Genomic DNA, 144,179 nt, shown 5'->3' on the forward strand with positions numbered 1-144,179 from the left:
TTGGAGAAGACACACACACACACACACACACACACACACACACACACACACACACACACACACACACACACACACACACACACACACACACACACACACACACACACACACATGCCTCGCAATGTCAAGGCAATAACAACATAGAGCCTTATGGACTATGGGACCTTTTAATCTTAATAATTAGACAAATACACACGCATACACACAAATAAGCATATGCAAATGAGAAGACAGACAGACACACACACACACACACACACACACACACACACACACACACACACACACACACACACACACACACACACACACACACACACACACACACACACACACACACACACACACACACACACACCTTTGTCCTGACCTTATGCAGTCTCAATGTCACAGCATAACATACAGTATTAATGACAATTAATACTGCATTAGCCCCCCCACACGCGCGCCCATGCGCACGCACACGCACACGCACACACACACACACACACACACACACACACACACACACACACACACACACACACGCACACACACTTAATCTCAGTGAACATACATCTCATCTCTCTTCATTAAAGCCACAGGTCTCTACCTGTCATGGCCTGCTGTTGTTCCTATAGACCAGGAGGGGTCTTCAACATTAGCCACTTTAACCCTATCATCCCTATTCTGAGGGGAACACTGTCTGAAAATATCCAATCTACAAGCTTGTAGATCGTCTATTTTCTGAGGTTTGGAGTAGAAGGAAAAAGGAGCAGACCTTACAGAGCTTAAGTGCACTGAAAAAAAAGTTGGCCTATTGGATGTAATTTAACTGATTATATGTGCTCAACATAAACAATTCATGTTTGACCAAAAAACGTGATTATATTGTGTTGAGATAACAGCTTAACATCATCCTCTGAAAGTGATTCAATCACATTGCCCTGAAGCAATGTGATCCACAATACCAGAGGAAGCTCCACAAACCTTGTCCAACCCTTTTTTGGCTCAACAAAGGGAAGTAACTCGTTCTCATGCTATTCATCAAAAATGTGGAACGCCCTACCAAAAGGAGTAAAGGAGTGTAAAACCCTACTCTCTTTCAAAACAGCCCTAAAGATACACCTTCAGGAGGCTGCAATTGGAAAATGGCCCCTGTCTAAGTCCTAACCTAACCTACCCCCCTACCCCCCCCCCCTCTCTCCTTCTCCTTTTGTACATATTTCTCACTCTTCATACCAGTAACCTGTAAACTGATTGTATGACATTCTATAGTAGTTGTGTATATCTGTCTGTCTCTTATATGTATCATGATTTGTGTGCATGGGGAACTCATTTGAAACAAGCTCAGTGCTTTTATGAGTCTTCCAGTTTAGTAGACCTTGTATTGTGAATTTGTACTTCCATGTACTGTTGTTCTCATGTCTTACTAAATAAAGTACATCAATCAATCAATCAAGCGTTTCAATTGCACCGGAAGATCAGAGGGGCGCTATTTAGCACGAGCTCCCCACGAGATCCCCATGTTTTATAGCTTCGTTTAAATGCTTAATTTATAGTTTTAACGTGCAAATGGTTTTCAATTGCTTCTTTTTACTCTAGAGGGTACTCTTATTCTGAAGAGATCGTCAACCGGAAGTCTTATTTCTGCTAATTTATTTCTGCACGGAAAACAGCTTTTAGCACGGAGGGAAGTTCTCCTCTCCCTCTTCTTCCATTGTTACTTGTTGATGGAAGCATTCCCCCAGGCACGGGTGCAATACGTTAGTCCGACAGCGCATTCCTCCGACAGCGCAGCGCTCCGACGTTTCCAATACTAAACCCGAACCAAACCCGCACCCTAACCCTAACCGCACGCGGATGCCACATAGTCGGAGAAAAGGTCTGTCGGATTAACGCATGCCTCCCCCAGGCACACGGTAAGAATATAGATCCTCAATCCATCCATCAAAACGTTATAAGGTTTAATTTTCATATCAGTAGGCCTAATGTGTTTGTTATCGTTCAAAAGGCGTACTTGGTAGGGAATGTTAACAGCAACATGGCATAGCTTCGCTAGCGCTGCTAGTTTAGCTAAGCTAGTCCCCGCAGCTAGCGCTGCTAGCATGGTCATATTAAAACCAATTGATCCTGTCCATCACACAACAGTGTTGCTTCCCAACATGTCACGAGGTGTGCATCGATATAACAAGTTGAAACGGGCGGGTCTATCATCCATATTGTTAAATAAAAAGCATTTTAATCTGATCGGTGGCCATTTCCTCAGGGTTATAATGTATCAGAGACTGCAATACATCTCCCAACCGATAGGGTCGTGTAATTGAAAGCATAGACCAATTATTTGTATACAAACAATGCGGCTGCGCGCGCAGCGAGGCTGCAGGACGCACCCGGAAGTGATTCACTCACAATAGAGTTGGCACGCGTTCGACTGCGTTTTGACTCGGTTTGGGAAGAAGATACAGTTGTGAATAATGTCGTGTTGTGCAGTGGGGTGCCAGAACCGAGTAAGTTTGAATAAAGGTCTTGTTTTTTACCGGATTCCATCAAATAAAACTCCATTCAGCGCTAACCGCAGACGACTTTGGCTGCAAGCTATCCGAAGAACTGAATGGAAGGAGGGCCTCATTAAAAATGCACGACTATGCAGCGCGCATTTCATATCAGGTAAATTAAATAAGCGACATCATGCATAACATAATTCTGGTTTTATTTAAATGCATAGTTAACTATAGATATGTTTGTAACTCACAGGATAGCCAATGTATCTGCATTGGAGTCAGGACTTAAGTAGCACATTTGAGAAGTGTCGTTGGAATAGAGTAGACCAGGGGTCTTCAACCTTTTCAGGCCAAGGACCCCCTTAACTGAGAGAGATGAAGCAGGGACCCCCTAACTGAGAGAGAGATGAAGCAGGGACCCCCACTATATATTACATACAGTTGTGTTGCAGATTAAAGCTTTTAAAATGTTTGTAAATGTTGGATTCATGTTAATGTGTATTTTCAGACATTTAACCACTTAAACCGCCAATACTTCACTCTGTACTTGGTCTGCTCTTTTTTCCCCTCTTTGCCGAAAATAGCAGATCTACAAGCTCACAACTCCTGGCGTTGTGAGCTTGTAGATCTGCTATTTTCGGCTAAAGTTGTCCTTAGAATAGGGATGCTAGGGTTCCCCCCCCTGTAGCAACTCAGAGGACCCCGTAGGGGTCCCGTTGAAGACCCCTGGAGTAGACTATATTTGATTCTCTGTCACAGATATATAATAAAAATGTTTTTAAATGTTTTTTTTATTTACAGGAGCAGCATCTATGGTCTATGATAGTCCAGACTTTGTGCCTTCGATCTTCCCTCACTTAAGGAAAGACCCCCAAAAATCTAAAGGCAAACTTGAGAGGTAAACATTGCAACATGACCAATAGTTGCTCATTAGATTTATTTTCGGTCTGTAATCGGGTCTCACTGTGTGTACCTCTATGTATATATAGATTTAGACTCTCAGACCCAAAACTTTGAAGTTTTTGTCCACAATTCCATGCTGTATTGATGTGGTATCATAGGAGAGATAACAGGCAAACGTTCATTTTTTATTCTCTTTTCATATGTAAATGAGAAAAATAAGTGCTAGCTCTCTTCTCAACAGATTTGAGAGGAAAAGAAAAAGGGATGATAAACCTATTTATCACAGACGGATGGATGGTGGTGATCCACAGCAGCCCATAGAAGATGAGGTGGCATTGGATTCCACAGTGGAGCCTTGCACTGGTAAGAACCTCAAACACCTTTGTCCAGGGGTCTTCAACGTTCAGGCCAAGGACCCCTTAGCAGAGACAGATGAAGCAGGGATCCCCTCTACATACTGTATACAATTGTGTGGTACCTTAAACGTTTTAATAGATTTCATAGATAGCTTCATAGTGACATGATACTGACCATGATGATATGATACTGACATGATACTGACCATGATGCTGACACGATATTGACCATGATACTGACCTAGTAGCACTATTGTCATGGTTGTGAAAATGTGTGTTATTTGTTTGTTTGTTTACACATGATATTTTCTGTTCATGTTGGATTCATGTTTATGTGTAGTTTACTTAGTAAACTTGATCTTTAGCTTCGTAGTGTACTTGGTCTGCCCAATTTTTTATCAGACCCCCCCTCAAAAAAAAACGTGCACTATTTTTCAAGATTTCGTAGAATATTCTTTTTAAATAGCAGACCTACAAGCTCATGCTATGCACCGTCAGCTTGTAGCTTGTATTTTTGAAGAGCTGAAGTATAAAATAGCAGTACTGTAAGTGTTTAACCCCTGTAATACCACTCTTCTCTTTCAGAAGCGACGGTCCCAAAGACTGTCTATGATGATCTCCAATTCAACTACAGCCAGCTTTCTACAGAGTGTGTCAACCTACGCTCAGACATCAACGAACTGAAAGCAGAAATTGATCAACTAAAAGAAAATCTGAGAAACACTGAGTTTTCCTACAGCTCAATCAAAAGCAAAGCGGCAAGTGTTCTGTTCTTCACAGGTCTAACCAGTGTTATGTTTGAGTGGTTGATCCTAAAACTTAAACCTAGCGTTCAGGTTGTCCGTGCCTCTATGGGCCTGCAGGATCATCTATTGGTTATATTAATGAAGCTCAGATTGGGTCTCAGCAACAAGGATATTGCATTTCGATTCAATGTTACTGAATGTGAGATATCGAAAATATTAAGAGGATGGCTCCCTGTTATGAGTAAGGCTTTAAAACCTCTCATCAAGTGGCCAAGTAAGTATATGGTATTAAAGACAATGCCAAAATGTTTTAAACCCAAGTATAAACACTGCAGGTGCATCATTGACTGTACAGAGATTTTTATTAACAGACCGACAAATTTAAATTCAAGGGCCCAAACATGGTCAAATTATAAACACCATAACACTTTGAAATATTTGGTAGGGATGTCACCGGCAGGATCCATTAGTTTTCTCTCACCAGGCTGGGGTGGGCGAGTTTCTGATAAACAAATTACAGTAGAGTCTGGATTTTTAGAACTTCTTGAACACAATGATGAAATTCTAGCTGATCGTGGGTTTACTATTAGAGATGAACTTGCTGTATGTGGTGCCACCCTTAAAATCCCTCATTTTACTAAAGGTAAGAAGCAGCTCTCTGCTCAAGAAGTGAATACATCAAGGCAGTTGTCTAATGTTAGAATACACATTGAAAGAATAATAGGTAGATGGAAAAAATTCAAAATTCTATCAACTGTTGTTCCAGTCACTCAAGCTGATCTCTTAGATGATATTGTAATTGTATGTGGAGCATTAACAAATCTGTGTAAGAGTGTAGTTCCTAGAAGATGAATGAACAACATGAAACTACATCTCATTCTTTTTCTTTAAAAAAAAAAACATTGTTCACAATAGCATTTCCCAGGCCTTTAGTGTGTGGAGCATTGACACATCTGTGTAAGAGTGTAGTTCGAATTAATTGCATGAAACTACATCATTAATTTATGTGTTTTTAAACTTTGTTCACAGTAATAAGAGTGTAGTTCGAATTAATTGCATGAAACTACATCATTCATTTATGTGTTTTTAAACTTTGTTCACAGTAAAATTTCACAGGCCTCATTCTGTGTGTGGAACATTAACACATCTGTGTAAAAGTGTAGGTCGAATTAATTACATGAAACTACATCTCATTAATTTGTATGTGTTTTTAAACTTTGTTCACAGTAAAATTTCACCCTCCTCATTCTGTGTGTGGAACATTAACACACCTGTGTAAAAGTGTACTTAAAATTAATAAAACATTCATTTCTTTTTACATTGTTCACAGTGCCATTTCCCAGGTCTTCTTTTTATTTGTACGCATGTATAATGGTAACAACCTTTGCATTTATCACAGCTTATCATTTTGCCAAAGTCTGGCCTGTTGCAGTGTGAGCAGACAGAAGGTGTTGCTGTGAGTGGATCCATGCTACGTGTTAGTAACTCTGGCAAAACATGTTGTTTGAAGAATAATTCAGCTTTAGGCAGGGCTGCTTGCAGCATTTCCTCATCCCTGGGAATGCGATTGATGACTACAGGTAGCTGTGTCCAAACAACAAAGTCACAGTACTTGACATCACATACTGCCATGTGAAGTTGGACTTGGTGGTAATACTGATGACTTTTCTTAAGTTTTAGTGATTTGTCTAGGCAGAACTGTGTGTCCTCCCCACTCCCTTTCAGTCCATCACGGTATTTATATGGGCACTTAATCTCAAGTGTTCCTCTCCCACAACACGAACAGCTCGTCACGCCATCCGGAGATGCCCCAAGATGTGGTTTGTCTTGCGGTACAAATAGACCACATTGTTTCACATCAAAGTTTTGATGTTTTTTTTGCATCAATTGTTTGTATTGTCTTCTGGCTGTGTCCTCATGATCTCTTCCCCAAAGGACTGCATTGACATTCAAATCAATGTCATCGTAGTGCATTACATCTTTTACTAGTTTACTTTTAGCGGACTCAGATTTCACTGTGCATGTGCGATGAAAGGCTGTGCTAGTTATCCTTCCAATCCTGTGTGTGTGCCAGGGCTTCGATTGGGCCTGTTCTTTGGTTGTAACCTCAAGGTTTACACACTGCACTTGCGTTAACCTTTGTTTCAGTTTGTTGAATGCTAATTCACTCCTATCCTGTATTTCATTTAGGCTAAGGCCCCTCAGATCTGCATCATACAGACCTACTAGGGGCTCTGGCAGGTTCTCTGCCTGAGTGTCACAGTCCTCTGTTTCAGATGCTGTGTCAGTGTCACTGTTGTCCACAGCTGTGAGGATAGCTGCTTTAGGTGCCAGTGTTCTCAGTTCTAGTATATCCTCATCTGTCAACACTGGAAAAAAATAAAGACACATTATTACCATGACCTATTTTCCTTATACATGTTTTAGCAACAGTTGGTTCAATGTGTCATAAATGTGTTACTTGGCAAGTAAGAATGTTTTAAAGCAAATCTGATAGTGTTTTTTTGCGATTCACTGTCTTTTTTAAAGAAGTATTGTCAAAACTGCTTCTTCCGTGTACTGATTTCTACTAATTGCATTATATATGAAATGTCAGAGTATTATGTAATGACAGGATTTGAGTTAGTGTTATGATTGTACTACTGTATGATAGTGTCATACCTTTGACATTGGTCTGTGAAGGTTTGGCTTTGGCTGGGTGCAGATGTGTATCTGTCCTCTTAGGCTTCTTGAAGCTGATTTCGCTCAATCTGGCTGGCTTCACCGTTCTTTTTGAGTTGTTCCACAAGCAAGGGCCAGAGGTGCATGCTGATTCTGTCTTTCCCATTCTGACAAACATCTCAACTTTAAACATCAGTGCAGCTGCATGGCTGCAACATGACCCCAACCTGCAATTGTTGGCAAGAGTTCACAATTACACCCATTAGTAAAACATTGTCACCATTGCATTTGAACTCTATCCAACATGTTTAACATTAATAGGCTGCTAGTCAAATAATAAACACAATTATGTATGAAGTAAGTGTGAAATATAATTTATTCATTGTCCCTGTACATTCAGGTGAGTAGCCTATTTTATGAGCTCATATGACCTTAACATTTCATTACAATCTAAATGACAGAATCAAATGTCACATCACAGGCTTACAGGTGTAAACAATGAGTGAAATGAATAATAAAAACAGTGTGTTGTACATGGGATTAAAGATTAAAAAAGTTGTGTACATACCCAGCCATACAGGTGCAGTTAGCTGTCAGTACACGGTCATTACTTTGGTTGATGATAACCCACGACTTGTACAGCTCTGTTTTCTGTCCCTGTCGTTGGCTGGGTAAGACTTCTGCCTTCAGGACTACAAAGTCTTCTATGTTATAAGCATGGAAATCTATGTCCTGCACATGTCCACATAGTGCAAAGTTGTAGGCTTCTAGGGACTTATAAGCATGTAATTTCTCCCTTGTGAAAATGCTTGGCGTTTCGATGAGATATAGATGAATATCTGGCCATTGCAGGGATGGCCATTTCGTGGGGTCGTGGACCCACTGACAGGGAGAAAGTGAGTAAGGGTCTTGCAGTGATAACCCATTTTGTAACGTTAATTTGGCAGAGTAAACCTGCCTGTCGACCATTGACAAACTGTTAAAATAGCTAGACATTCTTCTCAGTTCATTGGTAAAGTCTCTGTTTTCATTTTCATTACGCGACTTGCGTGTTATGATAGATTGTCTGAAACAATGCGTTTGAGCAGAGCGCTTTACTGCAGCCCCGTTGCGCGCGCATCCCAGCGCGACGTCACTGTGACGTGGCGCATTAAGGCAATGGTCACCGGTCGGATTAAAAAGCTTTTTTACCGAACAATACGGAAGAAACGGGTACTTAGACACAGCCGTTTTAATTTGTTACATCCGTGCCCGTGGGGTCAGCACTTTATATCTGAAATCTGAACGTTTATGTAGATGTACGGGTTGTAATGGAGAAATTTCCTACTGCCATGACGCTTGTGACAGACGAGAGTCATGTGAGCCATGGCTAGTAAGTAATAGTAATAGGTGTGTGTGTGTGTGTGTGTGTGTGTGTGTGTGTGTGTGTGTGTGTGTGTGTGTGTGTGTGTGTGTGTGTGTGTGTGTGGCACTAGCTAGACTGTTAATAGTTGTGCAGTCTCAGCAACTTATTTATGCACCAGAGGGTGAAAATAAGGCACATTTGGTCCACATTATACTCGTAGTAGAAACACATTGTTTAGCCAAAGTGTTGCTTCAATCCAGCCTCAGAATAAAATACTTCCTAAAAACTAGACAGAGTTCAAAATAAAACTGGAATTTTAGCAATGATTTATTAAAATGTTGGTCCTTCTTCCTTTTATATGCCATATCTTGAGTTCAGTAAACTGTAGTGCTGTTTGCTTTGTGTGCTGTGTATTAATGTATTTGTCTGTTGAGTCGGGCAATGGGAACATTTTTAACTTTTGAGGAAAACCATAACTAACATTAACTAGTATCAATGTGGCCTAAATTGTTACTTGCTGTTTTAATTTAAAGTGAATAAAATGTCAACTTCTGCAAATCATGGTGTCTTCACTCAGCTCCCCAACCCAGTTTTAAAGCTCTGTAAAACAAACCTCCTTTTTAAAGTTAAAGCCTTAAATGGTTGTTGGTGCAATTCCAACTCCAACTGGTGTAGTCAGTCAGTAGTGTTTTTATGTATTTAGTAACTTTTATTTTGTCCATTTGGTTACATAAGATTGTTATAAGTTTATTTCCTGGCAAGACAACACATGATCTTTTGGGTGTCAAGCTGAACAGATTTGGTAACTCAGAAGTGGGCAAACATGTCTTTCAGATTGACAAATTGGTTGATGGACTATTGAGTCAGTCCTGTAATAATTAGAATAAATTAGCAATTTACAAAAAACAACAATTCACACTGTCTGCTTTCCATTCACTCTCAAACTGACTGATTTGAATGTGTGAAACCCAGTGAATCAAACGATAGGAGTGGTACTGTGGCACACTGCATATTAGCATTACAAATAACCCAGTCAGCTGATCATGTATTTCACTTCATACGTATATCAACATTACACCTTAGTTAAACAAAGAACAAGCTAAAAAGTTTCATCTTTTATTTTCCAGTATTGCATTTTTTAATTGTTCATATCAGGTCAGTGGGTGTTATTTTCCTTTATGTATGTTCCTTTTTGTCGACAAACAAATCTACTAGGCTGTATCACCAGACGACTAATGGTACAATAGAAACACTGAGAAAATGTATCAAACAAATCAACAATTGGATTATACCACAAAACGGAATTAATTGTTTTGGAGGCAAGGACGATGGATTAAAAGTCAGTGCTCAGTTTCAAACCTTGATGTAGTTCATGGACTCAGAACCTTAACCAGCCACATTAGTACCATCAAAGTCAGATTAAATGACTTATGCTAAACAGGAATCTAAAAAGTGTTTTATTATTAAAAATCCCCAAAACAAATCTTTAAAAATCTATCAGATAACTGCAGCGGATTCAGAACGCTGCTACTCAAGTCTTTAGTAATTTCTTTAGAAAATTGAGCATATCGGTTCTTAAATCTTAACACTGGCTCCCTGTATGTCAAAAAGTCCATTTTAAAATTCTACTGGTCTATAAAGCATGGTCTAGGCATCAGATGCCCTAGACTCTGATATCATGAACCATCCAGACCTCTATGGTCATCTGGGGAAGGTTTGCATTATGACCCTAGAATAAAAACGTAGCAAGGGGAATCAGCAGCCAGTTTAGTCTGGGAGACTTCGCCTCAGCGCCTGGACAGCAGGGGCGCGGCCACTGCGTTCTGATTCAAATCAATAGCCAATGAAGAAAAGGGGGCGGGATCCACATGCGGTGGGTGTTGCATGTAAATAGGAGCGACGGGGTAAATAGGAGCCGCCATTGTTGTGTACTGCTGTTTGCCTCTCGTCGGACTGTTTAGACGGCTCTCAGACCGGTAAGAGGCGTGTCCGCTCAGATTCTGAGCGTAAGTTACATCTCGCCCACAAGTACCAGGGCTCTGGCACAGAAGTTTCCTCGCACCTCCCGTTGAAAACTTCTGGGAACTCAGATTACAGTCAGTTTAATGTGCCACATATCTGTTACAGACTCCCTGAAAACTCCCCCCATTTCCCTATATTTGCAGTGATGGGAGCAGTAATTGGCCAGTTTTGTTCTATTGTTGGTGTGCCCCACCCCCTCACTCTGAGTGAGCCATCAGGGCCCTCTGTTAGTATTTAACACATTGACTGCCAAGGGGTTTTCTAGAATGGCTCTCCCACTGCCAAGGTTTTTGACCATTCTGACTCATTTTTGAGGGCCCACAGAACATTTTGTACTAGGACTATGAAAACATAGAATATCTCAAAAAAAAGCTTAGAATCTCTTCTTTCATCTGGAAAAGAAAGTGAGTTGATACCATGCTCTGTTCTTTAGCTAGAGGAGTTTGAATACAGCTTGGTATTCACCAAAAAGAGGCCTTTTTCTTCAGAAGCTGAGATATGAGCGTTTTAGTAAATGACACACATTTAGAGGCATAACTTGATTTCAAAAGTGTTTCAAATTTATTTAGGGCCTTCATTGACATCAGTCATGTAAACAATACTTGTTTATAAAAAAAATAAAAAATAAATGCTTTTGATTGTACATCTATTGCTCTGTTTCGCTCCAAAGTGCTCAATTCAAACAACATTTTTCACAATATTTTTTTTTTTTTCATTTTTTTTTTCAAATAATAAATAATAATAATTCAAAGGTGATGTGCAACATCAATATATTCATCGAGAGCGTCATTTTCCAAACTTTTTGCCCACACAATTCAAAATCTCAATACTACATTCATTGCAGATCTACAAGCTTGCCTTTTTTTTTTCTCTAGGGAGTACAACAACAAATTGGTGCTATTAGAGCAAAATAAATAAATAAAAGTAAAATATCTGCCTGGCATGAAGCAGTATGAATAGGCAGGTTGAGGTTGGTAGGTTGAACAACATAGTAGCAGCTGCTTCACAAAGTGCTTTCAAAGTAAATGTAACTACATCAAATAATAATAAATACTAATCATTCAAATCAATAAATTGAGTGCAATCAGCGCAAATAAATAAACAAAAATAAAGTTCTTTTTTTTGCAGCACCCTGAGCGGATCAACGTGCGTCTACCCTTCACCCGGCTCTCGAGGCCACTCTAGTAGTCTTTTACAGTGTGGTACCGATGTGTACATTGGTGGTGCAAGGGCACACGACAGGACTTGCACTCAAAGCTTGTCTCACTCCGGATGTTTTTCCCGTCCTTCTTCTTTGACGGTAGCTTCGATCGGGAACAAACCCTACAACACCTTTGTGGGTACTTCTTAGCAGAACTTGCTTTGGGGAAATTGATCAGTTCGTGATCTAGTCTGTCATTCAGCCTGGACTCGGGGTCAACGTTTGGTGGCAATGGGTGTCTAACACGTGGGGCATCCCCAGGAGGCGGGGCCTCACTCCTACCCTCCTGACGACGGGCAGCTCTGGGGCGATCCCCAGGAGGCGGGGCCTCACTCCTACCCTCCTGACGACGGGCAGCTCTGGGGCGATCCCCAGGAGGCGGGGCCTCACTCCTACCCTCCTGACGACGGGCAGCTCCGGGGCGATCCCCAGGAGGCGGGGCCTCACTCCTACCCTCCTGAGGACGGGCGGCGCCGTCTTCCTGCTCTTCCTCGGACCCCTCCTCTCCGTCTTCATCCTCTTCCTCGGACCCCTCCTCAGCAGGCGGGGCCTCATTCCTACCCTGCTGAGGACGGGCGGCGCCGTCTTCCTGCTCTTCCTCGGACCCCTCCTCTCCGTCTTCATCCTCTTCCTCGGACCCCTCCTCAGCAGGCGGGGCCTCATTCCTACCCTGCTGAGGACGGGCCACTCCCCCAATGTTCCCGCGGGTGGTCCAGGACTTCACTACTGCCAAGATGAACGAGTAGAAGTTCTGAATTTTGCCAGCTGGGTGCCTGGCCTTGTAGATCACATAGGCGTTGAACTGGGTAATCTGGAGCATATAAAAGAAGAACTTTTTTGTCCACTTCCTCGTTTTCCTGGTACACATGTAATAGCTGAGGTTCTGGTCTAGCTTGTCGACCCCGTTCATGTGTTTGTTATACTCAATAACACACACAGGCTTCTCTTCGACCACCTTCTTGCTGTGTTTTTTCTCCTTCCTGGACACGGGCAGCATGTCATGAGGGTGCAAGGTGGAGATCATCGTGACGATTTTTGTTTTCTTGGCTCGCCATGCCAGTACCATCACGTCCCTGGAGTGGCGAGAGATGGTGGACCCCAGTGGCAGCTTTGAAGGGGTAACATCTGCGATGGCTGGTGGCTGTCCTCGCTTCTTACGCAGGGTCCCGCAGACGTATGTCTTCTTGTTCAGGAGCATAATGGCCGTATCCACTGAATTGTACAGGTTGTCCATATAGAGCCTATATCCACATCCAGCTAAACTGCCTAAGAGTGTTGTTATGATGACAGGTAGTGTCTGCTTCTTTTTACAGTATGGCAGCATGTTGTGGAGGTAGCCTGTTGCTGAATCACACAAAATGTACGACCTGATGCCGTACTTGACCGGCTTCTGTGGGGCATAGACCTTGAACTCCAGGCGTCCCCGCCACAACAGCATTCCCTCATCAAGACTGATGTCCACGCTCGGCAGGTACATCTCCTGGAAATTGGCCAGCAAGGACTGCAGTATTGGGCGGACTCTCCAGAGTTTGTCTACGTCTTCGGGCTTTTCTGGTACAGGGCGGGGGATGCTGTTGTCCACGAAGTGGAGGTTGCTCAAAATGGCCTGGAACCTGTTCCTCGGCATCACTTTCCGGAAGACGGCGGCCTCGACGTACTCATCAGTGGACCAGTACATGGCGATCTCAGGCTTTTGGCTGATTCCTGTCAGAAGAAAGAGCCCCAGGAAGCGCTTGAGCTCGTCTAGATCCACCGCTTTCCACTTCTTTGCTCTGCCATACTTCTTGTCACTGTCCGGCTTCTGTTCGGCATAGAGGTTGGTTTGAGTGCGGATTTCCTCCAACAACTCATCCGACAGCAGCAGCTCAAAGAAGTCCACGGGCTCATCAGACTGCAGAGCAGCAGCGGCGTTTTGAGGACCCGGAGTCCCAGCTGTGAAGGGGATGTCCCGAGGACACCATCCTGTGGAATGCCACACAGGAGGAGGACCCTTGTCCTTCTTGCCCTTGGCACCACCTGTGAATTATAGAAATAGATCATTACCATAAAATACTTTTTTCTTTGACACACACACACACACACACACACACACACACACACACACACACACACACACACACACACACACACACACACACACACACACACACACACACACACACACACACACGATAATAATTCTTACCTCCACGACCAGCTCCACCAACCGCTCCACCAACTGCTCCCTCCTCCACCTCCTCCTCACCACTAGCATGCGACCCTGTGTAACATAACATATACTTTTTTTTAGATATTATGTCCATCTTTAGCAAAGCATTTATCATCCACAGACCACATGCATATATACACTGAATAAATAAATATGAGAGAATACATTTACCATTACCCTGGTTTTAGCATTTTTTCATTCATGTGCTATAATTGACAATTCACTCACCCCTACTACCGTCATCATCATCATCATCATCATCTGCATCCATGGCAGACACCAGTTCCAGAGCACCCACCAGTACCTCCTCCTCAGCATCTACAATACAATTTCAAATACTTTGGTGAATATTATGCATTTAGCAAACATTATCCAGACAGAGCGACTGACAAAAGGCACATATGAGATCAAATAGACATGCCTGATCGACATCAAAGGCTTCAGTTCAGGTCAGAAAAACAACATAACAAAAACAAAACCCCTTTGACCTACAGGATTTTTGTTGTTGTTATTATGTGGCCTGACCTGAACGGATGCTTTGATGTCTTTTATATTATGACAGCCATAATGTGCAGACAGAGGGAGGGGGCATGCAGCTGGCATTTTCCCCCTACAAGAAAACTGAATAAAATGAACAGATCTACAAGCTCAAAAAGCGTGTAGATCTGTTCATTTTATTCAGTTGGCGTTGTGCGAGGCTCGCTCCGTTGTGGCCAACGAACCACAGGTTGAGAACCGCAGCCACATACAGTAACGAAAATCGGGCCACAGCCTGTCGTCTATGTTGCCAGATCGTGGGAAAGTAATAAGCAACCAGGTCTATGAAAACGAGCCCACAAGAAGCGAATAGCCGAGTATAGGCCACATGGGCACTTCAAACATATCTAAAACAAGGTGAAAATAGTCCATCTACAAAATCACAACCACAATTACCATCATTTCCAAGCAGATTTACAGAAAAACAAGTCCAGTGTGGCTTAGCAGACCTAGCCCTGAAACAGATACTAGCGTCATGTGAACCATGGTATATAGCAAACCTGGCAACGACGATAGTTTACTTTTCTGCATTGAATCAACTAAACGCACGGTCAGATGAACTAGTAACGAATACAACTCGATCAAATCAACTTGTAACACATAAAACGATATAAAAAAAGTATGCTTACCACTGGAAAAAGGACTGTTGCCCCGACTGAGAGCCGCCGGTTCCCAAGCCGAGCCCTCAGAGGCACCACTACTGTCACTGTCGGCGTCGGTGTTGGATCCCTCCACCCCTGACCCCAACTCGCTCCCCGTAACACTGCCACCGGCCCCGGCCCGGTCAGGGCTCGCAGGAGGACGGGGACGAAGGACCATGCTGCTGCTCGGATCGCTCCTACGGCCGGGGGGCAGGTCCTCGCGGTCCTGGGTGCCGACACTCGGCCCTGGTTGGAGGTCCACAGGAGGAGGATAAACCACCGGAGCTTGGGAGGCTGCTGCACCAGCCCCAACCAAGAACCTCTCCATGGACTGCTGACCAGGTCCGGGGGTGTTCTTGCGCTTTTTCCCTACCATAGCTACTCTCTCACAGTACACTATATCTAATATAAACTTTATCTCCTCTCTATTACCACCTATTTTCTCCTATTCTCTCCCTATAACGCCGATCACCTCTCCTATAAATACTCCTATTACTGCACTCTATATCTTACCTCCACGCCCTCTCTATCTATAATATATATATATATATATATATAAAACTCAGTAGGATTTATATATATATCACTCACACTTACTACACTCAAAATATCAACTCACACACACAAACTCACGTACAAACAATTCACTCTTTCACTCAATATAACTCTCCCACACAAACTCACGTACAATTCACTCGTTCACTCACCGTATCTCACACTCGTATCTCTCGTTCAATCTAACTTACGTATCTCACACTCGTATCTCTCGTTCACTCGATCACAACTCTCAACTACTGCTACTAATACTACTACTATACTGCTACTGATACTACTACTGCTACTGCTACTACTAATACTACTACTATACTGCTACTGCTACTACTACTACTACTGCTACTGCTACTACTACTACTACTGCTACTGCTACTACTACTACTACTGCTACTGCTACTGCTACTACTACTACTACTACTATCAAACTATCAATCTATCTATCTATATCTCTCTCTCTCTCTCTCAATGACGATCGGCTCTTACTAAACTTTTTGAAAATGCACAGAAAGAGGGCTCCGCGCGTGCCCTTTTTGTAGGTTTCCGATCTCAGGACACCTGTTATTTTTCCACAGTGGCTTTGATCTGAGGTCACAATGACCTGGATCCAGAAGAGTTTTTATTTTTTATTTACAAAACAACAATATTGGCGGCACGATCAGTCAGTTTATCAAAGGGGTAACATGCTGTGTGTTTGTGTTATGATCTGTCCCTGTGTGTGGGAAAGGCTGCTGCGGGTGCACGTTACGAGTGCGAGCATTGACGTGCACACCCTCCATTCACAGGCAGTCAGGGTGCATGGATGCGCGTGCACATTACCAGCGTGGAATGTGATGTGCACACGCTTCCCCAACGAACCTGGCCATGCTGCTTTGTTGATTACTGCAGCCAGCTGAGGCAGAGAGAGAGAGAGATCGCTGGGATTCAACTTTAGGTTTGGGAGCCTGATCACTGCTTTAGATGATGTTTTGTGTGATCACATGTTCAGATGTTTTTATTTTATTACATTACGAGTGCGAGCAATTGACGTGCACACCCTCCCTTCCCCCATAGAGCCAGCTGCTGATATCCAGTGATTACAGGCAGTCAGAGTGCATGGATGCGCGTGCACATTACCAGCGTGGAATGTGATGTGCACACGCTTCCACAACGAACCTGCCATGCGGCTTTGTTGATTACTGCAGCGCAGAGAGAGAGAGAGAGAGATCGCTGGGATTAAACTTTAGGTTTGGGAGCCTGATCACTGCTTTAGATGATGTTTTGTGTGATCACATGTTCAGATTTTTTTTTTTTTTAGTTCTACGTAATTTTCATGTAAGAGATTAACCAACAAAGTGCCTGAGGGGTTAATCTAATGTAAACCATTAAAAAGACCTTGGCCCGTAGGACTACGGGCTTGGCACTTAACGGTTGGATTTAACGGCCCGTAGGACTACGGGCTTGGCAGTCAATGTGTTAACAAGAGCCCCAAAATTGAGCAATGATTATCGAAAGAGTGGGCAAAACCTTACCTATATTAAATTGTTTGTAGGGTCAATATAAGTAAATAAATGTATGATAACCTTTCCACAGGAGCAGCTTTTTCATATTTATCACACATTTTGTTATGTTCCCCATATGTACATGACAGGTGAAAAAATTACAAAATTAAAAAAAATAGTTATCATAATGAAACTTCCCCAGTTAATTACTTGCATGAACACAATGATGTATCGTATTACAAGTTTTCTGAAATTGTATATTTAAATATGCAAATTAGGCATTAGGAAAATATGCCCGAATTTGTATAACTTTCCAGAATCAACATTGGAACATTGGACAAAACCAGAGTCAACATTCTTATTTCATTTTGTTAAGATGTTGAAGTCAAAGGTTTTTAACGAGGGAATATTCAATATCTGGCTACATTTTGGAGCTCTGGCTCATGGACTAAATGCCTAATAATGAAATCTTGTCTGGCTCATGGACTATTGGTGCCACTTCAATCTTTGCTAGTTGTTAAGAGCTGAACTTCTCTTTCCTGCACTAGCTGAAGCAGTCAGATATTTTGTTTTGGTTCTACTTGTGTGCTTAATTTTACTAGATGTCCTGGCTCTAAGTCAGTTAACCGACATCTGTCTATTTTTGTTTTCAGTCTACTTTGAAGAAAGTTTGGAGTTATGGCTTTACTACAAACAATGAAGACCTTGATCAACCAGAGGCTATCTGCAGCTGCTGAAGAGATATTTGGGATCGTTGGAGGAATTCTAAAAGAGTACGAGGATGAAGCTTTCCACATCAAGCAAGAAACTGACCGCCAACGCAGACTACTGGATATGGTTTTAAAACCAATCATCAAATTACACAGAGCAGGTTGGTAAAACCACTACACTGTCAAAAATCTGTTTTAAATTGTTAGACCTTTTTTTTAAACAGTTGTTTTAAAAAACACTCAATAAAGTAAACAAGAAGAAAATTAAAACAAAATCAGCATGTTGTTTTGAGTCATACTTTTGTGATGTTGAATTGGCAATAGTTAATAGCACTGGAATCAAAACAAACTACAGAACTGCTTAAACACTGCAACGCTGCAATTTTCTCTTGACCATTACAAAGACACTTGTGGAACCACTGCATGATTAAGTGTAGTTAACACTCAAACATTTCATTGTTTTTCCATAATTGTATTGTATCTTTTACCTAGACGTCCTGCTCCTCCCTGTGTGTATAGAGGAGATTTCTCCTGAGCAGCAGAAGACGAGCCCCAGTCTGGTCCAGGAGGAACCAGAGTCTCCACATATTAAAGAGGAACAACAGGGGAGCCCCAGTCTGGTCCAGGATGAACCAAAGTCTCCACAGATTAAAGAGGAACAGCAGGAGAGGAGCCTCTGTCTGGTGCAGGAGGAACCAGAGGCTCCACAGATTAAAGAGGTACAGGAGAAGCTACTTCAAGGACAAAAGGAGGCTGATGGGTCAAAAGAGACATTACTACCAGTGAAAAGTGCAGATGATGATGACAACCCGGAGACAGAGCCTGTAGCCAGCACCTCAACTGAACACATGAAAACACAAGTGTATGTAGAGGACTGTGGAACATCAAAACCAACCGGTGATGACCAGCACCTCTCTCCACACTGTTCTGAATCTGACACTGAAGACAGTGATGACTGGGAGACCAGGGAAGATCATTCCGATTTAAACACACGCAAGACACAAAATGTGGAAGGACAAATATTGTCTTTGAGCAACAAGCTATGCCATGACCTCAAATCACCAAAACAAAGTCCCCCCTTGAGAAGTCACACAGGGAAGAAAATATTTAGTTGTGCAGATTGTGGCAAAATGTTTAATCAAAAGCAACGTTTGAAGGTGCACACAAGGATTCATACCGGAGAAAAGCCCCATACTTGTAAAGTTTGTGGAAAAGGTTGTAGCCAAAAGGGTGACCTAGCAACACACATGGTAATACATACAGGAGAAAAGCCCTTTGCGTGTACATTTTGTGGTAAAGGATGTAGTCAAATGGGTGATCTAAAAACACACATGAGAACACACACAGGGGAAAAGCCCTTTGCGTGTACATTTTGTGGTAAAGGATGTAGTCAAATGGGTGATCTAAAAACACACATGAGAACACACACAGGGGAAAAGCCCTTTGCGTGTACATTTTGTGGTAAAGGATGTAGTCAACTGGGTGATCTAAAAACACACATGAGAACACACACAGGGGAAAAGCCCTTTAAATGCACAATTTGTGATAAAGGTTGTAGCCAAAAGGGTGATCTAAAAACACACATGAGGACTCATACAGGGGAAAAGCCCTATACTTGTACAGTGTGTGACAAAGGCTGGTCTGACAAGGGAAATCTAAAAGTACATATGAGAACACACACAGGGGAAAAGCCATTTACTTGTAAAGTTTGTGGCAAAGGCTTTACTCAAAGGAGTGTTCTAAAAACACACATGAGGACTCATACGGGGGAAAAGCCCTTTGTGTGTACAGTTTGTTGCAAAATCTTTAGTCAAAGTGGTCATCTAAAAAAACACATGAGGACACATACATAAGAAAAAAATGTTAATGGATGAGTACTTTTTCAAAAAAGGCATTTGAGGTGACATTATAATGACCATCTTAGTCCACGTTCATACAGGGGAAAAGCTATTAATAGTTGTGCACTTGCAGTCTCAGCAACTTATTTATGCACCAGAGGGTGAAAATCAGGCACATTTGGTCCACATTATACTCGTAGTAGAAACACATTGTTTAGCCAAAGTGTTGCTTCAATCCAGCCTCAGAATAAAATACTTCCTAAAAACTAGACGGATTTCAAAATAAAACTGGAATTTAGCTGTGATTTATTAAAATGTTGGTCCTTCCTCCTTTTATATGCCATATCTTGAGATTTCAGTAACCCCTCTTTGTAGTGCTGTTTGCTTTGTGTGCTGTGTATTAATGTATTTGTTTGTTGAGTCAAAAATGGGAAAAAAATGTAACTTTTGAGGAAAACCATAACTAATATTAACTAGTATCAATGTGGCCTAAATTGTTACTTGATGTTTTAATTTAAAGTGAATACAATGTCAACTTCTGTAAATCATGGTGTCTTCACTCAGCTCCCCAACCCAGTTTTAAAGCTCTGTAAAACAAACCTCCCTTTTTAAAGTTAAAGCCTTAAATGGTTGTTGGTGCAATTCCAACTCCATCTGGTGTAGTCAGTCAGTAGTGTTTTTATGTATTTAGTAACTTCTATTTTGTCCATTTGGTTACATAAGATTGTTATGAGTTTATTTCCTGGCAAGACAACACATTTGGGTGTCAAGCTGAACAGATTTGGTAACTCAGAAGTGTGCAAACATGTCTTTCAGATTGACAAATTGGTTGATGGATTGAGTCAGTCCTGTAATAATTCAAATAAATTAGCAAATTACAAAAAACAACAATTCACGCTGTCTGCTTTCTATTCACTCTCAAGCCGACTGATTTGAATGTGTGAAACCCATGAATCAAACGATAGGAGTGGCACATTGCATATTAGCATTACAATGCCCCAGTCTGCTGATCATGTATTTCACTGCACACGTATATCAACATTACACCTTAGTTAAACAAAGAACAAGCTAAAAAGTGTCATCTTTTATCTTCCAGTATTGTTTAAATCTTGCCATTTTTTAATTGTTCATATCAGGTCAGTGGGTGTTATTTTCCTTTATGTATGTTCCTTTTTGTCGACAAACAAATCTACTTGGCCGTGTCACCAGACAACTAATGGTACAATAGAAACACTGAGAAAATGTATCAAACAAATCAACAATTGGATTATACCACAAAACGGAAGTAATTGTTTTGGAGGCAAGGACGACGGATTAAAAGTCAGTGCTCAGTTTCAACCCTTGATGTAGTGCATGGACTCAGAACCTTAACCATCCACATTCAACCCGATCGCCAGAGGAAACGTTCTCAATTAACGTTTTTCAACGTTTCTCAAAATCCGTGCATAGACTACTGGAAAACCACAAATTCCGTGCATAGCCGCCTCGCATCTCCCCCATTGTGACAGGGAATTGTCGCCGTGTGAAGGACCACCGAGCGAGCTAAAGCGAGCGAGTTGCCGTCCTGAACATTGCGACATTCCCTTGAGCCTACTCAGCGGCGTTTGAGTTACGTACCGATAGGCACAGAATCGTAAATTTTGTTGTGGGGACTGCTCTATTTCCTGTTTTTTCCGGGTTGCGACTGGTTACGCCCACCGTGGGACTCCCCGTACATATGCACGGAATTTGGGGGTTTCTAGGCGACTATGCACGGAATGACGTGCACAAATCCGTGCAATGTATACTAATTCTCTGGCGATCAGGCTGCCACATTAGTACCATCAATGTCAGATTAAATGACTTATGCTAAACAGGGATCTAAAAAGCGTTTTATTATTTTATAAAACCATTTATTAATCTTCAGTAGGCGTGACTACTGTAATGGTGTAATTACAGATATCCCTACAAATCTATGAGATGGCCTGGACTGCTGGCATAGCGGTCCAGTTCGAGTCCCAATCTCTCTCCCCAGCCTACTGTCCTGTCAATAAAGGTTGGGTAAAAATCCCCAAAACAAATCTTTAAAAATCTATCAGATAACTGCAGCTGATTCAGAACGCTGCTACTCAAGTGCATGAGCATATCAGTTCTTAACATTAAGACTAGGATCGCATCCGTCTGTCATTTTATGATTTTTTGGGGCTATTCAAAAATAGCAGATCTACAAGCCCTGAGCTTGTAGATCTGCTGTTTTTTTTTAGAAAAATCGCGAAAATTTCTGAAAATCTTTGAATTTATATATTTTAAACAGTTTTTTTTTAAATACTTGTTTTGCTATAATTAGTGTTTTCAAACTGTTTTCATGTCAAGGACCCCCAAAATTATATGCATTTGGCCGTGGACCCCCATCTCAAAATATTTTGTTCCAGGGACCCCCCAGCAGCAAAGATTTGAGTTAAAAATGTTCGCTTTAAAAAAATGTATATTCAAAGATTTGCACACATTTTCACGATTTTTCAAAAATAGCAGATCTACAAGACGAGCTTGTAACTGAGCTTGTAGATATTTTATTTTTGAATAGCCAAAGTGTAAAATAAGGCTTTTTAGCTCAAATCAAAAAGTGACACAGATGCGTTCCAGGTCTTGAAGGGCTAAATTTTAACACTGGCTTAATACTCTCTGTATGTCAAAAGGTCCATTTTAAAATTCGACTGGTCTATAAAGCATGGTCTAGTCTAGGGCATCTGATCTTGTGTGATATCATGAAGCATCCAGACCTCTATGGTCATATGGGAAAGGTTTGCATTGTGACCCTAGAATAAAAACGTAGCAAGGAGAATCAGCAGTCAGTTTAATGTGCCACAGACTCCCTGAAAACTGCAGGTCTGCATCTTCTCTGCTATTTTAAATAACAGCTACAACTATTTCTGTTTTTGGTAGTCTCGTTGATATATATTTGTATTCTTTATTTCTTCATTTCATTTGATGTTTTTTGCTCTTTTATTATGTATTATTGTGTATTTGACTCTGTATCCTGAATATGTGTTTTCTATTAAGTGTTTTCAAATGTCCTTTTATAATGTTTCCTTAGTTTAATGTTTTGTATAAAGCACATTGCATCGCCTTGTTGTTGAAATGTGCTTACAAGTAAACTTGATTCATTCCAATAGAATACTATAGGGCAGCTCATGGGGTTTAATGATTTAAGAACATTGTCATTGAGGAGACCCCCCCCCCCCTTCTCTATATTTGCAATGATGGGAGCAGTAATTGGCCAGTTTTGTTCTATTGTTGGTGTGCCCCACCCCCTCACTCTGATTGGGCCATCAGGGCCCTCTGTTATTTAACAAGAGTTTGTTCTGCTTGGTGCCACTTCAATCTCTGCTAGTTGTTAAGAGCTGAACTTCTCTTTCCTGAAGCCGTCAGATTTTTTGGTTTGGTTCTACTTGTGTGCTTAATTTTACTAGATGTTCTGGCTCTAAGTCATTTAACCAACATCTGTCTAGTTTTTTTTTTCAGTCTACTTTGAAGAAAGTTTGGAGTTATGGCTTTACTACAAACAATGAAGTCCTTGATCAACCAGAGGCTATCTGCAGCTGCTGAAGAGATATTTGGGATCGTTGGAGGAATTCTAAAAGAGTACGAGGTACGAGCTTTCCACATCAAGCAAGAAACTGACCGCCAACGCAGACTACTGGATTTGATTTTAAAACCAACCATCAAATTACACAGAGCAGGTTGGTAAAACCACTACACTGTCAAAAATCTGTTTTGAATTGTTAGACCTTTTTTTAAACAGTTGTTTTAAAAAAACACTCAATAAAGTAAACTGAAAACAAATAAAATAATTCAGCGTGCTGTTTTGAGTTGTAATTTTGTGAGGTTGAATTGGCAATAGCTAATAGCTTTATTGTTGTAGTGGCCTACTTTTAGTCTGGCCTTAAACAAAGATTAGAGGGGGGTAGTAAGGATGCTGAATATACTGATTAAGTGTTTATTTTGCTGAATAAGTACTGATTATTAGGCATGTAACGATTCACTCAACTCACGATACGATTCGAGGTTCACGATACGATTTTTCACGATTTTTTTAGCACATTTATTTTCCAGACAAAAATCATGTATTTTTTAAAAAACTATATTTTCTCTTATCCTCTTTTTAATATATGAAATTAAATAAAGCATTTTTATTCATGAGGTACATGCATTAAGTGACACATTAAGACATATACCTTAAAATAATAACTTTAAATATATATGAAATTTATGAAATAAATGAATTTTAAAACATATATCCCAGATGAAATCAATTATAAAGAAACCCTCTTCAAATAAACAAACTAAGGCTTAGCCTTGGGATTTACAAGTTACAAATTAATTGATTAGTATCAATGAAATTTGCTATATATCTAAAAGACAGTGTTGAAAGGAGTTTGACGTTGTCAGCGGTCTGATACAATTGTTAAATTATTAAATTAGAATATTATTCATTGCACTCTACAGCCACACAGAGGCACTCCAGAATTAGCCGTTTTCATTAGAATCCTATCAGTTGTATGTTTCCTACAGAGTTTAAATCAGACAGCTAACAACGTCGTCAGACGGTGGAGGGGTAAACGGTATAGTTCGCGCCATTCATCAATCAAATAAACATGTTGACATGCGACGCACATTTCCCTCTTTATGCATGGTGCGATCGCCTAGTTGTTTAGATTTCATAGCCTGAGAGGACGTGAACCCCACTCTGCCGTTCATAGCCTGCCGTTGAGTGAGTGTAGAAGAGACCAAATGCAGACAGCTATGGTGGCCATGAGGGGACAAAATAGTAGGCAACTCCAGCGTCCCTAATCTGAAGGAACATTAGCTAAAAATGGCCGATCTACAAGTTCACAACGAGTTGCATTGTGAGCCTGTAACTCTCGTCAGTTTCACTAAAACTGGAGTGTTTAAGTTGTTGAAATGGTTGCAAAGATCAAATGCAATTTGGGAAACCAGGACATGTTTATGGATAAGACATTAAGCTGTTTTGATGTAATAAACAGTTAAAAAGTTTGTCATTTCTCACTGGAATCAAAACAAACTACAGAACTGATTAAACACTGCAACGTTGCAATTTTCTCTTGGCCATTACAAAGACACTTGTGGAACCACTGCATGATAAAGTGTAGTTAACACTCAAACATTGAATTGCTTATCCATAATTGTATTGTATCTTTTACCTAGACGTCCTGCTCCTCCCTGTGTGTAAAGAGGAGATTTCTCCTGAGCAGCAGAAGACGAGCTCCAGTCTGGTCCAGGAGGAACCAGAGTCTGCACAGATTAAAGAGGAACAACAGGAGAGGAGCCTCAGTCTGGTGCAGGAGGAACCAGAGGCTCCACAGATTAAAGAGGTACAGGAGAAGCTACTTCAAGGACAAAAGGAGGCTGATGGGTCAAAAGAGACATTACTAGCAGTGAAAAGTGCAGATGATGATGACAACCTGGAGACAGAGCCTGTAGCCAGCACCTCAACTGAACACATGAAAACACAAGTGTATGTAGAGGACTGTGGAACATCAAAACCAACCGGTGATGACCAGCACCTCTCTCCACACTGTTCTGAATCTGACACCGAAGACAGTGATGACTGGGAGACCAGGGAAGATCATTCAGATTTAAACACACGCAAGACACAACATGTGGAAGGACAAATATTGTCTTTGAGCAACAAGCTATGCCATGACCTCAAATCACCAAAACAAAGTCCCCCCATGAGGAGTCACACAGGGAAGAAAATATTTAGTTGCGCAGATTGTGGCAAAATGTTTAATCAAAAGACACGTTTGACGGTGCACACAAGGATTCATACCGGAGAAAAGCCCTATACTTGTAAAGTTTGTGACAAAGGCTTTAGTGAAATGGGTAGTCTGACAATACACATGAGGACTCATACAGGGGAAAGGCCCTTTATTTGCACAGTTTGTGGAAAAGGCTGTAGTACGAAGGCACATCTAACATTACACATGAGGACTCATACAGGGGAAAAGCCCTATACTTGTACAGTGTGTGACAAAGGCTGGGCTGACATGGGAAATCTAAAAGCCCATATGAGAACACACACAGGGGAAAAGCCATTTACTTGTGAAGTTTGTGTCAAAGGCTTTAGTAAAAGGAGCATTCTAAAAACACATATGAGGACTCATGAGGATACAGGGGAAGAGCCCTTTACTTGCACAGTTTGTGGTACAGGATGTAGTCAAATGGCTGATCTAAAAACACACATGAGAACACATACAGGGGAAAAGCCCTTTACTTGCACAGTTTGTGGTAAAGGATGTAGTCAAATGGGTGATCTAAAAACACACATGAGAACACACACAGGAGAAAAGCCCTTTGCGTGTACAGTTTGTTGCAAAATCTTTAGTCAAAGTAGTCATCTAAAAAGACACATGAGGACACATACATAGGAAAAAAATATTTATGGATGGATGAGTACTTTTTCAAAGAAGGCACTTGAGGTGACATTATTATGACCATCTTAGTCCATGCTCATACAGGGGAAAAGCCCTATAGCCTACTTGCACGACGAGCGGCAACGGCTTAAGTCAAATTGGTATCTAAAACAAATACTGTAAAAATATATGGACAAAGCCAGCCCGGTTGGTTTCTACAGACCATTTTGAAGGCAAATTGAAATCTGCCATCTTTGAACTTCCGGCCCTGAAATGGAACCGGAAACGACTGCTATTGGCGGCAACCACATCGAGGTTCTTCACTCTGTAGAACCAGTAGAAGCGCTAGAAACTACTTAATCATTAATTTTATCAAATCAATGGGACCATAATTTACGAAACGCATATCATGATGATGTAAAAAAAAAAGAAAAAAACTTTAAACTAGCGATTGAAAAGTGTTTATGAAAATGTTTACTAAGGTAATAAGATAAAGTGTATAGTCCTGCTAAAACTTAATTCACTCGTATTGAGAGCACATTTTCCTGCAGTCTTCACTACCTTGCACGGGCCATTAGAACTACATGGTTTAAGAGAACCCGGACAAGAGGTTCAATTCCACGGCTGATCTAAAAACACACATGAGGACACACACAGAGGGAAAAAGCCTTTAGTTGCAGCGAATCCTTTGGTCAAAATACACATCCTAAGAGAGAAGATGTTTATTGATGAGTCATTTTTTTCCTTTCAAATAAGACATTTGAGTTGATGCATTATTATGACTGTTCTAGTCCAGATTGACAGCTTCCTTGTTGATTTTAATTGATTATTACTCATTTTTACCAGAGTCAGTTAATTTGAAATGCATACATTCAACATGCTGTGCTATACAATGATTGTTATTGTTTTTTTATTGATTTGTTCAGTGTGAATCTAGTAACGTTAAAGATTGACTCTGTTATACCTGTAAAAAACAACAACTATGTTTATATTTTCCAAATAAAGGTTTCAAAACTACTTTTTTATGTGCTCATTACAGAAAGGTCAGAAAAGGCCACAATACATGTGTTTCACCTCCTTTCATTCTGGAAATACTAGTACTTGCCCCGCTACTACTGTGAACAATACAGTAACAAGAACAGCTTCATTTTACGGACGGTGTAGTGGGGGTCCCATTTTCATCTCTCTCTCAGCTAAGGGGTCCTTGGCCTGAAAAACGTTGAAGTACCCTTGCTATAGACAGTCTCTCACCCTGACCCTACAGAGTGCTGCTGTTGTACACCATCACAAGAGACCAGAGAGAGAGAGAGAGAGAGAGAGAGAGAGATTTTTAAAAGCTCTTTATTAAAACCACTCCTTTCCAGTTCAGCTCATAGCATTACAATAGTTAACCAATTCAGCTCATCTCAAAATCATAGTTACACAAAAACAAAAACTAGAAAAAGTGCTCCTCGGAGCACAGGTCTCCGCCAGGTCAGGTAGGTTATTGTGGCCTCCTGTTGGCGCTATAATAGGCCAATGTGAAAAGGGTGCCATTTCTTCTTATGCCTTGCACGGCAATCGGACACTGCATTCATGATTTGAAGCATTTTGTTCAAAAAAATGTGTTTTGCTAAATTAGACCTGCTGGTGGAGCTATAACAGGCAAATATTACAAGGGTAGCATTTGTTCCTCAACATAGTGTGAATGTGCGTGCAAAGTCTGACCACAATCGGACGCTGCGTTCATGATTTGCGGCATTTTGTTCAAAACGGGCCACTCCTGCAAACTTTAGATGTGAATTTTAGCCAATCGGGATGGAATATGAAAAATTAAACAAATCCGCCTTGATCACATGACTATAGAGATCATGTGTACCGATTTGCGTGAAATTTGGATAAAATCGGAAGGAGTAATGTAAAGAAATATGTTTTACATAAGTCTGCCTCCTGGTGTCGCTATAAAAGGAAAATGTGAAAAATGCAGGGCAAAGGTTTTTCCTTGACCTCTAGGGAATGCGCATACAAAGTTTTACGCAGATTGGTGCAGTTATAGGTAAAAACACGTATCGGGCTGTTATAGCGCCACCATGAGGCTGATTAGAAAAATCTCAAGTGGTATTTCTTCCTCGGCATAGTGGGAATGTGCGTGCAAAGTTTCACGGAAATTACATGCTGTGTTCATAATTTGAGGCATTTTGTTCAAAACGGAGCAGTCCTGCAAACTTTGGAAGCCATTTTTAGCCAATCAGGATGGAATATGAAAAATCTGAATGACCCGTTTCGTTTAATGACTATAGAGATACTGTGTACCGATTTGCGTGATGTTTGGACAGAATGTGTAGGAGAACTGTGAAAAAATGTGTTTAGCAAAAAGCGGCCTCCTCGTGGCGCTATAACAGGCCCATGTGAAAAAATTGGGGCAGAGGTTCTGAATTGGCATCCAGGGAGTGTGTGTGCACAGTTTCGCTGCGATCAAGCCAACGGTGCGGGAGATTAGCTGTCCACAGACGGACGGACGGACAGGGGGTAAAACATACTCTTTCGCCATGCCTTTCGGCCTGGCGGAGACAATAAATAATTATAACCTTCCACTAGAAACAAAGAACCAGCTCTCCCTCTTCCTGTGGTAAGCACAACACCCCCTCAACAGCCCAGATGTTATTGAACCCTTCCAGATCATTTGTTAACTTATAGTAAGCATGCTCAACCCTAAGTCGGGCAGCTACCATCCCTGTTAAAACCTGCACTGGATCTGTAGACCCTTCGCCCTTTATCTTATTTCTCCTTGTGATCCAGATTGCAAGTTTAGCCATTCCAGACATAAAATTGAGCAGTGTATGTACAATCTTTTTTGCTGCAGAATACTTTGGACCAAAAATGAATTGTTCAAACGAAAAAATCACACCTAATCCTGAAAACCACAACTTTACCAAATCAAAGACACCCCCCAGCCTTGAACACCCAACAAATAAATGTTCAAGTGTTTCTGGTTGTGGACAGAAAGGACAGCCCACCCCTATACTTGGATCCAGGTGTGCTAGGTGTCTATTAGTGGCAATAGCCCCATGCACAATCCCTTCGGGGAAGAGTGCGGGTCAAAAACCCCAGTCCACCTCGATGCTCTAATTCCTGTCAGAGAGCGTACATACGACACCTTAACACAAATTTGATAGGCTTCTTTCTTTTCCATTTTTCGAGAGAGAGAGAGAGAGAGAGAGAGAGAGAGAGAGAGAGAGAGAGAGAGAGAGAGAGAGAGAGAGAGAGAGAGAGAGAGACAGAGAGAGAGAGAGAGAGAGAGAGAGAGAGAGAGAGATTCATCCAATTAAACAGCTAGATGAACCCAGATCACTGGCTGCTGCCCACCAGTGTGTGTGTGTGTGTGTGTGTGTGTGTGTGTGTGTGTGTGTGTGTGTGTGTGTGTGTGTGTGTGTGTGTGTGTGTGTGTGTGTGTGTAAACCTGCAGCATTATTAATTTCACAAGTCCCAGAGGTCTCCTGTTCTCCTGACTTCATTGGCTGCAATGCACGCCCCCCCCCCCCCCCCCCCCCTCTCTCTCACACACACACACAAACAGTTGTCCATTCTCTACCAATTAACTTTTACCCCACACACACACACACGTTCAGACAGAGCTGAGGCCGGACTTTTACCACACACACACACACACACACACACACACACACACACACACACACACACACACACACACACACACACACACACACACACACACACACACACACACACACACACACACACACACACACACACACACACACACACACACACACACACAGTCCCAAAGGGGATCCTTGCAAGTGATCAATATTGAGAGCCTTCTGTTTCACTGCCCTGATCACTGGTTATTACAGGCCAACACATGTATACATAACGCTTACTCCAGGCATCACACACAGCACAGTACACTCACCACTCACTGCCTCCAGTTCCACACCACACACATGCAATCATGTACACTACACAGTGGTGGGAAAAGTACTCAAATGTTTTCTTAAGTAAAAGTATCAATACTGCAATGTAGAAATACATTGCAGTACAAGCAGTACATCTGTTACGAGTAAAAGTCAGGAATTGAAAATTTACTTGAGTAAAAGTACACAAGTATATGGTATAAAAATGTACTTAAAGTACAGAAAGTACTCATAGTGCAGAATTTCCCATTTCAAGTTTTCAAATCTAGAAATGTATAAACATCTTTATTGCATCGCAACGCATTGTGAGCTTGTACATCGGCTATTTTCAAATGGCCAAAATGTATATAGGGCTGAAGTGGTTAATGTATGTTTTGTAATAATATTCAAAATCTACAAAGTAACTAGTAACTAGAATCAGAATCAGAATCAGAATCAACTAAAGTTTTCAAACAATTATAGTGGAGTAAAAGTATATTATTTGTCTCTGAGATGTAGTGGAGTAGAAGTAAAAGTACAGGAAATTGGAAATACTCCTATAAAGTAAAAAATACCTCAACATTGTAAGTAGATGTACTTAGTTACTTTACACCATTGCATGTACATGTACACATAGGCTTATATGCATTCATAGAGTGCTCATTTTATATAGCGTCTCTGTCGGGTGGAAAACTTGTATGTGCAAAACTGTTACTTTTCAGTTTTGCATGCAGTGGGACGTGTTGTGAGCTTGTAGATATTTTCGCTACTGACATTGTTGTATGACGAAGTACGGCATACGTTTACCAAAATAAATCATGAAAAGTTGACATGGAGATACAAGGTTTTCTGCCTGACAGCAACGATAGGCTAGTCATCGTAGTGAGTCATTAATCTTAGTCATTATAATAAAAACAGGTAATAATGTACTAGCATGGCATCGCCAGACCAATACACAAATGATCAAACTTAGCTTGCAGATTTGTCAGAACTCCCTGGCAAATATTGTCTGCCTATGTATCAATTAAATATAAAATACGGACATTAAAGGTGTATTTCACCCAAGAAATTACTTTATTTCTATCGTTTCCTTACCCGGTGGTGTCTTTGACTCGCGGAGAGTTGTAGTTTGTAAAAGATTCCTTAACAGTGAATCCAGCATCCAAACATGAAGAAGAAACGTAACGAATGGAATTAATCCGAGACCTGTTTAACAACAGCAAAACTATATAAAAATGTGTCCATGAAGTCCAGAACACAGCTAATTTTTGGATTCTGGATTCAGCGTTAAGGAATGTTTTACAAACTAAAACTCTCCACGAGTCAAAGACACCACCGGGTAGGTAAACACATTTCTTGACTACTCCTTAAACTGAACTTAACTGAACCCCTATTAAAAAACTATAATGACGTGCCCAAAATAGGTACCCCAGGTTCAAAGGCAGATCGGCTGCCAGACCAATAATTTTGCCACCATTATTTCAGAAAAAAATGTCATATTAATATAGTATCGAGATCAACATGACTGTACAAGCAAGGCCAGATGGAGCAACTCAAGCCTCCAGGCGAGTATTGTGTTATGGATTAGAGCAGCTGGATTTTACTGCATAAGTCTAAAAAGTCTTTATTGCGGCCTCACACTATTGTCAAGAAAACTAATATCCTCCAGCATTATCCTCTTGGATAATGCTAGCCACATGTAACTTTCATAATAAGAGCACATTGCAGTGTTAACTCAGATTCCACAAACATCAAAAGAACAACCACACTCACAAAATCTGAGTATTTCAAGGCATTTAATGTGCAGCAACAGTCGGCAACAACAAACATGCTTCAAACTTTTGGCCTTCATCAGCGCTGACGGATGCTGACAAAGGTCAAAAGGTCAAAGCGCCTTGTTGCTGACTGCTACTGCTGCAGCATATTAAATGCCTTAAAAGACTTATTTTGTGAGTGCGGTTGTTCTTTTGATATATTTATGATTGCTTGGAATCTGCACCACGACAGTGATCAAAGTTTCTCTCTTTAGTTGAGCGCATGCACCGAGCCTTTGAAGAACTCAGATTTCACCGCAGCAGCAGCTGAAGATCACGAGAAAGGTTTATGATAATTGGTAAAAGTTTACAGCAATGGACATAGTTCGGGTGTGTGTGTGCATCCCTGGGTATGAGGAAAAGTACAGTTATAATATTTAATCGTATCGTGAAGCCAAAATCGCCTATCATATTGTGAGTGAGTGGTCGCACCCCTATTATTCTGCTGTTTAAATTGATTGATTGATTGAATATTTTATTAGGCAAAAAATGTAAAACAGCACAGTTACATTTAAAATACTTTGTCTAACAGGTCCGTTCATAAAAGTCCTTGCGGACTTGTTTCCGATGAGGGCCTTGGTATTCAATTCATAGACATATATAATGGCTCCACAGTTCGAATATCATTACAGAAAAACAGAAAAAAAACACTATGTACAACAAAAAAAATAAAAAAGGGGGGTAAGATATGTACAAGAACAGGGGGGGGGGGGGTCGGCTGTCTAACGGGAAAATGGTACTACGTCCTCTTTTGGCCTCCTGAAAGCCTCCTGAAAATCACACATTTTGGCAAGTCAAATTATATAACGTGTGTCGTGTGAATGAGAAAGAAATAAGCAGGGGAAATGAGTATAATTGTGTGATTTTCTGGACTGTGTTTTACAGTTAAGTGGATACTGGAGGAGTCCCATGGGAGTAAAAATGTGCGCAGTGTCATCCTGGACAGGTTCATCTCAGTTCAACTCTGTGTGAAGCTAAGCTCTGGGCTTACTTCTTTATTAGTCTAACCGGTTACTGAAGGGCCACGTTAGATTATCATGTGCAAGTGTATGTGTGTGTGTGTGTGTGTGTGTGTGTGTGTGTGTGTGTGTGTGTGTGTGTTAACAATAATTTAACTCTTGAGAGCGTAAAATGAAACCAAATGGACCCGTACGGGTCCATTTGGTTTCATTTTCTATAAGATCTATAAGGGTCCATTTGGTTACCAACTCTCCATCATTTAGCTGGGGACCACATGGAACCACTGCGTGGGGACCCCGGACCACTGGTTGAGAACCACTGAAGTAGGGCATTCATTTACGAAAAAAAAAACCCCACAAAAGGTTAGAATATGGAGATGAGCGGTTTCTGCCCCCAACGGCAACGATACAGTGTGTCTCCGTCTCCTCTCTCTCTCCCTGTAATGCTCCAGTGCCAGAGAGTTAAGACTCAACTAATTGAATGTGATCAGTCAGCCCAGAGGACCCTACAGCTGCAGCCTCCTCACCACTCACACACACACAGCAGACAGAACTGTGGTGGGGTGAACTCAGAGAGGACAGAGCAGAGGGAGGGGAGCAGAGTGCCCAACTTACACTTACACTTGAGGGTAGAACACCCTGCCATCATCGGCTTAGTAATGAGCCAAACAGGCTGTGAGCGCGCGTGCGTACCATGTACCCTCCCCTTTGACACAAGTGGTTCTCAAACCTTTTGGTTTGCAACCTTTGCAGAAAGAAAGCAAACATCTGCTCGCGATCGCAAGTTCCATTGTGTCAATACGCCGAATCACGAATGCCAACACCAAATAATTAAGAGGCCGCAGTTATTCATGCCGCATGCCGAGCCATGTCGCAAAAAACAACGATATTCATCACAAAGATTAAAAAAACATGAACATTCAAATACTCACAAGGAAGATTGTTTTTCCGCCTCCCGTAAATCATCTTGAAATCGCAAAAAAAAATTATAGCTCTGTGCAGCTTCTCTGAAGGGTCCCCAAGTACCACCGTCCACGGGAAAGAAGAGCAAAACAAGAGGATGAATAGAGCAGCGGTTCTCAAACTTTTCCATGTCCGACCCTCAAATTGTATTCGGCTGCGGACCCCCATCTGAAAATGTTTTGTGCCAGGGACCCCCAGAAGAGAAGATTTGTATTAAAAAATGTTGGCTATTGTTCCAATAGCCAACGTATGGATATGGATAAAGCCAAAAAATATGGATAAAGTGTATTAGCAAATTTTGCTGGGGGGCCTCTGGAACCTGGTGCCCACTTTGAGAACCACTGGAATAGAGCTCAGTACTTTAACACTTGCTTTTACACTAAGTACGCGTTGTGAGCTTGTAGATCTGCTATTTTCAAACATTTTAGTACTTTTTCTTTTGGTAGGCTACTTTAAGTACATTTTGATACCAATACTTTTGTACTTTTACTCAAGTAAATGTTTAATTCCGGACTTTTACTTGTAACAGAGTATTTCTACATTGCAGTATTGATACTTTTACTTAAGTAAAACATTTGAGTACTTTTTCCACCACTGACCCTGGGTAAATAAAGAACAAAACCCTCTTATGATTTTCTTGATCTTGTTGCATCAGATTTGCTTTAACGCGTACCTGGAATTCTCATATATTTTTTAATACATATCAAGTGACAGGAGAGTCGAGGTGTGAAATTCCCAGGTTCCACTGTAATAGCGGGCCAACATTAACTAAATGTCATGGTGTGTGTCGGGGGGGAAAAGGACCCAACTGCAGAACAACAAGGCGGAGCAGCTTCCATACAGAGAATTTATTGAAACACATAAAGGGACAAGGCTTACAGGATGGTGAAGCAGGCAAGAGGTCGTAACTGGGAAAGCAGTCCAAACAGCCAAACAAAATCCAAAAGGGGGAGCAGGCAATAGCCCATAGACTCCAGGGACGAGACCAAGGTCAAACACACAGGTAAAGCAGGCAGAACAGAACCTGAGATGGGACTTTAGGAAACTATAAAAGTCTGACAACTACAGCATGAGGCTAGGGAGTCAAGGCAGCAACACTTGCTTCTGTTCTCTGCTTTAGAATCTGTTAGGCAGAGAACAGAGTGAAATTAACTGCTTGTATATTGATTGAGTTACTTTTCCTTTTTTCTTTCTCTTCAGCACTGTAACTATATGTGTTATGTTTGACTTATTTTGTTTTATGCATCCCAATGTCATTTAATAGCAGTGGTGGAAAGTAACATGTACTCAAGTACCATTTTGAGGTACTTTTACTTTAGTGGAGTATTTCCAATTTTCAATACTTTTACTTCTCCAAGCAGCTTGGGGAGCCTCGCCTCTCTGCTCCCTTTTTCACAAAAGCAAATTAACATCTGGGATGCGAACGATTTCCAGGTCACGCTTGAGGGATGAGGATGGAGGAGACAGAATTTTTAGTATTAACCAAATTGCAATACCTTTATTTCTGCCTCCTCCGCACTCCGTCCTCCAGTGTGGCTCGTGCATCGTTCACGTTCTAATGTTAATTTTCGTTTTGAAGAGCCCGAGAGCCCGAGAGAGGAGGCTCCCCAAGCCGCTTATGGTGCACGATCTGGCGAGAGTACATCGAGTGTATCCTTCAGCGACTTTAATGCCTTCTTTGCGGGAACTGTTGAGTGACTATCTGTTTGTTATTGGATGCTGCAGCGGACCGTCTCCTCAGGCTATGGGATGGAAACTACACTGTCTGGGAGATGGGATCCAAAAGCTGCAGACAAATGGATTCAGAGCAGAAAAAATGTTTGATCTATAATGTAAACATAATGCAGTGCGCGTGTCTGTCAACGGCCTGAGAATTAAAACTGTAAGAAATGGGTCAATGTGCTATGTAACTCTGCATAACAATGATAAACAATGACCTTCATAGATTGTCTGCTTAACAATCTGTTTGAGTCATGATAATATTCTGAAACCGCATTCCTTACATGATCTAAGGCATTCTCAGCCTTACTATAGTTATTTCTACGGTAATGGATATTTTTCATCCTTTGCTGAAAACCCTCATTGAAATTTGGCCTTCACAACTCTTTCTTTTTTCTTTTCCTTTTTTTTTCCAGATTAGATATTTTGTGCAGAAACTATTTCCTCACTTTCCCAATCACCCTCCAGAAACTCTTATCGATGCAGTCCTTGCCCTAATCAAAAGTGTCTTATTTCAATGATATATGACTCTATAGACTTCCGAAAAAAACATCTGATTCTAATGAGCTCAGAAGTACTTGGCAGACCCGACCAGAGTATAGAGTTCTCCGATGAGCAATGGGACTCTCCTCGTCTAATAAGTGCGAGGTGCGCAACTTGGAATGCAAAATCCTTCACACACACTGCACGAAAGTGAAGCATGTAATGGATGTATGCAGTGGTGGAAAAAGTACTCACATTGTGTACTTAAGTAAAAGTATCAATACTGTGATGTGAGTGGAAATACTCTGTTACAAGTAAAAGTCCAGAATTCAAAATTGACTTGAGTAAAAGTGCAAAGGTATTGGCATCAAAATGTACTTAAAGTACCAAAAGTAAAAGTACTCATTATGCAGAATGCCCTATTTCACACGTGTTCAAAATGTATACAAATCTTTTGAAAATAGCAGTGGCTAATGTATGTTTTGTAATAATAATCAAAATCTACAAAGTAACTAGTAAAGTTGTCAAATAATTGTAGTGGGGTAAAAGTACAATATTTGGATCCGAGATGTAGTGGAGTATAAGTAAAACTATTGAAAAGGAAGTACTCCAGTAAAGTAAAAAATACTTGAGTAAATGTACTTAGTTACTTTACACCACTGGCATGTAATGGATGTATGCAGACCGTGTCCACATATTGTGGTCGTTCCCCAAACTAAATCAATGCTGGACTGAATCTTTGAATCTTAATAGAAGGCTTTCCGATCCTACGGCTTTTTACAGCATGAGATTCTGTATTTTTTCTAAACTGGAGAAAAGTAGGTTTTGTCTGAAAGGCCCCCGAACCAAATTACAAAAGATATGGAGACCTTTTCTGAGCAAGTTGAACACATTACCTATCACACCTGAGGTTGATTAGCTTTATATTTTGTATTCAAATTGAAAATGTACTAAAATAAATGCACAATGATATTTAGTGTGTTGTATTACCTACTTAAAGCCAGTCTTTGCAAGTTGATTTTCATACTTAAACTAATGTAATCCTTTGAAGCCTCTCGATACTGTGGTTCATTGTGCTCTGTGCTTTATCACTGGAGATAAATTACTCGTTCATCCTTGTATTTCATATGAAAAAGTTGGTTGTTCCTCTTTAACTAAGAGAAGGGAATAACACTATTATACAGTGGTGTAAAGTGACTAAGTACATTTACTCAAGTACTGTACTTAAGTACACTTTTGAGGATTTTTTACTTTACTGGAGTATTTCCCATTTTCAATACTTTTACTTCTACTCCACTACATCTCAGAGGCAAATATTGTACTTTTACTCCACTACAATTATTTGAAAACCTTAGTTACTAGTTACTTTGCAGATATAAATGATTACGTTATAAAACATACATTTACCACTTTAGCCCTATAGGCTATTTGAAAATAGCCGATCTACAAGCTCACAGATGTACCACAGGTAAAAACGCAACTTTGCAAAACCAGACGCTGTGCGCCGGCCCATACAAATGGAATGAACTACAGAAAACCCTGAATTTATAGCATCAAATATTGACCTCTGACATGTGTTGGATCCTTTGATCTATTCTGCATGTTTGTTTACGGCACAAATCCATACCTTTATGACTGATCTGTTCTTCAAAAAAAAGTTTGTTTATAAGCACTTGTATGACGAATGTGTTTTATGAAGTACCCTCAGTGTTTATTTGTACGAATATGTTTACATTCACGCAGGTCACTCTTGAAAAGTTGATTTTAATATCGATGAAACTACCTATTAAAAATTAAAACTTTATATACTTTACTCTAAAAGCAAACAAAGCACAGTATGCTTTATGAAATGGTCAGGAGCAATGTCAAATGTAAAAAGAGGTGCATGAGCCAACCAAACAGCTACAGGGGTTATGTCGATTGTGATGACAGATGTACTGCATTTAAAAAGCTGTGGTAACATTGTACCCTCTTAGCATAGAAGGAGTAAGGGCGCGGTCCCACCGCAATATTCTTTTACCTTTGGGGCAGAATCTGCCAATGCTTTTTCAATGAGAATCGTGTGGATTGATGGTCTTGCGCATCGTTCTGCATGTCGCACACACCTTGCGTTTATGCGCTCAATGCTGCTTTTCCCCCTCTGTCTAATTGGGTGAGTCGAAGGCGGACCGTCCCAAGACTCAGGAAGCGACACGGTGCTTGCGATAGAGCAACTGGCTGTAGCTGTTGCATGGGAGGGTCCTGAAAGTGAGTGACAGGTGGGTGGGTCACTGGTTATTGGGACAGAATCCTCTGTAAGCTTTTAGAATGCGCTGGCTGCAAAAAACTGTCGGCCGCACACAACCTGAGTTTAACAGCAGGCAACATATTTTCGGAATTAAATTTCATTAGAAATGTCATTTCCGCGATGGGTGGTTTACCAGAGTAAGAATGAGTCATAATAACCACTATTATAAATAAAAAGAAAACACTTTCTCTATTTTCATTCAGAGTCATTGGAAGCAAAAATTGTCCAACAGTTTCAAGAATTGTCAAAAGAAAGAAAAAAGAAAAGCAAACAATCAATCTAAAAGCCTGTAGACTGGCTATTTTCCCTTTTTTTGTACAACAAAGTATATCAGGGTTAAGTAATTAACCTGAACGCTGATGTGCTTGGGCGAATGTTTTTCATGTTTTGACTCGGGTCCTTGACTCCAATAGAGTGGATTAATAAGTGTTACCATAACACTAAAGTCGTCACATCAACTGTAATGTCCAAAGATTAATAACCCAGAATACAGTAACACATAATACAATGGAACACGCCTCACAAACACCATGCAGATGCTTATACGTTAATTGCTCTCTCTCTCCCCCTCCCCTCTCCCCCACACATGTAGCCATGTGCATGACCACAATAACTGTAATAATAGTATATAGCCTATATCGAAGGCTACTAGATGTGAGCTCTAGTTTAATTAGATTTGTACACGCTCAGAGGGTTTTGCTGTGAGAGGCGCTCAGAGTTCAGGCCACATGGAACACTCTTGATAAGAGTGGATGATGTAGGCAATGATTTGTACAATGAAGAGGGTGAAAAGGATGAGCCTACATATTCACACCGTCATCCATCAAGCATCCGCTAGATAAAGACAGCACTCCATTATCTGTTCTCACAGTACTCACTGTCTCCCAACGAGACCACAATTACTTCTGGCTCTGCCACGGCACTAACATCACGCGTGCGTGTGTGTGTGTGTGTGTGTGTGTGTGTGTGTGTGTGTGTGTGTGTGTGTGTGTGTGTGTGTGTGTGTGTGTGTGTGTGTGGCAGCACGGAGGTGAAGCGCCGGTGAACGCCAAAGATGTTTTTATAACATCTTAACAACCACACCCGTTGTAACTACCACCGTTAATGTAGTTGGTGCAGATTTGAGAGCTCTGCGTGTGTGTGTGTGTGTGTGTGTGTGTGTGTGTGTGTGTGTGTGTGTGTGTGTGTGTGTGTGTGTGTGTGTGTGTGTGTGTGTGTGTGTGTGTGTGTGTGTGTGTGTGTGTGAGTGAGTGAGGAGCCAGAAGCTATACAGTAAGTATGTTTGAGAGAATGTGCCTGAGAGAAAGGAGATGTACTGTAGCCATATAACTATGTCTGTGCGTGTGTGCATGCGTGCGTTTGTGCGTCCATCTGTCCGTGCGTGTGCGTGTGCACATGCACACGTTCATGTGCTGAGTGAGAATGCAAATGTGCATTTGTGTCTGTTCAAGTGAACATGTGTATGCATGTGTGTGTCCACTTATACTGCACTAGTGAGTGACAGTGCCATCTACAGGCCAAAGTCCCTGGCTGGGTCCTGTCACTGTAGGAGCTCCAGTGGGCTGTCACAACAAGCTCCCCCTCATAGATCAAAACCTCTGCCAGGGAGGCAGGGAGGCAGGCCTTGGAAATCATTGTTATTCAATGTAGTTGAAGGGTGGGGAGGTGTGTGCGTGCGTGCGTGCGTGCGTGCGTGCGTGCGTGCGTGCGTGCGTGCGTGCGTGTGTGTGTGAGAGAGAGAGAGAGGTGACATAAGGGGTTGTGTATTTGTGTGTAGGTGGGGGAGGACAATGTGCAGATATCATATTCACATCAAGAAATCAAAGCAAGACTAGTAGTCTGAGTACTGCCTGAGAGTAGAAGACAAAGCAAAGTACAAACCATAAATCAATCAGAAAACTGGAACAAGTAATGTCTACTCTTTTTTAAGACTGAGAAGTACTGGTACAGGCTACCTATGGAGAGGCAGGGGCAGAGCACAGAGAGAGAGCAAGAGAGAGAGAGAGAGAGAGAGAGAGCGAGCAACAGAGGCGGACGGACGCTTTCTGTCTCTGTTCAGGACCATGTACAGAGCCTGTTCAGGACCATGTACAGAGCCTGTTCAGGACCATGGACAGAGCTGCAGTGCTGATTTGACTACCTGCAAGTCCAAAACACAGGGGAACTAGGGGGTGGGGGTGTGTGTGTGTGTGTGTGTGTGTGTGTGTGTGTGTGTGTGTGTGTGTGTGTGTGTGTGTGTGTGTGTGTGTGTGTGTGTGTGTGTGTGTGTGTGTGTGTGTGTGTGTGTGCATGCCAGATAACGGGACTTAACGGGGAGCTCAGGAGAAAGGGACAGTATACTAGCTAGAGTTACTTATTTGATTCAGACACAACACGCACGTAGTTGTAGATATATGCTAACAATATGCACATCTCCTCTGCATGAAGCACCCACCTCAGTGTCTGGTGAGGAAATCCCCAGCGCTGACAGAGGGCTTTATAGAAAGATTCAGAGTCAGTACTCACATGTTTTACTTAAGTAAAAGTATCAATACTGCAATATAGAAATACTCTGTTACAAGTAAAAGTCCGGAATTAAAAATGTACTTGAGTAAAAGTACAAAAGTATTGGCATCAAAATATACTTAAATGTCCAAAAGTAATCATTATGCAGAATGTTCCTTTTCACAAGGTATCATTATGTATGAAATTGATTAAAATCTTTTGAAAATAGCAGAAAGTATATAAGTCTGAAGTGGTTTTGTAACAATAATCCAAATCTACAGAGTAACTAGTAACTAAAGTTTTCAAATAACTATAGTGGAGTAAAAATACAATAATTGCCTCTTGCCTCCGGAGTAGAAGCAAAATTATAGAACATTTGAAATACTCCAGTAAAGTAAAAAATACCTGAACATTTCACTTAAGTTCAGTACTTGAGTAAACGTACTTAGTTGCTTTCCACCACTGGATGCGGTTTAAGATGCTTAGAGTCGGCTAATAGCCGACTCTTGAGAGAAAGAAATGTTAAGTCAATGTTGTATTGGTGGTGACCGATTTGTAGCTGCTTTGAAATCCATAAATGCTGTACCGAGACGCTCTGTCTTAAGTCAGCTCTGTCTTGACCTTGGACATGGTGTTGGTACTGCTCTGAAGCTGATGTCCTCAAAGTTGGAAGGCTATTGAAGCCTCTCGGCGGTGCTTAGCTAGTTCGTGTCGTGAGAGGAATATCAAGCAGGACCAGAGACCAGTGTTGATTTCGTCGACTAAAACGATGACGAAAAATGTTTGTCGACTAGCTTCTTTCACTGAAAAAAATAAAATAAAAACTAAGCTATGATGACTAAAACTGAGACTAAATGTATTGACTATTTCGTCAAGAAAAACTAGACTAAACTAAACTAAAAAGGGAGGGACTAGTGGACAAGAGATCAAGTAGAACTAAGCAAAGTCATTTTATGTTTGCTTGCGCTCGGGAGTTGCGACCAAAAGAAAAACATTTTATGAAAAATACAACATGTTTTTGTGTCCCAGATTTCAAAAGCTGCAACAGGCACGGTATATCAGAGGTATATCAGAGTGCATGGAGCCAGAACCTCAGAAGTGCAAAGATGATGTTCTAAAACGTGTTTTCCCTTTCTGCCAGGAAATGTGTGGATGATAATGTAAGAAAAAAAAACGCTTTTTTTTTTAAAGCCTCAAAAGGAGTAAAAGGGGGGAAATTGCTTAGAAGAAGGGTGTTTTCACTTCTATGGTTCTCTGGGGACCCTGGCTGAAAGGATGTACATCTCTTCAGTGCAAGATCATTTTCAACTCCAGAACTCATACCTAATCTGATCAATACCGTGTAATGAGAGGTGGAATCAAATTTGCGCTTGACAGGAACAACCTTACAAGGTTTTTCTTCTTTTCTTTTTTTTTTCTCTCTCCATGAAACCGGTAAAAATGTGATTTATGCTTTTAAAGACCTGAATGTTCAATGGGGCAACCTATAACAAGGAAGTAAAAAGCCTCGATTTATGGCATTTCAAGACCTGGATGTTGTAATATCGTATCAGACATGGCGGAGAGAGGATGATTGCAGCCATTATAAGACAGAGATCAAATGAAGACATCACACATAGAAAACCATAGTTGTAAAGATAATTTATACTTGCTGAAGCATCACTTGCTGAAAATAACGACACATTGCATCTTGATGTTTTGCTCAAATTCAGATTCAGTCATTTTATTCCAGTGACAGTCGTACAATGAAGCGTAAGTATATGCCAGGCAGTGGTGGGAAAAGTACTCAAATGTTTTACTTAAGTAAAAGTATCAATACTGCAATGTAAGTACTCTGTTACAAGTAAATGTCCGGAATTCTAAATTAGTTTGAGTAAAAGTACAAACGTATTGGTATAAAAATGTACTTAAAGTACCAAAAGTAAAAGTACTGACATGTTTGATAATGTTTGAGCTTGTCGATCGGCTATTTTCAAATAACCTAGGTATAAAATAGGGCTAAAGTGATAAATGTATGTTTTATAATGTAATAATTTATATCTGCAAAGCAACTAGTAACTAAAGTTTTCAAATAATTGTATTAGTGTAAAAGTACAATATTTGCCTCTGAGATGTAGTGGAGTAGAAGTAAAAGTACTGATAATTGGAAATTCTCCAGTAAAGTAAATATACCTTAAAATTGTACTTAAGTACAGTACTTGAGTAATGTTACTTTACACCACTGATGCCAGGTATTGCAATAAATGCACAATTAAGTGTTCTGCTAGGTGTACAAATGCCAAAACACTGAAGCTATGTTTCCTTTATATAGTCCTATATGAAACAATTAAATAATGATGGCCCTTTTGAACACTTAAGAAGATTGTCACAAATCATAATGTTTATACTGTATAGGCTTTGAGGATCAACATTAGGCACAATTTAGACTGAGCCAGTTGTTGAAGCATTGTAACATTAATTAACACGAGTGAAATGTAGCCTATGTGTGATGTGGGAGTTACAGTATGTTATATTTTATCTCTTCTCTGCAGCTGCACTATTCTTCACTGTCACATTAAGCAAAGAAATGGCGAAATATGTATTATTGTTAAGAAGAAACTGAAGCAGAGCATGACATATTCACAATAGCAATCCGCAGTGCATTATTTAACCACGACTATGGTTACAAGGACTAATCTCACAGCTCGTCATTAAAGAGATGTCTTGTGTTACAATGTCTACATATTACTTTGAATGGGCCATAATATGCTTTAATTGAATTCTCTTTGCATGGATCTAAAAGCCAATTGATTCTCTTGTATTCACCCACACAAACACACTCATGGAAAGAAGAAAAAAATGACACTATAATATAGTGACACTTAAGCTGAACTCTTTCAACTCATCGTCATGGAGATGAGAGAGCACACACTGAGATCAATGACGTTCTCACAGTGAAGTGGTAAAGTACTGTACAGTACTGTACAGCAATAACAGGAAGGATAAGAACAACCTGCATCATAGTCATTTTGTACTTCCAATGAATGACATAGGAATACATATAGTATCAGGATTATTATAACTGCTTATTACACGGCTTGGTTGAATGCTTGATTCTGATTGCTCAATCATCGGTCATTATTTCTTGATAATGACCGATGAGCTCTATAACGGGCCGCGAGGCTCAGAACACCTGCTCAGGTCAACCTACGCTGCTTGGTTTTATGCTTTATCCGTTAATTTACATGGCTGTCATAGCCATGTAAATTAACGCACAATGTAATTTACAACTAAACGTTGCTCTCAAGAATGTTTTTGAAAACATTTGAAGTGAGAAATAGACGATGCAATAACCGAAAAGTGATTCTATTTGATCCACTACACTTCCTTGCTTATCGTGGCACATCAACGCAAGAATACCAAAACACTGCCCCAAAACACAGTCGCCCCAGGGCAAATCCAGTGGTATTATAGGGAAATCTGGCGGTATATAGAATGGGGGCAAGTGTGTTTTGGGTCGAGTCTTCCGGTTACCTTATGGACTACTGTCATTTGTTTTCCGAGGCGAACTTGTCCGCCCAGCCCAATACTTATGGAATACTTTCATTGCCGTAAGCAAGGAAATACTACGTTTTGTTGTTACTTTTGGTTAATTTATTTTTATTTTTATGTAGCCGTGTAATAAGCGGGATTATGTATGGGGAGGTGGTCATTATTGAAAATTAAAGCCCTTCAGGGTGATTATCCACCTCCGCGTCGGTGATTAATCACCCTGTCTGGCTTTAATTTTCAATAATAACCACCTCCCCATACATTATCCCTTGCATATTTATCGGAGGAGACGTGGTTGTCTACGCCCTCCTCAAACATGCATGTTCACAGTGACATAGACAATATGGTCCTACATGGGGGGAAATGTCTCCTAAATTGAGGAGAAAAAAATAAAGAGGGAAAAAAAAGGATTACAATAAATATTCATACGATGGCCATGAAGAATACTCAATGCTGATTGGGCGGAGATAGGTGGTGCATTATTTTCAGATAACTGCTCAGCAGCAGTCCCATCACTGTTGTTATTGAATATGCATAATAAACATTCTGGCTCCATGTCGTGCATTATTTTTCAATAACCGCATTGGCTCATCATGAATTATTCCTCATGCATTATGAAGTGCCCTAATGTGTCCCTATGCAAGAGCAGAGCTAGCCCCCCATGTACTGAACGATTTCAAGGATGGTGGGTGCACCAAAGGATAACACAAATCACCCAAGTAAATGCTCTGAGAAACAACAGCATTTGGCAGTGGCTTTATAAGAAGGGTTTATATGTAGTCAAGTCTGTCTTTAAACCACGTGCGTACACAGACAGTAGAAAGCATTATCATCATCATAACCTTTATTTAAACTCAAACTCATACAGTTGAGTGGCAGGCCCTCCTTTTCAATGTAAATGGTAAATGGTGCATTTATATAGCGCTCGTATCCAAAGCGCTTTACATAGATTGTGCATTACATTCACCCATTCACACACACATTCATACACCGATGGCAGAGGAAACCATGCAAGGCACCAACCTGCTCATCAGGAGCAATTAAGGGTTAAATGGTAAATGGTGCATTTATATAGCGCTTTTATCCAAAGCGCTTTACATTGTTCGTGCCATTCACCCATTCACACACACATTCATACACCGATGGCGGAGGAAACCATGCAAGGCATCAACCTGCTCATCGGGAGCAATTAGGGGTTCAGCGTCTTGCTCAAGGACACTTCGACACTAACTCTGGGGTAGCGCCCCAGCCCGGGATCGAACTGGGAACCTTGCAGTTTCCAGTTCACTCTACCCAGCCACTCTACCCCGCCCCTTCAGCGACTTGCTCAAGGACACTTCTACACTAACTCTGGGGGAGCCCGGGATCGAACTGGGAACCTCATGGTTCCCATCCGGCCACTCTACCCCTGAGCCACTGACGCCCCACAATGTAGTCGAGATACAGAACATAATAATCAACAGAAATATACATTTATCAAATATATGAATTAGAAGACAGAGAAAACTCAAACAACGAAGACAGATAAGCCGGAAATTAATTAAAACAGTTAAAACAGGAAACCATTGCCCTAAATTGACCCAAGGAAGGCAGTGGTCTGATTTTTAGGGACTTCTGGAGCTCATTCCAAGCAGATGGAGCACTAGGCTGCACCAGCGCTCCTGTTTTCGGGTATAGAGGGGCGGATGTATAGAGGCGCGGAGAGATTGCGCCTGATCCCATTGGTTCACCGATCTGTCCGTCAACCCCCGCCCCTATTCCTAAAATGGCCAATAGATACTAGGGTATTCAATTTAAGCTCTTGTTGCATCCTTTCTTATCCTCTCTCAGAGAGCCTGCGTTCCCATAGAGAGTACAGTGATGGGTACCATAACTGTCACCAGTTACCCATCTTAAGGCAGAGTGGTAGCCTACACAGTGTCAAGGTGCTTTAGAATTGATGGAGCCATACAATCTCACACGCGTGGAAATATTCATAAAAAGAGGCAGTGTGCGTGAAAGGAAGGGAACATCAATCTATTATAGTCAACACGTGGAAAAACACAACATTTAGCCAAGAGAGAGTCTAATTGCAATTGCTCTTCACCCGAAGAGAACAAAACATTTCAAATCCATTGACCATCTTGTCCGGCAACGGTCATAATTGCTCTATAATTCACTGGCAAACAATACTGCAATCAGACAATGTCACACACCAAACAAACACAGTGCATGCAAAACAAGTTCAATAACTGGGAGAGATGCAAGAGAGCTGGGCTGAATTGATGGGCTTAATAAAACAATACTTGTCAATGGGACAATGCGGTAGTTCTTAGTGCAGCTTTGTTTGTTAATTGGCAACGTTGCTCATAGAAGGTAATATTTATGCTTGTGGGGGGAAAAAGTAAGGTGTCATAAACGGTTTATTGCCAAACACAGAAGTTGTCATTGATCTTTGTGATGAGCTCCACAGATGAGAACCATTAAAAGAGTGTGTGTACTGTAATATATTGTGGTCTATAAACATAAGCGAGGAATGCACTTATACAGAACATGCCGTTATAAAGCACAGTCCTGTGGAAATCAATTTGACAATGGTTGTAAAAATGTACAACCATTACATTCGTGATCAAGCTAAGCATAATTTCATTCAGACACTGACGATTGGTCTGCGACAGCAACATTGCTTCAAATATCATTTGGCATAATGTACGGTCAGTCACCCTTAATCTGAGTCAATATTAGACTTTCTCTGAGCTTCTGTCAGCAAATAAGGTAGTCATTCGTTGGTGAGGAAACAAGAAAGAATGACATAGATGTCATGATGGACAGCGCAGGACCCCCCCCCCCCCCCCAAAAAAAAGAAAATAGTTTTGGGGGTACAAAAGCATGGGATGAAAAAAAAAAAAAAAAAAAAAAAAGGAGGTCCGCGGTCGTCCCCCCCCCTTAGGGGTCCCTGGAGACCCTTGGGGGTCCCTGGGGGTGACCTACAGACACGGCGAAGGAAAACTGTAAAGCCACAGCCATGCGATGTTGCACATGAACTCTGCAGCCGCACTGAGCAGAGATGCTCATAGGCCTGCGTCCTGCGTCGCTGACGCACAATATTGTGAAAGGACGCATTCATGACACCGTCGTGCCGTCGTGGCGTCGCACTAGAGTTGTCACCAACAACAGAGAAAAATATAAAAACCAGAAAAAGTGCTCCTCGGAGCACAGGTCTCCGCCAGGTCAGGTAGGTTATTGTGGGCCAGCAATTTTCGGAATTCGCCAATCAGGATGGAATATAAAAAATTTGACAGATCCATCTTGATCACTTGACTATAGAGATCATGTGTACTGATTTGCATGTTTGGACAAAATTAAAAGTAATATAAAAAAGAAACATCTGCCTCCTGGTGGCGCTATAATAGGGCAATGTTAAAAGGGTGGCGTTTGTTCTTCAACGTAGTGCAAATGTGCGTGCAAAGTTCCACCACAATTGGACGCTGTGTTCATGATTTGCGGCATTTTGTTCAAAGCGGGCCACTCCTGCAAACTTTAGATGTCAATGTTAGCCAATCACGATGGAATATGAAATATCAAACAGATGCATCTTGATCACATGACTATAGAGATCATGTGTACCGATTTGCGTGAAATTTGGAAAAAATGTGAAGGCTTAATCTAAAAAAAAAAAAGTTTTACATAAGTCGGCCTCCTGGTGGCGCTATAAAAGGCTAATGTGAAAAATGCAGGGCAGATATTTTTCCTTGGCCTCTAGGAAGTATGTGTGCAAAGTTTCACGCAGATCGGTGCAGATAGTTAAAAACACAAATCTGCCTTTTATAGCGCCACCATGAGGCTGATTTGAACATTTTCAAATGGCATTTCTTCCTCGGCCTAGTGGGAACATGCGTGTTAAATTTCACATAAATCACAAGCTGCGTTCATGATTTGAGGCATTTAGTTCAAAATGGACCAATCCTGCAAACTTTGGAAGCCAACCTTAGCCAATCAGGATGGAATATGGAAAATCAGGCAGATCTGTGTTGATCACATGACTATAGAGATACTGTGCACCGATTTGCGTGATGTTTGGATAAAATCTGTAGGAGTACTGTCCAAAAATGTCTTTTGCACAAATCAGCCTCCTGGTGGCGCTATAAAAGGCCCATGTGAAAAATTTGGGGCAGAGGTTCTGCTCTGGCATCCAGGGAGTGTGTGTGCACAGTTTCACTGCGATCAAGCCAACGGTGCCAGAGATTAGCTGTTCACAGACACACGGACACACACACACACAGACACACGGACGGACAGGGGGTAAAACATACTCTCTCGCCATGCCTTCGGCCTGGCGGAGACAATAATTTGCGATAAAATTATTAGTGCACGATAAGTATCGGCCCGATAATTATCGGTTCGATATCAGGAATTATGACGTCATCACGATAAAACCGATAACATTAATAATAGCTCCGATAATATATAATATTTGTCAACTGTGATCTGCATGGACTCTCAGTTAGACACCGTTGTACTGGAGAAGTATAACTCTCGGTTAGACACCGTTGTACTGGAGACGTATAACTCTCGGTTAGACACCGTTGTACTGGAGAAGTATAACTCTCGGTTAGACACCGTTGTACTGGAGAAGTATAACTCTCGGTTAGACACCGTTGTACTGGAGAAGTATAACTCTCGGTTAGACACCGTTGTAGTGTTGTGCTAGTGGTGTGCTAGTTACTGAAAACCAGTGACTAGTTACCATTACTAGTTACTTGTCATGTAAAAGTAACTCAGTTACTTTACTAGTTACTTACACCAAAAAGTAATGCGTTACTGTGAAAAGTAACTTTGAAGTTACTTTAAAAAAGAAAGGGCTCCCATTATTGCCCTTATAGCCTTCATTTCAGTACTGTTATTGCATTGGAGAATAATACAATCTGTTGATCAACTTGACATGCATTTGCATCACTGAACTCTGCTAAGCAATGTGGTCAATACCAGGGGTTACGATATAGGATTGTAACCTGCTGGTCCCAATGTCCGGAATGAATCAAATGTATCAGACATCTGATAAAAAATACCGGTCATAACTATATTTAAGCATTAATTACAATTAAGCAGGTGCGTAAATACAGCCTAACACTTAGGCCTACAGCATTATATTTTGGATTGAGCTATTTGAACATGAACCATGATGAACGAGTAATATACACATTTTATATACAGTAGCAGGGTCATCTTGCACAAATACCTTAATTACCTACACTTGTGCCTGGCAATGTCCTTCTCACCCATTGACTTGCATGTTAAATGATGGCGTTTCCCCTTAAAAAATAATCGATCATTTCAGGAGCAAGAGCTTAAAAATCTATTCTAAATCTAGTCAACAAGGCCTGCAGTAGGCTATGCACTGGACAAATATGCATGACATTATTTCAATACACTAAAAACCAGTGGTGGAAAGTAACTAAGTACATTTACTCAAGTACTGTACTTATAAGTACAATTTTGAGGTATCTGTACTTTACTTGAGTATTTCCAATTTCCAATACTTTTACTACTACTCCACTACATCTCAGAGGCAACTATTGTACTTTTACTCCACTACATGTATTTGAAAACTTTAGTTACTAGTTACTTTTCAGATATAAATTATGATATAATGAAACATACATTAACCACTTTAACCCTATTTTATACCTAGCCGGTCTACAAGCTCACAACGCGTCGCATCGCGACCCGTTGTGAGCTTGAAGATCTGCTATTTTCAAATATTTAGTACTTTTACTTTTGGTACTTTAAGTGCATTTTGATGCCAATACTTTTGTACTTTTACTCAAGTAAATTTTGAATTCTGGACTTTTACTTGTAACAAGAGTATTTCTATATTGCAGTATTGGTACTTTTACTTAAGTAAAGAATTTGAGTACTTTTTCCACCACTGCTAAAAACATGGGAAATGTTAGAGGGAGTAATAGCCACGGATACACGACGGTCGACTGTCACGACCGTCATGGATGAACTTCAACCTAGTGTTTGCACTTTCTCCATTTATGACCCGTACATCTACATAAACGTTCATATTTCAAAGATAAAGTGCTTATCCCATGGCGACGGAGGTTACATGTATATATGGGCTCTCAAAAGTACCTGTATCATCCGTATTGTTCAATAAAAAGCATTTTAATCTGATCGGTGGCCATATGCTTTTAACAGAGTGACCCTATCGGTTGGTAGGTGTATTGCACTCGAATACATTATGAAAAAATGGCCACTAATCGGATTACAATGCTTTTCATTGAACAATAGTATAGTTCAGCTTGGGAAAAGCAGCCTTTAACGGGTTTGGGTACGTGGTTCATAATCACCATTGCGTTATCGTGGTTATCTCTCTCTCTCTCTCTCTCTCTCTCTCTCTCTCTCTCTCTCTCTCTCTCTCTCTCTCTCTGGACCTCACTGTCCATGAAAAGAATGTCGGGGACTCGGGGCTCCCGAAAATTATCTCGCAGAATCGCTGCTGCGCTGAAAATAGCAGATCTACAAGCTCACAACGCGTAGTGATGGGACCTGTTGTGAGCTTGTAGATCTGCTATTTTCAAATAGCCAACGCAGCCATGCAGATCTGCAAGCCTAACCGAATGACTGTTAAAGCAGTTTGTTTAAATTACTTTATAAAATGTTATATTTTCACAGGGATTATTTATTAGTGTAGATATACATTTTGGAGTGGATATATGTGTCCAGATGCCTGTCAGACCGTCTGCTCCGCAGGTCTAGAATGGAATAAACGGGCGCAGCCAACGTCAACAATTGGTCTCGACCAGACGTGAGATTTATCTCTCTCTCTCTCTCTCTCTCTCTCTCTCTCTCTCTCTCTCTCTCTCTCTCTCTCTCTCTCTGGACCTCACTGTCCATGAAAAGAATGTCGGGGACTCGGGGCTCCCGAAAATTATCTCGCAGAATCGCTGCTGCGCTGAAAATAGCAGATCTACAAGCTCACAACGCGTAGTGATGGGACCTGTTGTGAGCTTGTAGATCTGCTATTTTCAAATAGCCAACGCAGCCATGCAGATCTGCAAGCCTAACCGAATGACTGTTAAAGCAGTTTGTTTAAATTACTTTATAAAATGTTATATTTTCACAGGGATTATTTATTAGTGTAGATATACATTTTGGAGTGGATATATGTGTCCAGATGCCTGTCAGACCGTCTGCTCCGCAGGTCTAGAATGGAATAAACGGGCGCAGCCAACGTCAACAATTGGTCTCGACCAGACGTGAGATCTCAGCGTAAAGTAGGATGAAGCCCACGTCAGGATATATTGATAAATGCCGAAAGGTGCGGTGATATCGCCGTACGTTCATTATTCGGGCTACACCGCGTTGATAAATGAGGGCCACTGTGCCTTAACTCCGCCAGACAGCTTTTTGTGTATTTACTATGAATATCGCCCTATACTTAAGGCTGACAAATAACGTAATACACATCCATTCTCTCTCTACGTCCTGCGTGTCTGGAGGATGTTGGGTCTTTTGAGCAATTGAGCCAATGTGTATTCTCAGAATCCCATTTCACACTCGAGTGTGAAATGTGTCTGTCTGTGTCCCTCATTCACAGAACCGGTTTATTGACATAAGCGCACAATATAAACACCACACACATGTCCTGGCCTGAGTGGCCTCGTTCTCTTCATGTTTGATTCTTGAGACAGCAGAGAGGCAGCAATGGCACCAGCGTAAAAAAAAAAGTTTGTCCAGAGCAAACTCAGCGACGCGAGGACGCCTAAACGAACGGTCGCCTAAACCACTTTCAGGGCAAGCTGCTTCAGGCTGCAGCATCAGTCCTGCTTGGTAAAATAAAGGCTGAACTCAGTGGACATTGGACAATATTTTGCAATAGGCCTACTCGCGTATAAAGATTTCCCGCTTTCCAAACGGGAACTAGTTGCAGTTTGTATTCGATTCATGGAGGATGGAGGACTCATCAAAGAGCGGGCAGTGGAATTTATTGACACCGCGGATTTGACTGCACGGTGCATCACAAAGCGCTCCTAAAATAAACCTTTCCGAGCGCACTTTATGTACACTGCAATTCTCACTGGCTAAATGTAGTGCTTTGCACTCTGTAGCCTAACAAAGCATCCCTGGATATTAGCAATACATTGCCAGCTTTGTTTTTGTGTATCAAGTGGTCCCCCCCCCCTTTTTCTCTCTCATGTAGCCTACTGGTGCAGCGATATGCTTGTGGTTCAAGAAAGTACAAAATAAAAGTCTTTGAGTCGTTGTCATGGTTAATAATTTACCAATCATCTACCAACTATTGTAGGCTACCCGTGTCTAAGCTAAAACATAAACATGTAGGTCGCCTACATAGGCTACTTTGGTAAATAAATCTGGTTATTTGAAGAGGAGGTTATTCAACTCTCCAGCTGTCTATCTGCGACTCTCTCCCCCCCGCCGCCCCTTGCGCTTCAACTACATGCAAAAAGGCCGTTCGCAGCTCGCGATGCTTAAATGAAGAAATGTGCACAGAAAATCATCTAAAACTATGCTAAATAAACCCCAAATAAAAATCAAAAATAAAAGCGGGGCTTTATTGTGGCTTAAATAGATTCAAGTCAACACTTATTAATGTTTTGGTGCATTCTATAATTTAATACAAAATTCTGATGCCTCCATAGTCTATAGTCTACATGTCTACTCAGTGGTGGAAAGTAACTAAGTACATTTACTAAAGTACTGTACTTGAGTACAGTTTTGAGGTATTTGTACTTTACTTGAGTATTTCCAATTTACAATACTTTTACTTCTACTCCACTACATCTCAGAGGCAAATATTGCACTTTTACTCTACATTTAGTTGAAAACTTTAGTTACTAGTTACTTTTCAGATATAAACTATGATATAATGAAATATACATTAACCACTTTAGCCCTATTTCATACCTATAGGCTATTTGAAAATAGCAGATCTACAAGCTCACAACGCGTCGCATCGCGACGCCTTGTGAGCTTGTAGATCGGCTATTTTCAAATATTTGTAGATCGGCTATTTTCAAATATTTAGTACTTTTACTTTTGGTACTTTAAGTACATTTTGATGCCAATACTTTTGTACTTTTACTCAAGTACATTTTTAATTCTGGACTTTTACTTGTAACGGAGTATTTTTATATTGCAGTATTGGTACTTTTACTTAAGTAAAGAATTTGAGTACTTTTTCCACCACTGTGTCTCTACTTCTCTGCAGTGCCTGAGTGCCTGTGACAACAGGCAGCCGTTCCAAATTTTTCGGAGCAAAGAGGGGGCGTCTCCCTGCATGAATCCAAGTTGCAGCAACCAATCGGTGTTTGGAGCAAAGAGGGGGCGTCTACCTGCATGAATCCAAGTTGCAGCAACCAATCGGTGGCAACCAGACCCTTTTTTAGCAAGCCGGCCCACTTTTTCCCACAAACAGAGAGTCCCTGACCAAATCACGCCCCGTTACGCCCCTTTTTCGCCTAAGCCACCTCCTCTCTTTATAAGCCTGCAGAGGTTACATCCCACATACCTCAGACGCCTTTCATCTCTCTCCATAGAGGACAGCTCGCTTCGCTTGAGCTGTCCTAAAAAGGGCTGATCAGATTTCACCTATAGTTTTCGGTCTTACCATCAATATACCATCAATGAACATTGATAAACACTGATGAACAATAAACATGCATTGTATTAGTCCTCATTACACAGCTTTATTGAATTAAATTTCTGAACATCTTTTATGGATTTTGTTTTGTTATTTTAGTTTTTTGTAAAGGTACCAAAAAAACTAAATGGGTCACAACCCTATGTGGTTAGGAAACACTGATGTGAAGGAAGATGCCATGTTGTGAATAAGCTGTCCCACTGCCATCTCCTTCCCATTCTGCTTACGTAAAATCCACACAGGGTCTACATTATTTACTGTACTTTAAAGACGGTATACGTAGTACTGAATATCCGCATTTCCCTCTTCAGGGCATGGAATATATCATTAGCATACATAAGTCATCATCGGAAACTCCTTTACATGTCTGGGACATCTGCCTTACAAGAGTGACCTCATGGTGGTAATTAATTTAACAGAATGTCACATACATTAACGAGCATGACTTGACTGTCTCCTCTCAAGACTCCAACTTTAACTCACACGGCAGCTCTGTTAACGCTAGTCTCTCTCTCTCTCTCTGGGTGTGTGTGTGTGTGTGTGTGTGTGTGTGTGTGTGTGTGTGTGTGTGTCCTGGATGTGAGGTGATTTACCATCCTTGTAATTACTGTCTCTCTGGGGAGTCTGTGTGCCGTGGTGGAGAGAGACACACACACACACACACACACACACACACACACACACACACACACACACACACACACACACACACACACACACACACACACACACACACACACACACACACACACACACACACACACGAACACACACCACACTCTATGTGCTGGACTGGACCTACAGGACTATCCATAAACCTGACATCGCTGCAGAGGCATAGCCTACTGAGACCAAACACACACGCGCACGCACGCGCACACACACACACACACACACACACAGAAAAGTGCATTACATACACCCATGCGCATACAGCACAACCAGGCAGCCAACTACTGTACATTTCCAACATTGACTCAGCTCAACATCCTTCAGACTTATAGTGCAATGGCAGGCACTGGTTTATAGGCGCACATGACGGATGGCGACCCTGCACCCACAAAGGCAGCATTGTTGGACACTAAAGATCCCCAAACAATTATATAGAGAGAGAGAGAGAGAGAGAGAGAGAGACAGAGAGAGAGAGAGAGGGGGGAACGCTCGCTCGATTCCATATAAAGAGTGTTGCGATGAAACACAGCCCTCTCCACCACCTTGCACACGGGGAGAGAGAAATCACAGACGATGTTCAACCGGAGAGGAATTCCTCGGCCTTCCTCTTCCTTTGCTATCCCTTAATCTCAAGTGCAACGGTGTCGTTTGGGGGGGGGGGGGGGGGAGAATATATGAGTTTGAGGAGTGCGGGTTTCTAAATGTGGCCCTAAAACATTCCACACGCGCCAACACACATGCATACTCATACGCACATCTCTGGCGCCCGGGGTCTCTCGAGTGTGGCCCTAAACCATTTGTTCAAGCGTTTTTTTACTCCCCTCTGCACTCTATTAATCTAGCCAGTAGATACTTATCCCGGACTCTGATTTACCTGTAGATAAATCTGATGCCATATGGATTGGATTAAGTTTTGGCATACAGTTAGGTTTATGGCACTGGTTTATGATGGAAGCAACGGGGTTGAGATGGTGAAGCTGGAGCCACACTGTCTCAGTCCCTGCCAGTCTCTCTCTCTATCTCTCTCTCCCCCCCCCCCCCCCCCATTGGCCATACTATACGTTGATTCTTTCTGCTGTCTGTCTGTCTGTCTCCCATTGCTTAGGTTACTCAATTTCTCTTCCCTTTGCTTTCTGTCACTGTGTATGTCTCTCTCTCATTGCAGAGAGATTATATTGGGATTAAGCATATGCCAACGGCCAATTGGATGTAGTCTCAACCCAATGGGTCTATAAATTATAATCCTAGGATATTCTGTTTGCCTCAGATGTAGTAGGTCTACTTTTAATAAACACTAGAGTTTTCTTCCTACCTACTAGTAGGAAAAAGTAGCACTTTTTTGTTCACATCATCTGGCCATGATTGAAGCCAACATATTGTCAATTATCTTTATCTGCTGCCGAGGCCAAGCCGTGGAATGGAATGTTTTCATTTTACCCTTTGAATTTGAAAGAAAGCTACATGTAGCACTACAGAAATCTATGGTAAATCTCTGTATTAAGTGTTCACCATCCCTTACATACTAATACAGTACTGCCTTTTGAGAAAAACAGAACGCATGCCTCGAAATGTGGTATGCATTTTGCAATAGACCTCTGAATTTCAAGGTCACATTTTTGGCTGTTTACTGTTTGTATGTAAAATAACATCAAACACGTGAGACCGCTCCGAGCCAATTTGTTTGTGTTGTTAATCAGTTATGGGCTGATGCCTTTAATTAATATCACACTCACTTCCTGGAAATTCATTTTATGTTATTAGCACACTCCATATTAACCACTATCATACCACACACCGCTTAGGACCACACACTGTATTGTGTTTGCCCATTTTCGGAACAAGTATAACCAAACATTCCATCCTTTCAAACAGCAGTCATTGCATCCAAATATGTTAGGTTTCAGTCCAATAAGCACAGAGGAGGTTTTGTAAAGATTCAATTCAATTCAAACAACATTATTAATTCCACTACGGGCCATTAGCTTTGAGCGGCTTGTAACAGAGAAACACAGTACACGTACAATAACAAACAAACAAACAAGTAGAATCAGAATCGGTTTTATTCGTCACATCCCAGGTTTACAGGGTAAAACAGTGGGTGGAATTATATATATTTTTCTCCATGCATACTCCATCATTTTGTAGCCTACTATTCCGTGAGAAGAGAGAGGGCAGAGGTAGAGTAAGAGCAAAGGGAAAGAGCTAGGAAAAGGTCAAATAAATAATTTAAGATATATATATGCACGCATATGATAGCAGGTATGTACATGATTTTTAGAACATTAGCATCAGTGGTGTACGGTAACTAAGTACATTTACTCAAGTACTATACTTAAGTACAATTTTGAAGTACTATACTTTTACTTCTACTCCACTACATCTCAGAGGCAAATATTTTACTTTTACTCCACTACAATTATTTGAACACTTTAGTTACTAGGTACTATGCAGATATAAATTATTACATTATAAAACATACATTAACCACTTTAGTCCTATTTTATACGTAGGCTATTTGAAAATAGCCGATCCACAAGCTCACAACGCGTCGCGTTGTGAGCTTGTAGATCGGCTATTTTCAAACATTTCAGTACTTTTACTTTTGGTACTTTAAGTACATTTTGATACCAATACTTTTGTACTTTCACGCAAGTAAATTTTGAACACCATACTTTTGCTTGTAACAGAGTACTTCTACATTGCAGTATTGATACTTTCACTTAAGTAAAACATTTGAGTACTTTTTCCACCACTGCTTTCCGGAGGATTTGTTTGTTTCACTCCGATAATCTTAGAACAGATCTTGACAATTCTGCTCAGGCTGCTTCTATCTTCTACTGAGGCTGTGAAACCAGCAGATAAAAGAAAAGCTCAGAAGACTCTCAATAAAGGATTGATAAAAAATGACAGAGGATGACGGGGCCTGACAGGAAAATAATTTTGTTTCCGTGGAAGGTGAGTCCTCTGTCCCCCCGCTCTTCACAATATAGTGTTTCACAGTGTTCACATCAAATCTAACCACTTGAACCCTAGCATCCCTGTTCAGAGGGGGGGGGGGGGGGGGGGGGGTCATGCGGCAAAGATAGTCGATCTACAAGCTCACATTGTAGGCTATTTGGTGTAGAGGGAAAGAAGAGTGGACCAAGTACAGAGCCAACCACGGTCAACAAAGTATATTATTTTTCTGAATGTTATTTTGACCAATCTGTTGGGTAGAGAAAGTGAATACAATAACTAACAACAACTGCAGGCTGCAGCGGTTGTATTTGGTCTCCCTTTGCTTCTATTGAGGTCTGGTAGGAAGAAGTACCGCCTGAAGCACCAAATTAAAAAATCCCCTGAGTAAGTACAGTATAGTGTGCTCTATTAGCTCAGTGGTAAAACTCGCAGCACTTGCGTGGTAGACACGGGTTCAAATCTCGGGTAGGACATGAAAGCTACAGAGTGCAGCTTTAAAAGATTGTCCTTGACAATACTGTAGTAGGCTACCCAAGTACCCAATTTGTAAGAAGGGACCATTTTGTGCACGGTGTACTCTTTGGCTGCATCTCTGTTATGTCTAAAATCAATCATCAGTTCCTTGGCTTTAGAAAACGTTTAAGTCCGAGACGTTGTTAGGGAATCAAGTAAGTGAGAGCATTGCATGGTCTGATTATGTCCCTCAAAGAAGGAACACCAGGTAGCTAATAGATAATAATAGATAATACGATTGTTATTGTTACAGCCTTGTCACGTTTCTGCAGTATGTGATGTCTTTTACTCTGAAATTGTGCCTGCGTGCGTGCGTGCGTGTGCATAGGCTATATATATTGTACACTGTACAGCAAATAGTACAGTAGCTGTTCAAACATTAGCACTATATCAGTATTATAATAAAGCACACTAATATTCACCTGATTTGTTCTGGCATTCAAGTCTCTAGGGTTAAGTAACCCCTAATGTACTTAGTATATGATATGTACTCCATCCCACTGGGAGGCCCCAGTGAAGATGAATATTTTTTTACATCACCTGTCTAACAGAGAAATCACCTTCTTTCTCACACATCTTCATGAATACTCTCATGACACCAAGACAGTAAAAAACAGGAACATTGGACTGGAGACAAACACGTACGCACGCACACATGTGCTTGCACACGCGCGCACACACAAACACGCACGCACGCACACGCACACGCACACGCACACACGTAATGTATAAACAATCACACTATAGGACTTGGAATTAACCAAAATGTATCCAATCTCTCACCAGCTTAATCTAGCTCAAGTTGGTTAATCGAATTATCGAGATCGATCTATAGGTGGAGAGAGAGAGAGAGAGAGAGAGAGAGAGAGAGAGAGAGAGAATATTGGTGGCAAAACAAAAGGCCTCTCACTCGCTGTCACCTAAACAGCTTTTTCATTTCTCGTCAAATATACTACTTAAAGCACCCTCCTGGCAACGAGTGCCCCCCCTCCCCCCATCGCTCTGTCTCTCTCCCCCTTCTTCCAAAGTGACTACAGTGCGCAAACTAATCAGTTAAAATACCAGCGAGCAACAAGACCACAAACCAAACCACATGAGATAAAGATAAACAGAGAGAGATAGAGTCATTTACAGCCTTCTCTGTGTGAGGTGTTAGTTTAATAGACCCATCTCATATCACCCCCCCTGGGGTGTCTGCTGCGGGCTTGGTACAGTATATATATATATTCTCTCTTCGTCCCTCCATCTCTCTTTCTTTCTCTCTCCCTCTCTGCCTCGCTCGCCCTTTGTTGCTCAGAGCTGAGTCCAGCAGTACCCACCCTGCGGCTAAAGACCGAGGTAAGCAGAAACTATGAAATGAAAATAAACAGCTATTTATATGCATCAGGGAAAACAAAGGCCAACCAAGCTTCTGGCCACAGGATGAGAGAGAGAGAGAGAGAGAGAGAGAGAGAGAGAGAGAGCGGTGTGTGCACACACTCCTGCCTATTGCTGCCATCCATTGCCCTGACACGGTATCTCTCTCTCACTCTCTCTCACTCACTCTCACTCTCACTCTCTCTCTCACTCTCACTCTCTCTCTCACTCTCTCTCTCTCTCTCTCTCTCTCTCTCTCTCTCTCTCTCTCTCTCTCTCTCTCTCTCTCTCTCTCTCTCTCTCTCTCTCTCTCTCTCTCTCTCTCTCTCTCTCTCTCTCTCTCTCTCTCTCTCTCTCTCTCTCTCTCTCTCTCTCTCTCTCTCTCTCTCCTTCTTTCTCCTTCCATTTGAATTCTGCGAATCCTTGTCGTCTGCTTTCATCATCTCCTTTTCACAGGGGAGTGGGCTGGCCTCCGGTAACAGTAAAAACAGTCCAATCTTGAGTGTTCAACACTGAGACAGAGTACAAATGTGTACACTGTCAGTGTTCAATTTAGTTTCATTTGCACACTCGCAATGGTACAGTGCAAGTTGGCAGTGTGCGGGTCATTTTTTATGTTGTCTACTGATTTTTTTTTGCCTACGCAACTGCTTTTAAATGCTTTAATCTAGGTGTGTCGAAGTTTTTTTTGAACAAATAGACTCTCAAAGTTAAATTGACCTTTAAGCATCCGTTTGGTTCCGTTTGTACATGGAGTTAAATGACCACTGAGGATTTGACCATGTGGCTCGCTCAGTGTGCCATTAACCACTTGAACCCCCCAGCATCCATATTCTGGGGGGAACATTAGTCAAAAATCGACAAGCTCACAACGCTGCAATTTTTGGGGAAGAGATTTGATGCAGAGGAGAAAAGTGGTCCAAATACAGAGCCAACTCAGGGTTAACCCATTGAGACCTGGAACTGTGCCATTTTTAGATTTGAGCTAAACTGCATTATTTTACACTTTGGGCTATTCAAAAATAGCAGATATACAAGCTCATAGCGCGGCACCACCGTGCTACGAGTTTGTAGATCTGCTATTTTTGAAAAATCGTGAAAATGTGTGCAAATCTTTGAATATATATTCTTTTAAAGTGAACATTTGTAACTCAAATCTTTGCTTCTGGGGGGGTCCCTGGAACAACATATTTTGATGGGGTTCCGCGGCCAAATACATATAATTTTGGGGGTCCTTGACATGAAAAAGATTGAGCACCACTGATATAGAAACATACGTTTTTCAGAAAACTGTTGGGATTTAGTAGAATCGGCTTCAGGTCTCAATGGGTTCAAGTGGTGAATTCATGTGTTCTCTGTGTTCAAACGTGGCATGGTGGGCATGGTCTCCTGCTCTATGACTGTCACTGTCCGTGGTGCTGAACACAACTGAACGCAACTCCTTTGACTCCCTCTCATAAAAATGCACATTATCAGACGTGACCCAGTCTCCTACAACAGGGGTCTTCAACGGGGGTCCGGGCCCCTTAGGGGGTCCTCAGAATTACTACAGGGGGTCTTTGTGTGATATGATTTTTTATTTTACCGTAACCACTTGAACCCTAGCATCCCTTTTCTGATGAGAACTTAGCATAAAATAGCAGATCTACAAACTCTTGTAGCTCTCTTGTAGATCGGCTATTTTTGGCAAAGAGGCATAGGTGTAGAGGGAATAAACACCAGACCACGTAAACAAAAAATGTTGAATCTGAAACACAATTGTATATATGATACAGAGGGGGTCCCTGCATCATCTCTCTCTCAGCTATAGGGCGTCCTTGGCCTGAAAACGTTGAAGACCCCTGTCCTACAGTATCTTGGTCTCGTATCTCTGTGCATGTGCGTGCGTGTGCGTGCGTGCGTGCGTGCGTGCGTGCGTGCGTGCGTGCGTGCGTGCGTGCGTGCGTACGTGTGTGTGTGTATCTGCCTCTCTCTCTCTCTCTCTCTCTGATCAGCTATTTGTATGGTACCAACTGTATGGTAGTGTGGTACATTCTGCCAATCAGTATAGCCTGAGAAGGACAGACGCACATGCGCGCCGCGTCGCCATAGACACAGGCACACCATGACTCATGAACACGCACACACAATGTACGTACACACACACGCACGCAGGTACACACGCACGCAGGCACACACACACAAGATCCCTCATGCCCACAAACACCTGGAGCTAGCAAACACACCCTCAAAGACAAATATTGCTATTTCCAAGTAACTGCCTCTCGGGGGAAGCATACATCACATCCAAAGGCAGTGGGAGATGAGTCACTGAACAGCAGGCTCTCAGGCTCATCTCTAGCCATTGTCCTCAAACCATGCCGACTTTGTCACATCGTATCTGTGTGTCATACTATATTGACACTCCAGAGTTGGGTGAAATGATAATGACAGCGATCAAAGGGAAAAATGGTGGACAGAAAGGAAAGACGCAAACCATAATGGAAAGAGAGAAACCATAAAATGTAACTCAACTTCAACTCTGTCACATCCCACAAAAAATGGCTGAAATGCTTTGTCATATAAGCTCCGTTTGTTGCAGCTTCAAGAAAGGTGTTATAAAGAGGAAAAACAGGACAGATTTCAATATGAGCAGTGTGATTATGTCTAAGGTGATGCATGATACAGTATACTGTATACATAAGATACATGGTTAACTAGAACAAGTGTTCCTCGGAGCACAGGTCTCCACCAGGTCAGGTACATTTTGTGGCCTCCTGGTGGCGCTATAATAGGCCAATGTGAAAAGGGTGCCATTTATTCTTAGGCCTTTCGCGGCAATCGGACACTGCATTCATGATTTGAGGCATTTTGTTCCAAAAAAATTGTTTTGCTAAATTAGACCTGCTGGTGGCGCTATAACAGGCCAATTTGAAAAGGGTGGCATTTCTTCCTCGGCCTAGTGGGAATGTGCGTGTGAAATCGCATGCTGCGTGCATAGTTTGAGGCATTTTGTTCAATACGGACCAATCATGCAAACTTTGGAGGCCAATCTTAGGCAATGAGGATGGAATATGGGAAATCAGACAGATCTGTATTGATCACATGACTGTACAGATACTGTGTACCGGTTTTCATGATGTTTGGATAAAATCCGTAGGAGTAATATAAAAAAATGGGTTTTGCACAAATTTGCCTCCTGGTGGCGCTATAACAGGCCCATGTGAAAAATGTGCAGCGACCGGGCCAACGGTGCCGGAGATTAGCTGCTCGCACACAGACAGGACACGCGGAAGCACGGATGGACGGACACACGGACGGACGGACGGACAGGGGGTAAAACATACTCTCTCGCCTTGCGGAGACAAAAATGGCAGTGGAATGAGGCAGTTATATAGCAGCAGAAGTAATGACAAAGGTGACGAAGTATACATACAGTATGTGACAGCCTTACACACCTTTACCAATAGGTAAATAACAGGGTGAAGTAAAGGGGTGCACCTACAGTATACCTCAGCCACATCTAGTGACGCATAACAGCTGAATGTTACGCTACTTGGACGTCGATATGGCTTGGAAAGTGGCCTTGGCCTTGAAGTAGCCATGCAGCCATGGTCATTCAGACGTGGTAAACCCATCAACTCACCCATTTACTAGTCTATTGCCTCTATTCTATCAGCCAGTAAAATGCACGAGCCAATTTGGCGGCTTCCAAAATTGTGTTCCATCAGTTCCCATTTAAATAATAATGTTGTGGCAGTTCATTTTCCAATTTCTTGATGAAATCCGGGAGGATCCACTCGCCACTGTGACTAGTTGATTAGGGCTGCATGCCTTCATGTTGTGATTATATTTTAGATGAGAGCTGGACGTATTGGATGCCATACATGTTTTGTCTTTACTCCTTACTATAGCCAGCTGGGCCATGTGGGGCGGCAGTGGCTCAGGGGTAGAGCGGCCGGATGGTGAACCGTGAGGTTCCCAGTTCGATCCCGGGCTCCCCCAGAGTTAGTGTCGAAGTGTCCTTGAGCAAGACGCTGAACCCCTAATTGCTCCCGATGAGCAGGTTGGTAACTTGCACGGTTTCCTCCGCCATCGGTGTATGAGTGTGTGTGTGTGTGAATGGGTGAATGTAATGCACGATCGATGCAAAGCGCTTTGGATAAAACCGCTATATAAATGCACCATTTACCATGTTCCAATCAGAGGTGAGTGAACGCTGTTGAGTGTGGGAGCGAGGTGATTGAAACACCTATTTGAATGTGATTGCATGTGAGTCCCGGTATGGAGGCATGGGTAGTGCCGGCTTGACTATCTTTCGGTTTAACCATCCATCCTTCCATCGAGCCACCCACCAACCCACCAATCCATACATCCATCTGTTCACGCTGTAAAGGCTCCATTCCTCCCTTGCCTTTGCCAATCTATCATCTCTTCAGCCATCCATCATTCCATCACAATCATCCATCCCTTCCAGTCATTAACCCTTTATGACCGGGGAACGCATCTGTGTAATTTTTAGATTTCTTTGGGCTATTCAAAAACAGCCGATCTGCAAGCTCATAGCGCGGCACCGAGTGCCGCGCTATGAGCTTGTAGATCTGCTGTTTTTGTAAAATCTTGAAATGTTTTGCAAATCTTTCAATATATATTTTTTTAAAGCGAACATTTGTAACTCAAATCTTTGCTTCTGGGTCAAATGTCTTCTAAATCTAAATAAAACAGTTTTTTGAAAAAAGAACTTATGTTGCTATAATCAGTGGTTCTCAAACTTTTTTCATGTCTAGGACCCCCAAAATTATATGTATTTGCCAGCGGACCCCCATCTCAAAAATATGTTGTTCCAGGGACCCCCCAAAAGCAAAGATTTGAGTAAAACAAAAAAGAAATTCACAATTTTTCTAAAATAGCAGATCTACAAGCTCTTAACGCGGCACTCGGCGCTGCGCTATGAGCTTCTACATATCTCCTATTTTTCGAATAGCCAAAGAAATCTTAAAATGACACACAGATGCTGTCCCGGTCTTAATGGTTTAAAGAAGGCCTTCGTTGTGCCGTGTCTTGCGGCTCTGCCGCCTCCATATACCCATCGCTTCCTCCCGCTCGCCGTCCATCCATCCTTGTCGATGGGGCCAGCGGCAGGCCGGGGCTCCCCTCAGAGAGCTTGCTCTACATCTGTCGCCAAGCTGTTGCCGAGGTGTGCTGTCACCGTGGCTCTGCCTGCATGTGCCTTATTATGGTCTGTCCTGTATAAACAGGCAGCTGCTGCCATCCCACCTGAGTATCTCTGCTCTCACTCTGGGCTGTTATGGAGACTGTTAGGCTATTAAAGATTAGTGGAGCACACTGGAGTTCACCCACAAAACAGCAGACTGGCAGATTCACGCAGCGGGGCTTTCACATAGGCACATTCATGCAGTCTTCAGAAACGCCCCCCTTTTTCATCTGTGTGCATCTCTCTCTCACTCACACACACGCACACGCACACGCACACACACACACACACACACACACACACACACTTAAGTATTAAGTGTACACACACACACACACACACACACACACACACACACACACACACACACACACACACACACACACACACACACACACACACACACACACACACACACACACACACACACACACACACACACACACACACACACACACACTACTGTCATTTATTATGCTAACTAATCATGGCCGATATAATATTCAATTATCCCCCCCAGCTATGTTATCGTCAATTACTTCTGGCTACAGCAATTCACCAGTACATGCTTCTCGATCGGTGGACTCACCACCTTCACTTCAACACTATATAATAATATAGTCCAGGTCCAATAGTTAAGAGGGGCTGTCTCGCTGTGATTGGCAAATTGGTTGTCAGATAACTGCTCTGATGCATGTCTAACTGTGCAATGTACTTTGTGGACTGCAGTATGCAATATTGATTGAACAAGCATATGCACAAAACAAATGATTGCATTTTGGTGGAAAAAAACTAAAAAGCCAGAAGGCTCTGACGTTCAATTTGAAGTCTTTTCTCTATTAGATAATCAAAGATATTGTCTTGTGATGCAAACAAACCTTAACTGTAGTCAAATAGAATTCTAGTTTAACCAACATAAACTTTTACAAACAGCCCCAGTCATGTGTTAAAATGTACTAACATCTAACATTTCATGAAAGACTAGTTCGGTGGTTCTCAGAGTAGGGTCCCGGAGACCCCCTTGGTGTCCTTAATAAAAATAAAAATAAAGTATTTAAAAAAAAAAAAATATTTAACAACACAAATCTTCTCTTTTAAGACGGGCGTCTGCGGTCACAGCACATCCGTGACCGTCCCTCCGGGCTATGGCATCTAGATTCTACATTATAGCCTCCTGTACACTGGTAAATCTTTGGGACACATCATACTCTGACAATGGACAATGAGTATGAAATGTATTCTCATTTAGACTTTTTTTTAAATACATATTGCACTATATAAAACACTATATACTGTATAAAGCCATTGTTTGTAGGACTACAGTACAGAGGATAGGTCACCCTCACCAATGTTCTCGTCTCCGACTGGGAGATGGAACATTATTGCCAAGATTGCTCTCTGATCATGTCTGGCTATATATCAAATTGATTCAGTTTTCAGTTAAAAAGAATACTTGCCCAATCATTTGCTGAGCAAAAAAATGACTACATAGTACACACAGAATGGACACGTTTTGCACCACTGCACCAATGACCAAAGCAGAATTGAACTTTTGAAGTTATGCTAAAGTACAATAGTGCTCCAAATAAGTCATCATGCAGCTACAATACAGATCTGAAGAATAATCCATCAGAACATCATGCTCTCATTAAATCTATTTCAATAATAATAGCCAGTCATTTAGCTGTCTTTTTCTTTTCTTTAAGAAAGAACCCAGACAGAGTATGTAAAGTTCTTTACAGAATAAAATATGGCAATTATAACTATTCACAAAGCCTTCACAAAGTGTGCTACCAATGTTATAACGGTTTCTTTTGATTTGTCAGATCCATCTGTAGGGTTTGACTTTCAGCTGAACATGAGGCTTGCTGCTTGGTTTTGTTATTTCAGTTTCTGTATTGTTTTTCTGTTCTACAGGTGTTGACGATAAAATAGTATAATGTCTTTTTTGTGTTTCATGTATTTGTATGATTTTGAATGAGTTAAACCTTTTTATTTATTAAAAATTTACAATTGTATTTATTTAATAAATCTAATCCGACTCCATTACCCCAGGTGCAGTTAGAGAAATCCGACCTGTCAGATAAGATTCAAAGACAGACACCACAAGTCAACCACAGACACTACTGAGGAGGACCGGAGGCCAGCCCACCACTCCAAGGCATTACCCAAACGAAACCACACCAAGAAAAAGGACAGAGGACGAGAGGCACAAAGAGGCAAGGGAGCAAGAAGACTGGGGAAAAAATGACAGCAAGGATGGAAGAGCTGCGTGAAGTAAAAGGAGCAGTGAAAGATGAGTCTCCCAGAGATGGAGAGTTGGAGACCAGGGCTGATCTTTGGGGAAAGAGATACTGCCCCGTCTTCAGCAAGCATTTGCAGCACTCATGCCCTCCTCTCTACCCCCCCCCCCCCCCCCCCCCCCCATCCACCTCTCACCCCCCTCTGTTAGGGTGTCAGCCATGGTGAAATAGGGGGTCCTCAGTGTGGACCTAATCTGGGCTTTCTGCCTCAAATTGACAAATGGCTGTTTGCATCCGTACGGGAGGCTGACTTCTACTGCAGCGCGAGAAGAAACACACATAAGCTGCTGCCTTCACACTGCCCTATAGTGCCTCATACGTCTGGACACACACACACACAACGCAGCATCCCTCCTCGCACAAACACATAGACACTGACAGATTTAAACGCACACAGTACACACTATTCCAATCCTCTGTACGGGGTTTACTCGTTTTGATTTATTTATTTTATTTTATTTTTCTCATTGACCTTAGGCTCTGAAAAGATTTGCAACATCACGATTTATCATCGCTGCACTTTCGTCCCCTTCCTTGCTTTAGCCCCGGCGCCGTAGAAATGATTGTTGGGCCGTATCTGCTGTTTTATGATCCATACTTGAAAACTGAAACAGCTAAGAACATACGGCTGCAAAATGTGATTGTACCCCAGAGGGCTTGGCTTACAGCCCATAGTTGGAGCTGTGTCACCAATGGGCAGGATTGTTAAAAGTTTAGACCCAATACATCTGCAAACACTAAACTACTTTAACCTCAATGATTTAAAAGCAAGAGGCTGCAAGTACTATACACCAGGATGCTCTATAGGGTATTTTTTAGGTCTGGCTATCCAATCGGCTATGTAGCCTATAGTATAGGCTACATAGCAGATTGGATAGCCAGACCTAAAAATACTTCACTTGAACTCCCATTATGAAATGACTTGGAATCCCAATCCATAGTTTTATCATGTTCAGCAATTAAAATGAACACAACTGACTTTATAGTAAAAACACCAAAACAGCAACAAGAAGGTGACCGTGATTTCTTAGAGCAGGGACCTTTTGATCCATTGTAACTGTTTGACAGCTGGACATGTGATTTAGAAAATAAACATCACCTCAAGTGCTTCTCTATTTTAAATAATGTACTGTATCATTTATAAAATAATGTAATAATATAATATAATTATAGGGAAAACATTCTAGTGGTTTTGTCTACATCGACGTGGTGCCGTCATACAACTTAGCAGACCAAGATGGGCAGCAACATATTGAGGCCACTGGCCAGGGCTGGAGACGTCCACTCACAGGGACACAAATACAATATTGTCCAGATCTGTCTTCACATCATCCTTAGCCCAGCGTGCCAACATGTTTGTGATGCTGCAGCCGTACAGTCCATCGATGTGAGGCTGTGATTGTGTCGGATGGACCATCGATGTGAAGCTGTGATTGTGTCGGATGGACCATCGATGTGAAGCTGTGATTGTGTGGGATGGTAGTGTTGGGTTGGTCGCGAACAAATCATTCAAAAGTTCAAAGGTTTTTGTGGGGTGAATGAAATTATCTAAATCACTTCCTGAAAGATCTATTCAGTCAGCTGAGCGTCAGTTACACAATGTTTATTGGCTGAAATAGGGCAATGTCAAAAGGGTGTCATTTGTTCCTCAACTTAGTGCGAATGTGTGTGTAAAGTTTCACCGCAATCGGTTGTGTTCATGATTTGAGGCATTTTGTTCCAAACGTTAGATCTTCGCCAATCAGGATGGAATATGAAATATCAAACAGATCCGTCTTAATCACATGACTATAGAGATCATGTGTACCGATTTGCGTTAAATATTGATAAAATCTGCAGGAGTAATATAAAAAAATGTGTTACCTCCTGGTGGCGCTATAACAGGCCGATTTGAAAAATTCGGGGCAGAGGTTCTGCTCTGGCATCCAGGGAGTGTGTGTGCACAGTTTTGCTGTGATCGGCCAAACGGTACCGAAGATTAGCTAAATAGACGGACGGACGGACGGACAGGATGTAAAACATTATTGTTAGATTTGATTATGGTATCAGACAGCTGACAAGCTTGTTAGAAGGGGGGGGGGGTCCTCTGAGTAAACTGTGCAAAGCATTGCCATTAGTTTGGGCTAATTTGGGGTGATTTTTGGTAGTTTATATCCCATAGCCAGAGGGGATTGATGGCTGGATGTGTTTTATTAGCCTAGGCAGGATTTCAGAAAATGTGCTTATTTAAAGTGCTGAAGGCAAATCGTGTTAATTTATGGCACACATGTTTTTTAGGGGTATTAAGGTGTGCTGAATCCAAATTTGCCGTGTGGCAAGCTCAAGAATGGCCGCTAAGCCCTCAAAATGGACCATTTAAAGATGGCGGCCGCCACTATGCTGGAATCTATTACAGAGCATCTTTTTGACTAAACAAGGTAGAAACTTGATTGATTTTCTTTGTTTTTTGTTTTTTTTCATTTATGAGGAATCCAATTAAATATTTTGATTTCAAATCAAGCGTGAGTAAACTGCTTAAAACTCATATATATATACCGGTATTGTGAAAATTGTCATTTATTGGTGAATATTATTCACCAATAAATGTAGAAGAATAGGGTCTGCACTGAGTAGATGGACATTGTCATCTAATCTGAGGACGCACATAATTTATCAGACAACAGCTTTGCTAGGAATGACATCAGGCAATGAAGATGATGAGTACACACACAATGAGTGCAAAAAGAAAAGAAAAAGACGACTCTGATGAAGGCAGAATAGTTGTCATTGAAACAGCATGGTGTGTTTCAAGATGGTGGCGACACATTGAAAAACATAATCAACAAGGATGTAGTCACATCTGAGATTCAGGAATCTCTGCTTAATGCAGAAGAACTTGGACAAGTACAAATGAAAGTCTTTGTCCAGAAACGTCTGTGTGAGCCTCCAGATAGTGACCAGCACCTGGCTCTGAAACCACCTATTCGAAAGAATAAGGCCAAGACATGTTCCTCTTTATATGGAGTTGTGCAGCTTTCCAAGGGAAAGCAAAACACTATCAAAGTGGATAGGAACATTCTACAAAGGCTCATTACAGCTTACAGAGCAGGGCGCCAGGTAAACCTTGAAAACATCCTTACGCATGAACTCATGACCATCCCACTATCTTTGGCCACAACTAATGGTAGTCTACATTCCACAAACAAATCTGTGCTAGTAAACATACTGACAGAACAAGTTCAAACCCCTGCAAAAGATACACTTGATGATTCCAGCTGGCTGCTCATTGATGGCCAAGCACTCGTGATGGCACTAGGAAAGCAACCTGGAACATTTGGTGAATATGGCAAAATGTTTGCTGGAGCTGTATTTAGAATGGGAGAAAACTGCCAGAGGATTGATGTGTTATTCAACTTCTGGAGGAAACCTGTATTATTCTTGAGCCACCTAGACAGTTTGAGTATATGTAAGTAGTTTTAACTTTAAGTAGCTGTACTTAGCTCCAAAGTGTCAGTGTTGTATAGTAGAGTTGGTTTAGCCTAAGAAGTGTTTGTTATTTTGCTAGCTTCAAAGCCTATTGTATAGGTCTCAGCTGGCAGCCCCATTAAAGGGATTTTGACTTGAACCTGATCAATAGGCTTCGATAAGTAGGGGAGGGGCCTATACTCCCGGCAGGCGATTAGCAATCAGTTGAAGTGGCCTTAAATACTTGCTCTGAAAGCGTTAGCTTTCAAGCGGCCAGTCAAACTAAGGCTAGACGAACAAAGGCAGCAGCAGGCGACTTTGTCAAAGCGCGACTTAGTCAATGAACGACCTTCGACATAGACTGCTTCTTCTCTTAAGCAACATCATTGTTAGTGCCTTATATAGTAGTGTGTATAGGTTTAGTGATCCGATTCCTGTCCTCTCCTCTTCCTGGTGGTCACACAAACACTGGGTTACACCCAGATGTCGTGACACTACTAACCTCAGATATCCTACTCTTTCAACTCGAGCAAGTGGTAACAGGCAGGCTTTGGAATTGCCATTCGGCTGTGGTAGAAGGCAAAGCTGCTTTCATCACAGCCTACGCATCCTTGCTTTCCCTCAACTTCCTTGCTCTGACCGAGACTTGGATCCCACCAGAAAACACTGCTACGCCCGCAGCTCTGTCAGATGTGTATTCTTTCTCTCACACTCCCAGAGCCGTGCGGAAAGGTGGTGGTGCTGGTCTGCTAATTTCCACAAAATGGCAATACTCCCCTGTCTCACTGTCACAATTCTCTCCTAACTCTTTTGAATTTCACATGGTCACTGTTCTGGCCCCACAGTGGTGGAATGAACTTCCCACTGATGTCAGGACAGCAGAGTCACTGCCCATCTTTCGCCGCAGGCTGAAAACCCACCTCTTCAGGAAACACTACCCTTCCTCTTTGCCTGGCCTACTTGTTGTTAACTAGTTGTAGGAACTATTGTTGTATTGTTGTATTGGATCTATTAGCTCGTGCTCATTTGATTTGGCTATTTTATCTCATGTGTTTATGAAAGTAGATAGCTGATATGTTGCACTTTTACCTTAGCGCTAGGTATACTCTTGGTTGCTTGTTTTTACAGGAAATGCACTTAAGACCTCTGGTGATTAGTAGTTTCGTTCCCTACCTATGTTGAATGCACTTATTGTAAGTCGCTTTGGATAAAAGCGTCTGCTAAATGACTGTAATGTAATGTAGTCTTTGACAGGTATCAAGAGGAAACGATCAAAGCAGGCACAAGGATTAAACGCAAGCAGCGCCACCGACCAATACGTTGTAAAATAGAGAACAAGTCAGTTCCTCTTCCACCAGACTGGTCTAGCTTCATGGCACTTGAGGAAAATAATTGCTTTCAAACCATATGATTAAACACAGCCCTAATAATCGAAGTTGGATCAGGGGGGTTTGCCAAAGGATTTGTCATCGGATCCAGATCTTGAAGTCTCTTCTCTAAGTGCTGACCATGAGGAAGCTGACACACGACTGATTTGGCATTGCATCCATGCTCAAATGGAAACACTAGTTGTGTCAGCACGTGATACAGATGTGCTTCTTCTACTTCTGGCACACTATGTCAGAATGCAATGTAAGCTTCTCTACATGAAAGCTGGGACATCGAAGGCGCCGAAGAATCTTCCAGTACATGAACTTTGCATGTTGCTTTCTGCTGATCAAGTTGACACACGACTTGCCTTCCATGCTGTCACTGGTTGTGACAGCATGTCATAGTTCAGTGGCCACAGTAAGAAAACAGCCTGGCAGGTGTTCCAGCAACATCACACACACTCATTGGGCTTGGAAAAGGCCCTCTCACAGTAGACATAGCGAGGTCAACAGAGAAATCCATCTGTAAGATATACGGTGTGCTTGAAGTTGATACATGCAATGAAGCAAGAGTCAAGTTGTTTTGTATAGGTCGAGACTCTGCCACCAATCTCAGATGCAGCAGTTTCACATCATGCGTTCCCACTATCAACCTCTTGTCTGGAACCAAGCTCACTTGACACATCCTGGTCTTCCTCCAGTGACCGAAATGGGATGGATGCACCTGAATGGTCAGTTGGTGCCACGGCTGCTTTCTCTGCCACCTATGCCAAAAGCATGCAGGGAGATCACGTCATGCAGTTGCACAAAGGGATGTCTCAGCCAACACTGCGGCTGCAGGAAAGTACGCATGGAGTGCATTGAAGCGTGCAATTGCAAGAAACCTGCCAGAACACTGAGCAAATACAAGTCAGAAACACAAAGGCAATTATACATCTTAAAGCAATTATTCATTACCAACCCCCCCCCAAAAAAAACATTATTCATTACCAAAGAGGCCAATTTTCACAATATAAATTATATAAAAGTGGTTTCTTCACAATTTATCTTAAATCAGAATATTGCATTGTATTCCCCATATATGTAAACATAAAAGAGGACATTTCAGTCTATTTTCTACCTTGTTTAATCAAACATATAGTGTTTTTTATGTTTCAGCATAGTGGTGGCCGCCATCTTTAAATGGTCCATTTTGAGGGCTTAGCGGCCATTTTTGAGCTTGGCACACAGCAGATTTGGATTCAGCACACCTTAATACCCCTAGAAAACGGGTGCAATACGTTAGTCCGACAGACCGTTCCTCCGACAGCGCATGCCTCCGACGTTTACTATACTAACCCTATACCAAACCCTAACCCTAACCGCACGCGGATGCCACGTAGTCGGAGAAATGGTTTGTCGGACTAACGTATGCCCCCCCTAGAAAACATGTGTGCCATAAATTAACAAGATTTGCCTTCGGGGTTAAGATTTTTGGAAAACTGACCTAGTCTATATTGCCTGATTCATGTAGTGAATGACGTACTTGTGTTTGAGTTCATTGAGTGACCACACAATGCAGGCGGAGCTCCAACCAAACATCATTTGAACGAAACTGTTCTTAGTGAACTGATTCAAATGATTCAGTCAAATGAAAAGGACAATGCCCATCACTATCAGATGGACCACCGATGTGAAGCTGTCATTATGTCGGATGGACCATTGATGTGAAGTTTGTGATGGATGATAGTTTGATAGGCAAACATGCCTTTTGGTAAAAGGAGCAAGCTAATTCATTCATTTTTGGACAGCTCAGCATTCCCAAAGAAAGTAGCCACAGCTGTGGAGCTGGCATGCTAATCAGAGCAGCTTTATATGCTTGTTTGCCATTCAGCTACATAAAAAACAAAACAAAAAATCATTTAGAATGTTTATGGGGATGGTGCCAACCTGGGAGAGGACAGCCAATCCGGATACTGTCCTGTGGAAATCCGGGACGCCTCAAGCCTGCTTAACCTATATGCAACAAAGAAACACAACAAAAAAATAAATTAATATAATTAAATAGCAAGATTCCATAAATGGAAATGACAGGTAAAGTGGGGTCATTGCTGTTGGTGGCAGCTATGTACTCTTACAAATGTACAAATGTACACATTTTTATTTACTCAAATCTTTGCTTCTGGGGGGGTCCCTGAGATGGGGGTCCGCGCCCAAATACATTTCATTTTTGGGGCCCTTGACAAGAAATGGTTTGAGAACAACTGATTACAGCAACATATGTTTTTTCCCCGGAAGCTTTAAAAAAAATATATATATTCAAAGTTTGGCACACATTGTCACGATTAAAGAAATAAAAGAAATAGCAGATCTACAAGCTATGAGCTTGTAGATCTGCTATTTTTGAACAGCCAAAGAAATCTAAAAATGACACAGATGCGTTCCCAGTCTAAAGGGGTTAATGCTTCATGATCAATGCTCAGGAAATCAGGAAAATGTCATATTTCACACCGCCAACACTGCTTAGTTACAGACAACTAGCAGAAACATGACGCCCCCAGAACAAATTGTTCCCAGTTGTGGTGTAAATATCCAAGCTGTATGGCACCATGCATGACTGCACAACTGCTATGTTGAGAAGCACAGAACATGATTTGCTTTGTTATCACCACGGCTTAACAACAGGCAACATTCAATCCCGGTGTAATGAAAATTGTTGTTTGCTCTACCACTCTAGTGGAACTTTGAAATTAACACTTGCCCCTGTGTATTACGACAATTAGACATTTTGGTCCATTTGGTTACATGTTGTACACCCTCAGAGTTAAGTTAACACTAAGGATTTTACAGTGTATTATGACAATATATCCAATCAAAAACATCGGGGAGTGTAGTGGGACGAGGCCAAGAGGCCAATCTGCATAACAAAATGTAGCCTAGATTATTCAACACGTCCTTTCATGTGAGCAGAGAGAAGAAGCAGAGCCACGAGACAAGGCGGAGGGGGAGAGTTCACTCACTCGCTGCCAACAACAGCAGCAGTAGTATCACTCTGTTGGGAGAAAAACTGTGATGGAGGGGTAAAGTGCACATATGAGTTCAGAGTTGTTTTATTCTTAAGAATAGAGTTGGACGTGACCTTTGGCTTTCGCTGTGTAGCCAGTGCACGTCCCTCGCAACAGTGGGCTTTTCTCTCTCTTTCTGTGGCTGTGTGTGTGCTGCCGTGTGCTATAGTGTGTAGGCTACTATATATAATCATCTGTTTGTATTTTGTTGTTGTTGGCGGAAACCATATTTCTTTTGTAAATGAATACCCTAGGTACTTCATCATACAAGAGTGCAGTGGTGTAAAGTAACTAAGTACATTTACTCAAGTACTGTACTTTTAAGTACAATTCTGAGGTACTTTTACTTTACTGGAGTATTTCCAATGTTCAGTACTTTTACTTCTACTCCACTATACATCTCAGAGGCAAATATTGTACTTTTACTCCACTACAATTATTTGAAAAATGTAGTTTAGTTACTTTACAGATATACATTATTACATTATAAACATAAATGACCACTTCAGTCCTATTTCATACCTATTTGAAAATAGCCGATCTACAAGCTTCTACAAACATTTTAATACTTTTACTTTTGGTACTTTCAGTACATTTACCAATACTTTTGTACTTTTTTTTAAGTAAATTTTGAATTGCAGACTTTTACTTGTTACAGAGTACTTCTACATTGCAGAATTGATACTTTTACCCAACACTGCAAGTGTCACAAAATTAGTGCAAATAGCGGAGCTTGTAGATTAAGACCTGGAACTGTGTCATTTTTAGATTTGAGCTAAAAAGCATTATTTTACACTTTGGGCTATTCAAAAATAGCAGATATACAAGCTCATAGCGCGGCACCGAGTGCCGCGCTACAAGCTTGTAGATCTGCTATTATTGAAAATGTGTGCAAATCTTTGAATATATATATTTTCAAAGCAAACATTTTTTAACGCAAATCTTTGCTTCTGGGGGTCCCTGGAACAACATATTTTGATGGGGGTCCGCGGCCAAAAACATAATTTTGGGGGTCCTTGACATGAAAAAGATTGAGAACCACTGATATAGAAACATATGTTTTTTCAGAATACTGTTGAGATTTAGGAGACATGTAGAATCGGCTTCAGGTCGCAATGGGTTAAACTGTTTTTTTTTTAAATAATGATTAAAAAGGAACAGTTTTGGGCAGCCAAGACCTGACAACAACAACAATTTGCATTGGTGCGTGTCTGCATCCAGCTGAAAGACTCAACTCCTCTGTTCTGTCCGAGTCTAATGGAATGGACTGACGCACGGGTGGAAGCACCTGACCTGGTGGTTATTCCGCCTGACTTCTTCCTCTCTCTCCTTGAACACTGTCCATCTCCTATTAGTGTGTGTGTGTGTGTGTGTGTGTGTGTGTGTGTGTGTGTGTGTGTGTGTGTGTGTGTGTGTGTGTGTGTGTGTGTGTGTGTGTGTGTGTGTGTGTGTGTGTGTGTGTGTGTGTGTGTGTGTGTGCTTGCGTGTGCGTGGGGCTAGTTAGTCAGTCCATTACCCCTGTCCGTCAATCCCCAACCAATTCCATTAACAACGACACACACACCGGGAGGAGAAGTCAGCCTCTACTAGTCTACCACCTCCTCCCCATCTGTCTGTCTGTCTGTCTTTCTTTACTCCTCACACCTCCAGTCCTGCGTCTCACACCTCTTCTTAGCTGGTTTCCAGTGGTGTAAATCAGTGGTTCTCAAACTTTTTCATGTCAAGGACCCCCAAATTGACACTTATTAGCCCGCGGACCCCCATTTCAAAAGATATGCCAGGGACCCCCATAAGAGAAGACTTTTTACGGCTCTAGCAGTGATTCTCAACCATTTTAATTTCAAGGACCCCCAGTTTGACATGCATTAGGCTATACGGACCCCCATTTAATGGCATTTCTATCACTTGGATCGCAATTTATATTGTAAAATCTATGTCAATTGAACTCTGAGAGTGTACAAATAACGGGTCCATTTGGTTCCATTTGTACACTCTCAGAGTTACAGACCCATAAGGGTCCATTTGGTTCCTAACTACCATTTAGCTGGGGACCCCCTGGAACTCCCTCAAGGACCCCTGGGGGTCCCCGGACCCCACTTTGAGAACCAATGGTGTAAATTGACTAAATACATTTACTCAAGTACTGTATTTACGTATGATAATGAATATTGATGGGAAAATGGAAATTAAATTGTACTGTGTACTCAATGTATCTCGACGACGCTGCAAATAAGGGCAACCTCAATGTCTTTCGAGAATAAATACAGGTTTGTAATGAAATGAAATGAAACGTACAAGCTATTAAAAAAATCACACCCAGTGTGAAGAGAGTGGTGCCTTTGAATTAGTGTAACTGGTTGCATCCGTGTTGCGATCAGCTGCAGCTGTTGAGGCCGTGCTCAGACGGACGGACGGACGGACAGACCCACACACACGGTCAAGTGTAGGAGTGGCTGGCACTCAAAAGTAACTTCTTGTGAGATTGTAGATGTGCTATTTTCGAAAGGTTTGTGTGTGTGTATATGTGTGTGTGCGTGCGCGTGCACCATGATTGTGCGAGCTCCTTGCCATAGAACAGTCAGCCTCAATGTTTTCAGGTGACAGATAGCGGGGTTATTTGCGGTGAGTTTGGCATTATGTGTAGTTCTCAAAAAACAAAGCCATTGTAAGTTCTAGACATTTTTTTTTCCACATACTGTACGACACATACAATCTTGAGTTTAGCTTTAAAGGCTATATTTTATTCAGCTTGAGTTTCGAACCCCTTTTTCACACTGCAGTACTTAGAACCCATATGCAGTCCCCTGGGTTTTGAGAAAGTCTAAATGAAGAAAGCCACGGTTTAAGCACCATACACAAAGGGCTAATATAGGACTAACCTGGGGCCAATTTTCTTTTTCTTTTGGTTACTTTGTCCACACTGCCGCTGCGAGCAGGATATTTCAAACTCTTAATCAGGACATGGAAGTGGTTTAAACCACGGCTGTGCAGCGTGAGGCAAAGGGTGACTATTTTGTCTGAGGAGATTTTGTGAGTGGGTTTATGGCCTCAAGGCTTCCTGATGATTTGTTGAAAAGAAAGCCTGTTATTGCTGCTCCACATTACCATACAGCTCAGTGGGTTTTGCACCTCCACTGCAATCCAATACGGCCTCCAAAGTCTGATCCTGCATGCCTCATAGGAAATGTATTTTATCCGCACAATATTGAGTGCCATTTCCTTCACCGGTTACCCTCTAGCATGCAATTGAAAGAAAAGGGGGAAATTATCTGGTTTGCGTGCTGTGCGCACGTGTGCGAGCGTGTGTGCCGTGCGTGCATGCAATGCTGCGGTGCAAAATAATCCAGTTAAAAGTAAGTGCACAGTCTGCACACCATTTTCATACTGACACCAAAATGGCTAAGCAGATTACAGTTTTCCTCTCACTGTCTTCTTCATGCCTCTCACATGTCTTTCTCAATTTCTCTCTTTGTCTTCCACCATCACCTATCTTCTGTTTAGTGTTGCATCATTCCATCTCTGAGTCCTTCATTCATTCTAGGCAGAAAGAGAGACAGGAAATTTACCCTGCTTCCTCTGTCCACTCATTTGTAACCATATTATTGTCAGTGGTAACGCGTTGCGGCACTTTATGTTGCCATTAACTTCTCTTCAATGGATGTTGGTTTGCTTACCGACATGTGTTACTGGTTCAGTCAATATAAAACAGAGACCCAACCTGAACTACAACCTATCTCCTGCCAAAGGGACGGTAAAGGACTAAGAAAAGTCACTAAAGGAGGGGTAAAGAGTAGCCTAGGACATTGGTTCTCAAAGTGGGGTCCGGGGACCCCAAGGGGTCCTTGAGGGAGTTTCAGGGGGTCCCCAGCTAAATGATGGATAGTTAGGAACCAAATGGACCCTTACGGTCTGTAACAGACTCTGAGAGTGTACAAATGGAACCAAATGGTCCATTTGGTTCCATTTGTACACTCTTAGAGTTAAATTAACATTGATTTTATAATATAAATTGGGGTCCCGGATATAGAAATGCCATTAAATGGGGGTCCGTATAGCCTAATGCATGTCAAACTGGGGGTCCTTGAAATTAAAATGGTTGAGAATCACTGCTAGAGCCGTAAAAATCTTCTTTTATGGCTGTCCCTGGCATATCTTTTCAAATGGGGGTCCGCGGGCTAATAAGTTAATACGTTTGAGAACCACTGACCTAGGACAATGGCGTCCTCAAGCGGGTTTCAGGGAGTCCCCAGCCAAATCAGTAGTTTAATTATTTAACACATAAACAATGTATGAGTGGCTATTCTAACAATATATCTCATTATCACCTCCACTATAATTTATTTTGCACAAATATGAACAACAGTGTGGGGAGCACTGTCCGGGAATGTGTGTTTTTATGATCAATAATAATAGGTGTGATTAAACTTCTGTGAATTCCCTCCAGTCTCACTGTTCGTCTGATCTGGGATTGTTAGCGCTGCTTTGCTGGCCATATTGGCTAAAGCGAGAATTCACAGCCATTATTCTGTTTGCTGTGTATATCCCATCGTCAGTACTAATGTAGCAAACAAAGAGCTACACAGGGCTATCAGCATTGAGCAAAATAAACCTCCAGAGGCCGCCCGCCTTGTAAATGGTGATTTTAATCAAGTGTCTCTGAGAAAGGTTTTACCTAAAATGCCCTAGTACATTACCATAAACACTTGGGGAAATAACATTGTTATACCCTGTCCTGCAATGCCTCTACTCCCTGTACACCTACAACTGTGTGGTCATACACAGCTCCAACTTAGTAGTCAAGTTCGCTGATGACATGACAGTGATATACTGTAGGCCTGATCAATGACGATAATGATACAGCCTACAGTAGAGAGGTTGAGAACCTGACACATTTGTGCCAAGAGAAAAAACCTGGTTCTCAACGTCGACAAGACCAAAGAGCTGCTTGTGGACGACAGGACATCGTCCGAATGTGAATGTGAGCCTCCTTCCAACCAGGACATACTGTATACGATATGTGTCTCAGCAAACTTATCAAACAAGGCTTATCAAAGACCTAATTTAGCCATCCCAACCACAGAGAGATGCTGCCACGTGGCAAATGGCTTCGTAGCCACAGAGTCATTGTCACCATACAAGGGCTCAAAAGCCCTATGGGGAGCCCTTGTATGGTGACACAGCCACAGAAAGAGACGTACTGTAATAGTAGGGTTTTAAACACTGGAACATGACATATTCAATGATCAAGACTGCACACACAAACCTATGCACACCATGTAAATGTAAACAGATAAAGAGATACATGTCACTAGATATTTATGCACATACTGTGCAGTGCACACACACACACACACACACACACACACACACACACACACACACACACACACATGGGTAACATTTAGAAGTAGGACTAGGAACCATTCTCACAGCACCTTCAAGTGCGCTATGACCAATGTATACAGTATGACCAATGTACAAACTTTGACATTTAGTGTCTTTTTTTTACTATTCATTATTATTGCTTTGTTGTGTTTATTACTGCTGCTAAAATGTTGAGGAATGTAACTCTTACTGGTATGTACCTTTATATAAAATGTAACAACTTTTATCTTGAGCGCTGAAAATAATCAAATGCACTCAGGGGCAAAAGATATAACAAAAGGGGAAAAGACATAATTTAATTTTAGATAAATGTAAAAAAGAAAAAAATGCGGATGTTTTGCCCGAAAGACTATACCTGAAGACATTTAGACAATCAATTAAATTACATTAAATTGAAACAAAAATGTAATACTTTGATATGAAGATCCTTAGGACAGAATCATATTTAATAGGGGTTCATGGCCATAATGAAATTACATTTGGCAGTCCGTGACATTAAAAGGTTTGAAAGCCCTTGGCTTGGCCTAGCCTACCTGCTTCTGAATGTATGACATTACTATAGTGTGATTATTTAGACATACTCTGGCTCCACATAACACAACAGATGTTTTGTGGGTTTATGGAGCAGCAAAATAACGTATTTCTTGGTCTTTACCAAAACTAGTTCGGTGCCCAGCGACTCGAAAACTGTAAGTGTGGAACGATGGCCGTGGGGAATGATGCAAGTAGGGAATGCATGTCCCACCTGGTTATGGAATACCCGTTGTTGTACCCATTGTCAGAGTACACATCTGTCTGTCCGTATAATATTTGCCTATACATGGAGATTTCAGTATCCGTCTGTCTGTGTCCCAGATATCTAGTTATGCGGGACACACACACAGAGATTCAGCGCATTTAGAGCCTCAACAAACACAAACATGTCATAAATGAAGCAATGTGCCGTTTGCTGTTTTTTCTGGGCTGTTTATTGTCTCCACCAGGCGTGGCGGAGACTATGTTTTGCACCCCGTCTGTCCGTCCGTCCGTCCGATTTTTCCTATTCCATCCTGATTGGCTAAGATTGGCATCTAAGGTTTGCATGAGTGACCCGTTTTGAACAAAACGCCTCAAATCATGGTATGCAGCGTCCGATTGCTGTGAAACTTTGCGCAAACATTCCAACTACTAACAAATGCCACCCTTTTCACATTGCCCTATCATAGCGCTACCAGGAGGCCAATTTTGGCAAAACACATTTTCTTAAATTGCTCTTACAGATTTTGTCCAAATATCACGCAAATCGGTATACATTATCTCTATAGTCATGTGATCAAGACGAATCTGTCCGATCCGACATGCAGTCATTTCCTCTTAGCGTGGCTCCTCATGTGGGAGCGTAGCCCTATCCCTGGGACACAGATACTGCAGGGAGCTTTGTCCTGTGTTGATGTGAGAGGTCCACGTGTCCTGCGGTCTCTCTAATCTTGGATTGATAATGCCTGTTCGAAAGTCTCAATGCCTTGGGTAACTTGGTCCCTCCACCTTTCCCTGTCGGCAGCTTTATCCTCCCAGTTTGCTGCATCAATGTTACAGCTCCTGAGGTTGGCCTTCAGTGTGTCTCTAAAGCGGAGAAGGGGTCTTCCCAGGCCACGCTGCCCCTCCTTCAGCTGCCCGTAGTTATTTTCTGTAGCTTGGACAGGCGAGTGCCACTGTCAGAAGGCGAGAAGCAATGTTGAGTGGCCTCGCCTGTCTTTGAAGTGTGGTTTCCCAGTCCACACCATTGATTTGCAACGCAACCAGTTGGAAGAAATTGCTGCGGTCTGAATTGACCCAGAGCTAAAAAAGAAAAGAAATATCGCAGTGATAATAATCAGGCCATGCCAGGCTAAGTCAGTGCAGTTTTGGGATTCTGTTGCTAGTGGTTGCAAGTTGCAACTAGTTGCTTTGCGAATCATCGGTGTGACTGGGCTTTAGAGATGACGTTTGGTTGCGGCTGGCTTTATTCCCCCGTCATTTTCTGCAGCTGCACCAGGTTTCATTCGACTTTGTGATGTCTGCAGCCATGCTTTCATTGCTGTTTCTCTGTACCAGGCTCCATTCCCTCCCTCTCCCGCATTTCATCTTGTCTCGTTTTCCTCCTCGTTCTGTCAAATGCCAGCACGGCACAGCATGACACGACGCAGGAGCCCCAAAGTTTGTCGTCTGGCAAACCTTTATTTTGAGAACCAGCCGCATACAGACTGGGGAGGGGAAATGTGTGTGTCTGAATGTGTGTGTGATTGAGTATCAAAATATATTTGTGTGCTAGTTATATAGGGCTTACGTGGCTGAGCCCTAGCCTATACACTAATTATTTATACTTTTTATGCACTAACTACCTCTGTTTTTTGTTTACCTCCACCACCCCTACACTGTGCATGCATGGCCTGCTCAGTGTACAAATGCGCTCGCACACACGCACGCACACCAGTGGTGTAAACTAAAGTAACTAAGTACATTTACTCAAGTACAGTACTTAACACATCGGGTGCCAAACACGGTCTGAACCGTGTGTTTACATAGTGGCGGTTCCGAAGCTTCGGTGCCGAACACGGTCTGAACCGTGATTTCAGTCTTTTTGTTTTTTCCGTTTTCCTCCGCGCGGGCGGGGCTAGAGCAGCTCTGGGAGCACCCATTGTAATCCTGCGAAGGAAGTGCCAGGTCGCTCACCGGAAACACTTTTTTTCCCCCCATCCGGTTCCTGTCTATTTCCTACTTTGAAACGCCTATATCTCCGAATCTGTTTCCTGTGGGGAAAAACGGTCATGCGCGATGCGCGATTCCCCCCCCGTTGTAACTCGGCAGGGTAATGTTATGGTTCCAGCCTGTAGCCAGGCTCATGGCAGAACATGAATCGATGCTTTTTTTTGCGTGGATTTGCTTGTAACGCACGCGGAAACAACAAACAGCAAAGCGCAGTCAATGGGAGAATGCTGGCACCCACGGTAAGTTGTTATGAAAAAACGCTGGCACCCGATGTGTTAAGTACAATTTTAAGGTACTTTTATTTTACTGGAGTATTTACAATTTTCTATACTTTTACTTCTACTCCACTACATCTCAGAGGCAAATATTGAACTTTTACTCCACAAAACTTTAGTTACTAGTTACAGTACGTTGCAGATATAAATGATTACATTATAAAACATACATGACCACTTAAGCCCTATCTTATACATGGGCTATTTGAAAATAGCCGATCTACAAGCTCACAATGCGTCGCATCACGACGCGTTGTGAACTTTTAGATCTGCTATTTTCAAACATTTTATTACTTTTACTTTTGGTACTTTAATTATATTTTGATACCAATACTTTTTACTTTCACTCAAGTACATTTTTAATTCCGGACTTTTACTCGTAACAGAGTACTTCTACATTGCAGTATTGATACTTTTACTTAAGTAAAACATTTGAATACCATTTGAATCCACCACTGACATACACACACACTCGAAAATATACCTAAGAAAAGTGATTAAATAATGCAACAGATTTCAGTGAGTGGAGCCTAAAGTTGTACCAACAGTCTTTCTCACAGTAAAGAATAGCCTCTCAGAGCTTTGGCTACACAGTGTCGCAGCATGACAAGCACATCATGTCAACATATCTGTCACTTCTCTCTCAGTCACACACAGCAAAACGTTGAATCCTCACAGACACACTGCAGTCGCTGTCTGGGTTGAGATGGAGTTCTTTGTGACTGTGTGTGTGTGTGTGTGTGTGTGTGTGTGTGTGTGTGTGTGTGTGTGTGTGTGTGTGTGTGTGTGTCGCAACCATGCACACGGTGCAAGGACTGCTTGTGTATGCCACTCACACGTTCATGTGTCTGTTTTTGAGTCCCTATGTGAATATGAAGCAGTTACCAGCAGAGATAAAGAAAAGAGGGAGCAGTGTGTGTGTGTGTGTGTGTGTGTGTGTGTGTGTGTGTGTGTGTGTGTGTGTGTGTGTGTGTGTGTGTGTGTGTGTGTGTGTGTGTGTAGTTGAGACTGCCTGCTGCCAACAAACTGCCTGCCCACCAGCACTATAGGACCTTGGTGTCTGACTGGCTCTCTGTGATCCACAGCATGGGTCGGTACAGTTCCCCAACTCCGCCCACCCCAATCCAGGCCTGTTTGAGTGTGTGTGTGTGTGTGTGTGTGTGTGTGTGTGTGTGTGTGTGTGTGTGTGTGTGTGTGTGTGTGTGTGTGTGTGTGTGTGTGTGTGTGTGTGTGTGTATTTCTCACCTGTGCACACTAAAATCCGAAGAATTAATGTAACTCTGAGAGTGCACTGTGTGTGTGTGTGTGTGTGTGTGTGTGTGTGTGTGTGTGTGTGTGTGTGTGTGTGTGTGTGTGTGTGTGTGTGTGTGTGTGTGTGTGTGTGTGAGAGAGAGAGAGAAAGTCGGGTATGCTGCTAGAAGAAGCTGCTGTTCTTGTACAAACAACCTCCCCATAGGGCTTCTGAGCCCTTGTATGGCTGTGTGTGTGTGTGTGTGTGTGTGTGTGTGTGTGTGTGTGTGTGTGTGTGTGTGTGTGTGTGTGTGTGTGTGTGTGTGTGTGTGTGTGTGTGTGTGTGTGCGCGCGACTACTAATCTTGTATCTTGAGAAGGTGAACAGAAAATAGACTGATAAAGACACATCTAGATACAGATCTAGATAAAGCTCTTATTTATAGACACATCGGGTGCAGTTACTGCAGTGCAGTAGGTGAGGAGTGCATTTACACTGACTTGTGAATGTGAAAGCTTAAATCTCTTTGTGTTTGGAATACCTGATGTCTGTGCTGAAATAGCAGTGGTGATGAATAATGCAGTAATTTTCAGCCCTACACAGGCATCAACCAGTATTTTATCTGTAGCACTTGGCATCAACCTATTATTATAGTAGTAGTAGTAGTAGTAGTAGTAGTAGTAGTAGTAGTAGCAGTGGTAGAAAAAGTACTCACATTCTTTACTTAAGTAAAGGTAGCAATACCACAATGTAGAAATACTCTGTTACAAGTAAAAGTACCAGTATTCAAAATTGACTTTTAAAATAGCCAAATTAATTTGGAAAGTTGGAAATACTCAAGTAAAGTACATATACCTCAACATTGTAGTAAAAAAAAAGTACAGTATTTGAGTACATGTACTTAGTTACTTTCCAGCACTGCCACTGAATAGTAGTAGTAGTAGTAGTAGTAGTAGTAGTAGTAGTAGTAGTAGTAGTAGTAGTAGTCCATAAGCGCAGTGGTGGCTTATCCAACGGGCTTGAGGTGCTGAAGCACAGGGTACCAACCTTGGGGGGGCACCAAACGGCGTGGGAAAAAGAAAAACGCAGAAATTTAGCAGGGCTCCGCGCATCACCCCCGCCCCCCGTTGACAAAACGCTCCCGGGGGGCACAGACAGAACCAGGTCCAAGCACCGGGCACCACGAAGGGTTAATCTGCCCCTGCATAAGCGGGGATGTGCAAACCCATACTTGCAGACTGGGGACAGCAATCCCTACCTACTAGCCCCACTAAGGTGAAAAGTGCATGAGAATGACCACATACTGTAACTGTATTCAATGTCCCTGTCCGTCAAATGGTCATGATGTCACTGTAGCACACTGAGTGCTGATGAGACTGTTTTGTAATTATTGAGCTTTATCATCTACACACACACACACACACACACACATACAAAAATAGCCTTGCTGGGTCGGCTGCGTGCTATATGCATTTAAATCAAAGTCCTTTATAACTTTGCACTGCTGAGCCAACTCTCTCTGCTGGTGCTCTCTCTGGCTGTGTGTGTGTGTGTGTGTGTGTGTGTGTGTGTGTGTGTGTGTGTGTGTGTGTGTGTGTGTGTGTGTGTGTGTGTGTGTGTGTGTGTGTGTGTGTGTGTGTGTGTGTGTGTGTGTGTGTGTGTGTGTGTGTGTGTGTGTGTAGCTGCTCCCATAAGTCACATCCTCCAGCCGTTTCATCCCAGCCCCCCAAAGACAGGCTATTAGCTCTCACTAACCACTAGAAGCCACTATCTCTCTACGGAAGAACTTTCTTTCAAAACTTAAAAAATGTCAAGTTTTGCATTTCCATTTCATGTCGCATGTATAATCTCTTTCACACCCGTCTATCTGTGCTCTCTCTCTCTCTCTCTCTCTCCTGTTGTCACACCCGCTCTTTCTCTCACCATTGTCTCTCAACCTTTCTTTCTGTTTATCACCCCTATAACACATCTTTCTCCCATCTTTGTGCAATTATCCATTTTGCAGGTGGCGTGCGCGCATGCGCGTAAGCGTGCATGTGTGTGTGTTTGCACGCACGTTATGTTACCCTAAAGTGAAGGCCATTCTTCAGAACGTGCTAAAGTTGGTCCAGGGTTAGGAGTGATTTATTGTTGGTTGCGTGCTGTGTGTCGTGCGCCGAAAATAGCTGATTTACAAGCTCACAACTCGTCACGCTGTGAGCTGGCAAATGGTCTATTTTCGGTGCGTGAAACACAGTGCTCCACAGGTATGTGTGAGGGTAACAAAGTGCTGCGTATTATGCTGCCTGTGAATAACATTGGAGATCAGACAGTTAGTGTACTGTAGTGTAGGTGTTCACAGAACACGGACAAAACACGTGTGTGTGTGTGTGTGTGTGTGTGTGTGTGTGTGTGTGTGTGTGTGTGTGTGTGTGGACCTTAGCCACCCCCTTATCTAATTGTTTACAGGGGAGGTAGGGCTAGTAATTGTCAAGATAACACTATTGTTAACATGGTGTTGGTATTAGTGCTGCCATTATCTTTCATCTGTGTGTGTGTGTGCGTGGTGCGTGTGCATACACGTGCATCTACATCATGTAAAGAGCGCAATTTCCCTTCATTTAATCTAATTGTCCGCATGGCAAGCAGGGGAATGTAATTGGACAAACGATATTTGCTGTACCGTGCTCGTGAATAATTGTCTCGTTACGCTGACACGCCACAAGCCACCTAACACGAGCAGTTACTGTGTCTAGCTAGCCAGGGTCATTACCTGTTAAAACAGCAATCCGTAACGTTATTTTAATGAGTACAATATTTTTCACTGAGAAATGTAGACCCTGGTGTCGGGCTAAGACACCTACTAGTTGACAAGTAGTACTGCTTGAAGCTCATAAGAGCATTATCTTCCCAGGTCAAATAAGCAGGCTTTCCCATACAAGTACTGTAGTCCTTAAAGGGGAAAACCACCCATTTTCAACAGTCAACTATGTCATGTGTTAATGCTGATGAGTGGAAATGAGCGCAAGTGCTCCACCTTCTGTTCAGCCGAGAACTGCAGTATTGATCATTTGGGGTCCCGTGAGCCATGACGTCAGCACGGTGTGGAATGTGGCCCTTCCCCTAGGCTACCTACAGAATAGAATGGGTCATTTTCCCCTCAGCAGAAACAGCGTGCCTTGAATTGAAATATAATACTTTTTAGAGCATTTTCAGCCAATTCAGTTGGATTATGTACAAGTGCTATGTCTTGTGAGACAGAATATGTACCTATAGGCCATTACAAACTACCAGGATTTACTCCTACCCCTATTATTCATCTCTTTACACAGAGCTACAGAAGGCCGGAAATCATTAGCCCATATTTGGGTGAACGTGATGACGTCGCTCAACGAACGGCGCCAGCGAGCTCATACGGAGGGAAATAAGACAAGTTAGAAGCCAATCTATAAACATGGGAAAATATGTACTTACACAGTTTTCATTCAAAATCAAAGTGCATGTGTAAAAGCACTTTAAAAGCGAATCCAAGAAAGCAATTTATCAATTTGTAAGTCTAAGATTTATACAGCTCTAACCAAATGCATCCTTTGGTTACATTTCACTGTCAGAGTTAAATTAACACTGAGGATTGTGCCGTGTATCATGCAATATGAGTTAGTGCTGTATAAGTAGATGGGGGGGGCAGCGATCCAAAAAGGAAGCACAAGGAGATAAACCAGACATGAGGAGTTGATCTGCCAAGATTTGAACAGAGAGGAAATTAAAGCTAGGCCACACACATAAAAACAATATGTAATTTAACTCAGAGTGTAAAAATTGATCCATTAACAGTGAGGACTTTATTGTGTAGGACACCATCCAACATGACCTCACAATGCCACATTTCCATCTTTAAGCAAACCACAAATAAGACAGTCTGAAGTCAAAATGTGATTTTGATGTCAATTCCAAAATGTGCACCGTGTTCACTGTTCACTCAACCCACCGCCATTAGTACCAACACTGTCACTATCATTTGTTTCATATTTGGGACTGTTGTTTTGGTTATACAGTTCTTTTGCGTAGGCACTGCTGGTGTGTGAAATTCTCTTTTGTACAAAGCGACTTGCAGTTCCAAAGTTAGTCTTATAAGAACAGAAAAGGAAAAAGCCGGATAACAAGACAACAATATTAAATATACATAATGTAAGGTGCGTGCAGAAAGAGGTACAAATGAGGCAGAACACAACAGTCTCTTGTGCAAGTAAGAGAAATCACTTAGCAAGAAGTATTGGTATCAAAATGTACTTAAAGTACCAAAAGCAAAAGTGCTCACTATGGGGGAGAGAGAGAGAGAGAGAGGGGGGGGGTCAGCTGCTGTTAGCTGAGATGTCAGCATCAGTTGTCAGGCCTGGCAAGTAGCCTGGCACACCCAGGAACCTGGAGGAGAGGTGGAAGACAGTGAGGAGAGAGGGACAGGGCGAGGGGAGAAAATAAATGGGTGCAGGTGTAGGAGAAAAGGACAAATAGAAAAGGTGTGTGAGGTCAGTGCGTGTGAGTGTGCGTGTGCGTGCGTGCGTGCGTGTGCGTGCGCATGCGTGCGTGTGTGTGTATGCATGTGCCAGCCCAGAGGTCAGCGTTTAGATGCATGTCCTCTGCTTTATTTGTGTGTGTATCTATCCATCCATCCATCCATCCTTCTATCCGCCTGTCTGTCTGTTCTCCTCAGGTCAAACAGTGCTGACAGGGCTGTGCCTGTCTGTCTGTCTGTCTGTCTGTCTGTCTGTTTGTCTTCGCCTCTGAAACATCACGGTCAGCATCTCCCTATCTCTTCTCCTCTCCTCCTCTCTTCCTCTCTCTCTCTCTCTCAGCCCAAATCACTATAATTTCGAGCTGATCCTTTCCTGCTATACCTGCCTCCGAACATGCAGGTATAGTTGTGTGAGTGAAATGGCAAATGTGCACGTGCATGCGTTTCCCAGTGCTGTTGCTTTGACCACTTGAACTAGTCTGTACTTCATTGACATTCAGATTCGTCAGGTTCAACCTAGTTCAACATAGTCCACAAAAAGTACAAAAATCCAAGGGGCCTGGAAACCAGATGAATCTGCCAGCACAAGATTTTCTTTTTGCCCTCGTCAGATTTGGTCTGGCCCCGCACGTTGCAATTGGATTTCACTGCCCCCTAGGTTGTGGGGCACCAATCAGGGCCCAGTATGCAAATTTGGGCCGGGTTTATCTCACCAGAGGCATTTTTTTAAATCAGCCCCTTGGACTAATATCTACGCAGCAGTGCTGATTTCGTCGACTAAAACTATGACGAAAACTTTTCGTTGACTACCTTTTTTCACTGACGAAAACTAAATAAAAACTAAGCTATTATGACTAAAACTAAGACAAAATATACTGACAATTTTCGTCAACAAATACAAACTAGACTAAAATGTTAGGGAGGGACGAGTGGAGAAGAGATCCAGTAGAACTAAGACAAGTCATTTTATCTTTGGTTGCACTAGGGTGTTGCGCTCTGAAAATAGCAGATCTACAAGCTCACAACGCGTTGTGCTGCGACGCGCTGTGAGCTTGTAGATCGGCTATTTTCAGCATGCAACCAAGTGTAAAATCAGATAGGCCTATTACGACGCCATCAAGGAACCGCCAAAATATATTTTTGTCGACTAAATCAACTGCAGATTTAGTCGACTAAAAGTTATGGTATTTAGTGGACTAAAAGTAGCCAAAAACTACAACATTTCAGATGACTAAAATATGACTGAAGCTAAATGACATTTTATTCAAAAGACTATGACTTAAACTAAATCAAAATTTGCTGTCAAAATCAACACTGCTACGCAGTGATATTAGTCTGGCCATGCCAGGCTAGTAACAGGCGGTTGTCATGCCTTGTTCAACAGTCTAATGGTATCCGCATGTCAGCTGTTCATAAACATTACATTGCGACACATTGTGAGCTTGATTGGTAATGTTTTAATAGGGATGCTTGCGTTCATGTGGTTAAATTACATGACAAGCTGCCCTGTGGGGATGTTAATTAGCTCTCCTAATGGCTGTGAACATTGTACTGTATTGTATTGCAGTCACACACAATGGATCATTTCCTGATGATTCCTTATGCAATTCCTGAGCGCTCTTCATAATTGGGGCTCGGTCATGTGGTATGATGCAAGACATTACTCTTGGAGAGAGCAGTGTGTGTGTGTGTGTGTGTGTGTGTGTGTGTGTGTGTGTGTGTGTGTGTGTGTGTGTGTGTGTGTGTGTGTGTGTGTGTGTGTGTGTGTGTGTGTGTGTGTGTGTGTGTGTGTGTGTGTGTGTGTGTGTGTTTAATGACATAGCTAAATGTATAGTTGTGACGGCCATATTGTCCCCACAAGTATAGATCTTCAAGCTCACAAAGTATTGTGAGCTTGCAGATCACTTATTTTCGAGTGGGTTTAGGGTTAGGATTAAAACTGGCACCCAAAAAAAGGCTAACAATGGCCGTACTAAATGTTTTATCTCCTCACAATAGTAATGCAAAAAGTGTGTGTGTGTGTGTGGTGTGTGTGTGTGTGTGCATGCGTGCGTATGGTTACTATGGGGTCAATCTTTCTGTTGCCTCCATTCTCAGTCCTGATGCACTGGCACTTAACACAGTGATGGTGATAACAAGAGCTGTGCATGGTGAACACCCGCTAATATAACTATCTCAGCATCTACCTCTCTCTCCTATCTCTCATCTCTCTCTCCTCTCTCTCTCTCTCTCTCTTCATCTCTCTCTCTCTCTCTCTCTCTCTCTCTCTCTCTCTCTCATCTCTCTTCTCACTCTCTCTCTCTCTCTCTCTCTCTCTCTCTCTCTCTCTCTCTCTCTCTCTCTCTCTCTCTCCTCTCTCTCTCTCTCTCTCTCTCTCTCTCTCTCTCTCTCTCTCTCTCTCTCTCTCTCTCTCTCTCTCTCTCCCCCCCCCCCCCAGTGTTGGTTAGTGGAGAAGAGAAGGGAGTGTGACACACTCAGCGTCTAAATATTTTATCTTCTACCCCTCTCACTTGCCTCCATCTCTCTTCATCACACCTTCTATTATGCAAACATTAGATTCTTTTTTACATCTTTTTGCCAAGCCGCAGACCTGTGGTGTGTGTGTGTGTGTGTGTGTGTGTGTGTGTGTGTGTGTGTGTGTGTGTGTGTGTGTGTGTGTGTGTGTGTGTGTGTGTGTGTGTGTGTGTGTGTGTGTGTGTGTGCGCGCACACGTGCGTGCGTGTGTGTACACACTACACAGTGATATATCATATGGCTTTTGCTCTTTGTAAATATGTGTGGGTGGGTGTGTGCACGTGCACGTACGCGCTTGTGTATGTGTGTGTGTGTTCATGCTTCAGTGTGTGTGTGTGTGTGTGTGTGTGTGTGTGTGTGTGTGTGTGTGTGTGTGTGTGTTTGCGCATGCAGAGTGCTGACACTAGTAAAACAACAATGAATGCAGATTGCAGAGCCTTCCATTCCCCTGGCCCGGCCCGGCCCAGCCCAGCCCGCTTGCAGGGTGTGCTTTTATATGACATCAAAGACAATGTGTCTGTCAGTTTGCTCTGAGGCCAGTCGTCTGTGTCCCTGCCTTCGTTTCACTTATTACTGCTACCCAGCGGTGGAAAGTAACTAAGTGCATTTATTCAAGTACTGACTTAAGTACAGTTTTGAGGTACTTTTACTTTACTTGAGTATTTCCGATGTTCAATACTTTTACTTGTTCTTTTTACGGCACTACAATTATTTGAAAACTTTAGTTAGTAGATTTGATTACAAAACATACATTAACCACTTTACATTTTGGCAATTTGAAAATAGCAGATCTACAAGCTTGTGAGCTTGTAGATCTGCTATTTTCAAAGGATTTTAATACATTTTAGATACTGCTCAAAATAATTAAGGGTACACTTTGATCCCTTAATTCTTTTGAGCAGTTTTTGTTAGCAGTATGTACACAGTTCATAAAAACTCAAAATAATTAAGGGATCAAAGTGTTCCCTACATTTCTTTGAGCAGTATATAATGATACCTTGTGAAATTCTGCATAATGAGTTTTGTACTTTTCCCACCAGTGCTACTATGCAGGAAACGTGGCATGACACTTGCTTCGGGAAAAAATAAATTCCCTCATTAGCAATGTACCTATATTTACCCTATGTACTTCATTATACAACTTATTTTTTTTTTCTGCAAATGTTTTTGAAAATGTTGTAATTTTTTGGGGGAAATATTTACATTTCTAACTAGGAACCTCCCACCTCTCAGACAGCCGCTCTACCTCTTGAGGATACTGCCCCAATATTCATTGTTGATAAAGCACCAAAGTCCGACATAATTTACGCAATCGTGTCAAATAAGAACTGTGTTCCAAAAATAAACAAATGATCCCGGCGGATTGACTCTTATGGATATGAAGCATCAACTGACGGTGAGAAAACGCTAATGTTACTTCCGCCAAATTAGTTGAATTTTCGCCAGAAACAGGCTGTATCAAATATGAGTGACTGACTATCATAAACGATACAGAGCCACCTCCCTGATAATATCGCAGAGACAGTTTGTTTATTTTTGGACCACAATTCTTATACGAGATGATTCTAAGATGACCCAATGTTATTCTCCATAGAGAAAGTATTGACCCACGGGATGAACGAGTGACGTCAGGACTTCTGTACTCTATACACTGTACATAAAATTCATTCATATTCTCAGTGTTGATAGAGTGTACGGACGGTACATACTGTATATTGATTCATATAGCTTATTCACTGGTGATAGATAGCAATAGATTTATATGTATCGACAGACTGTCCCTATATTCTCTCATTCAACAGAGATCCAGTGCAGATATAGGGACATTTACGACATCAGCTCAGAGTTCTTCGTTTTTATTTTATTCTTATTCATCCTATAGGTTCAGTTCTAGACTCCTGCTCTTATCTCTCTGGTGTTTCATTCCCACTGCTGTTGCTGTTATGACACCTGAATTTTTCCTCGGGAGATCAATAGAGGTTTATCTTAGATAGTTGTTTATATTTTTTTCATGGAGTGAGTGTCTCTTGCCTCTTACTGTGTTAAGTCTGCTTCTGGGGGGTCCCTGGAACAAAACATTTTGAGATGGGGGTCCGTGGCCAAATACATACAATTTTGGGGGTCCTTGGCATGAAGGTTTATGTTTTGAACTACTGTGCCAACATACGTTTTTTTCAGAAAACTGTTAGGATTTAGAAGAGGACAGGCCAGGGTTCTCCTGTCCTCTCCCTCTTCTGTATGTGTCTCCATGTTTCTCTGCTCTCTCCACCTCCCTGCTTCTGGACATGTTGTGCCAGTCTCTCTGACCCTGTGGTGTGGTGGTCTGTCTGCCTTCATGTCCGCCTGCTTCCCTGTCTCCCTCCCCGTTTGCCTGTCTCCCTCCCCGTCGCTTTTCTTCTGCTCCCCGTCATATTTTTTATCCAGACAGCTGTCAGATGGCCACCAGGGTTATTATCTTGATATGAGATACACCATGTTGGCCTTGGGCATATTGCTCTCTCTCTCTCTCTCTCTCTCTCTCTCTCTCTCTCTCTCTCTCTCTCTCTCTCTCTCTCTCTCTCTCTCTCTCTCTCTCTCTCTCTCTCTCTCTCTCTCTCTCTCTCTCTCTCTCTCTCTCTCTCTCTCTCTCTCTCTCTCTCTCTCTCTCTCTCTCTCTCTCTCTCTCTCTCTCTCTCTCTCTCTCTCTCTCTCTCTCTCTCTCTCTCTCTCTCTCTCTCCCTCCCCCCACCCCTCCTCTCTCTCTCGCCCTCCTTCTCTCTCCTTCTATCAGGTAATAAGGGTATTGATCCCAGGCCACCTCTGTTGCTTGGTGACAGACCAGTGGGGATTAAGTGGTCAATCTGCATTATCAGCAGCCTTTCTTTCTGTTTAGCCCCTCCTCTGTGTGTGCGTGCGTGCGTGCGTGCGTGCGTGCGTGCTGGCGTGCGTCTGTCTGTCTCTGTGTCTGTCTGTGTCTCTGTGTGTGTGCAAGTGAGTGAGTGACTGAGTGAGAAAACAAGTGTTTGGTTATGCATTTGGGCACACTTCTGTGTGGTCGTTTGCGTGTAAAAGTATACATAGTATTTTTTTTAAAAGTATAAAAAGTATACATAGGCTACATATACATAATAAATAATATTACCTGGGGATTATAATAGGTTTTTGCTCTATGTGGGGATATTTATAGCTGAGAGTGAGCTACAGTGGCAGAACAAGGTGCTCCGATTGATCAGAGGCCAGCTGAAATTGGATGACTTCACTTCTCCGTAATGAGAATTTGGCGCTTACCTCAGCTCTGATTGTCCAAAATTATGTGCTGGTCGACTTAGGACCCTAGCTGAAATCTAGTTGGATTCAGGTTAGAAAAAAAAGAAAGAAAAGAAAGAAAGAAAGAAAGAAAGAAAGAAAGAAAGAAAGAGAGAAATTGGGGTGGATGCCAGTCAAGGGGATCATACAAATTCCTCCATGTCTTTTACCGAAATTGCATAGTTCTCATTTCTGGTTTAACGACTTAAAGCCCTATTTTCAAATTAGTTAAAAAAAAATAGGGGTTTCGGTCCATGATATTCATCTTGGTGTGTTAGTACCACGGTTGTTTGTTGAAATGTTTACGCCGTGGGTGTCTCGGTGATGTCAGAGTCAACCCACGCATCACTGGTCCAAACCAATTTTGGGAAGCAGAAAATGATGAGCCGTTTTTGCATCTGCTGTGAGGCTGTGTATGTCCACGAGGGACCACTTTTACTGCCTTTCTCCTTGTTTTCAATGGAAAGGACATGCTGTTGACAGCGCTGAGCGGAGTATACGTGGCTTGGCACAGGGCTTCAAAAGTTTCCGTTTTAAGATAACAACGGGGGACTAAGCCAAGTGCTTCCCTATGCGACTGTTTTGTGCAGTTAACTGGAGGTGCTCGATGCTGTCATGTGTTCTGCTACTTTGTCAGTATACAGTATACTACCTACTTTATGTAAATATCACTTTCGAAAAGTATTTGCTCTTTCTGTTGACAGAAGTGCACTGAAACTAGCTTGGAACACATTTAATTGATAAATGGCAAATAAGAACACCACCTTAACTCTGTGTTACTTTTGACAGCAAATTTTGATTTAATCTTAGTCTTAGTCTTTTGAATAACACACTATTTAGTTTTAGTCCTATTTTAGTCTTCTGAAATTGTTTAGTCTTAAGGTCCTTACACACCAGGGGCGATTTTTTCATGCGAATAATACGTTTTTTTAAAAAACGATATAAAGTCAATGCAAGCTTCCACGGAGCGAAAAAGCGAAGTGAAAAAGCGTCTTTTATTTATTCGGAACGAGTCCGAATTTTGCATATATTCGCATAATCGCCGTTGTGTAATGACCATTAGTCTAGTCTTAGTCAACTAAATATCAAAATCTTAGTCTTAGTCTTAAGTCTTAGTCAAAAATAATTACACTGAAGCAAATTCTGAATTAGTCTTAGTCTTAGTCTTTTGAATAACACCATTTAGTTCTATTTTAGTCTTCTGAAATTGTTTAGTCTTAGTCTAGTCGACTAAATATCAAAACCTTAGTCCTTTAGTCTTAGTCGACAAAATGAACACTGCCTTAACTCTTTAACTGCCAATAGTGTAATAATAGTGTGACGCTACTGCCAGCGAAAACGAGCGATTTTACGGATATTATTATCCGTGATCGCCGTCCTCGCGGAGATCGCCTCATTACATGCACGGGGACGGGGGTCCCGTAGTATAATATATAAATAAAAAATATATTTACCCGATCGCGGTAATCTGTTGCATAGCTGTGGCCAGTTGAATGTGGCTTGTTTTTGCCTTAAAGCAAGAGGAACGGAGATATAGCGTTCCCGGTCTTAATAGGTTAAACCCTATATACCCTTCCTGACCCCAGGTTACAAAGGTCATCCACTCAATAGCCCCTTTCATTTCCACAAACATGTGTCAAAACCCAAGGGGACAGGGCCTTCTCTGTTGCTGCCCCTAACCTCTGGAATAACTACCATTGACACATTTAAATGTAACCTAAAGACCCACCTGTTCTCTTGGGCTTTTAGGTCAGTCTGAGGCCAACTGTCTGTTTTTGAAAGTCCAATAACGTAAATGTTTTAATGTACTTTTAATTACCCCCTTAAAAAAAACTATGAGGCGTTTGTGTAGTTTCTCTTTAATTTTGCTATTGTTTTTATTAAAAACATGATATCATAATGTATGTGTTTTATATTCTAATCTTGCTTTTGTGCACTGCGGACTGTGGTCTATATACGCACTTTTGGTCTACTACTGTACTACTACTTTTTATGTGACACCTAACGTCATATACTTTGTTGAGGCGACTGGGGTCCCGCAGAGGTCTATACTTGTTCCCCCCTTTTTCCCTCTACACCAAATAGCCATTCCACAAGCTCACAACACGTCAGGAACCGCAATTTTTACCAAATGTTTGCCTATTTTTGCCTATTATGACATCCCCAGAATAGGGACGTGCAGGTACAAAAATATAATTCTAGTTTTGTCAGGAATACTTTGGTAGAGTTGAGTTTGTAAACGTATGTAAACATAATATTTGTATTTGGCTCTTTTTAAATGTGTCAGTCGTTTTTAATGTGACAAGCACTATGAGTTACTGAGAACGGTATTTTGCCGCCATGTATGCTGAGTGTATTATGGAAGTGACAATGAATTGATTCTAATTGTAATAACTAGAAGCTCGCCCCCGCTACGCGGGGGCTCGCGTCTAGCCCGCGGCCACGCCCACGTAGCGCCCGCGGCCACTTGGCAGCTCATGTAAGTGGCGTAGCGTCCTGAGGGCCAGTGGGGCCGTGGCTCGGTCAGTGAAGACCCTGTAGTGCGGATGATATGTGGCATAGAGGGGCAGATTGTAAATCCCCAGAGGAAACATCTGTGGGCTACCATTGGTTCAGCGATGTGTGCGGTCGCCCTGCGGCCCCTCCTCCTCCACCAATGTGCAGTATTGAGAGCCCTGACGTCACAACAATTGGAGCGATGGGCACTGCACTCTGGTTGGTTAGGGTACACCTAGGGCCCAGGTAGAACCCAGTTAAAGCCTGCATGGGCAAACCCAGTTAGGACCCGCCTTGGTCCCTCATAAACATGGCTAGTTGGGGCCCACCTAAGGGCCAGGTAGAAGCTACTTATAGCCTGCATGGGCATCGCAGTTGGGACTGAAGTGGATGCCGCTGACATTGCTGACATGGGGTCCATATGGTTTAGCCCACCTTGAAACCATATGGGAACTACGCTGGCATGCAGGCTGGAATGCAAACGCTGCATCATACCTGTAGTGTGTAGTTTGATGTTGTGTGTGTAGCAGATATACCTGCAGTGTGTAGATCAATGTCCATATGAAAGTCAATGCCCAGCAGTGTTTTTTTTTTCTCCAGCAGAGTTTCTAGTGTCTCTGTCTCTCTCTGGAAGAGGTTGCACATGAACTCTGCAGCCGCACTGAGACGCTCCAACACAAACACTCTGACATTAGGCTGCTTCACACAACAAACATCAGCACCACGCTGCTGTTTGTCCAAAAGACACAATATCTCCTCTCCCACCGACGTCATGTGTTCATTTATCGACAGCCGTACAGACTCCTTTTGACACATTTTACCTCGTTTATCCAGCTCTCACTGACTCTCCACATCGGGCTGTTATAGCGCCACCATGAGGCTGATTAGAGAAATCTCAAGTGGAATTTCTTCCTCGGCATAGTGGGAATGTGGGTGCAAAGTTGCACGGAAAGTGCATGCTGTGTTCAGAGGCATTTTGGTCCAAACGGAGCAGTCCTGCAGACTTTGGAAGCCATTTTAGCCAATCAGGATGGAATATGAAAAATCTGAAAGGGCTTTTTTTTAAATGACTGTGGAGATACTGTGTACCGATTTGTGTGATGTTTGGGCAAAATATGTAGGAGTACTGTGAGAAAAGGTGTTTAGCAAAAAGCGGCCTCCTGGTGGCACTGTAACAGGGCCATGTGAAAGAAATAGGGCAGAGGTTCTGAATTGGCATCCAGGGAGTGTGTGTGCACAGTTTCGCTGCGATCAAGTCAACGATGTGAGAGATTAGCTATCACAGACGGACGGACAGGTCTTGCGCCATGCCTTTCGGCCTGGCGGAGACAATAAAAAAGCTAAAGTAAAGGAAAAGACCATTACTGCAACAAAAGTAGTCAACAAACTATACTATAAAACATTGGCCACAGTGTCAAATAATTTAAGAGAGAGGCAAACATGTTGAAAATAGCCGATCTACAAGCTTACAACGCCTGTCAACGTGAGGCGTTGTGAGCTTGTAGATCTGCCATTTTCACAATATTGACTTGTGGAACGGAGTCAAACAAAATTGGGGGGGTCCCCAGTTCAAATATGATTAAGGGGGGGGGGGGGGGGTAGCCACTGCCCTAATCGGACCGAAATGATCTGAAATTACTACATGACCATAATGCAGCCTAAACGTGCGTTGCACGGGGCGGTCCTGCCATTACGTTAGTTACTTGCTGTGGAGCTACACCAGAAGACACAGACAACATACACCATCTACAATGGACTAACGGAGCAGCAATAATAACAGTTACCGCACGAACGTGCATTGTTGACAAAGTGATTGCACAGCCGCTGCAGGCATGACAACCACGTTAGCGTTAGCTACATGCCACTATCACAGCTCCCTGTCCGTCGTTGCTGCGACTGAATGTGATGGCTACAGCAAGCTCTCTGCGATGCCATTGTCTGGAGACTGCTCCTGGCATGACACGACCAATGAGAGTGAGCGCTGTCGTTGTTGCTAAGATACGGTGGCGTCACTGCCCCATAGCTTGTAGATCTCTCACACATGATTGGCGTAGGCTGCGTTGCCAGGTCTGACTGTTTGTATAAGCGATTTTGGGCTTATTTGGGTGCACTTTTGGGCTCGTTTCCATAGACCACGGCAGCGCTTATTTCTTTCCCGTGACCGATGTGGCAAAAGAAGGTGCAAAACGAACCATCCGGAAGTAAAGTGCGAGATGAAATATATAGCACTTTTTGATTATTAGAGAAGGAGACAGATGTGAAGGTGGAAAATGGAATGTAGGAGATTATATAGTTTTTCATGAGCGATTTTTGTAGCAAATTGTGAGTGAATTGGGCCACTCCTGTGGGCGGGGGGCTGATTAGAACCATTGGGGTTTGGGAAGGAGACGCTCTCTGTTTGAGTGGAAAGATAATGTTAATTAGAATTCATAATAATAATTACACACGATAACATAACAACAATGGCTGCGTAAACAGCTTACCCCATGAGCCATTATCTACATTATACACTATGCATTACAGTACAACACAGCTATAGGCTCTCGTATTATGACTACGGAGCTTTTGTGCTCCAGTGTCTATCAACTACTGGATTATACTATACTTTTATCATGTATGAACAGGCCATGTTTAGCATTTGACATTACAACAAAGCCATTGTGTAGACTAGCGAACAAAGTCAAGAACAGCCATGTCCTGAAGTCATAGGCCTACTCTCTGATTTGTGGTATAATGGTATAATGTCATGTGCTATGAATACCGGTCAGGTGGGCACACTGGACATCTGGGCACACGAGTTTCTAGACAACTGGGCACACCGGATAAGTGGGCATACGGACATCTGGGCACACGAGATGAATGGGCACATGGACATATGGGCACACGGATTGACTGGGCACACGGACATCTGGGCACACGAGATGACTGGGCATATGGACATCTGGGCACACCGAATGACTACCAAGGATTTTTGTGTTCCTTTGATATTTAAGTACCCCCCGCCCCCCCATTGTGAGAGAGAGACGGTGGGAGACATTGTGTAATGTCTGTTACTGAGATAGTGTATTGCAGTGTGTCCTTGCAGTTCTGACAGCATCCTCATCCATTTGTTGTGAGCTGTGTATTGCCTCTCCCGTGTGTGTGTGTGTGTGTGTGTGTGTGTGTGTGTGTGTGTGTGTGTGTGTGTGTGTGTGTGTGTGTGTGTGTGTGTGTGTGTGTGTGTGTGTGTGTTGAATCTGTGGAGACTCTTACATTCTAACCCTAACCCTAAACCCTAACCCTAACCTGGGTGGAGGGTGATTATGCGGGTGAACTCAGTGGAGGAGGGCCATTAGGTGTAAGCAGTGGGGAGGGACCACTAGGTTGAATCAGTGGAAACTGTCACATCCTAGGCCTATACCTAACTCTCATCCTAACCCTAGGGGGGTGATTATGCGGCTGTCTGGGGGGGGGGAACTCAGGAGCAGACAATTCACAGCAGGGGTTCACTAATCTCTGGATTTCATAGAAAGGGGGGGCACATCAAAGCAGAGTGCCCAGCTGTCTTGTGTGCCCACTTGACTGTGTGCCCAGTTGTCTTGTGTGCCCAGTTGACAGTGTGCCCAGTTGACTGTGTGCCCAGCTGTCTTGTGTGCCCAGTTGACTGTGTGCCCAATTGACCTGTGTGCCCAGACGGCTGTGTGCCCAGTTGTCCGGTGTGCCCAGTTGTTTTTTGTGCCCACCTGGCCGGTTACCATGTGGAATGTGCACATGCACACAGCAAAATCCATAGAATTATTCTAGTCAGGTAGACTTATAGTATAGTCTAATATCTGATATATTGAAATTAATGGACGGAGAGATGATCGTCAAATAAACACACTGAAAATTAGCACAATTGAACAAAATAGCCTTTTGTGCATATGCAGGCTGTTTGTGGCGATTCAAGCTTTAAAGGCCATTTCACAGCCTATATGTTTAATGTGAGTGAAACGAATTCCATTGTCATTAAGTGTTAGCCATATCTACACCAGTTTACAGCCGTTCGTCAAGTGTTTCATTAAGCCTGGGAGAGACCCTGCATGTCTATTGAACAGAGACATCACTTGAAGGCTCTCCAAGATTCCCAGCTTGCCATTAGAGGGAGAATGTGCTTATCAACTGGAAATGGTTGGCGTCGGTGAGTCCCGGCTCTCAGCAGTGCACTGTCTATTGATTTGGGACAAGTATATCAACTGGGGCGGGTTCTGCGAGTGTCCCGGTGTCTATTGAGTTGGGGGTGTTTGTATCATAATATATTGAGTTGAGGATGTGTCTATCAACTGGTTGCCTAACCGTCTCATGGATGGTCCCAGTGTGGGGTTATACATCATCTATTGACTTTGGATGTGTCTATCAGCTGGATGCAAGGAAGTCCCTTGAGGGAGAGTTATTTATTGCTCTGTTTTCCATTCCTCTCTCCTGCAATGATCAAGGCTCCCACTGGATCTTATTGATTGCTGGCTTTGATAGCTCTGCTACAAGCATGCATGCACACTCACGTGCGCACACACACTCACACACACACATTAATCATGCATTAATGCAGGCTCATGACACAGACGGTTAAAACTGATGGACAACACAACTTGCATTTCATTTTATGGTGTACTGTGAGAGTTCAGTGATGGGTTATTGTTTAAGATCATCACAGTATAAATAAATCATTCACTTCACTGTTTGCGTCTTCAGATGTAATGCAGATGCGATGGTGAATATGTATGTGCTTTGTGGTGAAGGGAAGGGATAATGAAATAAGTACATCACTTAATAGTAATGAATGTATGTGGTTGAATGCTATGATGGAATGTACGTAAGGACAATTTGAGGGGATTTTGAATAATGTATTGTATGTCTTGTGGTGAAGGGATGGGGCAATGGAATGAGTAAGTGTTTCAATGTTTTATGTATTGCCACATAAAACAGAAAAGAAAAAGTACTATATACAAATATTTGTCGAAAACAAATATTTGTTGCCATGATGACTTTGAAAGATATTTTTAATAGTTGTTCAGGAAAAAAAATATAATCCAATATATTCTTCTCATTGACTCACTTTTTACTCCACTACAATTATTTGAAAACTTTAGTTAGTAGTGACTTTCTAGAATTAGATTCTTAAAATAAAATATACATCAACCACAAATTTATACTTTGTCTATTCAAAAATAGCCGATTTACAAGCTCACAACACGTCTCATCGCGTTGGGAGCTTATGTAGACCGGCTATTTTCAAAAGATTCCGTGTACTTTTACGTCTGGTACTTCAAGTATATTTTGATGCCAATACGTTTGTATGTACAGTACTACAAATCAGTTTGAACACAGGCCAGCATGGTGCCAGTCAACCGAGTGCATCACAGCTTCGTAGCCCTAAAGGGGCTCTTAGCTAGACAAACAATGGCTGACCTTGGAGAGCTGGCCTCAGTTAAACAGTTGTGTCGGCAGCTGTGTGAGTGCCAGGGGGGCATAGCGGCAGCAGTCACTCACATGTGGAGGATGCACTAATGCACTGACAAGACACACACGCACGCACGCACACACGCGCGCGCATACACAAACACACTCACACACATATACAGATGCACAAACGCATGTATGCACAAATGGTGGTCCATATGCATAATCCAGTACACTCAAATTCAGTAGCTGAAATGCATACAAACTCATACAACATACAAACATATACCCATGGACACAGAAATCCATCAATGCCCTGTTGGTATTCATCAAATAAACTGTCTCTCATTCCACACACACACGCGCGCGCGTAAGTACGCCACACACACACACACGCGCGTAAGTACGCCACACACACACACACGCGCGTAAGTACGCCACACACACACACACACACACACACACACACACACACACACACACACACACACACACACACACACACACACACACACACACACACACACACACACACACACACACACACACACACACACACCACACACACACACACACACACACACACACACGTGTCACAGCTGTGTAGGTTCCCTGCCTTGGTGACATGTGTTACATTTACATAGAGTGACACAATGTTGCTTTTAATGTGTCCTGTGGATTCACTGTGTCATGTGAGATCTTTGTCTCCACTGCCTTGGCTCAAGCTTAAGTCCTTTAGAAACACAAGACAAATGTATGTAAAGGCAAACAGCCTCCAACCAACTCTCTCTCTCTCTCTCTTCCACAGAGATCCTAATACAAACACAACCACAAGAAGTGCATAAAATTGCAACACCTGCTCACATGCATGAGCACATGCACGCACAGTCGCGCACACACACACACTTTGTACAAATACCAAAGCATTTTGAATGGCAGGGAGACAACACTATACTCAACCCCACGCGCACACACGCACACACACACACACACACACACACACACACACACACACACACACACACACACACACACACACACACACACACACACACACACACACACACACACACACACACACACACACACACACACACACACACACACACACACACACACACACACACACACACACACACCTCCCCCCTCCCACTGACAGATCTGGACTGACATGGCAAAGAACATGAGAATAGAGAAACTGGGTCTTTCTCTCTCTCTCTCTCTTATCAACAATAGGTTGGATTCAGTTGACTTGATAAGGATTTTTTTCATTAGTTATCACAGCAGTGAAGCTAACGCCATGCTCTGTGTACTGTAACCACTGTGTGCTCTCCAACCAAACAAATCCCCATGGCACTGTTATTTCTTCACTTCATTGTGGTCCAATACTCTCGACTTTCCAAAATGTCATGGGTACAAATTTAACTAGAACTAGAAAAGGTGCTCCTCGGAGCACAGGTCTCCGCCAGGTCAGGTACGTTATTGTGGCCTCCTGGTGGCGCTATAATAGGCCAATGTGAAAAGGGTGCCATTTGTTCATGGGCTTTTCACTGCAATCGAACACTGGATTCATGATTTGAGGCATTTTGTTCCAAAAATATGTTTTGCAAAATTAGACCTGCTGGTGGCGCTAGAACAGGCCAATGTGAAAAGGGTGGCATTTCTTCCTCGGCCTAATAGAAATGTGCGTGTGAAATTTCACGGAAATCGCAAGCTGCGTTCATGATTTGAGGCATTTTGTTCAAAACGAACCAATCCTGCAAACTTTGGAAGCCAATCTTAGGCAATCAGGATGGAATATGGGAAATCGGATAAATCTGTGTTGATCACATGACTATAGAGATACTGTGTACCGATTTGTGTGATGTTTGGACAAAATCTGTAGGAGTAGTATCAATAAATGGGTTTTGCACATATCGGCCTCCTGGTGGCGCTATAACCAGCCAATCTGAAAAATTGGGCCAGAGGTTCTGAATTGGCATCCAGGGAGTGTGCGTGCAAAGTTTCGCAGCGGCCGGGCCAACGGTGCCAGAGATTAGCTGCTAACGGACGGACAGGACGGACGGACAGGGGGTAAAACATACTCTCTCGCCATGCCTTTCGGCCTGGCGGAGACAACAAGTGCTCCTCGGAGCACAGGTCTCCACGCCAGGTCAGGTAGGTTATTGTGGGCCAGCAATGTTCGGAATTCACCAATCAGGATGGAATATGAAAGATTTTACGTATCCGTCTTGATCACGTGACTATAGAGATAATGTGTACCGATTTGCTCAATGTAGTGCGAATGTGCGTGCAAAGTTTCACCGCAATCGGACGCAACTTTTTTTCACTTTTTTTAAGACGCACACGGACGACCTGGCCAGACCCATGAGGTCCGTTACGATTTGTTTCGAGATAGATAGACCCGACCTATTACTTATGCATCTACGTAGCAGCGTACAATAAGAGACTCAGACAACATTAAATTGCATGTTTTCACCTCGATGAAAAATGAAATCCATGATCACACACGCGCACTTTGATTCCATGGGAGGAATGGGCTAGTTTGATGCGCTATATGAGCTCTCCTCTCTCCAAATCTCTGAACTGACAGCATGAGCAGCTCAACGACTTTGTTGCGCCGCTGTAATCTGATCCCAGGTCAGTCTAGCCATCGCAGTACTTCACAGCCTGAGCGAGCCCCGAGGGCATCCGCTCCTTTCACACGTTACAGCTAGCATAGAAAGATCAATGACTCGTGTATTAGCTTGTCTGGCACCTTACCTACAGTAGTTGATCGTGGTGAGAGAGCAACAGCACGTAGCCAGTACACAGAACGGTCATTGAGGTGTGAGAGGGGAGCTACAGCAGCAAATACACAATGAACACACAATGGGAACGGCTAGACCAGTGGTCGACCGAGTTCGCCAGGTCAATCATCAAATAGTCAGACATTCTGACCATTCCGGCGCCTGTGCATCAGTAAGTGTGCACCTCAAACTGTATAGGCAGGTATGGTGTCCGCATGGCAAATTAATGAAGTACCTACCCACCATAGTGGAGAGACATGGGTTCAATTGATGCCTCTGGCTTGGCCAGGCGCTCCAGCAAACACAAGTGGCTGCATTGGTGGGTGGGAAGCCAGCAGAAGAGGATGATCTCTGATGCTGCACTAGTGACTCCTACAGGTTGGTCAGGACTCGGGTGCCTGTTCAGCAGGGAGCAGAACATGGGAGGGATAGCGTGTTCCTTTGCACGTTTTACAAACTCCTAGTGAAGCTCCTTGCTGTCAGGTGTAAAGAAGCAGCTGGTGACTCCATGTGTACCGGAGGAGACGGTTGTCTACACCCTCTCCAAGAACAACAAGTAGGGATTGGCAGTGACAGGGACTATATATATATACATGGGGGTATTTGGCAATGGCTAAATTGGGGAGAAAAAAACTGCATTGACAGGTGTGTGCTGGGACAGATGGGCACTCAGCTAACAATTGTGCGCGTAGGTGCGTATTCCATGGTATGTATGTTTGCCTGCTTGTATGTGAGAGTTTGGTACGTATTGTGTCAATATTTGTGTATGCAGAGACATGTCTGGCTGTGTCCACTTTTGCTCATACAGTATGTGTTTGTAGACGCTCCCCTGTTTGTGTATGTCTGTGTGTTTGTGTGCATAGGTATTAATGTGAAATCAAAACCTCCATTCTACTCCCCTTGCACATACCCCTCCCGACGGGAATGATTATTGGCTGAAAGACTTGCCCAACTCGGTCTTTTACTAGTCTATCAATCAGCGGCACCACATCTGTGTGCGGTGGCTGTAGCAGAACCTTGAAAGGGGTTTTAATGGACTCAGTGGGGCGGGGCGGGCCGTGTACAGGCGTGTGCTCTCACACATACCATATGTTTGTGTGTGCTTGTGTGATTGTGCACGTGTGTGACAGGAATACAGCACAGGGAGTGCAAGAGAGTATGTATGTGATGATGTGTGGACATGTGTCTGTAGTACCACCACGTACTGTGTGTGTGTGTGCGTGTGCGTGTGCGTGTGTGTGTGCGCGTGTGTGTGTGTTTGAACTATTCCAGGAGCCCAACACTCTAATCCTAACCTTAAACGCTGCACAGTAAAGGTCATATCTATAAATCAGCAAGCGTGTCTTTTTAGATCGATATCCAGCTGTCCAGCTTCCTAACTCCCCCAACTTCCAAAGCACTGTTAAAGTACAGCACAAAGACTGCTGTTATTCTGCCTCCAAGCCACTCTTACATTTTTATTTTCATGTCATTAATGTTGTTTCTAGAGCAACATTTGAGTTGAACAGTTGCTCTAAGGAGACACAGTATGAATTCTACCCACAGCTGCATGGTTCAGACGGTTATCATAACACAACCATGAATGTCCTGGGTTGCATTCCTTGGCAAAAATGCAATTAAAAAAGAGATAGAAGTAATAGAACAGGTCTGATGCCTTTAGCATGTACGGTAGAAAACATACTGTACTGTACACATAGTACCTGAGAATCGCCCTATACAGCACAAGGCATCCTCTGCCTTGGTTTGCACTCGTCTCTTGTACTGTAGCTGTCCCAATCCAATGAACATCCATTATTGATCATGCGTTATTATTGTGAGTTATCCAGTGAACTGAAAATCTGGTCAGGCTTTCTGCTAAGTTAACTTATTTTCTCGTATTTGCTACTGTTTTCTCTTGTCTACTCTTTTATCCCAGATGACTTTTCGAAAGAAAGCTGACAAAAAATATTTGGTTAAAAGTTGTATGCAATTTCAAGTAGTGAGAGACAAATTTAATCAGGAATCATCTCAATTTGACAGTCTAAATGGTGTATATTCACATAATACTGCATGGTCGTGAATAGTTATGAGTTGTTATAGGAGAATAAGGCCTCAGGGTAAATGCAGAGATCAAAACACATCATCAGTCCGATAAATCACTATGTGAACACAGCTAAAAGAATCAGAGAAGAACTAGAGTCTAGACCTTAAATATCATAGCAATAAAAGTAAAACAAAGCGACGGCCAAACTGACTTTTCTTCAGTAAGGCTGCCTTGCAAAAACATCCATTAAATATAGTTTACTAGAAGAAAAGTGGAAGCCTTGCAATTAACCATGCCATGTCTGAATCCATGCAGTGAATGCTTGTCGGGGTATGATAGCAGTGCGCATTATTAGTAAGCCTAACCCTAAGCTACGGAGTCCCGGAGTCCCCATAGACAGAACCTCACACTAACCTAACAGTTTTCAGACTCGGGATGTCTGACTAATGACAGCCCACATGATAGCTAAGACCTTCAGCAGCAAACATACTGTTGTTTAACCACGTCAGAAAGCAGCCTCACCTGTTGTGGTACTGCAGGTAACCTACCTGTCTGCCTCTCTGCAGCATAGTGGATCCAGTCCCCTGCATTAACAAACCTCGACCAGCCCTGTCCCCATGGTAGTAATTTTGCTTCTTAGAGTTTATTATTGTGGCATAGGTCCAAGGTAATTAATCACACATGGAAACAGGAGAACAGGTAAAAGTCTGAACATCAAGGTACTGTCCAAACGGCATGTGGTTGCGTTTTCCCACTAAGGATTAGGCATGGAACAGCTAGGTTCCTATGCTACCCTAGGAGACACGGGGAGAACATGCAAACTCCACAACTCCACCAACCTAATCTAATAGTGACATATCTAATTTACACCTTCCTCATCATCATTAAATTGGGACTTTTGCAAGTCATTTTGCCTCTTGCTGTGGTTCATCCGATACGCAGCGACACTGTCGGTTAGATGGTTCAAACATTTATTCAATTGCAGGGAGGGCAAGATCCCACAACTTTATTGTCACATCACTGATATACAGGTGTAAAGAAGTAGATGATTATTATGTTTTATTTCTTTTAACACCCGAGACTGAGAGAAAGATACAGACAGGAATAAAAATCAGACGGACAGGAATAAAAGCACTATAGAGCCAGAAACAAAACAAAAAAATGCCAGAACTAGAAAAGACGTAAACTGAAAAGCTTGGGGGAAAGGCAGAAAGAAGAGCATTGGTACAAAAGCAAATAAGAATTGACAGAAACTTAAAAAAGGCCTGAGGAAGACATAAAAGAGTTGAAATCGGGGAGAACCAGAGACGGCAGCGATAACAAGGTTGAGCAGAAGGTCAGACGACGGAAGAGAAGGGAGTGTGAGGTGCTGAAGCTTTACCTAATTTATTTCATTTGCAGTTTATTTCTTGGATTCCTTGGTACGAACCAACACATAAAGGTGAATAGTCAGGCTTTGTCATTTTTAGCAGACAAGGGCGCAACAATATCAAGCATTAACATAGCAAACCTCTGAGTTTAAATAATTATTTTACAACCACAGCCAACACAATGAGTTGCCTGAGTTGTCAGTCGGGGTCCGCTCATAATTCAGACCTCCCATTATTCCCACATCCCAACAGTCTAACAAACGTTTGGTGTGAGATTAGGGTTAGGGATAGGCCAGTCGGACAAACGCAACGTCGAAATAATGGGCCGGACATTTACTCAAGTACTGTACTTAAGTACAATTTTGAGGTACTTTTACTTTACTGGAGTATTTCCAATTGTCTATGCTTTTACTTCTACTCCACTACATCTCAGAGGCAGATATTGTACTTTTACTTTGCAGATTTAAATTATGATTATTATTACAAAATTCATTATCCGCTTTTGCCCTATTTTATACCTAGGCTATTTGAAAATAGCCGATCTACAAGCTCACAACGCGTCGCATCGCGATGCGTTGTGAGCTTGTAGATCTGCTATTTTCAAACATACTTTTACTTTTGGTACTTTAACTACATTTTGATACCAATACTTTTGTACTCTTACTCAAGCAAATTTTGAATTCCGGACTTTTACTTGTAACAGAGTACTTCTATATTGCCGTATTGATACTTTTTCTTAAGTAAAACATTTGAGTACTTTTTCCACCACTGGTGTCTGTCTGGTGAAGATGTACTGGGAAAAACTCATAGCCTTGAAACTTAAAGCAACAGGTCAAGATAACATTCCCACCATGTTTCTTTTACGAGATGCAGCTGCAGTCATCAGTCCCTGTATAACCTGTGTGTCCATCGAACAAGGTCATTTTCCTCATGAATACAAATTCCCCAAATAAGGGGGCAAATGCGTCTCCATTCTGTGTTCAGTATCAAAGCCAATATAAAGGATCACAAATAGACAGTTATTTGTCATCTCACAATCTGCAGTGTGAATTTCAATCTGGTTTCAGAAAATCTCATTCCACAGATGTATTGTGGCATGGTTATGATGGATCGTTTGGGGTTTTAACACTAGGTGAGGTCTTATCTGGGGGGTGGGGGGGCAGAGAACATGTGGTGGATGTGAATGAACACCATGTTCTCAGTTCCCACCTCAATCAATAACCGGCAAGGAAGCATTTTCTTCTTACTCTATGTTAATGACATGAGGTCATCCTCGTGATTGTAGTAACCTGTTTTTTGCTGAAGATACCGCTCTCCTAGTCTCTGATCTCATGATAAATTAGAGGTAGAAATATTACTTAGTGTAGATCTCCCGAAAATCTGCATCTGGTTATCAATACTGATTTAGCTGATATCAACATAGAGTATATAATAAGTTGTAATAAGAGTCGATACACTCTTTGGGGCAAAACTGAGTTCAGAGCAGTAGTAGGTGACTGTGAAGCATATGATGCAATAAATAAGAGTATGACACTAAAGGTCATCTCAAAAGTAACATCTCCAGCTAGAATATCCACTTTTATAGAATGCTCTTGAAATATTGGCCCATTATGCCTGCAATTCCTGGTAAACCAGCATCCCTAAGATCCTTAAAAAGAAGTGACAGACCTTGCATAATAACTTAGCTAGGTTGATCATTAAACTCCACTACAGAACACTCTGCCTGTGAAATGGGACAGCACTTCGCCGAGTCGAGTCGAGTGAACCCGGAAAAAGCCGAGCGTCCACCACTGTTGTTTCTCCGACATTTTTTTTTTACTTCTAAAAAGCTTTAAAACTTCTTTTTTGTGGTACGGAATTTACTTTTAAGATATTTTAGGATAGCATTAAGTTGACTAAACTTAATATATGTGGTCAATTAATCATGAAACTATTTAAAATAATAATTTAGAGAACCGTCACGTCGGGTCCTGGGGCGACCAGTGAAACTCATGTAGCCGTTGAAAGCAGCTTGTTTTCGGCCTGACTCTTCCAAATGTCCCGTTGCTCCCACGGTTGTCTGCGGAACGAACTTGATGGGATTGACAGACCCACTTACAACTGTAGCCCATTGGTTCTCAAAGTGGGGTCCGGGGACCCCCAGGGGTCCTTGCGGGGGTTCCAGGGGGTCTTCCACAAAACGATTTAATTAATATAGCGACGTCACAATAATTTTAACCACTTTAACCATTTTTATACTTTGGCTATTCAAAAATAGCAGATATACAAGCTCATAGCTTGAGCTTGCAGATCTGCTATCTGTAGATCTGCTATTGTTTGAATTTGTGCAAATCTTTGAATAATATTATTTGCTAAGCAAACATTTGTCACTAAAATCTTTGCTTCTGGGGGTCACTTAAACAACATATTTTGAGATGGGGGTCCGCGGCCAAATACATATCATTTTGGGGGTCCTTGACATGAAAATGTTTGAGAACCACTGCTCTAGCCTATTTGTTCATAGGCCATGTTATTTATCGTGGTTGATTCCACGCTCTTTATTGTTATAATATTCATTCAATTAATTATGTTCTGGTTTTGTCATAACGGTACGATGTCCGACGTAACCTATACTGTGTGACTTTGATGGGTTAGTTCATTGATGGGTTCAAAAATAGCAGATATACAAGCTCATAGCTTGAGCTTGTAGATCTATTTTTGAATTTGTGCAAATCTTTGAATATATATTTTGTTAAGCAAACATTTGTCACTAAAATCTTTGCTTCTGGGGGTCACTGGAACAAAATATCTGGAGATGGGGGTCCGCGGCCAAATACATATCATTTTGGGAATCCTTGACATGAAAAGGATTGTTTTACATTCTTTTGCCCAACAAAAAATTCAATCAGTCAGTCAATCAATCAAACCACTGCTCTAGCATATTTGTTCATAATGCTATTATCGTGGTTGATTCCTCGCTCTTTATTGTTATAATATTCATTAAATTAATTATGTTCTGGTTTTGTCATAACGGTCTGATGTCCGACTAGCTCCAATCGGAACCTCACCCTCCGCTGTATAGCTCCGAGATGAGGTTCCTCGTTTATCTCTGCCGTTTGGTTGAAAAATGTCCGCACATTTTCCACTTTACATGTTTCTTACCTCTTTCTGCACATCGTATCCAAAAAGTAAAGGTTTTCTGAAATGCTCACAGATGTTTGACATTTTAACGTACCATAAAATCTATCCAACGAGTTGAAAAAGGCACTTAATTCGCCTCTCTCCTCCGCCGGTTACATGTTTTAAGACATTGCGCAAGAGTTACGCCCATAGAGATAACATTACTGATTCCCCTACTGGTCAAATGTTGAATTGCATCTTCTAATGCATAATATTATTGAACCGGCTGAGGAGAGAAGCGATTTAAACACTTTTTTCAACTTGTTGGATGGATTTTATGGTACGTTAAAATTTCAAACATCTGTGAGCATTTCAGAATACCTTTACTTTTTGGATACGATGTGCAAAAAGGGGTAAGAAACATGTAAAGTGGAAAATGTGCGGACATTTTTTTCCAAGCCCAGCCAGCAGCCACTCCTGGGTGCAGCATATCAGATGCGTATCAACGTATCAGATACGCTGTTTTGAACAGTTTTTGAAGGTATATACTACCAATACTGCAATATAAAAATACTCTGTTACAAGTAAAAGTCCAGAATTAAACATTTACTTGAGTAAAAGTACAAAAGTATTGGCATCAAAATGTACTTAAAGTACCAAAAGTAAAAGTACTATTTGAAAATAGCCGATCTACAAGCTTGTGAGCTTGTAGATCGGCTATTTTGAAATAGTCTAAAATAGTGTTAAAGTGGTTAATGTGTGTTTCATTATATCATAATTTATCTGCAAAGTATACTAGTAACTAAAGTTTTAAAATAAATGTTGATAGAGCTGTTTTTTTCCTTATCACCCACACAAAGTACCAGACACTTTCATAACGGCAACATAGGAAAGAAGACTCTAATACAGGCAGCCATGAAGATGATGAAGATGAGGATGGTAGATGATGATGGTGTGACATCTCTGACCGGTCAGTGGTCAGTGGTCACTGTGTGGCACTGAAAAGAATGGTTATCGTAGAGAAGAACACCGAGATGTATTGTTCTGAAAACAGTCCGAGATTAACCTCCTAGTGTTATGGTTAACATACCAGGCTGAACCCATCAGAGCAAAACAAAGTTAGTGGGACTCTAAGGAGAGAGTGTTATCTCAAACAGAGCCAGCTCAGCGGCCTTGCACAGAAGTAGAATAGGAGAAATAGAAGCATATTATATCAGAGATGACATTTCAAGCAGGTTTCTGACACTTGACAAATTATTATCAACAAGATTAACTCTATCAAATGTAGTGGAGTAAAAGTACAATATTTGCCTCCGAGATGTAGTGGAGTAGAAGTGAAAGTATTGGAAATTGGAAATACTCAAGTAAAGTACAAATACCTCAAAATGTTACTTAAGTAAACATGTTAATTATTCCAGCTACATGATATGATCATATTAGTCCAACACAATTCAAACAGTGCAAATTGATTTTATTTCAAATGCAGGGAAACATTACAGTAAAGTGCCTTCTGTGAAACTCTAATTAAAAACACATTTCATATAAACACTATCAATGTTAACATTTTCTAATGATGAGGGTACACAGTCTTTTTCTGGGCTAAACAGGGAGTCCCTGTCAGTGTTGTTAGACCTTCTCAACCAGGAACAGTGAAACGGATGGGGTGCAACATATGAAGACCCTGGTGTCCTCGAGGTAGCAAGTAGAGCATCATCTGGGGTGGTCCACTGTCCACCGCATCGTTCATCAGTTGGGTTTGCAAGGCTGACCCAATAGACGGCTGCCATGTCACTGTGGATGGTTTTAGAAAGAGGCAAGAATAGCAAACCTATTACAAACGTTTCCTAAGGTAAACATACAAAACATTTTTAAGTAAATGGGAATCAGTAGATATATACATTTGTTCTACTTGCCTGTACTTAATAGTCATGGTCCATGGGCACCTCCTCCAGGCCAGACACCTCCGCAGTCAGCTGCTCCCGCCACAGATCGCCACTGACTGCCTCAGACACCCTCTCCCCCTCATCCTCTGGGGTCACAAATTAATATCACCAGCATCCATGCAGATGTTGTGGAGGACTGCACATGCTGTTATGACCTGAAATTATATGAATGGGGGGGGGGGGGGGGGGTACATTATTATTATTATGAATTCAGGGGTCGACATTATAAATGGCCCGGATGTACTTTTTAAACCCGTCAGGACCAGCAGAATGCAACAAGCACTTGCCCGGTGGGGCCAGTGAAAATAATGCCTTGAAAATAAAATCAAAACATTAACATCTAATAATTTCACATCATTTCCCTGTACTACTGTGTTCTGTTAACATATCTGTAAACTCGAGCAGGGCAGGCTCACAGAAGAGCCTTTCCCCGTCATCCTTGGACCCCCTCGTTCATTTTCAAAATGTAAAAACCACCAGTATTCGGTCAAACACCAGGTAAAAACAAATACAGAAAAAAAGTTGCCAGAGTGAAAAGCAGAATGAGATGAAAAAGAGGGAGAGAAAGTTTCAACCACAATGGTGAGACTAGAATTGGCTTACATAAGATAAGTTAAAAGCGAGCAATGTAAATAGTGCATCAAACACGCACTGTGCAGTCCTGTCCAACTGTGTCAGCCTACATGGCCCTCTGGATAATACAGTTAACCTAAAAGCTAGCGTTAGCTATTCAAAATCAATCGTCTCCTGTCCTCATCAACATTAATAGGCTAACACAACTTTCTGAGGGTGAGAGACCCAACTGCATTCCATAGTAGGTCGTTCTGATGTTTTTGAATGGCTGTGGGTGTTGCTTGAAATCGCAGATCTGAAAGCTCACAACACGTCGCATCTGTGACATGCTGTGAGCTTAGGTCGTCTGTTTCACCGTTGAACTGCAGCAAATCATTATCATACAGTGTTGCCATGTACGATTATTATAAGCGACTTTGGGCTTCTTTTTTTGTTTATTGCTTGTAAATATTGGGCCTGTTTCTAAAGTGTAGTTGTATATTTGGGCTTGCTTCCACATTTTTTTTATTATTATTTAAACCAGCAGTGGTTCTCAAATATTTTCATGTCATGGACCCCTTAGCTCTGGACTGGTCCATACTAGTGTTAGAAGGAGTTCTCCAACTCCTTCTAACGACTAGAGCTAATGGACCCCAAAGATGCATCGGCTATTTTCAAATAGGTATATAGGTTTAAAGTGCTCATGTGGTCTATAGTCGCTTTTCATAGACCCGTTTTCAGAGACCTGGTTGCTTATTTCTCTCACAAAAGCTGGCAACACTGATCATACACTTCAGGGTCTAAATCAGTGGTTCTCAACCTGCATGCTTTTTGGGGGGTCCCCAGATGACAGTAAAGTGACAGTTTTAAGACTTTTAAGACGTTTAAAAAAAAGAGGAAAATAAACTATACTATTAAAAAAAAATAGCTGATCTACAAGCTTGTAGATCTGCTATTTTCACAATATTTATCTGTGGAACCGAGTAAAAAAAATGTTATGCCTCTACTCCTACAATTCCAAGAGCCTGTCAGGGTGGGGGGTCCCCAGTTCAAATATGATCATTTAGTACATTTTTAATTCCGGACTTTTACTTGTAACAAAGTACTTCTACATTGCAGTATTGATACTTTTACTTAAGTAAAACGTTTGAGTACTTTTCCCACCACTGCGCGCACACACACACACACACACACACACACACACACACACGGTACTTACATTTGAAATTAAATTCCGGGGCACTGGGGGCTGGGGCCAGTATCAATGGGGTCTTCCTCCACTGTTGAATGCAATAAAAACATTACTCAAAATGGGCTCTTACGCTACTAACGACCACAGTTAATCCACAGCTGAATTTGACCATTAACAAAATTTAAACCAAATACTAGTCGGACTCGTGACATACAACCCACTACATATCATGCTTAAACACAACAATTACACCAGCCGTATAATCTCAGTAATGTTTACCACTGACTATCTCGGGGCGGGCGGGGGGGGGGGGGGGGTTGTTTAAACCCTATATGAAGTTTAAACAACTACATACTATCCTAAAAAATATTAAAAGTACATTCCGTGACACAACAACACTTTTAAAAGGTTTTAAAACTTACAGCTTTGGTCCGCTGGTTCAGGCTGGCTCCAAGTTCGTTCCACGGACAACCGTGGGAGCAACGGCATGTTTGGAAGAGTCAGGCCGAAAACAGGTTGCATTAGACGGCTACGTGAGTTTCACTGGCCGCCCCAGGACCCGACGGGACGGTTCTCTGAATTCTTATTTTTAAATAGTATCACCACATATATGAAGTTTAAACAACTTAATGCTATCCTAAAACATCTTAAAAGTAAATTCCGTGGCACAAAAAAGAAGTTAGAGAGAGTTTTAGAAGTTTAGATGGACGAGAATTTATAGCGGTGAAAAAGATGGCGGCCGCTCAGAAAAATTTCCAGCCCTCAGCTCAGTTCGCGTTGCATTGTGGGACTCGGCTGTTCACCGAAGTGCTTGAAGCGTACATCGCGTGTACGCTTGGAAAAGGGGGAAAGTAGGGCACATTCGAAGGGTGGATTTGAAGGGGTCTTCGAAATGGGACAGCACTTGGCGCGCCACTGTGACGTCATCGCCCTTAAAATCCGCACTTGAAGGCTGCAACCCCTGAATTGAGACAGACCTGGGTTGGGTTGTATTGCACAAAATGTGTGCAATACAACCCAACCCAATGTTGGCCGTTTGAGCTCTGGAATGCCGATGGACATTTATGTCCACCTGTTTTGTTTTTTTCATTTGTTACGCTATATGCCTTTTAATTGTATTATTATGAAGCAGTGTTAATTTTGACAGCAAATTCTGAGTCTTAGTTTTAGTCTTTTGAATAACACGCCATTTAGTTTTAGTCCTATTTTAGTCATCTGAAATTGTCGAGTCCTAGTCTTGGTCGAATAAATAGCATGTAGTAGATAGATAGTCTTAGTCAACTAAATGTAACACTGTTATGAAGAATGGAATATAAGTTTTGTTTTATTCTGCTTGTTGCCTGTATTATATTTCCACTGTAATTTATATTATTAAAAAAAAATGCCATTAATGTTATTGACAGTTTTTTTTGTCTTTTGTTTGTTTTTCTGGCAATGTTTTGGGAATGTTTATAGGCACCTGCACCATTTTAAAAGTACCAGTTTAGCACCGGTATTGGCTAAAACCCAAACGATACCCATCCCCAATTAGTTGAGTTGTAGCTTGTTCCATTTACAGTAACCATGTTTTTGCTATTTACTGTAGTTGCCCAATATGTTGGAAATTGCATGAATTACTTATATTATATATATTATTGATATATTATTATTGATGATTATTTATCTGTGCTTCTCCCACATAAACTTGTTATCATTCAGGTATTCATCATCCATGGTATGGAATATGTTGTGTTCAAGGACAATATGGTTCACATAAAAGGAAATCATCTTTAAGACGTCCATCATACATACTGTATAGCGAATATAAACAAGCAGCAATCCTGCAATGGACATGTCAGTGCTCTCATCTAAATGAAGGGCAAAAAACATACAACCGTCCAACATCTGGGAGACAGGGGGATTTCGCTAACCTTTGCAGCAGCAGCTTGGCCGAAAACCTCACGGCATGCATCCACAACTGAAGGCTTGACTAACTTTTCACCCATGGTGAAGGGAGCTTTTGGACTTGGAGAGGTCGAAGGGTGGGAAGGTAATGTGGTTTAAACTGTTGTTGCTGGTCAGGTTACTCTGCAGAACTTTTGTCTGGTTGGCTATTCCATTTTTTTTCTCTTTTGAAAAGATCCTCTGGCTTATCCTTGAAATGTGCCTGCTTTGTCTCCAACTGTCTACACTATTTTTTCTGCCTTATTTTAATAGACAGTGAACTGAGAGGCAGGAAATGCAGTCCAGAGATAGAAGGGATGACGTGCAGAAAAGAGCCTCGGGTTGGATTAGAACCCGGGCCAGCGGAGGAAATGGGCTATAGACTTATTTATGGGGTACTCACCCAAGTGAGCCACTGAGGCACCCAATGTCTTATGCCTTTTTGATGGTTGCATTGCTCTATTACTCAGACAGACCTGGCAGATGACACAAATGGGCTTTGATGTGTGCCTGTTTGCCTGTACGTGTGTGTGTGTCTCTCTCTCCATGTGTCTATCTGTACAGTACATCCGCCATCCAAGCTTGGCAATTTGCATTTGCTTGATGTGAGTGTGAAGAGAGGTTTTAGCACACAGCACATCAAGAGGCTTCTGGCTTTTTACTCGCTCCCATGTGAGCTGCGAGATGCACTGACTGCTGTGTGTGTGCACGTGTCTGAGAATGTCTGTATGTGACTGACTGTTGAGTCACTGGTGTTTGTGCTAAGTGCATCCGTGTATTATTTGCATGTGTGCGTACCGTGCGTGTGTAGTCGCACTGACTGCACACGTCCATTCAGCGAGGGCCCATGAAAAAGCTTGTTCTGCCAGAAAAATGCCTTATTTCCCTCCAAGAAAATCGACCATCACCCTCTGCTATCCTCTCCTATCCCTTTCCCCCTCATTCTCCACCAAGTCTGAGTCCCAGATTTAGTAGAAAGCATGACTCCTCTTTCACACTAGTCTCTTTCATTCCCTACTAGTCTCCCGCACCCGGGAGAAGAGGTAAATGTGTAGTTATGTAGTTAGAGGTTGTTATTTCACACTCTCTTCTGCCTGCTCATCCCGACCAGACAATATTTCTACAATACAACTGTGTGTGTGTGTGTGTGTGTGTGTGTGTGTGTGTGTGTGTGTGTGTGTGTGTGTGTGTGTGTGTGTGTGTGTGTGTGTGTGTGTGTGTGTGTGTGTGTGTGTGTGTGTGTGTGTGTGTGTGTGTGTGGGTGGGTGCATGTGTGCGTGCGTCCAATCCATAGACTGTATAAATGAGATGGACAAACCCCCTCCGCTGCTTTCTACAGACCGAAAATGAATCCTTTGCTGCAGACTGTAGGTCCGCCATGTTTCACTACGCGTCAGAATGAGTTCAGACCATTATTGGTTGGGTAACTTGTCAATCAAGAGCGGGGGGCGGGGAATGAATGCTATTGGTTGTGTAGCGTGTCAATCAAATCATCCCGCCCCTCCTAGAGAATAGCCTACTTTATCGTCAATTTTATAATAAATAGAACCATAATTTAGCAAAACGCATATCCTGATGATTGAAAGGAGACTTTAAACTAGCGACTGGAAGCATATAGAATAGGGATGTCCGATTTTATCGGCCTCCCGATATTATCGGCCGATATTAGCATAAAAATTGATATCGGGAAAATATCGGTATCGGTTTTTGAAAAAAAAAAAAAGTTTTTTTTTTTTTTTTTTTTTTTTTTGCTTTATAAATAAGTTACAGGAGTTTTTACTGTAAATGGTGTGTGTGATATGAAATTTGAGCTTACCCTAATCACAATAATCCCCGCATATATCGGTATCGGTTGATATCGGTATCGGTAATTAAGAGTTGGACAATATCGGTATATCGGTTATCGGTAAAAAAGCCAATATCGGACAACCCTAATATAGAATTTATGACAATTTTTATTACAGTAAGAAAATCGAGTCTGAAAGTTGGTAAAAACCCATTGGCTTGCGTTAAAATAAATTCTTTCTGAACTCACAGGTCGGCACGGGTGAAACAGCGCCTCTCGCTGGACATTTACTAAACATCCGGGTTGGCCTCATAGTAAATATCTCAGCCTTGCCCCTTGGTCCAATCCTTTGAGATATTTTTTTGTCACTACATTTGCACATACATGAAATTTGTTATCTGCATTTACCCATCCTAATTATTATCAAATATCTTTGATATACTGTATAGCTAAGGTACACAATCCTACGCCTTGCCACTTGTACGAAACTCTCTAATGTCTTATGATCAGTGTTGCTAGATCTCGCGAGTGTGTTGACTTCTGGTCTCCCAAACCCACATGACACAGATACAGGAAATAATGATCTGATGAACAGATCAGATGCAAACCTCTTGTTGCCTCCCCCCCTTCCTTAGCGTACTTGCACCCTTTGAATGAGGGCCAGTGCGAAATATGTTAACAGAACCTATTGCACACAGGGCAGGGAAATGTGCTTTAAACCTGGTAGATGCTACATGCTTACTCTAGTAATCTAGCAATTACTTTCAATTACTTTTGGGTTACTTTGAAAACTCAAAGGAGAGGAGACAAAGCAGCTCTCCTCAAATGCATTTATGAGGGTGTTGGATGAGCCAGTGAGACCATTAGTTTTCCAGTCAGTTGGCCAGCCAGCCAACCGGTCAGTCAGTCAAGTGAGTCAGGGGAGTGTAGGAGTTCAGGTGAGGCAAAAAGAGAGCGTGGGACAGAGAAAATGTCACAAAGCCTGACCTGAAGCCTCGAAAGTCCAATTGTAGCTGTTGCTCAGAGAAGAGAGCAGTGGAGCTCCGACAACAGAGACATGGAGGGTAAAACATGAACCACAATGAGATACCATGAGGACAGGAAGAGACAGAGCTGGTGTGAAAATAGGGCTGGGCTATATGGACAAAATCTAATTTCCTTTTTTTGGACCAAATACGATATCAATATCAATACGATAATATTGTAATTACTGTACTCAACTGTATGACTGTATCTATATTTCACTCTTCCTCCCCCCCTTATCCTCAAAGCGGGCATTTTTTCCCCATGCCATTTTCTTCTCTATTCCTCCACCTCTCCTCTTCCCTTCTCTTCTGTGCCTTTCTGTAGCACATAACTCTTAACTTTGTGAGTCTCCTCTCTGTCTCTCTCCATCCCGAGGTCACACTTAACGCAGACATTGGATTCCTCCTGTGTGTCCAGCTGCTGTGGAGACCCCCTCCATCTCTGAGCTGCTGTTGAATCCAAATCTAACATCACTAACAAATTGGCTTTTCAGACATTAATTAGCTGTACAGACCCTTTTCCAGACTGATGACCACAATTTTTGTTTTAATTACACACCTGCTTTGACAAGGATTTTTCTTTTAAAGGTCATGAAATTTGCCAACTGGCCTTCTGTTCTGGGTCACTGTGTTGAGAGGTTAGATTATTTCATCAAATCGCTGTATATATCTGAAGCATTGTGGTGCTTCTGTGAATGCTCTACTGTGCAGTATTTAGGCTAATGTTTGATATTACAGTGTTCTTCATTGTCCTTCATGAACGAAAGAGGACGCGGTACCAAGATTTTTGCCGCACGTTCAAATTCAGTTCATTTGCAGTGGTCTATTGAATTACTCTACTTCCAACTAGACGATTGTCTTGTGAAGGGCCATTATAATTCACTTAAGTGTGCATTCATGACAGCTTTTATGGCCCCTTCACTCGAATTGCCAGTCAACACCTTTTAGGCTGTTAGTAATGGCACTTTATTTGCCCACAGTTCAACGATCATGGTCATTTCCGTGCGGTGAAAGTGTTACTGTCGTGCGGACTGTCATTCATTTGGATAATTGTAACTTGTTCTGTGGAGAACCATTTTTTTGTGAACTGATTTATGCATTTGCCCGTGTTCTGCTGTCATTGTCATTCACAGATTAATAATTTAGTGTGAGCTGGTCAGGTGATTTACAAGCATTGTTTTGTTTTTTACAATAGCCTATAAGTATGTCAGGAGATGGGATGCCAGACACCAGGGACATTGCATGTCAAACCTCATGCTGACATGAGGCATGTCTCTCTGTGCAGCACTGCAGGAAGCCTGAAAGATTAAGGAGCAAGAGTGAGTGCATTTCTCTGTGCTCCTTTTTTCCATATTCATGCTGTAACTAATCTCTCGATTTGTGAATATTCCCTTTTGTAATGTCTGCTGTCATAGGCGCTCAGATCAAGCCAGGTCAGAAAAGCACGGGATGAAGGCCTGGGCCGAACCCCTTTGGTTTTTGTGCCCACCCAAAAAATAAAATAGAATATATATATATATTTTTTTCCGTTTCTTTTTAAATAACATATTAAGTAACATATTAAGCCATTTGATAAAAGTATATATATATATATATATATATATATATATATATATATATATATATATATATATATATATATATATATATATATAATAACATAATGTGGACAGCAATCTCTGCATTCAAATTCACACTGTTAAGCTGCTAAATTGGGCAGTGGGTGTCAATTTCTGATTGGAGATGACAACCTGTCTATTATCTACGCAACCAATACAAATTCATAGTGCTGCTAAATCATGTGCAGATAGGCAACAAAAAAAAAGTATTAATTAATGAATCAATCAATGAAACAATTTCCACCCACATTGTGCCAGGCCAGGCCTACCTACTAATTAATTCCTGGCTACGCCACTGGGTGCAACACTGATCTGGCACCAACACTGGAGCAAGGTAGGGTTCGGCGATATGGCCAGAATATCATCATAATATCTTTATGGCTTTTGAGAGTATAACAATATTTGATTGTATAATGTCCAGTATAAATCACAATGTGATATGAGAATTGTTACATTGTTTATCAAATGTCTCTATCATGTAATACAACTGTCATTTTCCTATTATACTCAAAATGGCCTATCTTCTTTTAATTTTTATGCATCTTCAATGTCATTATTAGTAGTTTTATGGTTAGACCTTCAGCCAGGTCTGCAGGCAGCCTCCTCCATCCTCATAATGGACATAATAACACTTTTGTCTTTAAAACCTAATGTCTATGGCACAATGATAGAGACACCACCTCATACAATGAGAAAACTAAGCAGACGCTTCGAACAACCAGCAGGAGTCACTATTCAGCAACGAGGACACAATCAAAGACACAGGCAAAGGGTTTTCCCTATGCCTCCCTCCTGGATCCTGGCTTTGGGAGAGAGGATCTTCTTTATGTTCATGAATATTGATTGTGCTGTCCAAAACGATAGCTATAACCTATGTGGGAGTTGGGGAATTTACATTTTCCTTTTTTAGCATTTTAACCCATTCAATCCGGGGAACGCATCTAGTGTCATTTTAGATTTCTTTGGCTATTAAAAAATAACAGATATACAAGCTCAGCTATGAGCATAGCTGCTATTTTTTTGAAAAATCGTGAACATTTGTGCAAATCTTTAAATATATAAAACCCCAGAAGCAAAGATTTGAGTTACAAATGTTCTCTTTAAAGAATATATATTCCAAGATGTGCACACATTTTCTAAAATAGCCCAAAGAAATCTAAAATGACACAGATGCGTTCCCGGTCTTAATGGGTTAAGCATTTGGCCCGGTATAGCACTGTCCCGACTAACAATGAGCGTGTAAGTGTGGGGCTCAATGTCTTTTCAAGGACAGTTAGCTGTGATGGACATCAACTTGGCTGCTCCTGGATCAAACCTGTCACATTTTGGCGACCAAAGACCAGCCTCTCTCTCTAGCTACTGTCAGTGGTTTGGTATTCCCCTGAGCAGAGGCTCTGTCATATACCTAAGAGACCAGAGAGAGAAGTTGTTTTATTCTAGCCCTACACCAATATATCTTTCACCCTCACTACCATTAGAAATGGACGACTGTTCGATCTATCGCGTGTGTGTGTGTGTGCGTGCGTGCGTGCATGCGTGTGTGCCTTCAGCCGCCCATGGGAGCCAGTGTAGAGTAATGAAGCATACTGTAGCTCTCTCTGCTTTGTCATAAACGAAGGCCGTGTTTGCCCAGCCATCCCCATCGCAACCTCCATACTTTCCATCTACCCCCCACCCCCCCCTTTCTCCTTGCCCCCCCTTTGTCTTGGCTCATCCCTGAAGAACAGAACGAGTGGACCTCAGGGAGTGTAAGCTTTGTTTGTGTGTGTGCGTGTGCGCGCGCGTGTGTATCTGTGTCGATATAGTACGTGCACATCACTTAGACTATTGACCTCCGCTGAACACAGATCTGTCTGGGGAATAGAACAGGGTGTTATAGGGAGTGTGTGTGTGCGTGCGTGTGTGTGCGCGTGTGCGTGCATGTGTATTTGGAGGGTAGGAGATAACCTTAAGGGGAGAGCGAAAATAGAGGTGGGTGCCCTAAAAAAAAAGACTAATGTAAAGAAAGAAAAGAGAGGGGGAGAATGACAGTTTTTCCACTATTATTTCGAGCCTCTTTGTTATTATGACTGGGCTTGCTGAGGGCAGTGTGTGTGTGTGTGCGTGTGCGTGTGCGTGTGTGTGTGTGTGTGTGTGTGTGTGTGTGTGTGTGTGTGTGTGTTCTGAGCCTAGGGACTATCAGACTATTCGCTAGTCACTCTATCAAGGCTCACTGTGCGTAGACCTAGAAGTCCAAAACACACGATAATGATAACCAGAGGTCTTTGAAAGTCCTTGAAGTATGTTTTCTTAAGAATCTGTGATAGTTTAGGACATTACGTGTCTATGCCCTTCAGTCACTGTCGACTTCTAGTGTTCTTTGGCAATCCAGGTATCCGTGAAAACTAAGCTATTCATTGAGTTCAATGACAGCTCAGTGAAAAAAGTTGAGATTCTTTTCATGATGCACACATTTATCACCTTGATCTTGAACAGCCATGCCTACAGGGGCTTCAAGTGAGGCCCGACTGTCTGATGCATATTTTTTGGTCCGATACCAATATTAGGGAGTATAAAATGCCAGTATCGCTTTATCAGCCGATGTTCTTTTAAGTTATATAATACATTTTTGCAATGATCCCTCAAATGTGGTTATGAAACAAAGAGATGTAGCCCAAAGTGTAACAATAAACTGTTTTGTTCTAAATAAAATCAGTGCACTGAAACGGTAAACTTCACAGGGAATTTAATTATAATAAATAAATACATAACAAAAACAAATAGAACAATTTCTAAATGACCCCAAGCATGTTTTTCTGCACTATATTAGGTTAAAAAAAAAGCATAAATGTAGCGGAGACAACTTGGAGCAGAGTGTGCGTGTACTGTATGAGTGAGAGAGGGGAGTTGGCGAGAAAGAGAAACATCTAACTTGATTTTTGATGACAAGGATGGTTGTGGGCCAAGTGAAAATAAAGCTAGTGCATTGCAGCAGACCATCTCAATCATCAAGTACAAAACTGACTCTAAAGAACAACAGACAAAGGAGGAGGCCACAGCATTGATTGGGCACACAGGATTACCAGTCACAACGTCTGAATATGAGGACGTTGTTCTTGTGATGGAAGCAGTAGACAGAAGACTGTTCCAAAGAAAACTACAATTAGAGACTTCATATCTTATTCAGGGAGAATGCATATTTTATTCAGGGAGAGCACAATTCTATCTTATTATTGTGTGAGATGGACTTTTGTGAAAGGCCATATTCTTATTTATTTTATATGAAACATTGTTTTGCTTATATTTAGTTTTAAGATAATTAAAATCATTTCATATTACAACAGTTCTGTGTCTGTAATGCACATTCAAACCAATTAATGTTTCCAATGACTTTCGGAAATATCTAGAAATACATTTAAACAATGCACTACACTTCAACCAACCACCAAGTTGAAATTATCCACTTTAGATTTAGTTGACTAAAATGCAATGGTCAAAACAAAACAAAAACGAAATAATTTCATGACTAAAAATAAGTGCTATTTTATTCAAAAGACTAAATCGAGACTTTGCTGTAAAATTAAAACTGCTGTCCGCGTCTATTCTCGCAACCAACTTGACCAGGGGTCTTCAACAGGGGGTCCTGGACCCCTAGGGGGTCCTCAGAGTTACTACAGAGGGGAACATTAGCTTGCTCTCTCTGCGAGGCGTTGTGAGCTTGCGAGGCGTTGTGAGCTTGTAGATCGGCTATTTTTGGCAAATAGGTTTGGTGTAGAGGGAAAAAAGAGCAGACCAATACAAGTTTTCTAAGTATTGACGGTTTAAGGGGATATCTGTCTGAAAATTGCAACACATTGACATTGCTCACAAAGAAGTCTATGAAGTTATCTAATAAAACTATGAAAACAGTTTAATCTGAAACACAATTTCATACAATATGTAGTGGGGGGTCCCTGCTTCATCTCTCTCTCAGCTAAGGGGTCCTTGGCCTGAAAAACACTGAAGACCCCTGTAGTAGACCGATCACCGTCAAATTTATGTCAAATGTGCACACTGCAAGCATGCCAAGTACCGCAATTGTAAAAAAAAGAAACAGTATATGGTTCAGCCATATACTGTTTTTTTTACCTAGTCTTGTTTCCTTACGCCCAACCTTGCATGCCAAAATTTCTGCCACTATTCATCCCTGCATTGGTTGCAGCATTTGTTTAGTGCCTTAAGGTTTCTGATATGCGGAAACCACAAACAGAATGGAGACATGAAAAGAGACGTAATATATTAATACGGATGTGTAAGGAATTTGGAGATTTGTGAACATTTTAATAATTTTGATTAGTTTGTCAGTACAATATCCGTCTGTCTAACGAACACAATTGGTCATGTTCAGGGGATGGAAGCTGGGGAGGGAGGGCAATTGTCTGCGAGCCTACAGGCTGGGATGTGTTGAGAGAACGAGAGAAGTAGGAGTTATTTGGCATAATGAGAAAAAAAATGTTTTAAAATAATTTGCTACTCTAAATTTAGAAAAGAAAAAGGGAGGCGTAGGTTTATTAGCGACCCTTCTGAGATTGTCTGGCTATACGCAAAAATACAATGAAACAATTCAGATCAAAAGGAGATTAAAGAGATTGAAGTAGTCTAATCCACTCCACTAGCACTACTGGTTTCCTGCACAGATAGATTGAAAAAAACCTTAGAAGGAAGCAGTGCACAGGAGAAAGGCCCGTATGGGATTTGATCCTAGGCCAGCTTGGAGTATTTGTGGATCTGTAGGCAGAGAGGTCTCAACCACTTTATAACTTCAGGTGAAAAAGTTACCCTCCCAGGAAGGATAACTTGTAGTTAAGGGAATTGATACAGGAATTGAAGTACTAGTACAATACCGGTTTTGTAGGTTTGAGCTCATGTTTATGTCCACACGTGTTGCACACACCTTTTACAAGTGTGAGAGAATGCACCGTGCCTGTGGTTTCGGTCGGTACCGGGGTGTTATCGAGGAGCAGTTTTGGCAGAGCAGTTAGCCGTCAGTGAGAAGAACTAGGCTAGCTTGTGTTTAATAAAGTCGTGAATTATGCACACCAATAAGCAGGGCCTGAAGTTGAATATTTATGAGCAAAAAGAGAGAGAGAGAGGGAGGGGAATCATTATGGTGCAGTCTCAGTACACTCCTCTATGAGTATACATTTGTGTGTGTGTGTGTGTGTGTGTGTGTGTGTGTGTGTGTGTGTGTGTGTGTGTGTGTGTGTGTGTGTGTGTGTGTGTGTGTGTGTGTGTGTGTGTGTGTGTGTGTGTGTGCGCGTGTGTGGGGGGCAGTGTTTGATTGGAAGACACGAAGAATGCAAGAGCGTATTCAAAAATAAATATATTACAATCAATATTTCTGTCAGTTGGTGTTTATTTTTTACTAAGTTTGCTAGTTTCTTGCTGGCTGTCACTCCCAGTGTTGGGGAGTATCAGAGTTGCAAGTAGTGTAACTAGTAGCTTAACTACGATTTCCAGTAGCGTGTGGTAGTAAAACCATTTAAAAAATCAAGTGCGTTATTCTTTCCTAAATGATCGGGGTAGCTTTGACATTTACTCAGCCCTGGCAGCAGAAAGAGGCTATTATTTTTGTCAGTAATGTACAGGTACAGCGGTGGAAAGTAACTAAGTACTATAAGTACTCAAGTACTGTACTTGAGTACACATTTGAGGATGTTTTACTTTACTGGAGTAGTTTCAATTTTTGGTGCTTTTTCTTCTACTTCACTACATCTCAGAGGCAATAAATATTGTACTTTTTACTCCACTAGAAGTATTTTTAAACTTAATTTACTAGTTACTTTGAGAGTCGACTCTCTCTATCCACTCTCTCTCTCCAGTTGACTCCTTCCCATCACCCCTGAAGCTCCTTTCATCCACCCACGAAGCTACCAAACTCTCACCACCACAACCACCACCACTCTCCCTCCCATGCCCTTCTCATCAGACTCCCACCAAACACCCATTCCCCTACTTGGAATACAGTACGGGAAGTAAATTTTCATGTAAGTAGGCCCCTTGCTGTTTCATGTGCTCTCTTCCAGGCCTTAAGCACATCCTGGGCCAGCCTTCTTCATCCTAGCAGCAGGTATCTCTATGGATAGGATGTCTTAATGACACACTCCATTGGTGCAAGCAGAGCAAGTGCGGAGGTTCTCATCTAATCACCAACATCTTGTTTCCCCCGCAAGCCAAAGTTTGCTCTGTGTCATGTTAAGAGTCTCAGCGGATACATCTCATAATGGCGTTAGCCGCAGAGTAGCGGTAAACCCAGTCGTTTAAAAATGAATTCATTGGGCTGTTACCAAAATATGTTTGACTGTAGACAGAGCGTTAGCAATATGTGAAGGAAGCATTTGGGGATGAAAATTATCCAAATGTTGTTTTTCTCTTTCAGGGAGAGGTCTATGGATCTAAGGAGGAACCTTTTCTTTTAAATGCGCTAGCTAACATACAGCTTGACAAGTGCATGATATTCCTTTGGCTCCGGCTATTTATTACAAGAGAGTGTTGTTTTTCTTATCAGTAGCTATACGTGACAACAACATAGGTCCAGCTCCTTTGCCGTGTACACACTTCGCACTGGCACTATCACTTTGTTTTTGATTGAATATGTGAGTTTGTTATTTGCACAAGAGACTTGAGGTACAGTGCTGTGGCATATTTCTACTGTATCTTTTAAGTACACACCTTATCAACATTTCAGTTATCTGATAGCAATATGATAGTGTTGTTTTCGTCATTTGCCATGTTCCTCTTACTTATGATTACGTGATTATAACTTTTGAACTGCAATTTGTGGAAGTTTGTATGGAATAGTTTTTCACCCACTCTGTAATGTACATTGTATAAAATTGTATACTGGTGATGTGACAATAGTTGCTATTGATAGGCCTAATTGTTCTTAACTGGGGAGATGTGAAGTAACCAGTACATGTCCTTAACTGGGGATAGTCATTTTCACTTGTCTTTGGATTATGGAAAAGACTGCATCCACCTCTTCAGCTTTATTCAATGGCAAACAGGCGGATTTCTTTCTTTTTTCTTTTCTTTTTTACAGGAACTGTAAAAAAAAAAAGAAAGAAAAAAAAACGAAAAGTATACACCAGAGGACTAATCTATCAGAATGATAAAAAGTACTTTATTCTCAAATTGAGTTCTGTCAGAGTGGCGGACTGGAGGCCACTCTGACAGTTTATTTACTGCAACTATGCGGGCAATTATTTACTGTAACTATGGGCATATGTGGAAAATAAAATGCTGTGTACAAATAGCCGAATTCTCTTTAGAACCTCATATCTGGAGAATGGATCGGAAAAAGGTAGCTTTTAGTAGATTAGTGAAAACTGCATCATCTGCAAATCATGACCTACAGATTGAGTTTTATCACATATGTTGATTGCGTGTAATGCTTCTCCAGTCACCCCTCAGCCATAGCATCACTGACAGACTAAATAAACATTGCAGCAGATCTCCCCGTCTGTTATTTCTTAGTTCCACAAAGGAACTGAACAGTATTTGGAGCAATGCAGGGTGAGGGGTTATCATATCATATGATATAATATCATATCATATCCTATCATATAATATCATATCATATCTCTTCTCTCTATTGAAGCCATAATCGTTATATAAAAGAACCTTGAGTCCCATAAGTTGGGGCTCAGTCATGGCAGCTGAAGGCCTGTTCGCCTTAACTGTTAAATACTGATGTTGCATATTCGGTTGTCCTAGATTATGAATTGAATTTGAGACAATATTCTTCGGGCAACTAGACCTTGTATTACGGAACTGCTGCTTATTTAAAGCAGTGCAATGAGGGCAGCATCTCCCTAATGATCCTTTTTCAATTGCTGAAACTAGAAGCTCGCCCCCGCTACGCGGGGGCTCGCGTCTAGCCCGCGGCCACGCCCACGTAGCGCCCGCGGCCACTTGGCAACTCATATAAGTGGCGTAGCGTCATGAGGGCCAGTGGGGCCGTGGCTCGGTCAGTGAAGACCCTGTAGTGCGGATGATATGTGGCATAGAGGGGCAGATTGTAAATCCCCAGAGGAAACATCCGTGGGCTACCATTGGTTCAGCGATGTGTGCGGTCGCCCTGCGGCCCCTCCTCCTCCACCAATGTGCAATATTGAGAGCCCTGATGTCACAACAATTGGAGCGATGGGCACTGCACTCTGGTTGGTTAGGGTACACCTAGGGCCCAGGTAGAACCCAGTTAAAGCCTGCATGGGCAAACCCAGTTAGGACCCGCCTTGGTCCCACATAAACATGGCTAGTTGGGGCCCACCTAAGGGCCAGGTAGAAGCTACTTATAGCCTGCATGGGCATCGCAGTTGGGACTGAAGTGGATGCCGCTGACATTGCTGACATGGGGTCCATATGGTTTAGCCCACCTTGAAACCATATGGGAACTACGCTGGCATGCTGGCTGGAATGCAAACGCTGCATCATACCTGTAGTGTTTAGTTTGATGTTGTGTGTGTAGCAGATATACCTGCAGTGTGTAGATCAATGTCCATATGTCCAGTTTCTAGTGTCTCTGTCTCTCTCTGGAAGAGGTTGCACATGAACTCTGCAGCCGCACTGAGGCGCTCCAACACAAACACTCTGACATTAAGCTGCTTCACACAACAAACATCAGCACCACGCTGCTGTTTGTCCAAAAGACACAATATCTCCTCTCCGACCGACGTCATGTGTTCATGTATCGACAGCCGTACAGACTCCTTTTGACACATTTTACCTCGTTTATCCAGCTCTCACTGACTCTCCACATCGGGCTGTTATAGCGCCACCATGAGGCTGATTAGAGAAATCTCAAGTGGAATTTCTTCCTCGGCATAGTGGGAATGTGGGTGCAAAGTTGCACGGAAAGTGCATGCTGTGTTCATAATGTGAGGCATTTTGGTCCAAACGGAGCAGTCCTGCAGACTTTGGAAGCCATTTTAGCCAATCAGGATGGAATATGAAAGATCTGAAAGAGGCTTTTTTTTTAATGACTGTGGAGATACTGTGTACCGATTTGCGTGATGTTTGGGCAAAATATGTAGGAGTACTGTGAGAAAATGTGTTTAGCAAAAAGCGGCCTCCTGGTGGCACTGTAACAGGGCCATGTGAAAGAAATAGGGCAGAGGTTCTGAATTGGCATCCAGGGAGTGTGTGTGCACAGTTTCGCTGCGATCAAGTCAACGATGTGAGAGATTAGCTATCACAGACGGACGGACAGGGGGTGAAACATAGTCTTGCGCCATGCCTTTCGGCCTGGCGGAGACAATAAAAAAACGAAAGTAAAGGAAATGACCATTTCTGCAACAAAAGTAGTCAACAAACTATACTATAAAAACATGGGCCACATTGTCAAATAATCTAAGAAAGAGGCAATCATGTAGAAAATAGCCGATCTACAAGCTTACAAAGCCTCTCAACGTGAGGCGTTTCGAACTTGTAGATCGGCTATTTTCACAATATTTACTTGTGGAACGGAGTCAAACAGAATGGGGGGGTCCCCAGATCAAGTACGTTTATTTGGGGGGGGGGGGGCGGCCTGAAAGGGTTGATAAGCACTGCTCTAATCTGAGCGAAATTATCTGAATTTACTACATGACCATAATGCAGCCTAACATGCGTAGCACGGGGCGGTCCTGCCATTACGTTAGTTACTGTAGTTGCTGTGGAGCTACATAGTTCTCCAGAAGACACACACAAACATACACCATCTACAATGGACTAACTGAGCAGCAATATTGACATTCACCACACGAACGTGCATTGTTGACAAAGTCATTGCACAGCCGCTGCAGGCATGACAACCACGTTAGCGTTAGCGACATGGCAGCTATCACAGCGCCCTGTCCGTCGTCGCTGCGACTGACTGTGATTAGCCTGGGTGCCAGCCTGCTTCGCTACGTTCGGCGGATATTTTTTTCTCTCGAACGTAGCGAAGCAGGCTGGCACCCAGGCTAGACTGTGATGGCTACAGCCATTGTTATATAAACACTACAGCAAGCTCTCTGAGATGCCATTGTCTGGAGACTGCTCTTAGACACGACCAATGAGAGTGAGCGCTGTAGTTGTTGCTAAGATACGGTGGCGTCTCTGCCCCATAGCTTGTAGATCTCTCACGCATGATTGGCGTAGGCTGCGTTGCCAGGTCTGACTGTTTGTATAAGCGATTGTGGGCTTATTTGGGTGCACTTTTGGGCTCGTCGTTTCCATAGACCACGGCAGTGCTTATTTCTTTCCCGTGACCGATGTGGCAAGAGAAGGTGCAAAACGAACCATCCGGAAGTAGATTGCGAGATGAAATATATAGCACTTTTTGATTATTAGAGAAGGAGACACATGTGAAGGTGGAAAATGAAACGTAGGAGATTATATAGTTTTGCATGAGCGATTTTTGTAGCAAGTTGTGAGAGAATTGGGCCACTCCTGTGGGCGGGGGGCTGATTAGAACCATTGGGGTTTGAAAGGAGACGCTCTCTGTTTGAGCATAGACCACGGCAGTGCTTATTTCTTTCCCGTGACCGATGTGGCAAGAGAAGGTGCAAAACGAACCATCCGGAAGTAGATTGCGAGATGAAATATATAGCACTTTTTGATTATTAGAGAAGGAGACACATGTGAAGGTGGAAAATGAAACGTAGGAGATTATATAGTTTTGCATGAGCGATTTTTGTAGCAAGTTGTGAGAGAATTGGGCCACTCCTGTGGGCGGGGGGCTGATTAGAACCATTGGGGTTTGAAAGGAGACGCTCTCTGTTTGAGTGGAAAGATGATAATGATAAAAAAATATATAATATAACCAATGTACTGTAGCAATGGTTTGCTGTAGATACATCTAGTAGCGGAGATCCTTGTACCCACAATTTCAATGACTGGCATTTGATTAGGTTTGTTCAATTTGTCCAATTTATAGTATTATCATATCTACCCCAATACTATAATGTCACTATCTGATATAATCAGGTCAAAATCTGTGTGACTCAAGGAATCTCAATAATTTAGAGGTTTGAATGTGGTCTGTGTGCGTGCGTGAGTGCGTGCGTGTGTGCGTGCGTGCGTGCGACCTTGCTTGTGGCGATATCTCCTGCCATCTAACAAATGAATCTGCCCCAGAGTAGTGCTTCATTCCCTATCACAGCTCTCTTCTGCTCTCTCTATCTCTTCTTTTTTTCCCTCTGTCTCTGTCTCTCTCTCTCTCTCTCTAGGAGTGGAGTGCTCTTGTGTGTCTATCATTTCTCTCCCATGGTCCTTCCATGGGCAAGAGCAGTTTGTCAATTCTTTCATCCATATTGTCTATTCCAATCCCCACATGCACACGTGGCAGTGTGTACATGTGTATTGTGATGTTCCAATCTGATTACGACATTATTAGAATCTGATTAATCATGTCACTATCAGAAGGGCCAAAGTAACAATTGAGTTTTCCCGTTTTGACGGATCAAAGTGGGTCATGGGGGCAGCCTGCATTAGGTCATGGAATTGATAGTCTCGCGTGGCCAGACTGTTGCCTTCCACAATTTTCAAATGCCTCCGGTCAAACGTATATGGCATTCGGAGATTGTGGAGTAGTTGCCTGGCTACGTGACACTATAGAATTGATAACATTGCACATGTGTTCCAGCTGCAGGAGCCACGGGTGAACACAGGAACACAGCAAGGCACTACACCACTATAACAAGTGGAGTGCTAACTGAACTTGTGAAAATACCTTTATCTGAAGGATGTCTGAAGGATAAATTCGATATTTTTTTACTCCCAACCCTGTAATTTCCCCGTGGAGGTTTCATACACAGACAGCATGGGATAGCTAAGAAAAGATTATGACGATAAGAAGACAAGGAGGTATGATGGACTACATGTACACAAATACTCTGATTACTGCAAAAAAGTTATGGCAATATGCAAGTATATGTAACACCGGTTTATGGTGTGCACACTTAAAACGGAAAGAAATTCTTTTTGATTAATACTAAAACCCAATTTAGAAAATGAGTTTACTTACATGATCATTTAAATAATCAGATTGTTGCCTTAATTGCAGCAACGACTAGAGTATGCATACGTAAGTATGCAAAACAGATTGAAAGCTGGAGAAAGAGGGTGATGATTTGGCAAAGGATAGGATAGATTGACAGAGAGTGAAAAACAGAGGGAGGGAGTGGTCAGAACTGCATGTGCGTGTATGTGCGTGAAAGAGAGAGAGGGGGAGAGAGAGCGTGCATTTGCATGTTCTACGATAAATGGAGTAACCCTTGATTTATACTTTTTTGTGCCATGTTAGTCGATCTACAAGCTCACAAAGCATGGCGCTGTGGACCGGGTATCTATCCGAGCTTCTACGGATATGTTCTGTGCACAAACAACACTGGCACATAACTACGTATAACTCAGGCTTAAGATGCTGAAACTGTACTGAAAAGATATACACACCCACACCCATAAGTCTCCATATTGTCTGTCAAATAAGACAATATGGAGAGAACAAATGAGAACAAGAGAGAGAAAGAGAGGCTAATTTAATTGTAAATTTAATTACCAAAAAGCAGTGCTGGCATTTCATACCAACCCCACTCCTCATTCTACTTGCTACCATTGAGCATATTTGCCTGGCTTCAGTCACACATAATCTACATTGGCAATCACCAGTTTCAACCCTGCTCTAACCCTAACCCTGACAATAAACGTTACCTGTCTGTTGTTGACATTAAAAGGAGACATCCGGTCATTTTAAGTGTTATGTTTGATGTGCGTCAAATCACTTACCGACGTAGAAATGAAAATCGCGTGACTCCACAAATCCCCCTATCGACCCCCACCGTTGGCATGATAGTAGGATGCTGGATAGCCCAAATTCGCCTATTTTAACAAATGCAAAGTCTGTTTTTTTGCTTCTAGTACTCATTGTTGAGTCCCATGATAATGTAACAGGCGCTAAAACTCCGAGAAGCTAACGGCTAATAACAGAACGAGCTAATGCTGGGGCTGCTTATCTCTCTGCATGGCAGCCCCAGGTTGCCAGGTCGGGAGAGAAACAGGCAACCAGCATTAGCTCGTTCTGTTATTAGCCGTTAGCTTCTCGGAGTTTTAGCGCCTGTTACATTATCATGGGACTCAACAATGAGTACTAGAAGCAAAAAAACAGACTTTGCATTTGTTAAAATAGGCGAATTTGGGCTATCCAGCATCCTACTATCATGCCAACGGTGGGGGTCGATAGGGGGATTTGTGGAGTCACGCGATTTTCATTTCTACGTCGGTAAGTGATTTGACGCACATCAAACATAACACTTAAAATGACCGGATGTCTCCTTTAATCAATGTACGGTAGTCTTTATTTAAACCAGATCATCGTAGCAGCGCAACGATAATGACTCATCTGACGTTTCCAATCACTCACTGTCACAATCATCTTTTCAAAATATTCAGCAAATGCCAAGTGGACCAACAGTAGATAACTGATGCCGAGCTAAACAAACAAGCACTATTATTACTCTATTAACAAGTGACTGACCTCTCCTTTTGACCTCTTTTTGAAGGACGGATGAAATCACTTGATGTTTTATTAGGATGCATTTTGCTATTCCGTCATTTTGGCCTTGCTGTGCGACATTAGTGTAACTTAATGTTATAATGAATAGCACAGCAGCACAAGCAGAGAGAGAGAGAGAGAGAGAGAGAGAGAGAACTAGAGACCTCTGGTCTCGTGCAACTGATGATGAATGGGACAAGTGCGTGTATGTGCGCGTGTGTGCGTGTGCGTGTGCGTGTGCGTGTGTGTGTGTGTGTGTGTACACCATGCTAGCCTCACTGTTGCTCAACAGAGCATGACTCCTGCGTTTACTGATGGACTGAAATTAATCACACCATCAGCTACCACCCGACACACACAGACACACAAAAACACACACACAATTTTTAGGGGGGCATGGGGGGCACTTTCCCCCCCTGGTGGCCGGAGTTTTTTTTTTTTTTTTATATATGACAATATGACAATATATGACAAATATATGCAGAATATATGCTGCATATATGTATGCCATATTCAGGTTCATCTACAGTATGTGGATATATAGGAAATATATGTCTCTTCTATGTCAACATATATTCCACATATATGGATATATTATATGTACTGTACATATATAGAGACATATAGACCAATTATTTGTTTACTAACATTGAGACTGGATGCACAGGTGATTGTTTCACACAATCAATTCCCAACCTGTTGTTTTGGGGTACGCTGGTTTCAGCACACCCCAACCCCCTCTTGTGTGTTGGCTAGTGAGGCGCGTCCTAGCGAGACCTAATAGAATGGGTTTCATTGCACGCATACTGGTTGCACGCATACTGGTTATTATCAGTATTACGTCGTCTGTTAAGGGGTCTATATGCAGGCGGACAATTTCGTATATTTCACATATATGATAAACATATTGCATATATAAAAACATACATGTTCATACTGTATATTTTCTTTTCCCGCCTTGGTGGCAGAGGCAAAAATCGCCTATGCGCGCACACACACACACACACACACACACACACACACACACACACACACACACACACACACACACACACACACACACACACACACACACACACACACACACACACACACACACACACACACACACACACACACACACACACACACACAAATGCTGAGAAACACACTCAAATTATAGTGAACACAGGATGTCGCATATTGATGCCAATATTTAGGAGTAAAAAGAAATATCTCACACATTTCACATGCATTTCAACAACAACAGAGATGCCTCAAGAGACTTCACAACAGGGGTCCATTACTAGCGTGACTGGGAAGTTGCGTGCTGGTGAAACCATGACGCTAATCACAAAAATTGCATAGAATACACGGCCCTGTCCCATAAAACGTTACACACAGTATTGAAAAATCCCACCCAGTGTGAAGTGAGCGGTGCCTTTGATGAGTTAATTGCATTAAGCTACAGTACATGACCTAGTGGAACAATGTTGAATCCCTGTAAGTTCATTTCAAGGCTGCTCAACAATGCCACTTGCAGGTGGGTCACACAGCGGTATTCAGGCGGTACTACTCTATTTGATGTGGGGGTGCTGGTATTCAAATGGTACTATACTGTATTTGATGTGTGGGCGCTGGTATTCAAACGGTACTATACTGTATTTGATGTGTGGGCGCTGGTATTCAAACGGTACTATACTGTATTTGATGTGTGGGCGCTGGTATTCAAACGGTATTATACTGTATTTGATGTGTGGGCGCTGGTATTCAAACGGTACTATACTGTATTTGATGTGTGGGTGCTGGTATTCAAACGGTACTATACTGTATTTGATGTGTGGGTGCTGGTATTCAAACGGTAATCTACTATATTTGATGTGTGGGTGATGGCATTCAGACAGTTCTAGAGCAATGGTCACCGAGTGGTCATTTGAAATGTTAGAAACTGTTGTAACACGGCTGTAGTGCCCCATACAGTATTTGTGCAAGTATTTTATTATGATTTATGAACTTTTAAGTATAATTTAATTCATTACTTTTTACTTACTTTAATTACTTTAAGTAATTTTACTTAAAGTACGTACTTTTTCTGACTTTTATTACTTTCAAGTATTTTTTCTCAATTTATTTACTTTTATTTTTTTATCCCACGATTGTGTAACCCTTTTACACCAGGTGCCAATTTTCTAAGTGATCCTGGGCGCTACACTCCCCCCACCAGCCTAGGGAGCCCAGGGCCGAGCTCATGCCTACTTCGATGCATGAGAGCCAACTGACCACCTTGTCACCTGACAGGGGGGAGTTTCCCCGGTTGGACGTAGCGTGTGGAAGGAACACGTTATTCCAACCAGTTCCCTTCCCCTCCATCAGGCGCCACGGCGGTTATGGGGGAGGCGGTATAGCGACCAGGATTACAACATGTTTTTGTGAGGGTATTAACTACCCTAGGAGACACGGGGAGAACATGCAAACTCCACACAGAGTAGGCCCTTTCGCCAACCCCACCTAGGGTATCGGCGCTGATGACGCGGAGGAGAAGACAAAGCTGGAACTAACCACAGACAGGCATTGATGGCATTCACCACTGAATATCATATCGCCATGACTTATGAGTAATATTGAATTATTGAGCTAATCAGCATTATAAAGGATTATTCTGAAGTGCTTCTGTTTTTGCAGTTCCCTTTAATTTCTCGTTATTATAAAATGTGTAATGCTGCAATCATGCACCATTATCATTATGCACACGCTTTGCACACAAATGGGTGATTAAAAAAAAAAGCTAGAATTCATTTTTATATTACTCTTTCATGTTCAAACAGTTTTCAATTCAAAATATAGCGACGTAATACATCGTCGGGTGGAAGTCTCGTCTCTCAATGCATTTTTTCTTTTATAGATCAATGCTATGTTTATATATCTCTGTGGGTTTTATAAATATTTAACCACCTAAGCCCCATCTTCTACTTTCATAATTATTCTTTTTCATAAATAGCCAATCTACAAGCTCAAAATGTGTTGCATTGTGACACGTACTGAACTGAATATTTACCGGTCATGTCATTGGATTTATTTACACCCTGATAAAAACAAGCATCCAGTATTCCAGTTTGTTATTTTACAGAAACTACTAATACTGAGACAATCTACAATCTACAGATCTACAATATAATGACAATGCAATTATTAAAATGGACAAAATGATAATGAAGTGCCCTTTATTGACAATCGTTTATCTCAAAAGTGGATTGTCAGGACACTTGTTGTTTTGATTAATTGAATATTTTAGAACAGAAATACACAGCACGAGTACAGTCATACACTTAGTCTAAAAGGTTCACACAAATAACTCCAGTGGACTTGTTTCTGTTGTTTCTTGTTGCTGAGTGCATTCCTGCTCCATAACCATTTCAGTGACCCCATGACCTTTCCACTAGCGCCAAAATGGCATCTCTCCCCCTCCCTCTCTCTGATTTTAGTGCCACTAGTGAGAGTACTGCGTTCTAAAAGGGAGACACACAGCCTCTAGGGGCCACTAGTGTACCTTTTAGACTCTGTAATTGTAGGCTTTTTTTACCCGGACCTCCAGGCTCTTGACCATTTTGTCCGCATTGCCGGAGAAAAACAACAATCTTGATGGCTTTACTCCATCTTCAGGAAACACAAACACATAAGATTAATGATCCAAATATAAAAGAAAATAAACATTATGGATAGGTTTCATGGGACAGACACCATTAAAATGATTATTGTTAAATTAAACTTTCAGCTCTAGTGAAAAAAGAAAGCATAAAAAACAGCCAAATTGGAGTTATTACATTTTTACAGGACAGCAGCCATATAAAATGTTATATTTTCTTTTCAAGTTGACTGAGTCGTTACCTGATGTCTGCTGCCCCTCGTTAAAATTACATTACATAAAAATAACTATGCTTCTCTTCAACCCTTTTCTTTCCCTTCCCTTCCTCCCCCCTCCACCCTCTCTCTCTCTCTTTCTCCCTATCTCTCTCTCTCTCTCCTTTTTTGCCCTCTTTCCACCTCAGTTCTGGCCAAAACAGCGAAGCGGCATCAACTGTTTTCCGCTCCATAAAATATCTATAAGGGAATTTCGGGCCTGTTACTCTCTCCTGCCACCATCACTGCTGCCGAGCGGTGATGGTGGCACTTTATTATTCAGTCTCTGAGGGGTCCATTTCCACACATCCTCTGGTCACCCCTCTTGGCTCACAACAAGAGCTGCCGTCTTATTCTACTTTTTCAGGACAAAAAACACTGCAAATATATACTTTTTTTACTGCATATTCTATACCAGCGGTCTTCAACAGGAGGTCCACGACCCCTAGGGGGTCCTCAGTTACTACAGGGGGGCCACCAAATCTTTGTGTGATATGATTTTAATGCTTTACATTAACCACTTGAACCCTAGCATCCCTATTCTTTGGAGAACTTTAGCCAAAAATAGCCGATCTACAAGCTCACAACGCCTCGCAGCCAAAAATAGCCGATCTACAAGCTCACAACCCCTCGGGCTGCGAGGCGTTGTGAGCTTGTAGTTCGGCTATTTTTGGCAAAGTGGCTTGGTGTAGAGGGAAAAAAGAGCAGACCGAGTAAAAAAAAAAGTTAATCTGAAATTCAATTTTATTCAATATAGAGGGGGTCCCTGCTTCATCTCTCTCTCAGCTAGGGGGTCCTTGAAAACGTTGAAGACCCCTGTTCTATACAGTATATCCAGTTATTCTCCCTTCATATTCTGTACCGCCCATTGCTTATAAAAGGTTTCACCTTACTTCTCTTTTCTTAAATGTGCGTGTACGTTTTGTACAAAAAAGAAATAATAATAATAACGCTCTATATTCCGATCATTGCTGTAGAGTGTTGGTTGACGCCACAAAGATCATTTACCCAGTTCCAATTTTGGTTGAACAACTGATGAGCCGGAGAAACCAGAAGACAACTGTACCTGAACAAGCACTACTGCAATGATGGCTATGAGAACAAAGTCTATTTAAAGCTGCACTACAGTATGTAACTTTCCTCTTCTACCCCGGATTTGAACCCGGTTTCCTGCGCAAGTGCTGACATTTTTACCATTGAACTATTAGAGCCTGCCTGCTTGTCAGCTCGTGTCAGATCATGTGTCTAGGTGAGACATTACCTTTGACACAATCTAAATGTCTCAATAGAAGAGCAGGGAGGCAAACATACTCTACCATACAGATTGGACAACATTTAAATGTATTCATAAAAAAAACGTACATAGTACTGCTTTAACTTAACTTATATAAAAATATACTGCAGAGCATGTCACGCCCACATTTCGCTGTTTGCGCGTTTATGAGTGAGTGACTCATAAATACTCTTTAATCTCGATTCTCCCTTCCAGTGGACAAGCAGCTGAGCTCTACATGTTGTAGATCATGTTCTCAGTCACAGATAAGGCCACGGTGCTTGTGTTAAACCCTTTTATAGGCAATATTAGATAGAATTTGTTCATATCTTGCTTGATATATGAAGCCTGATGTGATTATCAATCACTGGTTCTCTATGAGAAAGGTCACTGGGCTCTTTAAAGTACTGCACTCTGTGAGTGCACTTGTGTTGTTTCGCGAGTGCGCGCGCGTGTGTGTGTGTGTGTGTGTGTGTGTGTGTGTGTGTGTGTGTGTGTGTGTGTGTGTGTGTGTCTGTGTGTGTGTGTGTGTGTGTGTGTGTGTGTGTGTGTGTGTGTGCGTGTGTGTTATTCCCTTTCCATCTATTCTATGCCAAGACTAAACGTCCTCTCAAGGATAGTAAAAGTACTCAAAGGTCAGGCATCTAATGTGAAGCTTTTGCTTGCGTGAGGGTTAGCAGTGATTCTGTAACAAGGTTTTCTGCTAGTGCTGTGTGAGCAGTGTGTTAGTAGTCGGTCAGCCATACAGTAAGTCTATGAAATGTCTCAAATTCACTTATCAAAGTCCTTCGCTCCTTCCTGCCTCTTTAGTGAAAGCAAAGTTATTTTACCACTCAACCAAGCCACTATACTGTTCGGTTGTTCAGTGGTGGAAGATGAAAGAATGTGTCGCATACTCTAGTACATTGTTTCCCAAACAGCGGGGCAGAACACATTTGTGGGTCGCGGACACATTTTTATGGGTCACGAGTAAATATCCCTTTATGTTTTGTTTCATAAATTTTGATTATCATTTTTTTTTCAAAAAATGTTTTTAAATCACAAAAAATGTGAAACAAATCATGAATTAAAAACAAGGGACCGCACCTATGTTCCCCGAGTCCTATGTTCCCCGCTTTCCTAGAGAGAGTGGGGAACATAGGACCTAACCTAAACCTAACCCTAACCCTAACCTTAGTGGGGGAACATAGGTATGTTCCCCGCGCTCTCATAGGTTCTCATAGGTACGGTCCCCCTGGGTAGACATCAAATTTCTCTTTTGAGTCTCAAGCTAAAAAGGTTTGGGAACTAGTGCTCTAGTTTAGTACACTATAGCATTTCTCTCTGTTTGACTGCTGTCCGGTCTTCTTCAAAATCTCAGAATTGAATTAAAACAAGCAGGACAGAGGCTGTGTAAGCCTAACACACATGTATACACATCATAAAACACCTGATGATTGCACAATCAGGGTGGAATCAAATCTATTTAAACAAATGCCTTCCATCAACACGAAGACGCTACAAAAATACACATCTAAAAGGTCAGCGGTTAATTAGCTATTAATAATTTCAAATACGTTTCTAACATTATAGCTACAGGAAAGGTTGCAGTCATTCCTAAAAAATATCATAGGCAACTTAATCTGAAAAACTAATAAATAGAGGTCAGATACAGAAAGCATAAAAAGGATATTTGTATGGGATGAATATCAAGCAATAATTCAAAACTTTACACAAAAGCTTCAAAAGGTCGTAAAATAACATTTTGCAAGATTGAAAAAGACATTTGAAGGCTTGAATATATATAATTTTTGGTAGACTGAAACTGCTCAACTGGACAATTACAGCAAAATTGTTGTGTTGTTTACTGGTGCACTATTTTCTTGCATCATATGCAGTAAGTATATTTATGATAGAGGCTGACTTCTGTGATTTTAATATCGACTGTGAATGAAACAGGAAACAAAGCTTCAAAAGGTTGTAAGTTTTGCGAGATTGAAAAATAAAGGCTTGCATAAAGATTTGATAGACTGAAAAACTATATTGGCCTTTGTTTGTTTCAGATTTGCAATGTTATTCATTTACAATTGGATTACTTGTCTAGTTTCGTTGTTTGCTGGTGCACTTACATCATGCAGTATGTTTATTCATGATTGAGGTATGACTTCTGTCATTATAATTGACGGTCAATGCTGAACTCTACTTTATCACCTGGATGGGTCCTCCTGCCTTTCTAATTGTTGATTGGCCATGTCTGTGTTAACTGCTTGTCGTGGCTCCCACGACATTTTTCATGTCAAGGAACCCCAAAATTATATGTATTTGGCCGCCTACCTCCATCTCAAAATGTGTTGTTCCAGGGACCCCCAGAAGCAAAGAATAGAGTTAAAAATGTTCGCTTTAAACAATATATATTCAAAGGTTTGCACACATTTTCACGATTTTTCAAAAATAGCTACAAGCTTGTAGATCTGCTATTTTTGAATAGCCAAAGTGTAAAATAATGCTTTTTAGCTCAAATGAAAAAGTGACACAGATGCGTTCCAGGTCTTAATGGGTTAAATTGTATGTAATGTTGCAATGTAATCTTGTAATCTTATTATCCTTGGCGGAGTAGTCTGTCAATCCCACCCAACCCAGAATAAGACATGTGATTGGACTGTACTTCAGTAGTGACTGGTTCAGATAAAAACTGCCCCAATGCCAGGATCCCGGTATTCAGAGTTTGATACCAGAGCTGCGAGAGAACACTGTGAGTCTCAAGCTTGCAACTGTGTGTGGCAATTCTCTGAAAAGTTGGTGTTGTAAACTCAGCTATGAAATAGTATGCAATAGTGGAAATGTTCACCCACCAAAGTTCCAAAATAAAGATTCACCCTTTTAGAACAAAAGTTTCAATATTTCAAAAACATTTATACCCCAACAATATATGCACATGTTTTAGCATAATCGTTTATAATGTTTAAAAACAGGAAAACAAACAGAATACACTGGAACAACAGTGACAAAGGTGAAACTTTTCAAAACTTTATGCAAGCCTGTGAAAAAAATCAATATCGCAAAAACTTTGTAATTACATTTCAAGATTGTAAACAGAGTTTCAACCGTATTTACGTACGAGGTGAAATGACTTCCCTGCATTAACCCGGCAGTGGCTTGCTCTGAGTGAGCACACAGGGGAGCTCACTGGAGGTTAAGTGTGGCAACACGAAGACTGGAGGTGCTGATGATCAAAAAACGTGGATCTTCCAATTCACAGGCTATACTTACTGAGCCACTGGCTGGTAGTCACCATTTAATCGACTAAGTACCAAGGTTTTTATTTGGTTCATTTATTTCATTTGTTTATTTTTTACAGTTGTTCAGTAGTAGAAATCCTCCCAAAACGATATATGATTATGACATTTAAACCAACAATGGAGCTGGAATGTACGCAACGTATAATGCATGTGATTGCATGCCTATACCCTGTGCATATATAACACAGTGCAACTGGTATTGTGACGCCAGCACATTTATGCTTGTAATATGATAGTCTCAAGAAACAATTTCACTGAATGGTCACTCACTGATCCTGTTACTGATCCTGTTACATATTTAATTGTATTTTCTGTCCATTTTCAGTCCATTTGTACATTTA

The 144,179-nt window shown here is 41.9% G+C and overlaps 4 protein-coding genes and 1 long non-coding RNA gene across 5 annotated transcripts; 3 read left to right on the forward strand and 2 right to left on the reverse strand.

The window, feature by feature from the left end:
- Positions 1 to 2,425: 2,425 nt before the first annotated feature.
- LOC311051537 (uncharacterized protein) lies at positions 2,426 to 6,330 on the forward strand (the record flags this gene model as incomplete). Its single annotated transcript, XM_084066114.1, has 5 exons — positions 2,426 to 2,649; positions 3,285 to 3,381; positions 3,628 to 3,749; positions 4,328 to 4,522; positions 6,275 to 6,330. The coding sequence occupies exons 1-5, from the start codon at positions 2,457 to 2,459 to the stop codon at positions 6,328 to 6,330; spliced, it is 663 nt and encodes a 220-aa protein (XP_083922240.1). The 5' UTR covers positions 2,426 to 2,456.
- Positions 6,331 to 11,697: 5,367 nt separating this feature from the next.
- LOC311051538 (uncharacterized protein) lies at positions 11,698 to 15,480 on the reverse strand (the record flags this gene model as incomplete). The annotated part of the gene is made up of 4 exons (XM_084066115.1): positions 11,698 to 13,733; positions 13,903 to 13,977; positions 14,155 to 14,244; positions 15,093 to 15,480. The coding sequence occupies 4 exons, from the start codon at positions 15,478 to 15,480 to the stop codon at positions 11,698 to 11,700; spliced, it is 2,589 nt and encodes an 862-aa protein (XP_083922241.1).
- A 2,353-nt stretch (positions 15,481 to 17,833) lies between these two features.
- On the forward strand, positions 17,834 to 19,851 carry LOC311051539 (uncharacterized protein; the record flags this gene model as incomplete). The annotated part of the gene is made up of 3 exons (XM_084066116.1): positions 17,834 to 18,008; positions 18,340 to 18,972; positions 19,195 to 19,851. 3 exons carry the CDS (start codon positions 17,834 to 17,836, stop codon positions 19,698 to 19,700), a joined length of 1,314 nt encoding a protein of 437 aa, XP_083922242.1. The 3' UTR covers positions 19,701 to 19,851.
- A 3,378-nt stretch (positions 19,852 to 23,229) lies between these two features.
- On the forward strand, positions 23,230 to 105,185 carry LOC311051540 (uncharacterized protein; the record flags this gene model as incomplete). Its single annotated transcript, XM_084066117.1, has 3 exons — positions 23,230 to 23,404; positions 24,891 to 25,345; positions 105,150 to 105,185. 3 exons carry the CDS (start codon positions 23,230 to 23,232, stop codon positions 105,183 to 105,185), a joined length of 666 nt encoding a protein of 221 aa, XP_083922243.1.
- An 8,106-nt stretch (positions 105,186 to 113,291) lies between these two features.
- On the reverse strand, positions 113,292 to 116,256 carry LOC311052130. The gene is made up of 4 exons (XR_014601475.1): positions 115,947 to 116,256; positions 115,552 to 115,612; positions 113,751 to 113,935; positions 113,292 to 113,628 (listed from the first exon to the last, which is right to left on the reverse strand). It is a non-coding gene; the product is annotated as an uncharacterized lncRNA (long non-coding RNA).
- Between the last annotated feature and the right edge of the window lie 27,923 nt (positions 116,257 to 144,179).

The sequence above is a fragment of the Gymnoscopelus microlampas genome (genome assembly GCF_963454915.1).
Source record: "Gymnoscopelus microlampas genome assembly, chromosome: 9".
In the NCBI taxonomy this organism is placed as follows: domain Eukaryota; kingdom Metazoa; phylum Chordata; class Actinopteri; order Myctophiformes; family Myctophidae; genus Gymnoscopelus; species Gymnoscopelus microlampas.